Consider the following 144,179-nt stretch of genomic DNA (forward strand, 5'->3'; position numbering starts at 1 on the left):
TGGTTGTAGTCTCTCACTGTACTGAGATAAACCCACTCTCTGGAGGTGCTCAGAAGCAGGGCCGTCCCTAAGGGGCTGGGGGCAAATTAGCATGTGCAGGGCCTCCTTAACATTTCATATCATTACAGAATCATACTGACTGATGACATACAGTGTAAATAGTGTGAGTGAGGTTTTTGGACATGTTCAACCAGAAATAAATAAATAAATAAATAAAAGCATAACACATACGTCACAGTTCTTACCCAGACCTTCCGGGTAGCAAAACAACTTGAACATAGTGCATTTATAAATAAATGATTGAACGAATGAATCAATCAATAAATAAGTAAATAAATATAAATATAATATTGTTTGTTCCAGAAGTTTTTGTAATTCTCTGCCATGAAACAAGCTACTTATAGGACTTTTTTGATTTTTTTTATTTATTTTAAAAATATTAAAAACCAATTTATCCAATACACTTCAGTTTAAATATACATATTCCTCCCACCCTGCCCTATATCTCTGCTTAATACCAAAGCCCTATACCAAGTCATTCCAGGTGATCAAAGGCTGGGGCAGAAAGGGGGTTGTTTTACCCTTTTTTATGAAGTCAAAGCGCAGATTCTTCCATATGGGGGTGGAATGATGGCCTGGGGTGGGGGGCTTCTGTTACAGATATTTTTGTAATGTTCTGCCATGGAACAAGCCATTTTGTATAGTTAAAAAAAAATTAAAATTAAAACATTAAAAGCCAGCAAATTTTCCAATGTTCCAAATTAAATATTCAGAGACTTCTCAGTCTGCTCTACTTCCCTGCTATATCCAAGCCCTATGGCAAGCTGATCCATATATATCTTGGGGGGAGGAGCACAAAAAGGAATCCACATTCTACCTGCATTACTGGCAAAGGCTGGGCTGGCTGGCCTGGACAGAGGGACACTCTGCCTGCCTCCTTCCTTCCTTGCTTGCTTGCTGCATGGAGAACTTCAGGCTTCACCAAGACCTACATAGAAGCCTCTCTGGAAGCCCCACCCACCCACTGATCAGCTGAGAGGCAGAGAGAGGAGGAGCTCTAGCAGCTTACCTGGCAAGCAGGAGAGAGGGCGGACAAGGCAAGGGGGGGCTGGCTGAGGGGCATACCCTGTGGGCCTAGGGACATTGCCCCCCTTTGTCCAATAGACCCTACACCCCTGGTCTTGCTGGTACCTTTCCTCCTTTTTGGTATACAATCTAACTGGGCTTCTAGTATTGTGGTTTTAAATAAACTCCATGCATTCTGGAGTGAAGTGACTCTCCTGATTTTCACTTTTAGTTTTCTTTTCACCATACTCCTCATTTTGGAGAAGTTTCCTCTTCTGAAATTCAAAGTGCCTGTGTTGGACTTCCTTGGCAATTCTCTCCCCACATGTATGCTGAATTTGATCACACTATGGTCACTGTTCCCTAAAGGGTCTACAACGTTGACATTACACACAAGTCCTGGGTGCCACTCAGGATTAGGTCCAAGGGTGCCTTCTCTCTGGTTGGTTCCATGATCAACTGTTCTAGGGCACAGTCCTTCACCGTATCTAAAAATTTGACCTCTTTGTCATTACCTGATTGTGAATTTACCCAGTCTAGGTGTGATAATTGAAGTCACCCATTATTACTGCCCTGCCTCCAGTTGTGCAATTTTGGGGATTCTGCAAATTGCACTATTGCAGAACTGTACAAAAACATTACAATGTGAATATAAAATTTCATGGTATGTCAGCCAATACATTTTAAAGGAATACAAAATGTCCCCCATTTTTCTTCTATGTTTCCATGTTTTTAGAAGAGAGGGCAAACCTATTTTCCAACATGTCTAGAAGACAACGGGCAATTGGAAAGCAGCATTAGAACCAAATTGTTTATAATAAGAAACAGTAGAGGTCTGCCTATACTGGACTTGTTTCTGCCTTGCTTTGGCTAATTTAAACGATTTCACTATGGTCAGCTTTCCCTCTAACAGAGAATTCCAAATGTTGTTGACTACAACTCCCAGCATCCGCAGCTGCAATGGCCTTTGGCTGGGAATTATGGAAGTTGTAGTCAAAAACATCTGGGATTCCTTGTTAGAGGGAAAATTGGAGCTGGTAAGGGAGTAAAGTGGCATCCAATAGCACCTATAACTTCAGTGATATTCCTCAGCCTTCAGCTCCACAGAACAGAGACAGCTTTCTCCAAAGCACCTGCTAACACAGAACACATCATCTTGACTTGTATGGGGGCTGCCAGTCAGTGATCTGTGTGTGTAGATTGCCTAATGCATCTTGGGCATAATCAGGACACCTTTGGGATGTGGGCCTAAAGGTATAGCCCTAGTTCATATATTCACCAGTCACTTGTTCTGAAATCACATTGGGCTGCTATGGACAATACCATCTGACCGGTCTGCCGACTCATGTCAGAGGAAGCAGGTACATGCACGCCTAGCTCACAACCAGTGTGCTATCCCAGTTCTACATAATTGTGTGTGGGAGGACAGAATGTTCAAACCACCATTCACTGTATGGTTTAAATATTGGGTGGTGAGGTGCAGTTTGGGCATTCTCCCCCACTGCCCTGATTATGTGGTGTGATGGTATGCCATGTGGGTGGGGATATGTGCATACACATTCAGCCTCCTCATGCAATGAAAGGGCTGGTCAAATGTGTTAGAGGAGTAGGGCAAGTCCTTCAACTTCACAAATCACATAACCTCCCACATGAACTTCAGTTTCCACATTAACTGCCTATCGTGGGGATACTCTGTTCACAGAGATGCTGCTTTTCTGAGGGGAATGGCCTACTGACTCTCCAAACTGCCACAGAAGAGGGTTGTGCATGGATACCCCTGTCCTGTAGCTGGAGAATATCCCCAGCAGCAGAGGACAAAACACAGCTGCTCCCATTTGCTGACTGGAGCAAGGAAGTGATCATGTGAAGAAAGAAAACTGGGCTCAGGGGACATGGAAGCAAAAAAGAAGGCAGCACTAATTTCAATTTAAAAAACACAACTAAGTAGGTGGACAGAGATGTAATAATAAAATGGAAATGTGTTGGTAAATAAATAACACAGTTTTCTTCCGCATCTTTTGAGGTTCACCTTTTCTCCCCTCAGAGGACATGTATGCATTTGCTTACATCCTTTGTGCCCAAACCTCCCCCAATTACTATTTCAGCAATAAAGTCAGGTTGCCACTTCATTGCCAAAAGGATTGGGAAGAGAGAGGGAACTGGGCTCTGGTCTGCATCCTCTGAACTAAGTTCCCCAGAACAATCATTTCTGCAGCAAAAATAAGATGCTTAATAACCACCAAGAGAATTGCAAAGGGAGGGGGAATCCTATGCCTTGTGAATTTTTGTAGGCTCCTGCTTGTCCTATTTCTTCTCCAAGATAAAGAATTGGAGAGAATTTGTAGAAATCTTCAATCTTATTATGGGCTAGACTGAGACCTGGTCATCTTCAGAGATGGAAAATTTTTATCAGATGCTTTCAGACCCTTCTCTGGGTGTGTGGCTGCTGAGTGAGGAGGCAGAACTCTTATACATTGGATAATCGTGACACAGGAAAAAGAAGATTGATTATGACTAGGCCCTGACAACAATGTTCTTCTCTGGACTGAATATATAACACAATTTGCTCAGTTGCTAGCTAGTGTCATATATTTCTTGTTGTTTTCCCTCTCAGCCCTCTCTAAACATATTGGCCAGTCTAATCAGTTTTACCATCTTCCTCTAATATTGCTAATGTATTTATTGCTTGATATACTCAAATATTCACAAATTAAAGAGACAGTGACAGTTTTATACTGGAGTTAATCCATTAAAACACAAGGCATATATATTTTTCTCAAACAAAACATTGGCCCCTAAAAGTCATTCTGATGTACTATCTGGTTTTTCAAATCTTCATTTAAACTGGAACAGAAATATGAATTACAGCAGTTTATCATGTGGTACACACATTAAAGAGCATTAGCATATGCAGTTCAGCTTTTAGTTGTCTTCCTTGATATAATAAAAAGGAAATGGCATTATAAGAATAGAATAACATGGCCACAGCTCTGCCACACTCTGGAGAAACTGGCACGTATGTATACAGGGTGGTAAAATAGTAGATAATGTGGTCAAACTCTAATGAATTTCCATAGCTATTGTCAAACGGTCAGGATATGAATAAATAAAATTCTCATTATTCTGGATATCAGGTAGAGCAACCATTTTATTTACCTGTGTGGGCTCCTATGGCAAGCAGAAATTCCATAGATATAATTTTCCCCTCAGAGTGGAAATGAGAGTATGAAAAGGCTTGGATAAAATTGCAGGGACCTGCCAGCAGGAGTGCAGCATGGCTGAAGTTGGCTCCACCATTGTTCTTGCCTGTTGCCACCAGACACGTGCCTACCACTGCTGGCCTGCCTTTTTGGGGCACCACCTATGTGTTGGGGTTGAGCACCATACTTGGTCCCAACTCCATGTCAGCTGTGTCATCTGATGACATGGCTGTGCTGCCCCATGCTCCATGAGAACAAGTCTGCCTTTTCTCACTGGGATGGGGCAATAAGCTGCCATGGCCCTGAGTGAGCGGCCACTGGGGAACAGCAAGTGCACAGTTTGGTGGAGGGGGTGGAAGAGGCTGGGAGCAGGGGTGTAGCTAGGGGAGAGGGTGCCTATGTTCGCCACTCTCCCTGGCACCCCCTCAGAGTGAGAGTGATAATGAAGAAAATAGGGAGGAGTGGAGCTGGGGGCCCCTCAGGAGCTGGGGCTCCCTGTGTTCTTTGAACCCATCTGCTCAATTATAGCTATGCCTCTGTCTGGAAGGTGGTCTCCTGGAGACCCTTGACCACAGGATTTTGTCCTCTCCTCCAGTGGTGGATATGCCACTGCCTGCCAGAATGACTTTGATAAGGAAAAGTAAATGGACTCCAAAAGGAGTGCTAACTAACGTAGAACAAGGGAAAAGCTGAGGTAAGAAGCTAGAGCTGCAAGGCCCAATCTCCCTACTGCAAGCTTAACATAGTATGTAATTATCTTAGGGCCCAGCTGAGACATAGCTGTAATTGTGCAGGTATATCCAGAGAACACAAGCCACCTACTTGTGAGGAGCCATCGAGGGCATCACCTGGCACCCCCCTCCGCTCCATTGCCATGTGGGGACCAGCGCTAGCCCCTTTGCACCACCCCCTGTTTTGCCACCATCTTCCGTCTCCTGCTCCCTGCCGCCCCCACCTCCATCTCCTCGGTCTCTGTTCTCCTTCTCTTGCTGCTCCTGCTCCTTCCACCACCATTACCTGATTGGGTCTTGCAGTGTTAGAGAGGGATGGGATACTTCCTTTCTCACAGGTGCCAGAGAGTAAGCATCCCACCCTTTTGCTCACTGATCTGAGAATCTGACAGGAAATTTTAACATGAAGGTGTATGCACACCTGCTGCCATTGCCCAGCAGGCTTCTGGTGTGAGGAGACAGGATTTTCCCTCTCTCACTTGTGTGTGAGAGGAAGCATTCCGTCTCCTACCCTGCAGCCACAAGAGCCAGGGTGATGGTGGCAGTAGCAGAGGCAGGGGCTGTGAGAGGAGGAGGAGGAGGAGGTCGTGATGATGGCAGTAGAAGGCAGAAGGAGGGGGGAGGCCAAAGGGGCTAGCAGCAGCCCCCACGTAGGAATGGCAGGAAGCGATGGGAAGCAAATACAGGTCGCCATGGGGCTGGCTATGCCCTGGGGCGCTGCTACACGAGGTTGTGCACACAAGCATTTTTGGGTGGGGAGGGGGTGGGTGGGAAGTCAGAGCTTCACCTACCTTCCCCCCAGATGATCTTCTGACTTATCTTCAGCATGTTGTCCCATGCCCACATAATCCACATTGCTCCGTGCAGCACGAATAGCTATGATGGTGGGCATGTGAATGTTTGAGGTGCAAGTGGGAACCAATTTGGACCAAATTTGGTACAGTTGTAGAGACACATAAGGACACCTCCAATGCATTGTTTGTGATGATGTCATCCACCCCAATTCAAGATGGTGGACACATGAATTGTGTAAGTAAGCTAAGTAGTGAACTGATTAACTGATTTGGACCAAATTTAGTCCAGTTGTTGGGATAGTGAAAGGAAAGTAGGCAGATTAGTTCTTACTAGAACAACTTGTTCTTAAATAGCAGCTTCCCTCCTGGGCAAACAGCAGCTTGGAGGCAATTTTAATCAAGAGCATGGCATGGAAGGAAAGACTTAACCCACCTTCATAGTCTCAATCCAAAATTTCTCTCATGGCTGGTATTTAAGAAAAGAACCCACCAAAATGGAAGGGCAAGTTTTAAGTTTCATATAGTTTGGCCCTTAGAAATTCTCCTCCCATCAAACCAGTGGCAAAGGGCATTTAGAGTCTGGATACAGAGTTAAGGATAAGATACTGAGAGCTGGAACTGGATTCTGGAATTCAAATAGATGCTCACCCATGTTAGATGGTATATGTTAAGCCACAATGGGCCCTTATGTTACTATGGGAACTACTACAATGGTGATGTCAGAAAATACCCAGGCGATAACCCCTGCTAACTTGGGAAGAGCAGAAGGTTTCAAGTTCTCTCCCTGGCTTCTCCAAGATAGGGCTGAGAGAGGCCTGCTAACTTGGCAAAGAGGCACCTTTTAATGTGGTGATTCTCTTTATTTAGCAGGGGGAGAGTCACTGGCCCTATCCACCCCCAGCACAGTACCTCCAGTGACTGTTGCTGGTGCTTCTTATGTTTCTTTTTAGATTGTGAGCCCTTTGAGGACAGGGACCCATCTTATTTATTTATTATTTCTCTGTGTAAACCACCCTGAGCCATTTTTGGAAGGGCGGTATAGAAATTAATTAAATAAATAAAAAATACAAGCCTATATTGTGGTTTTTGCCCACACCAGTGTCATCTCATCTCTCCTGGAGATATAGATGGGGGCCAGGATAATTGCCTCCCTCCCCCCCAAAAGGGGGGGCACACTAATGTCATCTCACTAGTTTCCACCTCTCCTGGAAACAAATCCTAACACAGGGATGTAAAGATAACAGTTGTAATCACTTCATAGGAATGTGTCAGCTAAATATGACATCAAGGCCACTGCTCAAATTTCAAAATAATACCAGCTCCATTCTCAGAAGACACTCCCTCCTTAGTGCTACAGAAGAATAGTGTGGGCTTTTCTGGCTGTTGCTTTTATTCATTCAGTGAGCTGGAATCAGGTCATTAATATTGCCAGAAGGCATATTTTCCCCAGCTTTCAATACACAGAGAATATATTTTTAATGATGAGAATGTTCTTCCCTGCCAGTGGACTCCCTATGTGATGTGGAACTCTAGTCTCAGGTTTGCAGCATGGCACTTTTACATCAGGCTGGGGAAATGAACAGCAAATAGCCATGAACAAGAAAAAGGAAGCAAAACAGAGGGGCTATTCTCTCCCCACACTTCCCCATACCTGCCAACATGTCGCTATTTCCCCATTCACCTGAATGGGGAAATAGGGACAAGTTGGTAAGTATGCGTCACCTCCCAGCTTGTGGGGATTGTTCCAGGGTGTCATGCTGCTGGCACAAACCTTAGGGTAACAGTTGTCTTGTGACTGAATCGAAATACGACGTCATTGCTGCAATTGGCCAGAGATCATCTTGCATCATTGTTTTAATCCAGAAAAATCTAATTTATTTATTTATTTGATTCCTATACTGCCCTTCCAAAAATAGCTCAGGGCAGTTTACATAGAGAAATAATAAATAAGTAAGATGGCTCCCTGTCCCCAAAGGACTCACAGTCTAAAAAGAAACATAAGATAGACACCAGCAACAGTCACTGGAGGTACTGTGCTGGGGGTGGATAGGGCCAGTTACTCTCCCCCCTGCTAAATAAAGAGAGTCACCATGTTAAAAAGTGCCTCTTTGCCAAGTTAGCAGGGCTAATGATGTGAGTTTTTGCCTTTTTCTTTTTTTTGGAGGCTTTTTTATTTTATTTTTTAACGGTAACAGTTAGAGGCAGATACATCCCTTTTTAATTTTATGTCCCAATTTTGGCCAGTCATGAAGAAGTCTTGAAGAAAAAAATGGATCTCCTTTTAGTTTGCTCTCTGAAGAGGAATGAAAGTTGCTTTCTTTCTTCTTCTTTTTAGAATGTATAGAAAGATTGTCTTAAAGCAGCAATAATATTGGCAAATTGCCATGATATTGCCATGTTACTTTAAACTCCTGCTGTACCAAACGTTTGTGTCAATTTTAGTGCAAAAGTAGCTATTCCTCTGTGTGTGTGTGTGTGTGTCTGCAACTCCTTCTGTCTTCCACTTTTTCACATCCTTTTATAGTTGTTCATAATTATTATTTACCTGATATTCTACTGCTTCAATGCCACTTTTTTTAATTTGAAAGGGCTTCTTTTCCTTGTGACTGTAGTCAGTCAGGAATCATATAATGAATGGGATGTCATTCATGCCACTACATAGTCAATTAGATTTGGCTATGTGACAATGTCACAAATTAGTAGGCTCATCGCTTGCTATGAGCAGTGCCACTTTGAGCAGTGCCACTCAGGGCCTTTCAACAAGTGGAATATTTATTTCCAAGGTTTGTATACCACATTTCATCAATTGATTCCAGAGCATTTTACAATATAATAAAAACAAAAACATACAATCATAAAAACCACCATTAGGACAATAAAGCAGAATAGGCAGCAGAATGCCAACTATAATTTAAATTCGTTAAGTTACCTTAGAAGTCTGGGAGACTACAAAGTCTTGCTGCCACCCCAAAGTAACACTGTAGATGCCTGATGAGCTCCCACAGGGACAGAGTTCAATAAATGGAAAACCACAGTTGGAAATGTCCTGTCTCCGGTAGCCACCTGCGTCACCTCTGGTGGTGGAGATGTCTGAAGGAGAGCATTGGCAGATGACCACAGTGTACAAGCAGGTTGATATGAAATCAAGCATTCCTTTTAGGGGGGAAAAGAAACATCATATTTCTGTAAGGGGAAAAAACCCTCACATATTCAGCCAGAACTTCAGCAGTAGCCATGTGGCATTTGATGCCACTGAAGAAGAAATATGAAGCTGGCCCTTTTAACTCTGCTCCTATTTCCTGATTCAGAGGCTGGCTGCACACCAGTCAGTGTCCAGTCAGTGAAACAAGGTTAGAGATCAGGATTAGAGATTAATCTTTCTGTCATAAAATTCCATCTAGAAATATAGCAAACTAAACTGAAAAAATAATTCTTTCAGTACAATTTATGTCTTTGATTCCTTTGTATTTCCTCAATTCCTTTCATTAGCTGAACTGAACTAATTTATTCAACAAAAAAGTGCAAATGTATCATTAGGTGCAGAATTCGAATTCCTGAGAACCTTAGCTTTAATTTCCCCCCTCCCCCAAAGCAAGTGCTTGATTCAGTTGGTTCCTTATTTACGCATGAGCTTTCAGAGGTGTTGCTGAAGATTTTCCATGGTTGGAGCAAAGCTTGAGTCCCCATGCCAAGACCAGAAAAACCAGAAGACATTTTTTTTAAAATGTAGAATTATACAAAATAAGAGAAATTATGCACATCTGTTCAATATGCATAAAATATATGGGTCACACAATTTAGTTTTTCTTGACCTGGAATCTGGATTGCTGTGGCACATAATTTTAATCCAGTGTTGTGTTTTAGTATGGACCACCTTCTCACATAACACCAAACTGGAAGTGAAGGGGGCAGAGTTCAGTTTTGTGCCCTAATGCATGAAACCACGGTTTCATCACAAAAGTGACCCAAGGTTTTTGAGCCAGAACCATAATTTGAACCTTCACTTTGTAGTGAGTTTCTCTGCTCCAGCCTGAGGATTGAATGTGGCATCATGTTGTCCAAATTTTGCCACCGCCATAACCTGGGGTTTGTGCTGTGGCTGCTGCCAAAACCATAGAGACAGCAGCTCAGACCAGCCCAGAAATGCACCAGTTCTGTGCCTGCAATGCTGCTCACTGGTCAACTCTCCATTTGCCCCACCCCCGATGTATCTGCACTCCTCTAGCTGTTGCCCAGCAACAGGAATGCTCTGTCTCCATGTGCCAAGCTTCACAGCACGTCAACGGGAAAAGCCACATTGGGGGATGCTCACTTTCCACTGTGTCTCATCTTCTCTTCCCTTTGGAAATCTGCACAAAAAGGGTATGGGATGACAAGCTGGGCACTTTGTTGAGAGGTCTCCAGAAATCAAGTGATGAAGTATTTGCAAAAGCACATGGAGTCCTCATGGCACCATATACTGTGCAGCCCGGTTGTTTCTCAACAAAGAGAACACATGCCAGGGGAGTGATACCTGGGGTCTGGGTTGAAAGGGAGCCCCTAGAATTCTTGAGTGGCTCTGCTCTATTGTTTGTACAAATTAGTAGGGGAAGGGCCCAGGTCCTTCTCCTTGGGTGCAAAACACACACTATGACATTACTCATGAAACATTAATAACATGAATGAATCATTAATAACATGTGACCTCCCATGGCCACTCTATCATGAGAGTGGCAGGCCATAGAGCAGGGCTGCTCAAATTCGGCCCTCCAGCCTTTTTTGGACTATAGTTCGCAGCATCTCTAGCCACAGTGGTCAATATTCAGGGATGATGGGAGTTGTAGGCCAACATCTGCAGGTGGGATGAAGTTGAGCAGTCCTGCCATAGAGACATGGATGTGGGCTGGAGGGCTGTCATCACCCAGTTCCATTGCTAGATTCCCATAAGATGCAGGGCAGGGTCCCACACCAACACCTTTCCAGGTTGCAGTGAATACTGGACAGCAGGAGTGAAAGCACTCACTTTGGCAGTCTGGTCATCCCTGGCACATATGCATGTTGATTTTTTTTGCCCAATATGGCCATTCTGCTTGCGAGGGATCACTGAAATAGGGACTCCCATCATCTGTGATCCCCCACAGCAGCCAATCTCCATACATGGCAGTGCCTGTCTCAGCCCAGGAATGTGGACTCTGCATTATGAGGCATCCCTGATCTTGCCAGAATGAGCCCACAGGTAAATGTCAGGACTCATGGATTGACCCGGAATATTTGGAAGTCTGCAGGGGTTGAATGTAGAGGGGAAAGTGGGAAGTATGAGTTCTACTTTAAAACAGATATACTGGGGAACCCATACCAGTGTGGCCCCCTATAGTTGGATGGCCTAACTCAGGAGGGTGCAGTCCTATAGAGACCTGAAGCTCATGCAGCCTCTGGTCCACCCCAGTGGACTGGCCCTCTCATGAGAGGCCTAATCCCTGGCCAGCAAGCTGACCTGGGGGCAGGAGTGTGTTAGGGGTTCCTGGACTTCTTTGACCGGGTCTGCCATCACAAGATCATCCTTTGACACAGAGGTCCAGACCCCAGGAACCTTTGCCTGCCCTCTCATACATATTCCCTCTTAGGAAGTTGTGATGATCCCTTCCCAGAGTAACAGGAAAATAATGCCCCTCTCCACCACCACCACCCCCATTACCAGTAATTGTGCTTTGTGCAAGACTGTCTGGCTGTGGGGCTCTTGTGAGGACAGCAGTGTATGTGGTGTAAGGAAAAGGGTTTTAATGCCATTTTAAAGGGTTTACATGCCCTTTCCTGCCGAGAGTGGGCTGTCCATGCCGAAAAGGCATGATTACGCTGGGCACTCCCCCTTGGAGATTGTGGCCAATGGCTGCTGTCCTGCTTATGTGTTGTCACCTTGCCTACAGTCTGATGACAGGAGTGCTACGGAACTTGCTGGGATGCTGCCTCAGCGGACCAGGAAGAGGGAGGGAATTCTCTACCCTGAAACTGGAAGTTGCCCAACCCAGATTGGAAGATGATCTATGGGATGATTCCAGGGTTCAATGATTAACCTCAGGTTCATCAACCCACAGTTTCACACTATGTGCAAAGATGGCCATGGTATATACACAGCCCTGCTATGTGTAAAATGTTTTAGAAAAAGGGAATAATTCTGAGTTATATCAACCTGGAAGAGTGCTCAGGGGCTTTATAAGCTAAATGGAGATAGTGGAGGAAGCCATTGACATGTTCAGTTATTTCCTATTCTGTGTATCATAGTAAGATAAACACTTGCACCATACTGTAAATATGATGGTGTACATGTGTATCCCCTATACAGAGTTATCTTTGTGGAAGAAAAACAGAGAAGCTATTCTCACAAGCAGCAAAAACTGGGCTAGGGAAGCCCAGCCAGTTTTTGCTGCTCATGAGAACCACCGGGAGCTGCGAGGCTCCAGGTGGCGGCGAGCACTTAGGTAGCAGGGAGGTAAGCACTTTCAGGCCTCTTCCCTGCAAAAAAGCGTAGCTCTTCTCACCGATCATGAAAAGGGCTTCATAGTATATTGAAATACCTTAAAAAGTTGCCGGGGGGGGAAGCTTGCTAAAGACAATGGCCCACACGTTCTGCACCGTTATGCTGACATTTCTAATCAGCCTGTACTGCTGTGGGCACCTAAGGAAGTATTTGCGATCTTGTGCAAGAGTGCAAGTGCACACATACTTAAAGTTGCATGCCTGCCCTTCAGGAGCACAATTTACATTGGGCGGGGGGGAAATCAGTAACATTCCCAAAGTGCTGCTGTGCAACTTTTAGTATTTGCATGCTTGTGCACTTGTGCAAAGTCACCTGCACTTCCTTAGATGCCCACAACAATGCAGGCTGATCAGCAATGCCAGCATAACACTGCGGAACATGTGGGCCAATGAACAACAAAGCAACAGTTTCAGATGGCACCACAATACATGCTTCGCCTAATGATGCGGCTGGCTATGGCTCCTATGGCTGCCATTATTTTGTATCATTATTACTCTAATGGTACAAAAGGACCATTAAGAGTAGTGCTGGATATATTGAAGTATGCTTCTTCCACAAAGTTTTAGACAATGGATTTGCTATTTGCCACATCTATAATGCTGATTTAATGAAGCAGCTCCATTCTCTGCTTGCAATACTGCAGGTTAAGGTCATGCAAAAAATCTGTGTGCCTGGATGGATAGCATGAAACCCATTATTGTTGTAAGAACTGCTGGGAGATGGGGAAAAATGAATGGGAAAGCTGAAAAATGAATCCTCGGGAGCTTTTCAAAGACGATTGTTATAAATGTCAAGTTCAAAGAATCTGGCTATTGCTATTGATTAGTAGATAACTCATCACATTCCTTTCAAGGTGAACCTGCAACTGTAACTCAGCTTCATACTGAGTCTCATATCATTGGGCTGTGCAGGAGGATCTGTAGTATATCCCTTGAGCCCAGACTCTCATCAATGCCCCAAGTACAATACTGATGTATCAAGATGAAGAGGTATTTAACAGTGCTAGTGTTGGCATTACGATGCCATCAGTGTTCACAGTTCAGAGAGCAAGTCATCATTTCATAAGGCACCACACACCAACTTTGGTTGGGGTATAGCCTGTTAGGAGGACATTTTATGGGAATTTTGCACTGCAACTTGCCCCTGGTTCTTAGGAGAAGCCATTCAAAGGACATCTCCTTTGAGCTGAGGTGGGTTGGTGGGGAGTGATGTCACAGTCACATTCATGTCACTATTTCAGTATGTGCTTAACCAATAAGAAGAAGCAAGGTACTAAGTTGGAAAAAAATTACCCCCCCGCCACCAATTATTCAAAAGGTTGTATGCAACGCCAAAATAGATAAGTTGTTCTCAAACCAGGTAGTAGAAGAGGTAATGAAAGGACAGATAACAGCAAGCAGCAACATAAGCATTTGCTTCCACAATTCACTCCCTTAGAAAAGCAGAAGCTGGCAGACATCCATATAGTTATATTTTTCTATTTCTAAATACTGTCACCCCACTGTTCCATTTAAAAAAATTACTCCTAACAGACTACAAATTTGAAATACTCAACACAATATTAAAATATTAATAGCAATAAAAATGTATAACAGTTACCAAATTCTCACTAACATCACCATAAAATATCAATTTGATGAAAGAAATCCCAAAAGCACACTGGAAGTAATATGTTTTCATGGCTTGCTGAAAAGCAAGCAGAGGTGGGGCTGGGTGGGCCTTCCTTGAGAGTGTCCTCCATAATCTTGTTGTCATGTCAGAAAAAAAACCCTGTCTCTGGTACCCAAGCTGCATACCTTTGATGGCACAGGAACACAGAGCAAATCCTCCAATGTATTCAGGCAGGTTCATATGGAGAAGCTTCATACACAACTACTGAGTGTCCAAGTCTTAGCACACTGAAAAGGAGTCTAGATGTATTAGAAACCACAACTTCTGTAAGATATCCAAAGTTTGCTCATTCCCTTGAAGAACTTTGGATGGGCAGAGGAAACTAGGACATTTCTGATAGCCTTATTCACACCTTTCCCCTTCATGGATTCAGTCAATGTCACTCTGGTAGGGCTGACTGTACCATGAAGCAAGGTGAAGCCAGTTGCCTCGGGTGGCAAATTTGGGAGAGTGGTGCTAGGAGTACCACAGAATTGATGGCAGCACCACTCTAGCCACTCAGCTTGAGTAGCACCCCTCCAGTCCAATTCCCCCCTTCTGTTCTGCTTCCTTTTGCTTTGGTATGACTGCCACTGATGCCAGGCACAGCAGCTCCCATATGCAGCCAATCCTGCAGAGGTGGTAAAGTGTGGAGTAGCAATGTGATGTTCTTCTTGCCACCTGTCACCTAGCTACTGAGCAGTCAGGTAAGGGGGTGGGGGATGAATGCATGTGTGGGGTGGGAATAGGGTTGTGGCATTTAGTTCCTCACTTGAGGAATGCTTCTGCTTGCTGCCCCCATCCTATCTTTCACTGGGGTACAAGTCCAAAAGGGGACTCTATGTGCATACAGGTGTGGTCGAGGAGAGGAGAGCTGGTCTTGTGGTAGCAAGCATGACTTGTCCCCATAGCTAAGCAGGGTCTGCCCTGGTTGCATATGAATGGGAGACTTGATGTGTGAGCACTGTAAGAGATTCCTCTCAGGGGATGAAGCCGCTCTGGGAAGAGCAGAAGGTTTCAAGTTCCCTCCCTGGCTTCTCCAAGATAGGGCTGAGAGAGATTCCTGCCTGCAACCTTGGAGAAGCCACTGCCAGTCTGTGAAGACTATACTGACCTAGATAGACCAATGGTCTGACTCAGTATATGGCAGTTTCCTATGTTCCTATGATTTTCATGCAAGTAGAGAGGCATTATGCTTTGGTAAGAGGCACTATAGAAGTGCATAATCTTTGTCATTGGCAGCTGAAGGTTACCCTGCAATTGCCTATTTGAATGATTGTTCTGCACATTAGCACTTAGTCCCAGAAAACAGTTGCATTCTCCTCCCTTTCATGGACTAGTGTTAATCATTATAGGTTCTAGGATCACATGGTTGGGAAGCTTCCTCTGCCATTAGCAAAGCTGTACAGCACAAATGCATTGAAACACACTTTTTGAATAATTCCTGAATAGTTCTCAAGAGGTGGAATAGTATGTTATACAGAGAACAGAAGGAGCAACAAGATGCACTTTCCTTGAAGAGCACCTTTTAAGTGCTTACAGCTTGCTTTAACACAATTGCTTCAAAGGATGCTTGTCTCATGTGGCTTCCATTTCCTTTATCCTAGAAGAAACACTCTTCGTTTTCTGAAACTGGCCCAGGCTTAAACTTCTGGGTCAGCTGGTCTTCACATTTCACTAACAAATAAAATGAAGGATATGCAAACAGGATCCATGCAGCAACATCAGCACCATTAAAAACAGAAAAAAACTCCAGCGTAAAAGAGATCTAAAATGCTGGTCGAGGCAAAAGAAAAAAGAAAAAGAAGGGGGGGAAAAGGTGTTCACCTGACAGCAAAAGTACATTGTAGAATCCAGGGGAAAGAATTGTGGTATGCAAGAACAAGGCAGTGGATTGGAATCATAAATATTAATAGTTCAATGAAACAGATATTATCTACAGAGAGGCAAGTGCAGTCTGTTTTTCAGTGCTCTTGCTGCTGGCTGTTTGTTAGCCCCACCTCTATACCAGGGCCGGAATAGAAGTAACTAAAGCCCCATTCAAAAGCTGGCCTGGATCAAGGAATGGATTAACCAAAAACACCACAGACATCAGAACTAATGCTCAGTGAACCTCCTGGGAGGAGCATCCCACAACCAGACTGCCTCATCAGAGAAGACCTCTGATGCCACCACCACTCTCACCTCAGAAAGTGGTGGGACCCAGAGACGTCCCTCTAAGAGTCATCTTGCATGTTGTTGTGTGATTTGACCCTGCCTGTCTTGGTTTTGTTGGGTTTTGCACCAATTGCACAAGCAACCAAGGCCAGGCAATCCTGTGAAGCAGCAATATTTAATGAAATCCTAGAGCTCGTCTCACGATCAGTGAGAAGAGCTCGCAGGCTATATGTGGGGAAGGAGGGTTCAGCTTACCTTCTCCACAGATGATGGAGATCCCTGGGCACATGGATGAGTGGCAGATTGCCTGCGGCTCATTCAGCAGCTCTGGGGGGTCGGGGTGCTGAGATGCGCTGCTGTGTGTCACCCCACCCTGCCCCCAGGAGTCCCAATAATGCACCGCGCGAGTGCGTGGTGCATTACTGGGATCCCCCTCCTCCTGAGTGTGCCTGCTGCAGCTGCAAGCAGCCACAACTGACACATGATTTTAAAAAAAAATGAGGCTAGGAACACAGGAAGCTGCCTTATACTGAGTCCGACCGTTGGCCCATCTAGCGAAGTATTGTCTACTCAGACTGGCAGCGGCTTCTCCACGGTTACAGGCAGGAGCCTCTCTCAGCTTGCTCCCTTAACTTCATTTTAGAAAGAGGCTACTTTGGTGGGTTTGCCACAGTGTAGCCACCAGGATCGGGCACGATCCTGGTTGGTGGTTCACATGAGTGTGCAAAACTGGGCTGGGCTCCCTTAGCCTGGTTTTGCACGCTTGTGTGAATAGCCTCCTTGCGTTACAGAGCAGAGGTGTCCCCAGGACCTTTCAACGTAACTGGGGTTCTCAGCATTCTCTGCAAGGGATTCTGAAGTTCACATCTCTGTTCATGTGGTGCAGTGCAACTATGCTGCAGGAAACAGCTTTGGAGGCAGCTTTGCTGTTTGGTACAATGGTGAGGAGAAATTGATACAGCAAGCGGAACTGACAGGCTCCAGCTGGTTAGAATAATGCCTCAGAAAATGACAATAATAGCCTCATGGATGATTTAAGAAGTAATTTCATTATCACTTTGACTTTAGGGATCAGCAGAGAAATCATTCCTGCTTCAAGTCTTTGCCACTTAATTTTAACTAGAATAAAGCTCCATGTACCAGATCATCTGCTGAAAATTGCTACTTGGGTTACAAAGCAGAAACTAATAATATCCCACTGTTAGTTAACTTTGGCTTTCCCCATTATTTAATAGAGAAATGAAGCCATTATACATTTTAGCTTCTTCAGATATATTCCTTCTTTCGTGTGAACAAATGGGCTAAATTTAGGACCACAATCTCAAGCAATGAAAGAAATGACAAAGAAAGGTAAGAGTATTCATGAAATATTGATAAAGGCACCAAGTTGATGGTGCATTAAATTTAATTTTTCCCATCAGCCTTTGGTTGAACAATGCAGAGCTAGACCTTTAACTGATTTCAATGAAATAGTGCCAGCACTTTCTGTCTGAACCTTTGAAGGTGCGTCTGCACTAGCTTAAATCAACATGCAGGTTTAATATCAGCTGCATTTAATTTGCATATTCATTTGCAGTGGTCAGCTGATCACTGGCTGTGCGCTGATTGAAAAACAAGCCACAAGATCTCCACTACAGACCAGCATGATGAGATATGCTGCTGTCACTGTTGCAGAATCTTTGTGGCTTCAGAAGAGGTTGTTACACATTTCTGATTGGAGCAGCATCTTTGGAAGGTGAAATCTATAGCGATTAGATTGCATATGAGATGATTAAATAAAATGGGAGACTTTAGTTTCCCACATGTTTTGAATAGAGTTTTGGTTGTGATAGCACTTTTGTACCTTTTCCTCTGTATGTGCCATTTTCATGTCTATTGTTGTACACTATTGCCAAGAGTTCCTTATCACACTATGAACCCAGGTCATTTCGAGAGACCCTGGAAATAGCAATAACCAGGGGATGGCAATAGTAATAAAAATTCCAGTTCTGCAACAGAAAGTGAGGGGGAGAAAAATACATTGTTTCAATTATAATATGAGATGTTATTGAATTATATAAATAAGGGACATCCTGATTCATAGATCTGTAAGCAGTTTCTTGAAGATCTTTTTTCTTACTGTGCTGAACTGATGAACCTGGATCACACTTCCCTTCCCAAACGGTGAGCAGTGGCCTCCCATTAGCAAACAGCAGGTGTGTAACGTGCTGTGACATATGTGAATCATTTGACTGGGACCACTAAGCTGATTTAGTTAGGGGAAGAATGGCAGTTCAGTCCACAAATAGCAGAGCAAAACCAGTTTGGTGAGAAAGCAACAAAGCAAGAGGTCTTTAGTATTGAAGAACTAAACAGTTCTTTAGCACTGAAGAACTACAAGGATTTATTTAAAGAAAAAGTTACAAAAGATTTTGCAGTTTATTTCAGCTGTAGCCCACAGCTGTAGAGAGAGACCAAAAGAAACAGTCATCTCTGTTTGAGACAAAATGGAGACTAACACAGGAAGAACAAAGAGGGGAAGAGTCCAGCACTTTTATCCATGACCCTAAGCCCGCTCCCCCAGTGGCCACTATGAGACTTTGCAGCGGAGAGCTGATGCTGCCAGGGTCCTAGCTCCAACAATTTATGTGGAGACTATATTGCCTTCATATCAGTCTCTTGCATGTGTACAAGTGTTGAACTGAGAGCAGGACCCTTGTTCCCAGTACTTTCTAACAGTCGATACTGCTAGGGTGTTGGTGTTGGTGTGTCTGTGCGTAACCCTGAGTAAGGGGAGAACAGTCTGAAGCTGGCAATAAGATAAACTGCTTAGAATTCAAATATGGATACACTTTTATACATGGATTAATTACACAGTATACAACCAATGCCATATATCTGGAGTAGGGATGGAGAACATCAGTCATATTCAGACAATTAGCTATTCAGGTAAAACAGAGTGGGCTAGAGCACACATTATAGCTGCCATGGAACTGGGGGGAAATGGCCTTTCTGTGGCCCCTGGTAGTGAATGATCCCTGTGCCTGTTATAGTGTGTAGGATTATTTGCCATGGCTGACATTCTTACAAAATTACTCTGTGGCATTCCCATTGGAATTAATAGGACAAGTTAGCTGTGACTTCCATTGAGTATTTCAGTCAGCCCATATTTCACTGGCATCTCAGGATGAATGTAACATTTTGAGGCTCTTCTTACGATTAGTGAGAAGAGCCTCTAGGGGGGTTGTGGGGAGCAGTCTGCTCTGGGCAGCCACAGCAGCCGCCCACACGACTGCTGGCTCCATCACGGAGCTGGCCGGGGTTGGGGAGTTTGGGGGCCGTGCGGCCCCTGGAAGCTCCAGCATGCCCTGTGCAAGAGCATGCCCTGCGCTGGAGAGATCCCTGATCCAGGAGGCTGCTTTTCAGCCTCCCGGTCGGGGGTCTACTCATGAGATGCCATGCCGCGCCGCAGCAACACACAAGTAAAAAAACCAGGTTTGCTGAGTGCTCGCTCCGCAAACCTGGTTTAAGGGCAGGGGTTCTTTAGCAGGTTACCCGCTTAGGAACCATCGGGCTTGCAGCCGAGCCTGGTGGTTCACACGATGGGAGGAAATTGGGCTAGCCTCCGCTAGCCAGATTTCCTCCCGCCGTGTGAATAGCCTCCCTGTGTACAATTGTGGGTGAAGGCAATTGCCTCCATTTGTGTCGGGATGATTATGATGTTGACTGATGATGATGTACAAGCATTCTGCACTACCAGTGACCTCAAGGTGATTTACAATAAAAGAAACAAAACAAATTCAATATTAAACCACCTCCACAATTAATTCAATAAAGACAATAATGCAACACCTGATCAAGAAAATTCAAAACAACATGCCGACCCTACTGCAGCATTGTACTGGAGCTCCTGTTAACAAAAATGTCAGAGAGATTGAAAATTGGGATTTTTTTTCTGCTGGAATCTGCTGCCTAGAGTAACTGCTTTACATTGCTCCATGGAATGGACCTCCTAGGACAAGTGTCCCCAGCCTTGGATCTACATTATAGATGTTGGATTGCAACTCCTATGATCCCAAGCTGTAATAGTGGTCATTGTGGCTGCGGGTGATGGAAGCTGTAATCCAACAACATCTTGAGACCCAAGGCACATAACCCCAGTCCTAGGTTGTCATTTAAAAAAAAGAGTGTAGAAAGAATCACCAGAGGGCAAGCTTAAACTGGGTTTTGAAACGCTTCTCCTCAATGTTAAAAGGGAGAACAATTGGCATTTACCAAGATAAAGACTTTATACTCAGATATGGATACCAAGGTACAAAGTATGCATGAGTCAGTTGTGAAGAGCATATTTGTGTATTCTCACACATGCCAAATGTGTTTTCTCAGCAAGTTGGCATGGTTCATTGAATGAATACACCATTTCCACACAACTGGCAGAAGCTTTAACAATTGAAGCCATAGTTGCAAAATGCATGTAAAGCATTTCGTGGTGCAGCAGTTTCTTTCACACACAATATGTCTGTCACATAAGTGTTGAATACTTCCCAGAGGAAAAATGCAATAGACAAGAGAGATTAAAAGCTGCTCAGAAATAACTAATGCACAAGATGAATCCATAGAAAAACAATTTCTACTCTAGAGTGCATGGTCAGCATATTAAGAACATAAATTCACAATAAGTCACGAGGAAAGTTACTCAGTGCGAATAACAAAAACATTTCCAATACATTTGAAGGAATTCATCATGGACTGCCTGATCCCAACCATGCTTAACCTGAATTCCTATGGTTTGAGTGTACTTATTTACAAATATCTTTATGTAGGATTGTAGCCCTGGGCAGGTATTGATGTTATAATTTGATGAATCTGAAGGAGTTTCAAAAATATGTGGTAGATCTAGACAAAATGTTGTTGGTCCATTCAGGCGAGGCAAGATAATGCAATAATTCTACTTGTTTATTGTAATAAACTGATGGTAATGTGGAAGCTGGGGAGCAGCCCAAATAAAAGGAGAATAAAAGGAATTGTTTTTTGTATGTGTTCAGATTTGGGAATTGCTTTTTTGTTCAATTGAGACTTTCTGATGTTATTTCTTGGAACAGCAGCTATTTTATTGCATTTGGGTTGTAAAGTGGGTGCCAGGAGTAGGCTTTGCCTGCTTCAGTAATCTTGGCCCTTTGTTTCAGGTTTGCAATTGCACACCTCCTCTTAGAGCACTGGTTTGCACTGCCAGGTAGGTATGGTTATTCTGCTGTTTTGTTTACTCTACTATTTTGTTTTGAGGTTTTTATAGTTATGCTGCTCCCCAACTTCCATTATTTGCTTCAGACACCATGTGTGAGACTGATGGTTATTTTTACTCTGTTATTAATAAAAGTTGGCCAGTTTTTGCCTGAAACCCTGACTCACAGTTTTGAGTCTGGTTGCCTCATTCTCTCTATGCAATGTATTCAACATTAAAGCCATTTAGTCCTAGTAGACACCACCCATCTAGCAAACCAGACAATGACATACAATAAGAAACTATGGCTGCATTTGGATGTAATGTGAAATGAATTAAACAGGGCAGAGGTTGGAACTCCATTATTTATGAATTCATACAACTGCAATTTTGAGCCAAAAGCAACCTGTCGTTTCCCTCGCCAAACTCCAATTTGAAATTTCAGTTTGCAGTAAGGTTTGCCTCCAAAACCTGAGGTTTGGCCTCTGCAGTGTTATGTCCAAATGCGGATGGTGCCATAACCACAGTTCCAGAAACCATAGAGATGGTGGTGCATACCCACCCGGGATCACACCCACTCCATGCCTGTGGTGCTTCTCGCAGGCCACCTCAACAAAGCTGTTGCCAGGCAACTGGGATGCCACCACATCCCAGCCCTAGCATGTCAGCCTGTCAAATGGCAAAGTCTCTTCCTACTCTGTCCTTGCTCCCCCTTCCTGGCAAGAAGGAGGGGAAAGGGGTGGGATGACAGGACGGGCACTAAGTGCCTTGCTCCTTGAGAAGCAACAATGATGTATGTTCACAAGCAAAAGTACTCCAGGAGGCAACATAAGTAGGGCACCCATTACAGCCCTGGGATGGAAACATATGGCAGGGTGGGGATACCTGGAGACAAGTTTAAAAGGCAGCCCCAATCAGGAATTCTTGAATGGTTAAGTTTTATTTTTTGTACAATGATGTTGTGGAATGGGGGCCCCAGCCCCTTCCCCTTTGAGGTAACTGTGCAGTCCCCAGGCTTACTCATGAGAAGGGCCAGGCAGCAGGAACAGCATTACCCCGGTGAAAGGAGAGATTCGTCATCTGTGATAATGATGGCTGCTGTTCCTGAATGGACCGCTCACTCATGAGTGTGTAAGGCCATGGGGATACCTCCCACAATTCATGAGAAGAACCATCTGTGGGGACAGGGATGTTGGGCTGAATCGCTAATAATGTGTGACAACAATCCCCCTTCCCCCATGGACTGCTCTCTCATGAAAGGGTGCTCTTTACAAACTAGCAGTGGGGATGGTTATCCCAGCCACAGCTCTCCCTGTCTTGGTGGCTGCTGCCAAGAAGCTTTCAAAGCATGCCCTTTGCCAGTCCATCCTCCCATTTGGCCATATCCACCTTGCTTGTGACCTAAAATGCCAACACCGTTTTCCAGCTGGAAACTGGGGCTCCCCTCTCCTTGATTTCCTGTAGCAGGAGATCTTCATACAGCACAATGCCAGTCCAAACCCAGGAACTTTGAATGAGAGTAAAGATCCATCCCTGCACCTGGTGTTTTCCCAGTTCACACATGCGGCAAGGCTCGGATACATGGGGCGTTAAAATCTACTTTGGGTCTTTGCAAGGCTTCTCAGGGGTAGAGGGGTTTGCAAAGCAAAAGTTCTATCATTAACCAGTGAATGTTGGGGGCCCACATAAGCAGGGCTCACTTTTTTTGGTTTCTTTAACTCATAAGTGTGAGGACCAATGGGAGACCATGAGTGTCTGACCCCAAGGTCCTCCCCAGTAGGCTGGCCCTCTCATGTGAGTGCTAGTCAGCTGGCAGCAAGCCACTAGGGGTGGTGTGGTTTGGTCTGCATGGACTGCTTTCTCAGGGTCAGCCCTCGCAAGAGCATCCTTGGTCACAGCAGGTCAGATCCTACAGGATCCTTTGCTCTCCCTCATATACATATCCTCTCCTGGGAGGTCATCACATCCCCCTCCCTTTCCTAACTGGGAAATAGTGCCCCCCTAGACGTGTGCTGGGAAATAGTGCCCCCCAAATTGTGCATATGCAAGACAGTTTTGTTTTGCGACTCTTAAGATGGCAGTGGTGCAATTGCTGTCAAAAGACATGGAAGTGCTAACTTGGAAAAGAGGCAACTTTTAACGCGGTGATTCTCTATTTAGCGGGGGAGAGTAACTGGCCCTATCCACCCCCAGCACAGTACCTCCAGTGACTGTTGCTGGTGTATATCTTATGTTTCTTTTTAGATTTTGAGCCCTTTGGGGACAAGGATCCATCTTATTTATTTATTATTTATCTGTGTAAACTGCCCTGAGCCATTAGAAATCAAATGAATGAATGAATGAATGAATGAATGAATGAATGAATGAAATGCTGGCATGGCATAGCATTTAAAGAGAATTAAATGCCCTTTCCATGTGGAAGGTGGGTGGACCATTCTGAAAAGGCACAATCACACTCAGCACACACCCTTTGTGGCCAATGGCAGCCACTCTAGTGATGTTCTGATGCTTTGCCCAGAGTCTGGTGATGTGAGCCACTATGAAGCTTGCTGGAATGTGGCCTTGGTGGACCAGGAAGAGGGAGAGGCTCCCCTGTCCTGAAAACGGAGATTGCTGGGCTACAGTTGGACTAACATCCGCCATGCAATTCATGGTTTCAAACTGATACCACGGGTCCGGCGACTTCCGACTTTGTGTTATGTGCAAACACAGCCATTATAAAGACAGCCTCTGCTCATGCATGTGCATATTCTACTTTACGAAGCTGTGGAAAATACTCAAGGCTGCAGTCAAAGGATGCAGTAGGCAGGGCCATTCTTGCTCTTAATGGTTCACACACCAACCAATATTCTGCTGCTGGTTTCCCCACCACCCACACTGCCACAGACATGCAAAACAAAACTTACATAGTTGCACAAGAGCACTATTGTGCAAATGCTGACAAACTGTGCAAATGCAGTTTTGCAGCATTACAGCCATTATTTCCAATGGCTGCAGTGTTGTGTAACTGTGCAATTTTTTGGTATTTATGCAACAGTGCTGTTGTGCAATGACATCAGTTTTGTTTTAAATGCCTGTAGCAGTGTGGGTGGAGTGGAAATCACTAGTGGGACACTGTGCAATATGTAGGCCACTATCTTTTATTGTTGTGTGGTTTAAGTGTTCTTTTTTGCTTCAGAAAGATACAAATTAAAACACAGTTCTTAGCTGCAGCTTAAACAAATGTAGGAGTAAGTACTCTCAAGCAAATTCTCTAAACTAGAAAGGTTACATTCTTCTGACAGGATTTTTAAAAAAACAGTACTCACAAATCCCAGTATGGATAATTAGCAGCAGTAAAATTATTAGGACCACATGGGGGAGACAGTGAATGGGAATAATAAACAGGAGTTTAGAATAAGGAAGGGGGGATACTATTGTATACAGCGCCTTTTTACGAATCTTATGGACTGTCCCCTGTCGTTGAAAGGCTTCCTGTATAGAAACAGGACATTTGGTCTTATTCTTCCTTGCTTCACAGGTGACTGTATTAGTCACAATCCCTCATTACCCACCAAGCAAAGGAAAGTTGACATTAAAATACAGTAAATCAGATCTATTTTAATATTCTCCTGCAATATCAAAGTTCTTTAAGTGTAATAAAAAAGTGTGGTGTGTTTCAAAGAGAACATGATGTGTTATGTAATAGCTGCTATTTTTCATATATTAAAAGCCATGGGGTGGGGGGAAGGTGGGTGTATGGCTGATACATCCATGAATGATGATAGGGAGAAGTCCTGTACAACAGATTTAATCCTCATCTCCCTTACTCAACAGCCAGGAGAAAGAAGAGCAATTTCCTGGTCTGGAACTCAGCCTGCATTTCATTTCCTTGTACCATCTCATGGGCATTCTCAGTTTTGGAAAATCCTTACTCTCCCTTAACAGCTATTTTTAGATGAGCAATCCATTCTTTTGTTTCAAGTGTGGGAAAGTGCACTTACCTCAATAAAACGTAAGAATTTTTTCAAAAAATCTGGAATTGAGAATAACTTGATATTGAGAATAACTTTGGAAGAGTTTTTTCATCAAAAGTAGCTATGATCCAGAGGGGAGGCAGAAGAGGGGTTACCTTATAGAGTGAATAAAATGTCCATTTCAAGACCACCCCATCCTGAAGGTTTAAAGTTGGTAAAAAATATTGCCATGCCTTCTTTGTCCTTCCAGCCACTTTGTGAAGTATACCAACTGAGAATGAGGGGTAGTGGGATTTGCTTCTTGCCTGAAGGAAGGTAATCTCTCTCTCTCTCTCTCTCTCTCTCTCTCACACACACACACACAGAGAGAAAATGGTTTCATAGGCCTCAATGGTAAGCAAGTCAACTGCTCAAAAGTAAACCCTCCTTACTAGGCCTTAGCAGCAGCCCCTATGCTTACTTCTTTGCTTAAATGTTCTCGAGATCTAGCTGTCTCTCGCTGGCTTGGTCTTTCCCTCCCTGGCTTGGTCATGCCTTCCCTGCTTCCAAAAGCATAATGAAGCCTCAGATCCCACTGCTGTTGGCAGCTAAGCCTAGAAGAAGATTGCCAACTTGCTCTAGCAGGTTATAACAGCTCCAGCTTTGAGGGCTCTCCCATATCCTATTGTAGCATTCATCTTGTGTCCAGCAGACTGAATTGTAAGCTGCATTTGTCTTGCATTGCATCCAGTTGCCACTTTGCTGGTTTAAAACCACTCTGTGAGCCAATAACTAAGCTTGCATTTTACATCTTGGCTCATGGGCTATACAGAGGGTATTGTTTAGAAAGGCTGGTATGAGTCATGTTATAAGCATTGTTCTAGGGAAATTGGTAGGGTTGTCAAGGAACTTGAAATATAGGTAACTTGAAAGATAGAGGGGTGAAATCAATAGAAGAGAATTGTAGCTTTTGCAAGGTGGACATAGTTTGGCATCTCTTCTATTGATTTCATTCATCCCTCTATCCTCCCAGTTACATATATTTCAAGTTCCTTGACATCCCTACCAATTTCCCTAGAACAATGCTTATAACATGACTCATACCAGCCTTTCTAAACAATACCCTCTGTATAGCCCATGAGCCAAGATGTAAAATGCAAGCTTAGTTATTGGCTCACAGAGTGGCTTTAAACAAGCTAAGTGGCAACTGGATGCAATGCCCAGGGGCGTAACTAAAATAAGGCAAGGAGAGACAGTTGTCTGGGGGACCACTGCCTTGGGGTGCCCCCCAGAGGTAAGTCACATGACTGACTCCCCCAGCCGCACACCCACCCAGGCTTCCTTCGGTTGTATTCATCCTCCAAAACTGATGTGAGTGTTAAGACCTGGAGCTACCAGAAGAACGGATCTTTCTCTCGTACCATTAAATGACTTGCATCATCCACAATTTACAAAACCTTTTAAAAAATAATTTAGGATGGTGTTCTATCTATCTATCTATCTATCTATCTATCTATCTATCTATAAACTATGTTTTTTGTTACCACTATTCAGCCTCACTTAAGATTTCTTTACTTCATGAGCTGAGCTTCAGTGAGCGGGGGCTGTTTTAAAATCTTGTCTCTGGGCCTACTACAACCTTGCTACGCCCCTGGAAATGCCCCTGCTAACTTGGTAAAGAGGCACCTTTTATTTACTATTTATTTATTATTAACATTTTATATCCTGCACTTCCTCCAAGGAGCCCAGAGCGGTGTACTACATACTTACATTTCTCCTCACAACAACCCTGTGAAGTAGGTTAGGCTGAGAGTTAAGTGACTGGCCCAGAGTCACCCAGCAAGTGTCATGGCTGAATGGGGATTTGAGCTCAGGTCTCCCCGGTCCTAGTCCAGCACTCTAACCACTACACCACGCTAGCACCACCTTTTAACATGGTGATTCTCTTTATTTAGCGGGGGGAGAATAACTGGCCCTATCCACCCCCAGCACAGCATCCCTCCAGTGGCTGTTGCTGGTGTCTATCTTATGTTTCTTTTTAGATTGCGAGCCCTTTGGGGACAGGGAGCCATCTTATTTATTTATTATTTCTCTGTGTAAACCACTCTGAGCCATTTTGGAAGGGTGGTATAGAAATCAAATAAATAATAGTAATATTAATAATAATAATAATAATAATAATAATAATAATAATAATAATAATAAGCTGGTGATGGACACTGAAGCTGAAAAGGTCAAAACTGCCTCACACTGACATTCATAGCTGCAGGCTTCCATCCTGAATAAAGAGTAGTGCATGCAACCCTATCCCATTGCTTTCCCCATTTACCATTTACAGGAACGCAGGGAACATTCAAGGAAATTAAAGCTTTCAGTGTTCAGCAGAAAGAGCTTGTATTTCCCTCCCCATATGACATTCTATGTAACCAAAGCTAAGGATTTCCCTCCCCATATGACATTCTATGTAACCAAAGCTAAGGCTGTGAACAAAACTGGCTGGCCCAGTTTGGTTCAAGTCTGAACTGGACCAGGCCAGTTTGGTCCAGCAACCCCTGCCCCCACCCCACGCCACCAGTTCAGTTCAGTTCAGTTCAGGGGTGGGTTCACAAACAATTTTTTTAAAAATTAATATATATATTTTTGTACTTACCCTCTCCAGGGAGTTTCTCTGAGGCAACATGTGTGTGTGTCTCCGGAGGATCTCCCTCCCCCATCAGCCTCTATTATGTATGAAATTGCCCTGCTCGGGTGATCTGCAGCCCGTTTCAGGCCTCACCCTCATCACAGAGGCCAGTTTGGAGGCTGCCAGGCATGCCCAATAGGCCTCCAGAATGAGCCCATGAAGAGGATCATTGTACATTCACAGTGACCTCCAAAATGGCCAACATTATGGGGTGAGGCCTGGAACAGGCTGAAGACTGCCCGAACAGGGCAATTCCACACATAATGGAGGCTGGCGGGGGGAGGGGGAACATCCAGAGACTGCCCTGTGGCCTCGGAGAGCCCCCCCGCCGAGACAGTAAGTACTTTAAAAAAAAAATGATCGTGAACCCTGCTGAATGGCCGGGGGTGGGGTGGGGTTGGTCCAGTGCTGAACCGAATCAGCGGGGGTTCGATTCGACTCCGGACCATCGAACTGAACAGGTTTGATGTTGAACCTGGTTTTTTTGTTTGTTTAATTTAATATTTTTTGACATTTTGTATTTTACAACGCCTTTCACAGCCCTCCCCCCGAACCCAGCCCTCCCATCCCCCCTCAGCACTGGTTGCGGGGAGAAGAGGAAAGAAAGGGGAGAAGGAAAGAGAAAGAGGGAGAAAGAAAGCCGAAGGGGAGGGGGGAAGAGGCAAAGGGATGATCACCATTGCACTAGTATGAACCTGTTTTACATAGAATCTGTTTGCATATCCCTCCCCAAAACCATACATGAGCTGCAATTGCCATGGCACAAGCAGCAAGAGGGGTGCTTTGCATTAAAGCTGGAGTGCTATTGTTGCTGGTAATTTCAGCAAGGCACTCTATAGAGGATAGTGAGGGAGAACTAAATTAAAGGATATTATGTTTAATGCAAACCTAGGGACATATGTTTCTTATAAGGGAATTGAGTATTGTTGGGAAGTAAAAGGCTTTCCAGTGTCCTGTGAGAGTCCATTTATTTCAGTTATACAGATAAGAATTCTCATGTGATCACATCCTCTGAGCTCTAGCAAAGCATGTTGCGGGTGGATGACATTATTAATGTTTTTATAAGGAAGGAATCTTCGCCATGATACTTTGACTGATCCCACATTAACCCAGTTGTAATCTCTTAATGACTAAACATTTTCTCAAGGGATGATTGGAAGGCACATGGTGAAGCTAAGCAGGTCTTGCTTTGGACAGTGCCTGGATGGGCATCTGCCTGCTTTCACTGGCTGACATCCAGAGCAGGGGAAGCTCCTGCCCATCTTTTTTCACCCCACTCCAGCTGCCTTGCTCTTCCTCACCTCACCGAGCCACTGTGTTAACCTCAGGTGCATGAACTGCTCATTGGGCTGGTCCCACAACCCATGCTTGGGGTTAACACGGTGGCAGGACATGGAAAGGGAGAGCAAAGCAGCTGGGAAGGGGCAAGAAGAGTGGGAATGGAACAGGAGAATGGCTTTCAAATCAACATATTCAGGAAGTGCCAAGAAAGACCTCCCTGCCAATCTCAAGCAACTCAAGACAAGCATAATCTTATAAACTCAGAATCATATTAGAGTATAAGGACCACAGGGTAGGGTCAGATGGAGGTAAAATAAAAGGCTCTGCCTATCAAAGTTAAGTCAAAACAAACTCACAGAAATGCACTACTGGAATTAGAATCCTAAATGTATCAGAATATAAGGTCATTCACATGGCTGTTCACCCTCATACTCTGGAGAGCTGGAGCGGAGGCAGGCTCAAACCTGCCTCCCCATAGACAAATAACAAATGCCCCGAACACAGCTGATTGTGCACCCACATACGCATCGAGATGGCGAGTGGCAGAGCATCTGTAGCAGAGCAAAAAGCTGTGATGGGTTCTCCATGGACCCAGAATGTAGTGCATGAGCAGTGGAGTGGCTGCTCTTAGTAATGCAGTTGCTCTGCTTTGCATAGCTGCCCCCCACCGCTTGCTGTGGAAAATGGCAGCGGGCCGGTAGGGAGCCCAGCTACCCAAGGGTGATCGTGCACACAATTGCCTTCCAAAGTAGAACAAACTATAGGTTTGTTTTCCCTTGGTAAAGCCCTGAGTAGATGAGCTGCGCTACCCAGGAATGGAGCAGCTGAGGGAGACATGTTGGAGATGAAGTTCCTGATGGCATTGACTCTTGGCACCAGCAATCATATTGACCACTAGGGGTGCTAGGGGTAGAGATAGTGAGCAAAGGAATCCACTTTCTGACTATGCTTTCTCTACTCTACTTCTCCTTTGTTAGACTGATAGGCCAAATTTGGATGTAACGTGAAATCAGAGTTAAACAGGACAGAGGTTGGAACACCATTATGTCCGAATTTGTGCAACCATGATTTTGAGCAGAAAGTGACTGTGGTTTGCCTCGCCAAACTCCAATTTGAACCTTCGGTTTGCAATAGGATTCACCACCGAGACCTGAGGTTTGGCCACTGAAGCAAACACGGATGCCACCATAACCATGGTTTAATGCTGCTTTTGGAACTGTAATAATAGAGAGGGCAGCCCAGGCGCCCACCCAGGGATGCGGTAGCTCTATGCATGCTGCAGCTCTCAAAGGCCACTTCTCAGCTGAAGCGCCATGGCCTTGCCATCCTCCTTTCTCTCCCCTATTCTGCCTGGCACAGTGATGCTTTTGGAGAATTTAAAGTAACACAACCATCTCGTGCTTTGCCGACTTTCTGCCACTGTCAAGGGGAACTAGGTGCACCCCCCAAATATATGGAGGATAAAGATGGGGATGGTAATAAGTGGGGAGGCATTCCAACCCACAGCTGCATATGTCTTGCCACTTCAGCCATACTGGTGGCTGTCTGTGAAGAAACACTGGAATGCACAACACATCACTGCACAGCAGTACTGTACCTCTACAGGGCCCCCTTTTGGATCACCGCACCCCCCAAAAAATTCAAGTGTAGTTGTGTCCCTAACACGACTATCTGTGATGGTGTCTCATGCACCCCCAACATAGGCAGCCTGTCATAGGAAAGTGTCACCTGCACAACAGGTGTGCACCAGCAATCGTTCCCATTGTCAGAGTCCTGGGCACATGGAAGGTGGCAGTCATGGGGTGCGAATACACCCACAGCAAGGGTATTCTTCTTCTGATGTTGAACAAAAAGACTTTGCTGTTGCTAACAGCTGGGGGATCAGGTGGCCACTGCTGTGCTCTCCCTGCAGCATCTTAAAATTAGTTTTCTTCTGTCAAACTGCTTTCTGGCTAATGTGAGAGGGCTGAATTCCTGTAGGGGTGCACTATTTACTTTCAAGACTGCACCCCCCCGGGTGGGTCCATTCTACATTATCTGGATGTGGGTGTTAAGGCCCCCACCACCCAGCCACTGACCTCTCATTGTCCTCCCCATGCATATGTCTCACAATGTGGGGGAAGGTTGCTTATTAACTTTAGCACCTGTGTAGATACTTTTGATGAGACCATGAGGGCATGTCCCTGCATCTGGCCCTATCTCTCTATTCATGAAGTGTCTGGCCACATCAACATGCATCCAGTCCTGCATAAATATGCACGTGGCAGATGGCCCATTGCATATACGTGCCCTGATTGCCAGTCATGTGATGACTGGAGTTGGTGGCCCACAAACTCTAGTTTCACATGGAAACCAAGCTGCCCCAAACAGCCATGCAGTCCCAGCCTGCTTCTGCTGCCATGCCATCAACTGGTGGCCATGGGGAGCAGTCCAGCAAGAGGCATCTGAAAAAAGATCTATGCCAGGCTTTGTATGGATGCAGAGATCAGAGTCTTTGTGGAACTGTGGAGAAGTGAGGGGGTGCAGGTCCAACTGCAGAACCAGTTCCACAACAAGGCCACCTATGGCTGGATCTCCAACCAGATGGCTCTCTGCGGGTACCAGTGAACTGCCAACCAGTGTAAGCATAGACTGCAGCACCTCAAAAAGAAATATAAAGAGGTGACCTCCCACAACAAGCACTCTGGGATGGAGCCCAGGACAAAGGCCCACTACGACGTGCTGGCATCAGTCCTGCTGAACAGGAGGGCTGTCACCCCAGGGGCCACAGCACGGACTAGCCATCTAATGCCAGGAAGGAGCTAGATATCAGCCCTTTTCCCTCTCTTGCCAGCAGGGAGGTTGGGTGATGACACACTCCCACGTGGAAGGTTAAATTGTGCATGCCACCCACTTGGGGCATCCAAGGGGTTGGTGGTGGACGGGAGTGCCCATCCACACAGCCTCAAGAACAAAGGGACAGTGTTTCAGGGAGGGAGGGGACTTGCAAACTTTGTGCTCTGCCCAGGGCATAGTTTCAACCAGCTGTTTGTGGTGCCAGCACACCCTCCCACTTCATGCCCACAAGACACGTTGGCATGGCATTCCCATCAAGGAACTAGCACGATTCCATGTTCTGCTGTGATTTTGTTGAGAGGACAGCCATAAATTTGGACTTTTGCATGCATAGTTTGACTCTCACCCTCCCCTCGAAAGCCCTCTTCACTTGACTATCTATGCACATGATCATGCAGACAAGGAGAGCAGGATCAGACACACTGGTCCCATCCCTGATTTCCACGCATTAATCATGAAGTGGGAACAGAGCCTTCACATCTACAAATAGATGTCCATCAAGTCCCTCCATACACTGGGAACGCTGCATTTTGCCTGCATTTAGCCAAATATTTATTGCATGTTTATCATGTTTTTTGTTATCATATTGTATTTTTAAAGGCTTTTATAAGTGGAAAATTGGCCTATAATATTAACATAAATAAATATTAAATAAAAATAATGCATACCATTCTATGCCTCTAAACTCTTCTGACCTTGCTTCTTAAATTCTGGTTTATTAATCTATCTCTCTATATATTTCTCTTAGGCATACCCATCGCTAATCCCATGTGTGGCAGCTCTCATGAGAGTTCATGAGCAGCTGCCAGATAGCAGCGGGGATGGGCAGACAGGGATGGAAAGAGGCGGCGGGTGGGCGGTGAGAGAAAGCAGACTGGGAGGGGGAGAATGGACTGGGGCCGAAGACAAAATGAAGATGGGGGAGAGACAGGAAAACCTAGGGGCGCAGATGCTCTGCACCGGATCAGCTAGTTATTAATAATATGACTAGCTTGTCCTGTTAATTCCAATAGGATTTCCATTGAATAATTTAGTCAGGATGTCAGACTTTGTTTTTAAATTTACAAAGATGTCTACAAACACACACAAAGAAAAATATTTTGAGCTAGGAGAACAAAACAGCATAAAGCATTGACCTTAACAATGAATGAGAAGAGGTTGCAGGGAGTGGGGTGAAGGCAGTGGGCACAAGCATACTCCCTGTCCACTTATTCATATAGGAACATAGGAGGAGAGCTGGCCTTGTGGAACCAAGCATGAATTGTCCCCTTTGCTTAGCAGAGTGTGCCCTGGTTTGCATTTGAATGAGAGTCTACATGTGTGAGCACTGTAAGTTATTCCCTTTAGGGGATGGGGCTGCTCTGGGAAGAGCATCCGCATGAAGGCTCCAAGTTCCCTCTCTGACATCTCTAGATAGGGCTGAGAGAGACTCCTGCCCATAACCTTGGAGAAGCCACTGCCAGACTGTGTAGTCAATACTGAGCTTGACGGAACAATGGTCTGACTCAGTATAATGCATACTTCATAACACAGGAAGCTGCCTTATACCAAGTCAGACCATTGGCTGATCTAGCTCAGTATTGTTTACACTGACTGACACTGGGTCTCTAAGGTTCCGGGCAGAAGTCTCTCCCTGCCCTACCTGGAGATACCAGGGAGTGAACCTGGGACCTTCTGTATGTAAGTATGCAGATGCTCTTCCACTGAGCTATGACACAATCCCCTAATGGGAATATTTTACAGCACTCACTTGTAGTTTCCTATCCAAATGCAAACCAAGGCAGACCTTGCTTAGCAAATTGGACAGTTCATGCTTACTACTACAAGACCAGTTCTGGCCACATGGACAGGGCTTAAGTGTTTATGGCTGTAATCCTGGGCACATTTACCTGAGAGTAGGCCCCAGTGAACACAGTGCTCTTAATTCCAAATAAACATATGAAGGATTACATGGTAAAGCACGTATACATTACACATACATTTACTGTGGGAATTTTTATCTGTGTGTATTCTCAGCACCATTTTAATAGTTTACAATGAGTTCAAGCCAGTTATTTTCAAAATAGTAGGGGAATGCTTTTTGACAAAGAATCCCAAAGGAATGAGCAATTTGGCCTGTATTCTAGCAGTAATGGATTCTGTTCCTAGTGGTTTCAAGACATTTACTACACAGTAGGTAGCGTAAGAGCTGGCCGTTTCTCCACCCCCCGTCCGCTTCCCGCTCAGCCCTTATTTATAAACATTGCAGAAGAAATATATATATTTTGCTTTAACATTATTTAAATAATAAAATGAAGTATCTTTGAGAGAAATGTATCATTCTCTTGGGAAATATGAAGTTGCCCATGGAAAAATTCTTCACTGTAAGAGAGTGAATGTCCAAAATACAAAACAAAATATCCACTCCCCCACACAAATAAACACACCAGCTCTCTCCCAAAGTTCAGTCAGCTTGAAGTCAAGTTCAACTTGTGTTTTGTCTTCAAAATCTAGTTATGAATGTGGGAAATACAAAGCATGGGATTTGCTTGCTTAATATGCTAGAACACATTTTGACATTAATCCTGCTCAGGTGTTCACAGAGAACTCCATTGAACTAAGCCTAAATGGCTTAGGTCCTGGGTATTTAAGAGAGTGTCTTCTTCACTATGAGCCCCACCACCCATGGAGGTCATCTGAGGAGGTCTGTCTCCAGTTACTGCCAACTTGTTTGGTGGTCACACAGAGACGGGCCTCCTCGGTTGCTGCCCCGAGATTGTGGAATGTGCTCCCTGCTGAGTTATGATCCTCCCCATCTCTGGAAATTTTTAAAAAAACATTTGAAAACCCATTTTTTTACCCAAGCTTTCTCAGGTGTTTTTTTTTTTTAAATACTGTTTGTTTAATTTTATGGTTTTTAAATTATTGTAGGGTGCCAACCACCCCCATGGGTTTCTAACCCATGGGGTACTTGGTTCTGTTGTTTCAGAGGTGTTCTCAGTGTGGATTCTATGATAGCAAATGAGATTTTCAATGAGACACCATGAATCCACTCACTCTCATTTGCTATCATAGAATCCACACTCAGAACACCTCAGAAACAACAGAACCAAGTACCCCATGGGTTAGAAACCCATGGGGGTGGTTGGCTCCCTATGTGCACTACTTCACCACTCGCTCTGGGCCACCCCAGCACCCCCCAAGTGCACTTATGGGGCTGCTGAAAGCTCCATTATAGCTTATGAGGAAAAACCTTAAAGACGCGTAAACTTCAACAATTCACCAAAAATCAGCCCTCTGCCCAAATCCTTTGAAAAAATTCAGGTAGCTTCCTTGCCCCTACCTGGCACTACCACCAACCCCACACTGCTCTAGGCCACCCCTTTGCCCCGACATGAAGCTATACATTTGCTGACACCTCCATGCTTCTTTATGGAGAAAAACCTTAAAGACGCGTAAACTTCAAAAATCAATTAAAAATCAGCCCTTTGCCCAGTTCCTTTCAAATAATTCTGATAGCTCCCTTGCCCACCCTAGGAACTACCACCCACCACACTCCACTCTACAACACCCCTTTCCCCCTGACGTGAAGCTATACATTTGCTGCAATCCTAATTATTCTCTATAAGGAATTCAAAAATACTTTAACAATTCACCAATAATCAGAGGAGTGTCCAATTGCCTTGGGGTTTTTTGGGTGGTAGGCACCCCTGTCTGTCTACCACCCACCCCACTTTTGTGACCCTAGGTGCTCCACAATAGGGGATATGGACTGGTTCGGGTCCCATTATACTCTATGAGAAAAATAATTGAAAATATTTCAAATATTCATTAAATATCGTAGGACTGTCCTATTGCTTCAGGGTTTGGGTGGTTGTTGGCACCCATGGGTGCTCCACAATAAGGTATAATGGCCTGGTTCAAGTCCCATTATATCCTATGAGAAAAACATAAAAATTGTTTTCAAAAATTCATTAAAAAATCATACGAGTGTCCAATTGCTTTGGGGTTTGGACGACAGGTACCCCTGGGTGCCAGCTACCATACTACCAATTTTTGGGTGTTCAAACTGGTCCAAACTGGTCCTAACCAGTTTGAATCAAACCACCCCCTAGTTCGGTTCAAATTCGAAACTGCAGCTCGAATCTGATGGCTGGTTTGGTTCGAATCTGAACCTCCGAACCACCCAGGTTCGGATTCGAACTGGTTTGGATTCAAACCAGTTCGCACATCCCTACTATGTATGCAGCTACAGAAAGAGCAGCAGCAGCAGGCAAGCAGGCAGAGCATACTTGGGAAGTGGGAGGAGAGAGAAAGAGGGAAGAGGGGTGGCATGAGCAGGCTTTGGCCCAGTAGGTGAAACTGGTGAGGCAGGGTAGGATGGGATTGAGTCTCAGCTCAGGTGACCAAATGCAGTGAGCAGACACTGTTCTTAAGTCAGAAATCTCAGACCTTATCTGTTAATTTGATAGAGAAGCACAAAGTAGTATGTTTATTGCAGTCACAGACCACAAAGGATGTTCTCATGACCTGCTCTACCCAGGCAGGGCTGCCCTAGTCCAGGTAAATGAGAAGCACTGGTCATGAGAAGCACTGGGATTGGTCCTGACCTTGGTGCTCCTTGACCAGGAAGCCTGGGTTTTGTACCTGGGCTAAAAGTGAGGTAGGAGGGTGTGTGCGTGCCCTCCTTCCCAATTCCCTGGTCACGTGGATGACTGGGCTGCTGGCAGCTCCTCCCAGGCCATTTTGTCCATAAAGGATGGAAGAAGGAGTGCCTTGGCCTGAGGGATTTCTACAATGCACTTGGCGAGGAATCCACTGTGGGATTTGCGAAGGCTGGGTGTCCTTCCCCCAGCCTCTCTGTTGCTGCACTGCTCGCTGCAGTGGCGGTTGTCTGGGAGTATGGTGCAGCAAGTGGGGTGGCAGCAGCGGTCACCTGGGGGAAGATAAGACCAATCCTGCCTTCTCTCTGGGCCTCCCCGGCCCTGGGAAATAAGATCATGTGAACAATCTCACAGTGTGACAGCCAAAGGAGAAAATGTCCTCTAGCTACATGACTGAATCCTGAAACCCCTGAATACAGCCCTGAATAAAATGGAAAAAAATTGACTGTGAACCAGTTCCAGGGCACTATGTTATCCATGATAGTCAAGCAATAATTTTGGAGCAAGCTGAGGCTTATCCTCATTGGGAAATACATATCTGTATTGAGATTGTCATGGCGTTATCAATATAGTACAGGATAAAATAATAGCTTGGTGCAGCCTGACCCATTAGAAATGGAGGCACCTTTGGCAAATACAGGCACAGATTTATGGAAGATTTGTGTAATAGGCAGCTTAATATAGTATTTCTGTCTATGTGACACTTCTGCATTTGGTTTCCTGGCGGGGGTGGGGAGTCCATATTTCCATTCCCTGCAAACTCATTTTTGCCTGAATTTGTATTATTCGTGCAGCTGGGTCAGGAGTCTAGTCTTAAAAGTTTTTCCCCAGCTTGTTTAGTCTGCAGGTTACTGATAACTGGCGCCTTACTGGTTTGAAGACTTTCCAACTAATTTCTGCATTTCTTACTCCACCTTAACTCTCCAATTAATTTCCTGCTTCCCAAAAGCTTTTCTATAAAATAAAAATTAAATGTCTTTGTTTTCCAAAGCTTAATTATAAACACACACCTTGTACTCTCTCCTTATTCCCCCAAGCAATTTGCCTTTTTGGTGGGGGTGGGGGGTGGGACAGAAGTGCACCTGTTCAGTTTATGAGACATCAATAGAATTGAACTGCATATTCTCTAGTGAATATTTTTGCACAAAATAGGAGCTCTTGGGACCAAAATGTTTCTTGAAAGACACCCCCAAACCTACCATCTTAATGCTTGTTCATCAGTATTCACAGCCTAATCATTAGCTGCATCAACACCCTTTTTGTTTTAAAATCACCCTACTTCCTAATAAAGATGATATTGTCACGATAGTCAATGAGATCTGTTTTATAGCTGCTTCCCTCAAAAACACAAAGCAATCTTATATAGATTTGACTAAGAGTTTGTTCAGAAACAACTCCATTTTATCCTTCTCTTTCCCCTCCCTTTTCATTTTCTGACTCCATCCCGCCCACCCCTACAGGACCCCCACTGGGGCAAACTTCTAAACAACAAAACATAAAAGCCATTGAGGCTGTTATCATGAGCAGCCAAGCGGAGGCTTAGGCAGCCAAGCCTGCGTGTGAGAACCACCGGGATCCACGGGGCTCCTGGCGGTGCCGGGGCACCAGACTCAGTGCTCAAGCCCAGCTCTTAGCCAAGGTGTAAGGAGGTTTAGTGAAAAGAAAGGGGCTGGGTTAGTGGAAATGGCTGAGTGGAAAGAATGAACAGATTAGTGAAAGAAAGTTTACAACTGGCTACTATGTAACAACAAACCTGGAATGAGGCAATCAGTGAAATCCTATTTGCTTATCAAACTACTCATTCTACGACAGGGAAATCACCTTTTGAACTGCTAAGAGGACACAAAGCTACTATGACACTTTCCCAATGGCAACAACTGATAGGGCTTTCCATGCCATCTCATCCAGGGGTTGCAGTTTCACTACTGGATAAGGGAGACGTAACAAAAATACAAATCATATGTGGCTCAGAAAGGGTGCAAATCAGCAAATATTTCAGGTGGGGGCTTTATTCGAGTATGGCTGCCTTATAAAGTGAGAAAGGGATGTTCCCAATATTCTAGACCAAAACAAATAATTGAAATCTGAGTACTGTCATAATGGATTATGGAAATAAATGGAATAGTTTCATACTGTTCCATTTCAGTAAAATACAACAATTCTTGTGGGGACATCAAGAACAACTGAGTTGGTATGTGACCCATTTTGAGAAATATGAACCTCACCCCTGTGTTTTGTGGCTCTTCCTCCTGTCGAATCTAGAGGAAAGAGCTCTGGTATGCAAGGACAAGACAGTGGAGTTGAATCAGGAATATTAACAGTTTAATGAGACAGATATTCTTTACAGATAATATTGATATTATTTCCAATATTGAGTGCAGTCTGCCTTTAGTGCTCTTGCTGCTGGTTTTTTGTTAGCCCCACCTCTACTCCAGAACTGGAATAAAAGTAATTAAAGCACAATTCAAAAGCTGGCCTGGGTCAATGAATGGATTAACCAAAACCGCCACACCTCCTATGCCACAAAACCATTGTTGCCATAAAGCTAGAATATCATTATGGGGTCAAGCAAGAACACTGTATTGAGAACATGATCTTAAATATTCCTAAACATTTGCATATGTTGCTGAATTAAGCTCAGGACATATCAGCCGCAGAGCCAGTCGAATGGCGGCCTGGGTCTGGCCGCTCTTGGCGGCCCACTCCAGATATGCCTGTGTGCATAATGTCATACACACAGGGGTGTGGCTCGGGCTCTGAAGAAGCCCACAGCAAACTCCCCCCTCCCGCCAGGGCTACTGAGAGCCCGAGCGAACTCTCCATCTATTATTTCAGGCAGCACCAGCTGCTCAATAGGACGTTTTCCTCTTTCTCTCCCTCCGGAGAGGGAGAGTAAGGGGAAAACATCCTTTGGGCAGCTGGCGCTGCCTGGAATGATAAGCTGAGAGCTCACTCAGGCTCACGGCAGCTCGGGCCACACCCCTTTGCATGTGACATCATGTGCAAAGGGAGCCTGGCCCAGGCTGCCGAGAACCCAAGCAAGCTCCCAGCTCATCATTTCAGGTAGCATCGGCTGCCCAATAGGCCGTTTACCCCTTTCATTCCCTCCAGAGAGGAAGAGAAAGGAGAAAACGTCCTATCAGGCAGCTGGCGCTGCCTGAAATAACCAACGGAGAGTTCGCCCAGGCTCTCGGCAGCCCGGGTGTGGGAGGGGTGAGTTTGCTGTGGGCTCCTCCGGAGCCTGAGCCACAGGGCTTGGGCAGCCCTTTTCATTGGCAGCCCAGGTTCCTTGAACCCATTGACACAATGGTGGCTACACCCCTGGGGCATATTAATACAGGAAATGCAGTAACCACTCCTCATGGTTTGCTGAGACTGTATGTAGGCTGGGCCTTCTTTTGTGGACCAGGTTGTTCTGCCCACCCAACAATGAACCTTTACCATCTGTGTGGATGGGAGGTCAAGATAGCTATTTTGAAGCTTGGGCAGCATTACATTCTTGCATGAATGCAGATTTAATGTTGCAATCCTTAGTCCAAAATGCAGGTTTCCAAACTGGGAGCCTTCAGATGTTGCTGAACTACAACTCCCATCAGTCCCAGCTACAATTTATTGTGGCTGGGAAATGGATGATGCGAGCTGTAGTCCAGCAACATCTGGAGGCTCCCAGTTTGGGAACCACTGCCTTAATCTGTTTTTTCTGGAGGAATTATATTCAAGTATATTCTAGAGAATTGCTGTAGAATGTGTACATTGTAGAGAAAATTTGAAAGCAGCATTTTACTATGATTGGCGTGCTTCATTATTCATTTTCCTGACATTTCTGCTAAGCAATTCAAGTCTTATTATGGTTTGCAATAAAGTAGACTCATCACAAAGCTTAATTTCAATGCTTAACTTTTATATTTTAGTCAGTCTATTATGTGAAAAGTAAAATACATGAGACTCAGTGAAATGCATACTGTTATTTCTCAAGAAGCATAAAAATATTACTGCACGAAAAACCTTCTGCCTGGTAAACAGAAATCATGTTGAGATTATCAGGTTGGAAGCATGTTTATATTTACATACATATGAGTGGTTTGCACACATACATACTGAGGCATACTGTCAGCATCACTTAATACTTATTGCTAACCCCTTAGCTCATTTTAATTGATGTTTTATTCATGTACTCAGGGTGGTTTAAAAAAATGGATGGCTATTTACTGCATATGATTGTGACGGTTGCTGATCACTGCATTTTGGAAGCTGTGATTGGAGGGAAAGGGAAGAGGCCACAGGCCACCTCTTTAATCAATTCTCCATCTCCATTCAATCTATTTATTTATATATGTATTTATTTTAAATAAGAAGTTGTGGTAAGAACTAATCTACCTACTTTCCTTTCACTATAATCTTAAATGATAATTACCATCTTTAAGGTTAGCCCACTTCTGCCTCAAATGTCCACACACCCACCATTTTGAATGGGGTGGATGACATCATCACAACTAAGCCTTTGAGATGTCCCTATGTGTTGCTACAACTGTACCAAATTTGCTTCACATTGGTTAGGTTGTTCATAAGTTAGCCCACTTGTGCCTCATACATTCCTGGTCTGCCACCTTGAATTGCAGTGGATGCCACTGAGGTGTCCCTATGTGTCCCAACAACTGTACCAAATTTGGGTCAAATTGGACCAGGTACTGAGAAGCTGATAGGGAGACACTCACATGCATGTGCGCGCACAAAGTGGGTGATTTCATAAACTTACTTTCCTTAAGGAAAATAAGCTTACAATTATACTCTGACTTCCTTAAAAACAAAAACAAGCCAGCTTACACAACAAAGTTTTAAAACCATTTAAACACAACAATAAAACAATAAAAATCAGTAAGACTACTGTCCTTTTACTATAATCTTAATTGTAAACCATACAAAGACAGAATTCTGGGTCGGTCTACAAATCTGAAAAATAAATATATAAATACTATCTGCTCAATGTAGCCCACTTGCACCTCAAACATTTATGCACCTCCCATCTTGAACTGGGGTGGATGATATCATCACAAACTACACCGCTGAGGTGTCCTTGTACCAAATTTGTACCAAATCTGTACAACTGTACCAAATTTGTACCAAATCTGTACAACTGTACCAAATTTGGTCCAAATCGGTCCAGGCATTGCAAAGTTGATAGGGACACACACACACACACACACACCTCACACCACAAACAACTGGGTGATCTCATAAGCTTAGCTTCCTTAAAGAAAGGCTAAAAATCAGGGAAAGTGAACTGAAAAAGGCAGGTCTTGGCCAGCCATTGAAATATCCCCAAAGCTCGATTGGCAGGTAGCCAAACTTCCCAGGGCAGTGAGCTTCAGAGGATGTGGCAGCCACTGAAAAGACCCTCTTTTTCATGGAAACCAAAGGAGAAACACACAAAAGGGCCTCTCAAGATGTTCTTATGGGATGGGCTTATTCTTCTGGAAGAAGGCAGTCCTTCAAGTAACTTGGTCCTAAGCCATTTAGGGCTTTAAAAATTAACACTAGCACCTTCAATCACACTTGGAAACAAACTGCTAATCAGGGCAGTGGGGAAAAAAAGAGAGAGTGTATAATAATTTCTGGTGTACAAGTCAAACCCCTCCCAGTTGCATTCCAGACCAGTTGACATTTCCAAACGGTTCTCCAGGGCAGTCCCACTTAGAGTAGATGACTGTGATATAATCAATAAGTAATGAGGGCATGGATTACCATGGCTAGGCCTGACTGAGATACAGCTGGCACACCAGCTAAACCTGGGCAAAAACCCCCAGGCTACTGCTGACACCTAGGCATCCAGGTACAGCCCTGAATCCCGGAGAATCCTCAAGCAACAAATCTGCTTCTTCAAGGGGAGCACAACCCCATCTTAGAATCATTGCCAATTCAGCAGTTAGATTCCATCTTTCCACGGCCAGCCAAGATCACAGATGTACAGTAGCCCTTTGCTGTGGGGAGAGTCCTCACAGCCCAAGGCGGCTGCTGCATGAGTATTTGCTACCAGAAGTATGTTGCTGGGACTTGGGGTTTGTTCCTCTCTCACAATTTTTTTTTAGCTTGTACTTCCATGCACCGAATGCAGTATATATCACCACGTTTGAAGTAGCCATATACTGTTACTTCACTTCATGTACATGCACTACACATATGCCGATTAAAGCTCTCTGCTGCACACACATGTGCCCTCTCTCTCTCTCTCTCTCTCTCTCTCTCTCTATATATATATATATATATACACACACACACACACACACACACACACACACACACACACACACAGTGGTCCCTCGACTTACAAACTACTCAACATAAGTATTTTTCGAGTTACAAACGGCAGTTTTAGATCCGGTTTTAGATGCGGTTTTTTCAACTTACAAATTTTTAGATGGGGTTTCCTCGACTTACAAATTTTTAGATGGGGTTTCCTCGACTTACGAATTTTACATGCGGTTTCCTTGACTTGCCTGCCTGTTTACTGCCTGTTTATTCTTGAAAAGAAATGTTCCTGTGCAGTTTGCAAGCCTTACTGGGGGTCTGGGTCTTTTTCTAGGCTCCGGAACGCATTAATCCGTTCCCAATGCATTCCTATGGGAAACCGCTTTTCGACTTACAAATTTTTTGACTTACAAATGTGCATTCGGAACGGATTAATTTCGTAAGTAGAGGGACCACTGTGTGTGTGTGTGTGTGTGTGTGTGTGTGTGTGTGTGTGTATATATATATATTCTTACAGAATGTAGACGAACATATTACAGTGTACACCTTAAACAATAACCCAAAGTGTTCACCAAAATAATATTTCATATCCTCCCTGGAAGACGCTATGGCCCTGGCTTTGCCGAACCTCAGGTAGATGAGAAGAAAGCCTCCCTATGTGTTCATGCTGCTTGGATCTAGGATGGGGTCATTTTGATGTGCTTTTTGATTGATCTTAGACATTGCAATGGAACATAAGAAAGGAATGAGGGCAGAATATAATTTCAATGAACATGCTGTTGCTTCTGAGCTTTTTCATAAATGTACCTGCTGGTAATGGGAAGAGAGAACCTAAATTCTTAAAGAAAGATATTCTACGAGCATTAACAAGGCAAGTAGGAACGTGGCTTATGCAAAACGTGTATGCAGCTCCTAAGAATAGTGTATTGATTTCAGGACTATGAAAAGCTAAATCGTTTGAAGACTGATGTTTTAACTTTATAGGTTCTTGCTCTCTCATTTATACATTGGTATCATTAAAATGTGCAAAGGTCATGCCATGTAAATGACTTTTAAGTTGCTGAACATGTCTCAGTAGCTGTCATTAATAAGAACACTATAAAACCAAAGTCCTCTGGATCAAATCAGAAAGATGAAGTCTGGTTTTGTTTTGTTTTTTGTTCTGTTCTCCCTCCCCCAGTTATTGTATTGCAGCAAATGTTTCCAAAACACATGACTGGGGCAAATATCCCTCATCTATCCCTTTCAGAATATAAATATCATCAGCAATCAATACTCCCCAACTGGCCCCCTTCAGCCTGCTGCACAGACCTGTCAACATGCCTGAGGACAATTTCCTGCTGAAAACACCATAAAGTCTAAAATAAACAACCATGTGATGGTAATGTCCTTTGAATGTTAAGCCACCGTGGCTGATTCAATGTCTGTGGGTCCTAAGCCGAATTATAAATGTTTAGAAGACAAAATTACGAGCACCACAGCACCAAGGATATAAAGAAGGAGCATTCTAAGACTTGATTGTTAATAGGGCTGTTCTCGTGACATGAGCTGCCTGAGTTACCCCAGGTAGCTCGTGTCTTCTGGAGTGCTGGGAGCAGAAGGCATCTGCTCCAGTAGAGGGTAGCTTGATTTTTGTACCCAGGGTTTTACGGAAGTAAAACAAATTTAAGGTTCATTTTATCTCGGTAGGCAATGGTGTGAACAATCACCCCCGGGTAACTGGGCTTCTCCCCGACCCACCACCATTGCCAGCAGTGAGATGGAGGGAACGAGTGGTCATGTGAAGTGGAGTGTCTGCCATACCCAAAGCAGCTGTTATGCTGCATGTGTGCTCCCCCTGCTAACTGGGCAAAGAGGCACCTTTTACCGTGGTGATTCTCTTTATTTAGCAGGGAGAGAGTAACTGGCCCTATCCACCCCCAGCACAGTACTTCCAGTGACTGTTGCTGGTGTGTGTCCTATGTTTCTTTTTAGAATGTGAGCCCTTTGGGGACAGGGAGCCATCTTATTTGTTATTTCTCTTTGTAAACCGCCCTGAGCCATATTTGGAAGGGCGGTATAGAAATTGAATTATTATTATTATTATTATTATTATTATTATTATTATTATTATTATTATTATTATTTTCTTGGTCCATGGAGGACCCAGAGCACTCTTTGCTCTTCTTGGTTGTCCATGCATGGGAGTGGGTGTGCAATTGGGAACCTTTACTTGTTTGCTCTGGTCACCTGCAGGGTCGTGGGAACGATCTTATTATCTACCATTCTCCTGGGCAGAGCTTCAGGGATTCCTCACACCTAGGACAGAGCTTTGGCCCTTTAGCGGCTTTGCAGCACCATTTTTTTCAACAGTCACCATTGGCAGTTGATACTGCTGCTTGGTGAGAGAAGGAGCATTTCAGGAGCGTTTTCAGCTCCCGCCTGGGCAGAGCTCTAGAGACACGACCACCATCACCATACGTGGAATTGTGGTTTCTCTTTTGCTTTTAAATGGATTTTATGCTTCTGATGTCATTTTGATTGAATTTGGTCTCTTACTGTATATCTCGCCTTGTATATAACTGCCTTGGGGTTGTGTTTTTAATGAAAGGCGGTATAGACATGTAAAAATAAATAAATAAACAAACAAACAAACAAATAAATAAATAAATCTTGAACCATTCATTTTTTAAGATTTTGAGTCCCTTGGGGACAGGAGTATTAACATTTAGAAAAAAATGTTGTAAGCCACTCTTGAGTCCATCAAATAGGATGGGATACAACAAACAGGAAACAAACAAACACTCTTTTAAAAAAGTAGAGACAGGGAAGGGAGGGAGAGTGGTTACTGGCTAGAAGCGGATAAATTGTCTGCTGAGAGAGTCTCTAGGGTTCACTTCTGGTCAATGGAAATATATCCACTCTCCCACCAAATATGAACTTTGGAGAATATTTCAGCTTTTATCTCTGCTAGCATAAGGAATAGGGCTGAAATACAAAGGGATTGGGAGAGGAAGGTGAAGGGCCAAAGGCACCTCTGCTTCTTTATCAGCACAGCCACCCCACACATCTATCTATCTATCTATCTATCTATCTATCTATCTATCTATCTATCTATCTATCTATGTCTTGCTGTCAGTCAGTCTGTTTATTTATTTACAATATTAGAACTGAAATCTGACTTTAGAGTTGTTTGCGTAAGATGAATATGGTTTCAGAATAACTTTGTTGTGGTCCCATTAAGTTCTACTTTCATCACTAGATAAAACAAACTTTTCCCATAGGAAAATATTTTGCCTCAAAATATGGCAACCACCTTGTTATAGTTAGGAGTGTGCGCAGACTGTGGTCTGCGGGTCAATCCAAATTTGGTCCGACCTGCAAAGCTGATTCGGCCCAGTTTGGGGACTCAACCCTAACCCAACCATGAACCAGGGTTTAAAACAAACAAACAAACAAACAAACAAACAAACAAACAAACAAACAACCCCCATTTATACTCCACCCTTCCTCCAAGGAACCCAGAGAGGTATATATAGTTAAGTTTCTCCTCACAACAACCCTGTGAAGTAGGTTTGGCTGAGAGAGAAGTGAATGGCCCAGAATCACCCACAGGTTTGGCGGTCCAAGGGCTGATGAGGGTGGTACAGGGTGCGGGGTGGGGGAGCAGCCCTTTAAAAAAGAAACAAGCATATCCTTACCAGTGTTACCACTGCTCCAGGCAGCTTCCTGTTGCTGCTGTGCTCCCCGAACCCCCAGCAGCCTGCATGTGGTGCCCAGTTCCAGTTCCCTGTGTATGAGGGAAAGAAGAATGAGAAGACATAGAGCAGAATGATGATTACTATGAGGAAAACAATTATATTTATTATAGCTCAAGTTGGCTTAGCAGAAAGTCTTTATAGTATCAATAGGCTTCCATCACTGTCCGTTGGATTTTTGGGAGTTTTTCCCAGCATAACTCAGTGCTGCTTGATAGCGTCACTAGAAACCCACAGAGCTTTGCTATAAATATTGAAATGCCCACGCAATTTCAGTTCTGACTCATACTTCACTCTCTGGCCCCCAGCTTCAGTTGCATGCTAATATTACATCTCTTACTTACCAATGGGTGAGAGTCACTGTTGCATTCAGCAGAACTTCCAAAACCTACTCTTGAGAGGCTGATGTAGCTTGACAGGCCAGACTCTTTGGCTCCCACTCATATAGTTTGGGTAGGAAACGGGGGCTTTATTTACAATTATGATGTCAGAACGACATACTCCAAAGTTGACACAGAATTGCCAGTCCTTCCAACAGCTGCCTAAACCACAGAGGACTCTCTTTTCCTGCTGCCTTTTCACATCTTAGATGAAGAGCAGTTAAAGAAAGTTATATTCTTCAGGGTATTTTCCTGAATCTGCACTGCAAGAAATCAAACCATCTTAAATGAAAGAGAGGCAACGGTAGGCACTCTGGACCCATATTAATCAATAAATTAATTACATTTATATACTGCCTCATACAAATGTCTCATGGCAGTTTACAAACAAGCAATAAAACCAGAATTAAAACCAAATATTAACCCAATTAATTTTTTTTTTAAAAAACATTAAAACAATTAAAAACAACCAATTAAAACAGAAATAACGGCAACTATAAAAACCAACTTACAACTAATCAAAGGCTTGGTATAATAAATGCATCTTGAGCACTCTTTCCAAACCTGCTAGTGATGGGGAGGATATTGGAATATGCATAACATATGCATAATAATGTTGTTCCAAACAATTCACCAAAATCATTTTTGGCAAATTCATTTTGAAGGTGGGGGTGGGGAATGAAAGAAGTATGGGGTATAGGCTAAATGGAGCTTTTTGCTCCAAATGTGTGTCTAGTTTCAGGAGGCTTATGGGCACCAGTGGCAGCAACACACCAGTCACCCTCTGGAAATAGCTCTGACCAAAGATATAATAACTGACTTGTTTATTTAAGGGAAGAATCACATTTTCCCATTTACAAATTATAGTGCATCAAATACTGGGGAAAAACAATATCACTTAAGCAGTCTCAGTGGAAGAGGCATGGCAGAACTGTGAGTAACAAATATGTAACAAATGCAGATGTACAGTATTGTGCTTTAAATGGATCATGCAAAAAGGCCCTTGGTGATATTTCCTGCACAATGAATAAAAGACAAAAGGCAATGCAATGAAGAGACAGCATGTGAGAAATTTACTTTTTAATATTCCCCTGAGATCTTTTTCTAAATGGAGCCTTTCAGTCTTCAAGGCACTGGATCTAGTGTCTCTTAGCAGCACATTTTACTTTCAAAATGAAAAAATATATATATTGTACACTGCTCGGACCTTACATCTGGCCCCTCTGGTTTTGTGTTTTCCATCTTGCCCTGACGAGGAGCTGTCTGCCAGCCTGCTGTCTTCAGAAAGCCTGACAGCTAACACCTGTGTCGGACAGCATTCCTTTGTGGCAGAAGGGGCTGCTGGGAAGCTTCAGAGACTCATAAATACTGCTGAAGACATGCCAAAGGGGGCCAGCCTTTGGGGCCAGGCCTTCAGGGGTGGGACTGAGGGCTGGGGGATGGTTGTTCCGTGGGTGAGTGGATTTTGGGAGGGAGGGTCAAAGTGCTGTTTTTATTGCCCTGAGTTGTGCCAGGCCTAGTTGATGAGATGTGTTTGGGCTCTCCTGAGGGGGATGATGCAGGGGGTGCACCTGGCAGTCTTGGAGCAGCTATTGCTGTAGTGGTGGGGAATAGAAGAATTGGTGCTGGCAGAACAGCTGGCCGTTACAGGGGAAGAGAAATTAGTAATTTAGTAACTATTTCAACTTCCAACTGTTCTGTCAACTCTCAGGCCTTGGGGAGCAGCACCAACTACCCACAGAGCCTGACCCTGCTCCTTTGTAATGCCAGGTCAGTTCAAAATAAGACTGAAATTGTTCATGATTTGATCATGGATGAGGGAGCTGACCTGGCATGTATAACTGAGACCTGGTTGGGGGAAGCGAGTGGCCCAGTGTGGGCTCAGCTTCTCCCTCCAGGTTACTCTGTTGTGGAGCAGGTTAGGGGAAGTGGGCGGGGTGTGTGTGTGGAGTGGCTGTGGTCCATAAAAATACTATCTCCCTTATCAGGGCCCCTGTGAGACAGTTGTCCTATATTGAGTGTGTATTTTTGAGGCTGGGAACTAGGGATAGATTGGGGATTCTGTTGGTGTACCGTTCACCCCGCTGCCCAACTGACTCCCTAACGGAGCTGACAGAGCTGGTCGCGGAGTTGGTGTTGGAGTCTCCCAGGCTCTTGGTGCTGGGGGACTTCAATATCCACTTTGGGACTGGCTTGTCTGGTGTGGCTCAGGAGTTCATAGTGGCCATGACAACTATGGGCCTATCCCAATTAATTTTTGAACCAACTCATGTTGCTGCCACACACTGGATTTGGTCTTCTGTTCGGATCGGGGGGTGTTCCGTGGGTGGGGAATCCGGTGGTTACCCCATTGTCATGGACGGATCACTACCTGGTTAAGGTTGGTATCACGGTCACAATCCACCCCTGCAGGGGTGATGGACCTATTAGGATGGTCCGCCCAAAAAGGCTGCTGGACCAAGTAGGTTTCCAAAAGGCCTTGGAGGGTTTTGATGTTGGTGCGGCCGGTGATTCTGTCAATGCCTTGTGGAAACATGGAATAGCGAACTCACCAGGGCAGTAGACATGATTGCTCCTAAGCGTCCCTCCAGGCCTGCTTCTAAGATGGCCCCCTGGTACACGGAGGAGTTGCGGGGGATGAGGCGGCTTGGTAGGCGACTGGAGCGCAAGTGGAGGAGAACCCAGCTCGAATCTGACAGGATGCGGCATAGAACCCATTTGAAGACCTATGCAATGGCAGTGTGCACAGCAAAAAAGCGTTTTTGGTCGGCGCGCATTGCATCTGCGGGTTCACGTAAGGCAGAGTTATCCCAGGTGGTGAGGAGAATAATTTCCGCTCCTTCTGCCTCAAATCAGCTCCCAGAGATACTCTGCCGTGATGCCTTTAGTGGGTTCTTTGCGAATAAAATCTCCTGTATTCGGGCTGACTTGGACTCCACTATTTCTGCAGGGTCTGTGAGGGAGGTATCCAGCAATCCCTCTTGCAGTGTTAGGTTGGATCAGTTTCAATCTGTGACTCCTGATGACGTGGACAAGCTGCTTGGAGCAGTACGGCCTACCACTTGTTCTCTGGATCCTTGCCTGACCTGGCTGCTCCGATCTAGCGGAGAGATTGTTGGAGATGGCCTAGTTAATATCATAAATGCATTGCTGGGGGAGGTTAGGGTGCCTCCTTGTTTGAAGGAGGCAATAGTTAGACCTCTTCTTAAGAAGCCTACCCTGGATCCCTCAGTGATGGATAGTTATAGGCCAATCTCCAATCTCCTCTGGCTGGGCAAGGTAATCGAGAGGGTGGTGGCTTACCAGCTCCAGGAGGTTTTGGAGGAAACTGATTATCTAGACCCATTTCAAACTGGCTTTAGAACGGGCTATGGGGTTGAGACAGCCTTGGTTGGCCTGATGGATGACCTTTACCAGGGAATTGACAGAGGGAGTGTGACTCTGTTGGTCCTCTTGGATCTCTCGGCGGCGTTCGATACCATCGACCATGGTATCCTTCTGGGTCGCCTGGAGGAGTTGGGAATAGGGGGCACTGCTTTGCAGTGGTTCCGTTCCTATCTCTCAGGTAGATCCCAGATGGTGGAGCTTGGTGACAGTCACTCCTCAAAGCAGGAGCTGTTATATGGAGTCCCTCAGGGCTCCATTCTGTCACCAATGCTTGTCAATATCTACATGAAACCGCTGGGTGAGGTCATCAGGAGATTTGGTGCTGGGTGTTATCAGTATGCTGATGACACCCAAATCTACTTCTCCTTTTCATCTCCAGGAAATGGCACTCACTCTTTAAATGCCTGCCTACAGGCAGTAATGGGCTGTATGAGGGAGAACAAATTGAAGCTGAATCCAAGCAAGACGGAGGTGCTCATTGTGGGGGCTCAGAATCTGAGGAGTGAGTTAGATCTCCATGTTCTGGATGGGGTTACACTCCCCCAGAAGGAGCAGGTGCGCATCTTGGGAGTACTCCTGGACCCAGGCCTCACCCTGGTTTCTCAGGTGGAGGCCGTGGCCAGGAGTGCTTTCTATCAGCTTCGGCTGATTTGACAGCTGTGCCCATTCCTTGAGGAGGATGACCTCAAATCAGTGGTGCACCAGCTGGTAACCTCCCGGCTTGACTATTGCAATGCGCTCTATGTGGGGCTGCCTTTGTACGTAGTTCGGAAACTTCAATTAGTTCAGAATGCGGCAGCCAGATTGGTTGCTGGGGCAACCTGGAGAGACCATATTACGCCTATTTTGAAACAATTGCACTGGCTGCCGATATGTTTCTGGGCAAAATACAAAGTGCTGGTTATTACCTTTAAAGCCCTGAACAGCTTAGGCCCGAGTTATCTTAGAGAGCGCCTTCTTCTGCATGATCTGCACCGCACATTAAGGTCATCTGAGGAGGTTTGTCTCCAGTTACCACCAGCTCGTCTGGTGGCGACTCGGAGGCGGGCCTTCTCTATGGCTGCTCCGGGGCTGTGGAATGCGCTACCTGCGGAAATCCGTAATTTGAATTCTTTATTAGCCTTCAGGAGAGCCCTTAAAACGTATTTGTTTGGCCTGGCTTTCCAGGGTTTTTAAATTCTAACCCGATTTTGGGGCTTTTAATTATTGTAACTGTTTAATTGCTGTTTTAAAATGTTTTTAAATTGTTAATTGTTGTTATATTGTTTTTAATTTGTTTTTAGCTTTTCATTGTTTTAGTGGCTTGTTTTAATTGTAAACCGCCCTGAGCCATTTTTGGAAGGGCGGTATATAAATCAAATAAATAAATAATAAATAAAAATAATAGTGATGAGCCTTGAACTGGCCAAGTGCAAGGGGGGAAAAACCAAAGTATTCACTTGTATTTTATATCTGCATAAAAGCTTATTTCAATGGAGCTTCCTAGTACATAATGTATTTCACATGGGGTATTAGTGTTTATATTTTCTCAATTTGGTCTTCCAATTTTTTTTGGGGGGGGATACTGTAATTCATATGTAAAAATGTTTAGGATTATATATGTTATTGCCTCACTATGTTATCTTCTCTTTAATAAACATTACTGAAGTAAACCATATGAGTGAAATTATTTTCATTAATCCAAAAGCCTTCAGTTTAAGATGACAGTTAAGATGCTTTACATTTGCACGTGCCCTAAAAAGGAAGGAAATTGCAAGCTAATGTGCCCACCTTAACTTCTGCACCATATAAGCTGTAAAGACTTAGTACAGTCTGGTACATGATGATGGCTTTAGAAATGAGGCTCCATTTACCCATACTTTACCTTGATCAGAGATGGATCAGACAGAATCAGGGGCATCTCTAGAAAGTGATTAGGGAAGATGCACCTGTTAAAGGTCTGCCTGGATGCATCCCTCCCCAGCCCAATGTCCAACTGAAAGACCAAGGCAAAGTGTGGGTGCATGGAACCTCATCTGCAAGGTCACTTGCAAAAGTGTAAGAAAAGGGGACACTTCACTAAGGTTTGCAAATCTGCTGTCCACTCCATTAATTATTCACCATATATTAAGGATGAGGAAGATGAACCACTTCCTGGCAGAGTTTTAAGTGTGACAGATTCAGAGGTGCTTCTTCTCCATATTGTCAAGTGAAACTTAATGGCCATGAAGTATGGATGCTGACTGATTCTAGTTCTCCATACACTACACTACACTACACTTCTACTTTACAAGAAACTCCTTACTACATCAAATCTGCATCTGCAGCCTTCAGACATCCACCCATGGAGATATGAAGGTTCCCCTGTTGCCATAAATTGATACTTCACTGCTGTCCTGGAATACAAAGGATGTACTGCAGAAGGGAATGTGTATGTGTCACAAAAAGGAGGATATCCCTTAAACTCACATGAGCCCACATCTCCACCCTATTATATATGGATGATGCAGCAATACTCTCAAGGACCCCAATTGGCCTTAAATGAGAACTCAAGACATTGGCCCAGTATTGCAAGGAAGATCTTCTGGAGCTTAATTACCACAAAACCAAAACCATGGCCTTTGCCAAAAGGCCCCAAACCTGCTCCAAGTTTATAGATGGGCACAAGATAGAACAGGTCCCTTGCTTTAAATATCTGGGGATAGTCCTGCATTCCTCTGGCTCTAGAAAGACACATAGGGAAAATACAGCACTAAATGCACGGAGGAGCTCCTCCGCTATTCTTAAGTTCCTCCAAACAAGAGGTGGCCACTATATACCCGCAGTGCTAAAACTGTATGAAGCCAAGCCGATAGTGCAGTTACTCTACGGTGCCTAGCTCGGTCCCTTCTCCAACTTTTCCATACTGGAATGCGTGCAATCAAAGTTCCTATGAGCAGTTCTTCAAGTACCAAGGTGTGTATCTAAAGCTATCCTGTAACTAGAGACAGGCCTGATGAAAGTGGAGGCAAGGGTGTGGATGACTATACTGAACTACTGGCTAAAGGTCTCCCTTTACCCCTCAGGCCTAGCCCCACTAACACTATGTGATGACTTCCAATCCACTTGGAAACAGACAGCTATGAATAAAATAAAGTCCCTGGGCCTAGCCCGGCTTCATTTAGTTAACCTGGGGTACGACCCAGCCAAGGGACTCATCAAACAATGTATTATGGATATAGAGCGCCAATCTGACTTAGGCAAGGCTCCTAACTTCCCTGTAAGTGAAGGACTCAGGTACATCACTGCCCACTTGCCATACCTAATGCAATTGGAGACCCCAAAGCATAGGAGGGCTGTTACACTGGTGCACTGCTATGTGCTTCCTTCAGCTGTGCTTGAAGGTTGCAATAGGAAGATCTCAATCTCAGAGTGCAAGTGCCCCTGTGGCTTAGGGCAGGTAGAAACAGCAGGACATGCTCTTCTGCAGTGCCTCTTCTACAGGGACGTCCATGCCTTCCTTATCTTACCACTATTACATGACTATCCTGGGTGAATTGACCAGTTTTATACCTCTTTGCTGTTCTCTGATAGCAACCCTGCTGCCACCTACAGTATCGCCAGGTTCTGTATGGCAGTGATTAATATCTGGCGGATGATGATCACAAGTGCCCAGAGTCTACCTCTATGAACTAGAGGACAGCCACAGCTACTGCCTTAGTGTGGCAACCCAACAACCTATAGACCCACAACTTCCTTGCTACTATTTACTGGCTTATATTTTTATGTATATTAGATGATATCCTTTAGCTTTTATTAATTTAAATGATGACTGTCATGATTTTATATGTTTTAAATCCTTTTAAACCTTTTCTGACTTTATAACCCACGAACACCCCCCCCCCCGGTCCAGTCCAGGCGATTTCGTGAACAGAAAAATATTTTTAAACAATTTTTAAAAACTTACCCCCTCCAGGGGGTTCTCCAAGGTGGTGGTGGGTCCACGGAGGTTCCCCCCCCGCGCCAGTCTTCCCTCCTTTATGGCCATTTTTATGCCTGTTCGGGCTTTTCCCTGGCACATCGGCCATTTTTGAGGCTGCCGCACCTTCACAATAGGCCTCTGCATGGCCTGGGTCAGATGCCCATTATGCAGGCTCAGTGGGAGAAAGTCCAAATGGGTCAAAAAATTGCCCAATGGGGCCATTTTCAAAGGAGGGAAGGCTGGTGGGGGGAGGAGGAACCTTGACAGACCCCCTGCCACCCTGGAGAACACCCCCCCCAGGGGCAAGCTAAAAAAAGATGAAAAAAACTTCTTCTTCTTCTTCTTTTTAAAGATAAGGCTCGATGAACCCCCAAACTCGGGGGTGTGTGTGTTTGGTCTGGGGTTGAGACGAACCAGGGGTAGTTCAGCTCTTCCTCGAACCTTCGAACCGAACTGGTTCAATATCGAACCAGTTCAGATTCGAACCTCTTTGCATACCCCTACAGCCAGAGCACTGTTAAATTGTAACAGCTTGGAAGGGGTCAGATCACAGACCCATGTGCTGTTGCTGTGATAAATATTCTCAGATTTCAGGGTTTGTCTTCTCCAACAGGGCATTCTAAAAGCAAATTGAGAGGTTGCTGGACTAATTCACACTCCAAACTAAAAATAAAATTCTGAAGACCTGCTAGACCCAGGGTCAGAGTAGAGCACAGTTAATTAGTATGTATACATACTAACAAATAAACAAAAAGAGAATACACAGGGTTTGATCTCTTTCAGTTGGAAATCAAAATAGTTTTCTAATGATGTTAATGGGCTTATGTTAATCTTCCTGGTGAATGATCTGGCTCACACTTTTATAAATTTGCACACTGAAGGACTATAAAAATGAAAACATCCATACATGAGAAGAGCAGAATGGAAAGGAGAAAGGAAACAGGACAAAAGCTTGGATTATTTTATATAAATATGAAATATACTGGGAAAATATGCCAAAATTAAGACTATATAGAACATTAGTAAATATTTCAGAAGAAGATAGTGTTTCCCTCTGATAACAGAATGTGTTGGAGCATGAAACCGTGCATGACATGACTAAACAAGCTGGCTACAGCATGATGAACAACTGGCCATTCTCAGTTTCTGGTTTTACTACAGAGTACACAGTGACAGGTGGTGAGGCTGTGCACTTGGCAAAACCTGTGGATGGACATTCCTCACTCTTATCTTTTGGGCCAGGAGGTAGTAATGGATGATGTAGCCAGCATCATGGTTGCTGACTGAACAGGTGATACTCGGAGAGGGAGCAGGCTAATGACACCAGCAGGGGAAGCTATTCAGTCAGCCACTGTTCTGGCTGCAACTCCCCGCTTTCCCCCTCCAAAAAATAAAGGCAGGGTATTCCCCCCCCTACAAATAGACAACTATTTTTTTCACACCATCATTGTCACAGCATTGGTGGCCATGCAGGGCTACTGACAGCTATTGTATGAATGCAGAGTGGGGCGGAGGGGAGGGGTCAGGTCACTGATATCTAATTCTGGTTTCAGAATGCACATCTTGGCTGATTCCACTTGGAGTAGACATGAGTGGCAGTCTAAAATATATATTTATGGTCTGACTTGGTAGAAGGCAGCTTACTATGTTGCTATGTAAAGCTTCCCTCATGTTTTTTTTTTTTTTAAGGAACAAAAGCAAATACTCTTGAAATGCTCCAGGCATTTGTTATGGCATCAGGATGCAAGAATACGAATAACCTTTGTGGGAAACCGTAACTAAAGCCAAATACATCCCAAATACCCATCTCTTGCCCAAATTGTGTCATCAGATACTGACTGCTTTTGTGTTTGTATTAGCCATGACTAAAACCTGCCACAATGATGCCAGATAGAGCTTGCCACCAATTTAGTCCTAAATTGTAGCATTATAAATGGAGGAAGCCAATATGCATGTAGATTTGATATTCTAACTTCTTCTGAAGTTGCTATTTCAACCTTTGTTCCCAAATAACCTCCACTTCAAGTGGCTCTACTAAGGGTTCCTCATTTCTACAATGGAACTGATTGCATGTGTATTCATATTGTGTATTCATACTTGTATATTCATACTGTGGTATGGCAATTGGAGTCTGTGCACCCTTCTGACTCTTGTTATGACAAGTTATTAGATTGCATTGTCTATTTTCAAAATTATCTTGAATCAGAATCTTGGTTTAGAACTGAGTTTTTCAGAATACTACATATGTAATCTCGTCAGCCCTGGATTAACCATAAGGCAAAACAAGCACATGCTTAGGGCATCAAGGGAAGGGGGGCACCACAGAGTTTCCCCCCTAACTATCATGCCCTTAACTCTTTCACTGAACATAAGAATGTAAGAACAGCCCTGCTGGATCAGGCCCAAGGCCCATCTAGTCCAGCATCCTGTTTCACACAGTGGCCCACCAGATGCCGCTGGAAGCCACAGGCAGGAGTTGAGGGCATGCCCTCTCTTCTGCTGGTACTCCCTGCAACTGGTACTTAGAGGCATCCTGCCTCTGAGGCTGGAGGTGGCCTATAGCCTTCCAACTAGTAGCCAATGATAGACCTCTCCTCCATGAAGTTATCCAAACCCCTCTTAAAGCCATCCAGGTCTTTGGCTGTCACCACATCTTGTGGCAGAGAATTCCACAGGTTGATTATGCGTTGTGTGAAAAAGTACCTCCATTTGTTGGTACTATATTTCCTGGCAATCAGTTTCATGGGATAACCCTTGGTTCTAGTGTTATGTGAGAGGGAGAAGAATTTCTCTCTATCTACTTTGTCTACTCCATGCATGATTTTATAGACCTCTCTATCATGTCTCCCTGCAGTTGTCTTTTTTCTAAACTAAATAGCCCCAGGTATTGTAGCCTTGCCTCATAAGAAAAGTGCTCTAGGCCCCTGATCATCTTGGTTGCCCTCTTTTGCACCTTTTCCATTTCTACAATGTCCTTTTTTAGATGTGGTGACCAGAATTGTACACAGTACTCCAGGTGTAGCCACACCATCATTTTGTATAAGGGCATTATAATATTAGCCGTTTTATTTTCAATCCCCTTTCTAATGATCCCTAGCATGGAATTGGCCTTTTTCACAGCTGTGGCACATTGAGTCGACACATTCAACGAGCTGTCCACCACACCCCAAGATCCCTCTCCTGGTTAGTCACCAACAGCTCATATCCCATCAAAATATACTTGAAGTTGGGGTTTTTTGTCCCAATATGTATCACTTTACACTTGCCAACATTGAACTGTATTTGCCATTTTGTCACCCACTTCCCCAGTTTGGAGATATCCTTTTGGAGCTCCTCACAGTCCTTTTTGGATTTCACTACCCAAAATGGTTTGGTATCATCTGCACATTTTGCCACCTCGCTGCTTACCCCTACTTCTAGATCATTTATGAATAAAATAATAAGCACTGGTCCCAGTACAGATCCCTGGGGGACCCCAATTCTTACTTTCCTCAATTGTGAAAACTCTCAGTTTATCTCTACCCTCTGTTTCTTGTCTTTCAACCAATTTGCAATCCACACATGTACTTGTCCCCTTATCCCATGACTGCTAAGTTTCCTCAGGAGACTTTGATGAGGAACTTTGTCGAAAGCTTTTTGGAAGTTCAGGTATACTATGTCAACTGGATCACCTTGATCCACACACTTGTTGATGCTCTCAAAGAACTCCAAAAGGTTTGTGAGGCAAGATTTATCTTTGCAGAAGCCATGCTGGTTCTCCCCCAGCAGAGCCTGTTCTTTTATGTGCTTTATGACTTTTTTCCTTGAGGATGCTTTCCATCAATTTGCCTGGAACAGACGTTAAGCTAACCGACCTGTAATTTCCTGGATCTCCCCGGATCCCTTTTTGAAAACCAGTGTTACATTTGCTACCTTCCATCCTCTGGTATAGAGCTTGATTGCATGGATAAATTATATATTTTGGCAAGGAGGTTCGGAATTTCACATTTGAGTTCTTTGAGGACTCTTGGATGGATGCCATCTGGCCCTGGCGATTGGTTAGTTTTCAGTTTTTCCAGACAGTTTAGAACATCATCTCTTGTCACTTCTATCTGACTCAGTTCTTTAGCCTCCATCCCTGAAAATTCTGGTTCAGGAACAGGTATAAGCTCAGTATCCTCTGCCATGAAGATGGATGCAACGAACTCATTTAGCTTCTCTGCAACCTCCATATCCTCCTTAATAATCCCTTTCACTCCCTCATTGTCCAATGGTCCCACTTCCTCCCTGGCAGGTTTCCTGCTTCTGATGTATTTAAAGAAGTTTTTATTATTCCCCTTGATACTTTTAGCTAAATGTTCCTCAGACTCTCTTTTTGCCTCCCTTACTGTCACCTTGCATTTTTTTTTGCCACCTGGCATTTCATTGCCACACTCAACTTTAGTTGATTTTTTGTAATTGTTTTTATCTGCCGTGTTCAACTTTACTCTGTATTGTTAAAAAAAGTTTTCTTTGGCTCGGTGAGCAACTAAAGTTTTGAGAAACTACTGATCTATGTATCTGAAGTAAAAAGTCATTGATTTGCAAAAGATTACTGTAAAGAGCAATACAAAATATTGATAAAACGTCACGTAAAAGATGGTCATACGCTATGATGTCTGACCTTGAAGATGAAATATTTTTCTCAATCATTCCTTCTCTTGCGGCTATTTATAAGAAATTATAGGCAGTGGAACTGCTTTGTTTTACCTTAAAAAATCTAGAAGAAAACTTTTAAAAATTTAAATAAATATTAAGGTATAAGTAAATAATTTGCTTGAGTCATAATGTCTTGTCAGTTAAGCAATGGAGGGGGCCAAGGGGGCTGTGCTTAGGGCATCAGTTGCCCTTAATCCAGCCCTAAATCTTGTTGATTACTATTTCTGCCATCCTCCTTATCAACTTTGGGCCAATTGACAAGCTTCTTGTTCAGTCGTGCAAGTGGTTCAGTTGGGAATGAACTAAGCTTTCCTAGTAATAGCAAGCTACAGCTGGAATACCTTTGTGTATATTGTCAGTTCTTGGTTTCTAAGAGTTTGGCTCCACTATTGCCTACATAAACTTTAGTTGGAGCATAATTCCAGGTTTATAGTTAGCAGGTTCCAAATAAGATCTGCCTCGCTTAGCCTAGACTGGCCTAGGGCATGGGCTTGTTTGTGTTTGGTTTAGTGCTGGTGGAAATGGGGTTTGTACTAGTACCTAGGGCTTGTTTATGGTTCAGCAATGAGTCATGAATGTGAAGCTTTGACCTGGGTGACTTTGAAAGCACACCAGATCAGAATGTCTTTGTTTCCCTGTTACTGGTATTCAAAGCACAAATATGTACAGTATGTAAGCAGTAAGGGTTCTGACAGCTTCAAATCCCTGTAGGATTAGTCACTTGTAGGCATAGATTTTTCTCTTTCTAGCTAACCAGGTAGTTGAATCAAGAAGCTGAACCATATGAAATTTCTTGCTATCATTAATAGCCTGTCAAATCATTCACAGTTTGATTGTGAATGATTAGACAGGCTTTTAATGATATGATATGAATCATTCAGATTCACACAGTCCATCATTCTCCACAAAACATTCACTTTTGTCATGCTTCTTTCCTACTCTGAGAATGTGCATCAATTGCAAATAGACAAATATGATGAGAGAAGCACTACCAGTCCTGAACAGGGGAGGATCCAGGGAGGGGGTGCAAGGGTGCAGTTGTACCCCCTGTGAATTTGTGTTGAGTCTCATTGAGATCAGCAGTAGCAGAGTAAAAAAGGGTTAACTTCCTTTTGATCCTAGTCCTGCCGAATCCCCACATTATTGGTTCTGCTGGAGTCTTGTCCTCCTTCCCTGCTTGGCACATGAATGTACTGTAATTGCAGAGCCAAGGAAGTGGGCTGTTAGGCTTGTTGTCTCCCTCAAGGAAGGAAAGTAAAACATTTTTTAAAAAAACCAACCCCCTAACTGTTTGTTTTGTTTGTGTGTGATTTTTCCCCTTGCTTAAGCCACCGTGTTTCTCCCCCTCCACCCCATGAACCTTGTGTGTGTTGTACATGTGAGAGAAGTACCACCTCATGTGTGTGTTTGAGAGTGGGTTGTAAACTTTTTTTAAAAAATCATTTTCAAAGTATGCCAAAATTGTTCTAGTACAAACCTGTAAGAAAAACTCTCCCTATCCCAAAAATATGCCTTCTTAATAGGAAATTAGTTAGTGCAAAAGTATTAAAAGCTTTAAAAAGAATAACAGGGAAGGAAAAATGCTCTGACAAAATGGATCTGTTTTTATTCCTGCCTTTTGTTCCTGAAGATACTAAACTGCTTATAGCTCTAATCTGGTCTCTGTGTGTGGGTTCCTTTCTCTCCCCCCTCCCCCAGTTTAAAAATATTTATATGCTGCTTTTTAAACAACGTTCTCAAAATGGCTTAAATAGAAAAATATCAGAAAATGGTTCTTTCTCAACTTGTTTCCCCTTATAATCATTACTATTTTATTTTGCTTTGTGCTTGTAACAGTAGTTCATATATAAATAACTTACATATTGAAGCTCTTTTCATGATCAGTGAGAAGATTTTCTTCCAGGCCTGTGGAAGAGTGGGCTTAGTACGCTCTGCCTGCAGATGATCCAAAGGCAGCCCTGGGCAGCCAGATTGGCCGCCTACATGACTGCCGGCTCTGTCACAGAGCTGGCGGAGGCTGCTGGGATAGGGGGCCATATCACCAGGATGCAGCCTCCCAGTCAGGGGTCTACTTGTGTGTCACTGCACACCGCGGCAACACACGAGCAAAAAGACGAGGTTAACGGAGCGCTCACTCCATTAACCTTATCTAAGGGGAGGGGTATTTATGGCAGTTAGCTGCTGGGAGCCACGCAGCTCCCGTTGCAGCACAAGATTGCCCCCAAACGGGCTAGGCTTCCTTAGCCTGCTTTTGGGTGATCATGAGAATAGCCTCATTGTCTTTTTTATATGCTTGAAATGGACTAAAATACCCCAACTTCTTGAAAGTAGCTTCACAATTTGCTAAAATGAACATTAAGCATTTCCCTCCCTCCACCAAAAGTCTGTTTTTCTACACTTGCTTCAAAATAAGGCTTTGCAAATCAGATCACAAGACATTCATTTTAAAAACTCCCTTGTCCATGTAATTATTAGTTGTCTTTAAATCCTAAGAAATTGGGGTAACTCCAAATATTACATCCTGCAGTCCTGTTTGAATCAAATTGGTGGCTTTTCTTTCTGTAGTTTATAGACACACACAATAGCTGCATATGACTTTTGCTTAAATGAAATGTAGTTCATAGAAGATATCAAACTGGACTGCTTGCTTCTGTGATAGGTGTGAAAAATGCTATTTGAGTTTGCTTCTGAGTTTACATGCTTAGGATTGGAGTGCATGCGGCTAAAAGTCAACATAAAGTCAATATATACGTATATTTTATTTTGACACACATCCTGTTATTGCAACAAAAAGTTCAGGGTAGTGTACATGTTTTTCCTCCCCACTTTTATCTTCACAACAATCCTGTGAGGGGCGTTTGGAGGAAAGAGTCGCAGATAAAGTCCCATAATGAATTTCATGACTGAATGGGGAATGCAAGTCCCCCAATCCTAGTCTTGAAACTCTAATCACTATACTACACTGGTTCTCAACTGTGTGTGTATTGACTGCAGGAGAAATCTGATGCAGGAGAAAAAGGAGATTCGTTTTTAGCAGTGAAGCAAACTAGTGGGGAGGAGAGTGTTGGATACCTTTAAGAGAGCATGAAAGGGTTTAATTATCAAAATGTAGGAAGACTGTGGGCCCAAGCCCTGGATCTTTTAAGTACCTAGCAACACTTCTGTAAGGAAGAGAGGATGAGGGGCAGGACTCTCCATGCAAAATCTGGTATTGGCAGGTATGTCCAGAATTTCTGCTATAATTTTTTAAAAAATATATCAATCGTTCCCTGAGTGTATTTTGGTGTAAAAAGCAATGTATTCAGCTAATTTAAATGGCAGGGGGAGAGAGAAAAGGAATGAGAGAAAGAGCAGAGAGAAGGTGGAAGACAGACGGGAGTGCAAGGTGGGCGCAAGGTGACAGAAGGTGGCACAAGGCTATGTGTGGCTCCCCAGAGGTGCATCAGAATCCAATCCGGCCCACCACCAGATTTGAGTTTTACAGCTTCTGTGCAAGCAGAATAAATGGGATTTTTTTTTTTAAAAAAAATAAAATAAAAAATTCCTGCTGCACCCCCTGTAATTTCCTGCTGAATGCACCCATGGTCCTGAATCACCCTTCAGGCTAGATTATCAAGTAGGCCCAAATTGAACTGAAAACTCAACCAATAATAACAACAAAAACAATTTTATTTGTTAGCCTCCCTATAACATATTGTTCTCTGGGCAGCTCACAACCAAGACAGTTCAAATCAGGCCACACTATGATGCTATTAAAGTGAGCCACACATATTAGTGGAACAATATAAGGGAATGACAGCCAGGGTAACTAGAGCAATAAAGTAGTCATTTCACATGGTCTTCTAACCATGCAAGCTGAATACATGAAGGGGAGTGGAACTGTACCATTGTACCCTTCCCCTGACATCTACACAGGCTTTTTCAGGGACAGAGCCTACACACATACAAGTTCCTGCTCTTCCTCCCTGTGTTCACTCATACAGTTGGAAAATCACATGCAATGGGCTGATGATTGCTGCTGTATGACTAGGTGTACTTACATATTCTGTTGTGCACATAAAGAAAACAGGTGGACTTTATTTTGCCAAAAATTGTATAGTCAGAGAAGGCAAAGGTATGTTTTTTTTAGATTATAAAATGCATATAAAGTGCCTTCTTGTTTGTTCTCAGTAGCAGAAAATGAAACAAAATCTACTCTCCCTCCTAGTAGCATTCACACCTAAACTCCATTTCAAACAGATTTTAATAATTTCAAAATTTGACTGGAGTGAGGCTTAGGTAGTTTTATTTCTTCTCCCAGAGTGAGAAAACAACATTTTCTCAGGTTCTGCTACTTTGAATTATGAGCCTTTTCATATATTTCACCCATTCGTACAACTAACAGAGACTGATTGTTGATCCTGACTCCCTAATGAACGGCTCATACATACATTTGCAGTTATGGGTTTGTTCCCACTTCTTAACACGTGATATTTCCAAGTATATACCCAAACCAAATAAACCTTAAGGTAGTTCACACAACTATCGAGCCCATGGGGAGGGTGGGGTGGGTGGGTGGGGGGGAAGCAGGACTGTATCTACATTCCCTCTAGAAATCTCTCCTGATCTTCTGGCCGTATAGCTCACACACCAACATGACACGAGTGGCTATCCCAGAAGCCATGCTGCCATCTGGAGGCTAGGAAAATGCAGCCTGAGTTCCAGATAGCCCTAAATGCACTGCACAAGGAGTGGGGTACATTGAGGGATTTCCCCTCAAGCCAGGTGCTCCAGGTGCTCAGCTCTGTGTATGCTCAGGCTGCCTGCAGCCCAAGTAAACACTTGACTAGGGACTTGGGTACAAGGATGCGCTCACACCATTGTACCCAGGTAAAAGCCTGGGGGAAATTCCTGGGCTACCTGAAGAGGTAGTGCTGGGATCAACCACAATCTCAGTGCTTCATATGAGCAGCATATGATATGACAAATTTTATGTGTCACACTTCATATGGCGCATGTAGGGCTGTCCAAGCCTGGGTAGGGCTGCTTGTGTGAACAACTTCCTCGTCTAATTAGAATTCACCTCACAATTCAACACCTCAACAATTTGCCTTCTCTCCAGAGCTACCTCTACCTTAAGTTTTCACCATCACATCCCTGCCCCTGCTATATTCCACAACAAATCATTTGTAACTTCTACAAATACAATGAAGCAGAATCCACTTAATTTGCATAAGATATTTTGAAAGCAGAATATAATTTGCTTGTTGCAGAATTTGGAATGATCTATTGTAGACGTTTTGTGTTTAATTCTCTATTCAGAAGTAAGAGTTTGATGCATAAGGCTGGGTTTCTTCAAGTTTTACCTTTTTCTGAATTCCTGTTTCTGACTTAACATGGTCTTTAACCTTCCTGGATCCCTCACTTATGAACTGCTAACAACCATTTAACGCCTGAGCAGCTGTGATGTTCTGCTAACCTCTGATAATGTGCCCACCTTTGCTTCAGTATGGTAGGTCTTTCCAGTCCCCTAGGCTTGTTCACGGGCTGAATGAGCGAACAACTTTGCCATTTTGATGAGAATGGAATTGCTCACTAACCTCACTTTGAACATAAAATATATATTTGTCCTGTGCATAGTGTAGACAACAAGGATTCCCCTTCCTTTGAGTGCTGCAAAATTAGTGGTGTGGTGTGGTGGGGGGTGATGACTCATTTTTGTCAATAAATGAATGTTGCATTCTTTATCTTCATATAGATTCAGTGAATCCACTAAACTATAGTGTGCTGAATTCAGGCAGGGAGCCCTTCAAAGCACAGAACTGGAAAAGGCAAAGCAATCAGGAGGACCATCTTCTGAAAATAATAGGGAAAATATGACAGGAGAAGGTTTCAATGTTACATTAATATTTAAAAGATTGTGCCCTGTTGACAAAGCCTAAGATTCCTGTTTACAGTGGCTAGTGTCTTTAGTCTTTTCTCCAGCTACAGTTTTCATCCTTGTTCACATCAATTCTCTCTGTATTGTTTTCTTCAAGAGCATTTTGCCATTCATCCTCATGGAATGGAAAGTACTTTGCTTATTTTATATATAGCAGTGAGTCAAAATAGCCCCATTATTTCTGTTATCTTTCAGCTCTTTTGTGCCTATGTATATTATATTTTGTGGTCAGCATAATTTCTCTTTCATCTGGTGAGAATTAAGATATTCATTTTTAGGGAGAGAAGAGTGCTGTTGAAATACAAAACGGTACAATTTAAGGCTAAGTACAAGCCAATAAACTATCTCTGTTAGCACCATCAGGTATTAAGTGCTTCAGTGCAAACATGAGTACATTATGTAGAAGAAGGAGTGGGAGGAACAGGCTGATTCATCATCTACTTTGACGAAAGGTGCTCCGGGGGTTCTTTAAAAAGGTTCTATAATTGGGACAGGGGGTGAAATAGAAAGTCCATTTTGGGATGCCAGTTAATCAGAATCTTTGCTCTGATTTTGATACAGTTGGAGCTATGTTGACATCATTCTGATATTTAAAACCAAGAAATGGCAGCATTTTAGTTTGCTCATTAAAAATAAAGGTACATGTGTATCTAAAGCATACTCAACATCACAACAGTGTCCTGATCTTACTGGAGGCTATTTGTACAGGAAAACAGACTTCTTCCTGTGCATTCCTAGTTGGTTGGGGAATCATAAACAGGAGCTGGCCATGAAGCACCCCCCCCCCCCGCACTGTTCCATGCAGTTCTCCCCTGCGCCTCCTTTCTTGCCAAGCACCAAATCAGCAGGATTTCAGCTTTTTGGGGAAAAAGAAAGAGAGAGCTACATGTGCATAGTGCAGCTGCTACAGACCAATGTGACAGATTGGGGTCCAAATATAGGCTTCCCATGAGCACATTTGGAAATTGGAAAAAAGTTATTTAGCTTTAGAGACTGGTGGTATAGTTCTAGAGTAATCATCCAAGAACAACAGCAAAACAAAGAAACCTATTATTTTCAAAAGAGATGGATAGTTATTATGGTGTATAATATAATTTTAAATTGGTATTTGAATAGTCTAGTACAGTAATTTCCCATGGCAATATGGTTTTTATAATTATTTATTCTAAGGCATCAAAGATACGGCTGCAATAATGGTATGACTGCAATAATCAATTTTTGATGCAAAAGCGTCCATTTGGGTTTTAATTTATTTATTTCAGATATGAACATAAATAACCGTAAACAATTTTAATGTCTAAGTCAATAAGATAAGAACATAGGAAACTGCCTTCTACCGAGTCAGACCATTAGTCTATCTAGCTCAGTATTGTCTACCCAGATTGGCAGCGGCTTCTCCAAGGCTGCAGGCGGGAGTCTCTCTCAGCCCTATCTTGGAGATGCCAGGGAGGGAATTTGGAACCTTCTGAGGTTCCCACCAGAGTGGCCCCATCCCCTAAGGGGAATATCTTACAGTGCTCACTCATGTCTCCCATTCAAATGTAAACTGGGGTGGACCCTGCTTAGCAAAGGGGACAAATCATGCTTGCTACCACAAGAACAGCAATATTTGCTATTTTGCTTCATTTCATAGAAAAATAGTAAGCTGCAGCAGTTAATAACATAACTACATTGTTAAGAGGTAGGGACAATAAACAAGAAGTAAGAATTATAGTCAGGGAGTCAAACTGAACCTGTATCTGAACACAAAGAAGTGTTTGGAGAAGTTTTCTTCAGTGAACCAGAACTGAACCCAAACCTAAAATCTACTGCATGGAATGTATCTGAATCAGTTCTGAACTGGTTCAGTGTCTGAACTGGCTATCAAATGACTTTTGAAATGTTATGTCTGAACTGGACATGAACTGAACAGGAATTAGGGGTGTGCATGGAACTGGCATGGGAGGTTCACTCTGAATTTGAGCCAAATTTGAACCAGACCGTCCAGTCTGCAAACTGGTTCATTAGAACCAGTGGTGGTTCAGTTCATGAAGTCGAACCAGGTTGATCCGGCTTGATTGCCTTGCTTGTGAAGCAATCTTTACAGGATTCCCCATTACAAACAGGGGGGGGGGGATTGCCTATATAAAAAGGGATTTGGGGGGTGGTGGGCGAGAGGGCACTTTACTGGCAGTGGCCATCCAATGGCCTGTGGTGCAGGGGGCCTCCTCTCTGGGTTGCCCATCAGCTGCCCATCAGCCCATGGTTCTGAGCTGCCTGTCGGCCTGCAGTGCAGTTGGGGGGGGAGGAGTACTGGCAGGGCTGAGAGGGGCCTCCAGTGCTACAGACTTCAAATTGCATCACCCAAATTGAGAGGTGCGGGGGGAAGAGGGGCCACCACCACCGCGGAGAGAGAGGGGCCACCACCACCAAATTACATCACCCAAATTTTGTGGTGATATAAATTGCCTTGATGCATTCAGATAAGTCATGCAAATGGCCTCCTTGCATGCACGGAGGCTGGAACTGGGCTGCCGGCTAGCCCACAATGCAGTGGGGGAGCACTGGATGGACCAAGAGGGGCCAATGCCATGGAGCTACCCCCACAGCCATCGCCACAGCCAATATGGTGACCTCTCACTTACTGCCTGGAACCCTTTTTACATAGGCATCCCCCCCATTGCTTGTAAAAGGGAAATCTTATTGGATTGCCCTTTACAAGCAAGGCAATCAGACCAGTCAAACTGGGTCAGACCGGTTCAATTTGGTTCAAACTTGGATCAGCCCTCTTTTTGAGGGCCGATCTGGTTCAAGCTTGAACCAGTTGAACCAGCTCTGCACATCCCTGAGGAATGCTTGTTTGTGCCACATAAAATTATTGGAAGCTCTTTAATTTGGAAATGAGTGACCAGAACATGGCTGTTATAGGTACATAAGTAACCAGATGTTAATTTTAAAAAGGCCTTTTTTCTTCAGGTGGGTAAGGTGGGTTGAAAGGCATCTGTTTTGGAATTAAAATGAGTTGATAACCTGCAAGCAGGCTAATTTCAGAAATTATCTTTGTCTAAAATTATTTCAGCTCATCATAACACTCCAACCACATACACAAGTAAGTCCTTCTCATCTGGCACTCAACAAAGATCAGGGTTTGAAAGGTAAAAAGATCTACAAAACTGCTCTTATTTTCCATACTTTTTAAATTTTCTCTCATGCTTGTTCACAGTAATCAATTCCCTGATATTGCATGCTGCTGCCGGTGTCAGCCCCTACCTCCCCCTGCCTAAAAGGACATTGCCTGGAGTCTTTTTCCAGTTTTATTGCCATGAGCTGACCACCCCACCCCATGCTATGTGCTGATGTCCACAAAAGACAGTCTTGAAAAACAATTGCATTTTTCAATTTTTTTAACAATTTTATAAAATATTCAAATTTTAAGATTAGAACAAAAATATTCCTGTTTTAATCCCTTTGGTATGCACTAATTTGCATACCCATATGCTTTTAATTATGCATATCCATAAGAGACTTTTAATTAAGATGTTCAAAAACCTCTGTTAACTGAGTTAAGAGGCACCTTTTAATGTAGTGGCTCTCTTATATTTATGAGAGTAAGAGCAACTGTCTATATTCAACAACAGCACAGTTCCTCTAGTGGCTGTTGTGAATGTCTCCCTTAGGTTTCATTTTAAATTGTGAGCCCCTTTGGTACGGGGAACAACATTCTTTATTTTATTACTTTTGCTATGTGAACTGGTTTGATCACCTTTTCTTGAAATGTGGTAGTGGTAGTAGCAGGGGCGTATCTAGGGTGGGGCAGGCAGGGCATGTGCCCCGGGCACCACTTGAAGGGGGGTGCCATTTTAAAAAATAAATAAATAACTAAAGGCTGCTGAAAACAAAATGGCCACCGCACATGCTCAATTGGCATCTGCAAGGCCCTAGGCCATGCCAGGCCTCACAGAGGCCATTTGAGCATGCACAGTGGCCATGGTGGCCCATGGGGGGGGAATGTGTGTGTCCCCCCCATTTTTGTCTTAACAAATGTTTTACTTTGTTTTTATTCTGTTGTAAACCGCCCAGAGATGTATGTTTTGGGCGGTATAAAAATGTTTTAATAATAATAAAATATAATAATAATAATAACAATATTGTTTTCGGCAGCCATTTTTTTCAAAAAAATATTTTTTTAAAATGGCCACCGCACATGCTCAAATGGTCCCTGTGAGGCCTTAGGCCTTGTCAGGCCTCGCAGAGGCCATTTGAGCATGCGTGCTCAAATGGGGCACGCGTGGCATACGGGGCCACACAGCCTCATTAAGGAGTTAAATGGCTGGCACTGCATTTGCAGCACCAGCCAGAAGCAGCTCTCCCCTGCCTTTAAGGCAAGGAAGAGCTGCTCCTAGCCATGCTGTGAATGCAGCGCCAGCCTGGATCTCATTCTGGATGGGGCCGTGTGGCCCCATTCGGGAGCCAGACTACACACCCTGCATCTGACATCAGATGCGGGGGTGTGGCTAGCCCCTGTGTCTGATGTCAGATGTAGGAGGTGGGGCGAGGGCGAGGTGCAATCATGCTCTCTTTTTTTTTGCTTTAAATGTGTATTGATTTTAACAATATCTTGAAAATCTCATTACATCCAATTAAATAAAAATTGACTTCCAGCTCACCAGTCAGCATGAATCACTAACTATACAATTAACCCTTGCTATAATAATTCAAAACATATATGCTATATCTTACCAAACTCGATTTTAGTCTACTCAGCCTGCTAATATTACTAAATTTCAAACCCTGTTGAAAAATCAATATTAGGAAACTAGTTCTTTAGGTACAGTAAGAATGATTTCCAATCTTCTTTAAAACCTTCCAAATTTTGATCTCTTATCAGTACTGTAAGTTTTGCCATCTCCGCATATTCCAAAATTTTTATCAGCCAATCTTCTTTTGAGGGCAGTTCATTGTCCTTCCTTTTCTGTGCATATACTATTCTGGCTGCCGTAGTTGCATACATGAAGAATGTTAAATTTCTTGTGGAAAACTCTCCTTGCGTTATTCCCAGCAGGAAGGATTCTGGGCTCTTAGGAAATGTCATTTTAATTTTTTTTTTAACTCATTATATATCATGTCCCAAAAGGCCTTTGCCTTCCTACAAGACCACCACATATGAAAAAAAGTTCCTTCACAATGTCCACATTTGCAACATTTGTTTGAAACATTTTTATACATTATCGCCAATTTTTTAGGCGTCAAATACCACCTGTACATCATCTTATAATAATTTTCTTTTAAAGTGTAACATGCAGTGAACTTTAAATCAGTTTTCCATAATTTTCCCAAGCTTTCATATCTATATTATGACCCACATCTTGAGCCCATTTTATCATAGTCGTTTTAACCACTTCATCTCTTGTCTCTTCCAAAAGCAACAGCCTATACATCTTAGACACTAATTTTTCATCATTTTCACATAGCTCCTTCTCAAATCTCGACATTTGATCCTCAAATCCAAGTTTGAAATCCTTCTTAAAAACTTCATTTAATTGATGGTACTGAAACCAATTACTAACCAGATTTCGTACTTCAATTAGATTTTTTTAACTTACAGCCCTTTTCTTGAAAACACAACAGATCCCTGTAGGTAAACCATTTCCGGTTGCATATTTATCTCTTTACGTACTAAAGCTTCGATCAGGGATAACCATAACGGAGTTTTAGGTTCCAGCCATTTTTCATATTTTACCCACAGTCTCATTAGACTCCTTCTTACATAGTGATTCAGAAAATCTTTATGTATTTTACTTTTGTCATACCACAAATATGAATGGCATCCAAACCTTCTATCAAATCCTTCCAAATCAAGTATTCTAGGATTTCTTAATGTTATCCATAGGTGCAATCATGCTTTAAAGCAAATGGCAACACAATAGTCTTGTTCAGGGATTTGTCCCTACTTGGACTGAATACAACATCCATGAGAGCTCTCCTGGAAGGGCTGCCCCTCATGCTGATGTCCTCTAAAACCCTGCCCCCTGCTGTGCCCAAGTACAGCGTTTGTCCCCTCAAGCCAAAATGGGACTTACTATGAACCCACTTCTCAGAAATGTTCCTTTTATTTGTTTCTATTTTTATCTAGATAAAGCTTTTAACATCTTCAGAGTTCAGTAGCTGGGGTTATTAAAACACTTATCTTGAAGCATAAAAGAATTACTTTGCTTCACAGGAGATGTGTTATCAGTGACAATATGAAAAACAGTCCTAAAAATAAAAGTGTTAAGAAATAAAATTATCTTTATACCTATTGCAAAATTTGCAATGAGGATTTCACACTTAACACAGGGATAGCCCAAGTCAAAAGAATTTGTGAAGGCAGAAAATGCATAAATAGAAAAGATTGTCCAATGTGGTTGTTTAATAATGATTATAATAACAATGGTAGTAATAGTGATGATGATCAGGAGGAGGAGGAGGAAGAGGGCAGGATCCAAAATAAGTTAGTTATGATTAAGCACCATTGAAATACATAAGAAATGATTGACTCCCCATTAATTACAATGGAACTTAGTCATGACTTTGTCTGGATCCTGTCTATGGCAAGGAAAATAAGGGGCCAAATATTAGGCTACTTAGGGTTGTCAACCATTTGTTTTTTTGCTGGCTGTGCCCTTTTGTTTCCTTAACAGCAACCCATAGTGCAGAAATGTTACAAGTGAATATATATATATGAGAACTATGAACAGGGCAGACCAAACATACAAAAGGAAGTGGATAAGGGATGCATGGTTTCACAGAAAACTATATGTTTGAATTAGTGGCAGTTAATCAAACAACAACAAAAATCTTCAAAATGTCATTTAAACACTTAAGGGATTTTAAAAAATGAAATATTTGGAAGAATTTGGCATGCATTCTGTCATACATACAAAATGTTAGAGAAGAATGCCATACAGGCAATGTCATCTGTGCGTTGTGGAGTTAACACTTAATTAGCAAAGGTTTATGATTGCACTGAACACAGCCAGAATGTTTCAGCAGATGCTGAGCCCACACATACTTGCGGCAATATTTCCTCTAGCTGCACCTTCATGAGAGCCAGAGGATTTCTTTATCTTTGGCCAAAGCATCTTGGCAGAACCAATAGTAAACAGAGGAAAGGAGAGGAAAAAGATGTCACCATTGGCTGGCAACTGGATTACTCTATTTTACTATTTTCTTTTTTGAGAATGAACAATAGGAAAGGCAGTCGGGTATCGAATGGGCTTATTTTTAATTGTCTGATTTTTTTTTTACATTTTTTGATGTTTTACAAAGCTTTAATAACCTATGTTTTAAAAGTATGACCACACACACACCCCCCAGTGTGAGATAGCTGAGCCATGGGCAGCAGTCACTAGAGTATGCAAGTCCAAAGCCAGGACTGAGAGAGCCAGGAACACACCAGTGATCACGCAGGTAGCCTGTCAGGGGCCAGGATGGTCGTGTAAGAGCTGAGGGTCAGTGACATGCCAGAGGCCAAAGTGAAGTAGTCATCAGGAGCCAGAGGGTCAGACAGAAGCCAGGAGTCAGGACAGAGCCAAGGATCATGGTGGTGGAACCTATGTTGGAGCTGGTGAGTGAGTGCGTGAGTATGTGTGGGTTACCATAGTAACCAGGCACAGAAGGTTCAGAGGGGGAGAGATCTGAGAAAGGCAGTTGAGACAGACAGTGGAGAGAGAGAGAAAGAGTTGGATTTAGTTGTGTTGGAGTAGGCGGGGTTTTTGAGCTGGGGTGTGTGTTCTGAACAGGAATGATTGTTCAGAGGAGGTTGGGTGGAACTTGAAGAGTGAATGTGTGGAAGCTGGAGAACCAGCAGTGTACTGGGCAGCTCCTAGTAACAGACTGGAAGGTCTGGAGGAGTTCACTAAGTTTACAAGCCCAAGTTTAATTACCTCTGTCCCAGTTATCTCATCTCCCTATATGCTACATTTTATCCAGACCAGCTGGTGTACCTAGTAACTGGGTAGAGAAGTTTGTGTGCCCTGCTTTGTAGAGATCTTTAATCAGTAAATAATAAACTTATCCTTGTTTTTCAATTTATACCTTGTTTTGTTTCCATTTTATAGCCTGAACATATGCCTATCCTGCACTCGCAAGGCTATGCAGCTGATGTGGATGGTGCTCGTTACTGGGTCCGCTTAACCAATCAGTTAGACACAAGGATTGGGAATTATTAATTGAGGCTTTATTAGTCTGCAGACAGCAATAGGTAATCAGTAGGCTCATGCTTTCAAACCGATTACAGTTTGGTTACAGGTGCACCTTACATTTATACAAACAATCTAAATGGTGCTGACACCATAGACACAGGACCGGGTCTCATGATCAGTGAGACCTGGTTTGGGGCAGTGAGCAGGGAGGGAGCCCTGGGTGGCCGGATTGGCCACACACACGATTGCCGGCTCCGTGACGGAGCTGGTGGGGGCTGGGGAGCTCGGGGGCCACGCGGCCTCCAGAAGCCCCAGTATGCCCTATGCGAGCATGCAGGGCATACTGGGGAGACCCCCAGAGCCGGGAGGAGGTTTTTCACCTTCCCTCTGGGGACCTACTCACAAGTAGCTGCAATGCGGAGCCACGCCGCAGCTACTCACGATCAGATAGCCCGGGTTTGTGGAGCGCTCGCTCCGCAAACCTGGGCTAAGGGGAGGGCTACAGAAGCGGGTGACCCGCTTGTAAACCACCAGGCTCTCCTGCAAACCCGGTGGTTTACATGATAGGCAAAAATCGGGCTAGGCTCTCCTAGCCCGATTTTTGCCAATCATGAGACTAGCCCCACAGTATGGTGGTCCAAGTATCTAGTACGCATATGAATGATTCATTGTTCATCTGGTGATTACTCCTTATTTGGTTAGATCCTGTTTTCTTAACCGTGTCAGTGAGAAACAGTGAGAACCTTGACTATGTTAACAAGTTTCATAGATACAATTTTGCTACAGTAAAGGCAGTGATGTAAATAATATCCCTGAGCTGGGCTGGGGTTAGAAATGGGGTTTCTAAGTAAAATGGAGCTGCTTTGGTTTTCTAAACACATCAATTCCCCCCTGAAATTGGATTATCCTGAATCTTCAGGAAGTCTTAATTAAGGTTTGTAAAGGTACAGATGTATATTTGGGTCTTACATTATGGCGAGGTTTAAAGGTTCTCATAAACATTTAAAGCTGAATGCATTATAAGCAGCAACATGTGATTACAGTGGTCCCTCGACTTACAAAGTTAATCCGTTCCGAATGCACGTTCGTAGGTCGAAAATTTCGTAAGTCGAAAAGCGCACCCACGGAGGTCTAAAAAAATTCGTAAGTCGAGTAAGCCGCATCTAAAAATTCGTAAGTCGAGGAAACCGCATCTAAACCGCCAACGGTTTCCGTTCGTAGCTCGAAAAATTCATAAGCGTGCGGCCATTTTTGTCGTTCGTAAGTCGAAAACATCGGATGTCGAGTAGTTCGTAAGTCGAGAGTCCACTGTATTAATAAATAGAAAATACATGCTATAACTAGAATTATCTTCTTTGCCCATAAATCCCATAGGTTCTCCATATTCGTCAAAGCTAATAGGGTCAGGTTAAATGAAAGTTCTAATTGTTTGGAAATATTAATAATAGCTCTTTCTAATGCATAAACTCCTAATCTTGGAAATATAGTTCTGTGTTTTGTGCGGCTAAAGGATTTGGGACATGTGTGGGTTTGGGATGCCTTAAGTACTTGTGATGCCTTAAGCATAGATTTTACAGAAATGGTAGGTGCTAAATGGGCTGTACACATGGCAATAAAACTAGATACATTGCATACAACATCCTAGAGCTACAAGCATAATTAGTATAATTCCATAAATCAACACACATATCCTTAACCACCCATATCTGGCCTGATTTGATATAGACAAAAAAGTTTTACACATAGCAGCAAGGTGTACATAGAAAGATCATACAACTTATAGCAAGCAACATTGTTTTAACCCATCTTCATCCCAAATAAAGTATCAATAGCAGCCTTGCATTGTGGAACCAGGTGCTTCTGGCAATTAATGGATTATCAGCTCGTGGAAAGCGATGGCAATGATAAGTCATGTACAATCACATTAGTTAAATACAGGTGTCTATAAAACTAGCAGGTAAAGCTTGGGCTAGCTTAATGTCTTTAGAGCGCAAAGGAACCAGTAACTTGAGGATAGGTGCAGACTTGCAGGTAAATGCTCTGGGTGAAACAGTGAGATGATTGGCACAATATGTCAGGGAAGCAAGTAAAGGAAATGACCAGAGAGCAAGCATGTGAGGTCCATGTCCTTACAGCACGTGGGATAGTAGGGTTTCCAACATAATCATAGCTCATAGTCACTACAAGAAAGTGGTGTAAATCATCAACTCCTACCCCGCTTAGTGTCCTCTAGAGTCTGCCATGGCCAAAAGGAAGCCATGGAGAGCCCTAGATTTCCAAAAACTAAGAGTCCTTGGTAAAAAACAAAACACCATTTTAGTCCTTCAGTTGGTTCCAAATGCTTTTGTCCAACACTGCAGGATTTTGGCTATCCTGGATGTTCTCTGATCCGAGTTGTTTTGGATTGTTTGACTAGTGTCCATAGACAAGCTTGAAAGTTCATGTGTTTGGGAGCTTTGACTCCCACCGCACTTGTGGGCAATTTGAAAGAGTGTCTTTGGCAGGGTATCTTACCCGGGTAGGATGGTTCCAGGGCTTTACAGCTTGGGGAGATGCTGTTGCACGTATGACTCCAGAGAAAAGTAAACAATTTGGCTTGCCTGTTTGCTATCCGGCAGTCTTCAGGCATTTGTTGTCTATTCCTTTCCTATAGCACTTAGGAGCAGGAAGATGAACTTTGCATTAGGCCCTCTTTCCCGAACACAGGACAGGGTAGCAGATGGACGTTCTGTCACCATTGGGTTGGACTGGAAACACAGATAGGGACTCCCCTCGGGTAGCTGCTGCTGCTGCTGGTTAGTTCTCCTGGGTCAGGGTTGATGTCCTCTGGAGACTCTCTTGGGATCACGTTCTGGCGATGGATCCAGGTATTCCTTCCATCTGGGAAGGACCAATACTTCTCAGAAAGACAATTCAAGGTTGCAAACCTGTTTACTTGAGACAAAGACAGGCAAGTGAGTTACCAGTTCCCTCCTCCCATGTAGGGACAGCATCCTGAGACTAAGTCCCTGGGTGCCAACCATCAGCACAAAAGGAAAAGTCAAGTTTTCAAGGCAAATAACACAATGGATGGATAAGACCTGAGGCTATTTTCAGTTTGGACTTTTGGCATTTTTTTTTTTCAATTTATGTTTTTGTTTCCCTGCTTGCCCTGGGCTCCTCTCACCCCTGAAGTCCAGAAGAGGGGATGATGTCTGCATTTAGGGCTTGGTGGCTTGTGTTGTAGGCTGGTCTCTGATCACGAGAACAAAATGGCAATCCTGGGCAAAAGGCGAAGCAATAAAGTCAAAAGAAAAAAGGACATCCACATTTTCACCCCCCTTGTGAGTTTGGGGTTTTGAGGAGGCATTAAAGCCTGACAGGTCAAACAATCTTATCACTCGAGAGGCTGCAACATAAAATTCCAGTGCTTGAATTTCACCAAGGCCCTTTGGGTGTAACTGCTGAAAAAGGCCTGTTTCCATGTGGCATCTCACAGTCTCTTCTGTATCCCGTTCTTTGTCCTTACAACAACCCTGTGAGGCAGGCTCTGTGTCACCCAGCAAGTGTCATGGCTGAATGAGGGTTTGGACTTGGGTTTCCCCGGTCCTAGTCCAGCACTCTAACAACTGCACCACATTGGCTAATGAACATACTTACAGGCCTTTGTCAGGGCAATCAATCTCCATCCAGTATACCTGACTTCATTCTCCATAAAGGGTGATTCATCAGTAACATCTGGCTTTGGGATCTTCATCTAGGTCATGTGTAGATAGTTGTGGTGTTCCAGCTCTCCATCTTTAGCCTCATAACTAGCAAGCAACCAGTGAGTAAGGGTTTAGGGTTTGACATCCTTGTAGGGTAACGATATCCTCATGAAAAACCTATATAAGAAAGAAACAGTCCCTGTCCCCAGGCAAAATACGATACCTTGTTGAAATAGGATTGAGACTTGTGGGTGAGGCCTAATGTCTCATGAAGCAAATCAAAGTGTCCCTTTTTACAGGCCTCTTTAGCAAAAGGTGTTATCAGAAAAATTGTCCATAATCTTGCAGAGGGGTGAAACCTGTGATAAAAAAATCAAGTCTCTCATCAGGAGCTGTGAAAACAGAGTGTAGGTTTCACAGTAACACACAAAGCTTGATCCTTTTAAACTGGGAAGTCTTCCAAGTAAAATGCAAACTGGTACTTTCCACTTGCAGGAATGGCAAAACAAAATTATTTTCATCAAATCTCACATCTGGGATCTCATCAACCCTTTCTAACTCGGCAAAGAGGCACCTTAATTAATAATAATATATAATATATTGCATCCCACCTAACCTGGTGAACTTTAGCCTTTGATAATATTGGTGGAGGCCCTGTGGATTCTTTTCTGGAAGTCTGGTTGTGCCTTGTGTGTGGGGTGATTGCCAGGTATTTCCATCTCTGGACTTGTAGGAGCAGGAGCTAGATCTCAGCATAATAGCAATAGCAATAGCACTTATATTTATATACCGCTCTATAGGCGGAGCTCTCTAAGCGGTTTACAATGATTTAGCATATTGCCCCCAACATTCTGGGTACTCATTTTACCGACCTCGGAAGGATGGAAAGCTGAGTCAACCTTGAGCCCCTGGTCAGGATCGAACTTGTAACCTTCTGGTTACAGGGCGGCAGTTTTACCACTGCGCCACCAGGGGCTGAGTTTTACCACTGTGCCACCAGGGGCATAAGTAGTCAAAAGCAAAGCAGCAGGCTATTTTCTACTGGCGTGAGAGCTTTTGTTATTCACTCCTTCTTTCATGCCCATCATGCTTTACTTCAAGGCATCAGATATAGCCAGGTGCTTCCTCTGATGCTTTCCCTTCTCCCCAAAGGAAGATCCGAGGCTCTGCACTCATCTGACCTGGCCCCACCCTCTATTATTCCAGGTATCACACTCTAGTTCTCAGGTCTGCCCTCCTCAGGGTCCGAGCTTCAGTAGACCTGGGAACTGAAAGGTATGCGGCATCGATTCACAGCTAATCTAGCTGCTGATATATTTCTGAGCGAAATACAAAGTGCTGGTTATTACCTTATAATAATAATAAGGGTCCGGCTTGGGTCTGGGCTGCTTAAGAGAGTACCTTCTTAATCATGAACCCTGGTGCCTATTAAGATCATCTGGACAGGTCCAGTTACAGTTTTGCCACCAGCTCAGTAGGTGGTGACTCGGGACTGGGCCTTCTCTGTGGCTGCCCCGGGGCTTTGGAATATGCTCCCTGTCAAAATAAGAGTATCACCTTTTCTGTTTGCTTTTAGGAGGATCCTCAAGACACACCAATTTTTCTCAGGCTTTTAACTGAAATTAATGTAAAACTATTTAATCTGTTGCACCTTGTGATTTTTTTATTTGTGTTATGAATTTTAACTGCTTTAATTCTTTTTTACATTGTTGTGTGTTAACTCTGTACACTGCCTAGAGATGTGCATATCAGGTGGTATAAAAATATGATCTATAATAAACAAATAAATGTCTACACATTGCAGCTGCAAATTAAAAGAGGAAACATAGGAAACTGATTACTGGACTAGACAGGCCTTGGCTTGATCCAGGTGGTCTCTTCTTATATTATGTATATCTCATTCTCTTTTGGGTTTCTGTATCCAGGGTGTTTTTGTTGTTTTCTAGATTGACTAGCGGATTTTTTCAAGTGAGGAGGTATTCCACTTATTTAGGCCTTAATTATTTGTATATAAAGTGCTTAAACAAGTAACATGATTGATCTTCAACAAGCCTTTTGCCACAGATGTAGAAACATAAATTATAGGTGATATTACAGGGGGTAATGGCTATCTTGAACTGCAAATGACATCTGCTGAAACAGCAGACAAGTCAATACTCTCTTAATTAGATATTTGGTGAGAATCAATGAATGGATCTTATGAGAAAATTTGATAATAGCACAGCAGGAGTTGTTTTTGACATTATTTAGTTTAGATCTATTAGTTTGCATAACATCTTTAGCTCTCTTTTAAAAGTGAAACTTAGCTACTGCTGGTTCCATACTACTAAAGTATTCATATGAGGACCCATAAAACTGAATTAGACATATTTGTCTTCAGATACCACGTAGATGTTTGAGAGATATCATGAAGTGTGTACCTAAAGGGGAGAGGTTAGGCATTTTGTTACCATACATTAACCCAGTAATTAAATATACATGCATGAAGTCTCTAGGCCCCTACCAAGAATTTCCCAAGGTGAAGGCACTTCTTTATATCTCCACAAGTAAAAGCAAAAGATTTTTCCATTTTAAAATGAAAATAGAATCTTCAGGATGTCCCCCTCCTCCAAGCCTCTCTGTTGCTACAGCTCTGGAACACCCAGTTATAGAACAGGTACATTCTAGTTTCAATCCTTAGGAAAGGACATTTAGGGATTTCCAAGACTGAATGAGAAATTTGTGTCAAGAGACTCACATTGGCCCAAATGTTCAGCTTCCATTAAAAATTTGAAGAGCAATTTTTTTTTAAATAATATTTTAAGAGGAGGAAAAACTTGCCTGCTCCCTACTACCTTTAAAGTCCTGAAATGCCATTTATTTCCTTTTGTCAAGCTGGGGGCTTTCAGCCTAAAAGACTGAAAATATTCACATTCAAGCCTACTTCTTTCTTTCTCTCTTTCTTTCTTTCTCTTTTAAAAAAAGAATACCTAGTAGGAATAAAACCAAAGCACTGGTTCAGACAATACACCAATCAGCTGCAGCAGGAGCTGGTCTTGTGGTACCAAGCATGACTTGTCCCCTTAGCTAAGCGGGGTCTGCCCTGGTTGCATATGAATGGGAGATTAGAAGTGTGAGCACGGTAAGATATTCCCCTCAGGGGATGGAGCTGCTCTGGGAAGAACAGAAGGTTTTAAGTTCCCTCCCTGGCATCTCCAAGATAGGGCTGAGAGAGATTCCTGCCTGCAACCTTGGAGAAGCCACTGTCAGTCTGTGAAGACAATACTGAGTTAGATAGACCAATGGTCTAATCCAATATTAGGGATGTGCACAAAACCGGTTTGCCTGGTTCGTTTTGAATTTGAACTGGTCTGGACATCCAAAAATGGGTAGGGTAGTAGCTGTCACCCAGGGGTATCTGCTAACCAAACCCCAAAGCAATCGGACACTCGTACGATTTTTAATGAATTTTTGAAAATTATTTTTATTTTTTCTCATAGGGTATAATGGGACTCGAACCAGCCCATTATTCCTTATTGTGGAGCACCCATGGGTGCCAACAACAATGCAAACCCTGAAGCAATCGGACACCCCTATGATTTTTAATGAATATTTTAATTATTTTAAATTATTTTTCTCAGAGTATAATGGGACATGAACCAGACCATATCCCCTATTGTGGAGCACCCAGGGGCACAAAAGTGGGGTGGGTGGTAGACACCCAGGGGTGCCTACCACACAGAAAGTTCCAAGACAATCAGACACTCCTGATTATTGGTGAATTTTAAAATTATTTTGGAATTCCTCATAGAAAATGATGAGGATTGCAGCAAATGCATAGCTTCACATCAGGGAGAAAGGGGTGTCCTAGAGTGCAGTGTGGTGGGTGGTAGTTCCCAAGGTGGGCAAGGAAGCTATCAGAATTATTTGAAAGGAATTGGGCAAAAGGCTGATTTTTAAGTGATTTTTGAAGTTTACGCGACTTTAAGGTTTTTCTCCATAAAGAAGCATGGAGGTGTCAGCAAATGTATAGCTTCACGTCGGGGGGGGGGGGGGGAGGGGTGTCCAAGAGCAGAGTGTGGTGGGTGGTAGTTCCCAAGGGGGGGCAGGTAGCTATCAGAATTATCTGAAAGGAATTGGGCAAAGGGTTGAAGTTTATGTGTCTTTAAGGTTAGCAATGAGAGTGGATTCATGGTTTGTCATTGAAAATCTTATATGCTACCAAAGAATCTACACTCAGAACACTTCAGAAACGACAAAACCCAGTACTCCATGGATTAGCAACCCATGGGGGTGGTTGGCAACCTCTTTGCACTAGACCACCACTAACTCTGGGCCACCTCAGCACCCCACAAGTGGCTTTAAGGGTTTTCTCCATAGGGAAGAATGGGTTAGCAACCCATGGAGGTGGTTGGCACCCTTGCTCTGGGCCACCCCAGGACCCCCCAAGTGCAGTTATGGGGCTGCTGAAACCTCCATTCTTCCCTATGGAGAAAAACCTTAAAGCCACTTGTGGGGTACTTGGGTGGCCCAGAGTTAGTGGTGGTCTATTGCAAAGAGGGTGCCAACCACCCTCATGCTAACCCATGGGGTACTGGGTTTTGTTGTTTCTGAAGTGTTCTGAGTGTAGATTCTTTGGTAGCATATAAGATTTTCAATGACAAACCATGAATCCACTCTCATTGCTAACCTTAAAGACACAAACTTCAAAAATCACTTAAAAATCAGTCCGTTGCCCAATTCCTTTCAAATAATTCTGATAGCTTCCTTGCCCACCCTGGGAACTACCACCCACCACACCCCACTCTAGGACACATCTTTCCCCCCGACGTGAAGCTATACATTTGCTGCAATCCTAATTATTCCCTATGAGGAATTCAAAAATAATTTTAAAATTCACCAATAATCAGAGGAGTGTCCAATTGCCTTGCGGTTTTGTGGGTAGTAGGCACCCCTGTCTGTCTATCATCCACCCCACTTTTGTGCCCCTGGGTTCTCCACAATAGGGGATATGGTCTGGTTCATGTCCCATTATACTCTATGAGAAAATTTTTAAAAAATATTTAAAATATTCATAAAATATCGTAGGAGTGTCTGACTGCTTCAGGGTTTGGGTGGTTGTTGGCACCCATGGGTGCTCCACAATAAGGAATAATGGGCTGGTTCGAGTCCCATTATACCCTATGAGAAAAAATAAAAATATTTTCCAAAAATTCATAAAAAATTGTACGAGTGTCTAATTGCTTTGGGGTTTGGGTGGTAGGTAGCCATGGGTGCCAGCTACCACCCCACCCACTTTTGGAGGTCTGAACTAGCTTGAACCAGTTCAAACTGGTTCAACTTGAACCACCCCCTGGTTTGATTCGAATTCAAACCTGCAGCTTGAACCTGATGGCTGGTTCAGTTTGAATTCGAACCTTCGAACCATCCCGGTTACAATTTGAACCGGTTCAAATTCAAACCGGTTCACACATCCCTACCCAGTATATGGCAGCTTCCTATGTAACTACCTTACAAAGAAGAGTGAGAGCATGCCACTACTCCCTCCCCACACATGGTCATGTGCAGATGTAATATCTGAACTAGTCCTTAATCACATAGCTTATATACTTCTTTAATGGCCTACATCAACTGCTTGATTAGGGTTGGCTCAGACATTCTACTCTTATGTGACCATATGGGGGTAGGGAATGGTGGCGTGCCCCCACCCCTCTTCATGCTCTTTAGGTACTGTATTCATTTAACAGATTTATACTCTGCTTTTCCTGATCAAAGTCCCCCCACACCCCAGTTTACACAACAAGTATTGTATACATAGAAATTAATAAAACAACCTGAACATCATTAACAATTCATTAAAAATACTACAACAGCAGAGAAAAGTCAATAATAATGTATTTGATGAAGCACATTTTAAAAATCAATTAGAATAAACAAGTTTTCAGCTTTTTTTAAAAAATGAAGAAAGAAGAAGCCAGGTGAAGCTCTCCTGGGAGGGAATTCTTGAGTCATGAAACTGCTACCAAAAAGGCCCTATGCCAAATAGATTTTTCCTGGATGTGGGCCTGCAAGCAGGATCTCCAAGGCTTATTTCAAGGCCTTGTTATGTTCGTATGGGAGTAGACAGTGGCTCACAGCCTGACTAATGAAGCACCAGTGCAACAGATGCACCAGTGGTGCTTCTGAAGCGTTCAACTTACTGAGCACCACTCGGGCTCAGCAGTGGGGGCAAGTTGCGATGACATTCCTGGGGAAGCTCTCTTTGCCACCCAAAAAATATGTCCCCGAGGGTCATGCAATGGGAGAAGCGTCAGTGGTGTTTTTAAAAAGTTCATCTAAGTGAGCTCCACTCTTGCTCAGCAGTGGGGGCAAATTGCGATGACCTCCCCTTCCCTAGAAAGAGCTCTGTGCCACCCAGAAATATGTCCCTGAGGGTGATGCAGCCTCAAAAGCAACTATCATGCTTACAGTATTTGCCTCTTCAGACAAGAGTGGAGAGTGCAGTGGTGTGAGACTTCTGGGATGCTATACAAAAGTACACAGAAACATAGGAAGCTGCCTTCTTTTGAGTCAGACCATTGGTCCATCTAGCTCAGTAATGTTTACACAGACAGGCAGCAGCTTCTCCAAGGTTGCAGGCAGGAGTGTCTCTCAGCTTTATCATCATCAATCATTATTATTATTATTATTATTATTATTATCTTGGAGATGCCAGGGAGGGAACTTGGAACCTTTGGCATGCAAGTGCTCTTCCCAGAGAGGCCGCATCCCCTAAGAGGAATATCCTACAGTGTTTACATGTAGTCTCCTATCCAAATGCAAACCAGGGCAGAATCTGCTTAGCAAAAGGGACAATTCATGCTTGCTACAAGACCAGCTCTCCAGTTTTAAAAATAGCCTCTTCACGTCATCTGATTGTGCTCAGTACCTAGGCATTAGACCAGCTAAACCAGAGATTTATTTACTGACCTGACAGACATCACTGGAGCAGTTTTGGCTTGGGTGGGGCCCATAAAATCCCGATCTATTAGGAAGTACGGTGCCTCTAGCAACGTAATGGCCTGCCTCTACTATATCAGCCAGGCTGCCTCATGCTACTGCCTGATAAATGGAGCAATACCGGCTCTCAGGTCTGGAGGCAGATGCTCCCAGTGCTTCCAGATGGAAGTCGGAGAGAAGCTGGCAAGAGGCCATCTGGAAGGAATGAGGCCTCATCTTGTCGATGTACTGTGTGCAAATGGCAGGCTTTGAATAATGAATGTTAACATGTTAAGTGCATTCCGATATAAGAGATAGATTCTTGATAATCCTATGGTTAGGAATCCTTCAGTTCCAGAGCTTAGTGATTTACACTAGTCTGCCACCAAGTAAGAATTCACTTAGCACCCCCTGATGCCTGGTTTTCAAATAACTGCTTAGTATTTTGGGGTGCTGCTAGGTTTTGGTGCTGTGTATCTGAGTGAAATGCATTTCCACAGCCTGTTGGAAACAATAAGGTCTTAAAATACTGGCAGTATTCTGTGACAACTGCATTTCAGCAAGTCTCCCTGCAAAGATACCAAGATAAATAAAAATCCCTCCTCTTCTTCTAAAAACCCCAAACAAACAATCACTCCCCCACCCCACCCTGACATATGGGAATGGTGAAATAGTGGCATGTCTACAGCTAAGTCACACATTTAGTGAATAAGTTATCTAGCCACAAGAGTTGTGTGTGTGTGTGTGTGTACACACATACATACAGAGGCATGGGCTCACCCATGGTTCTGGATTCAGTCCGATAATACAGCCAATAACACCAAATAAAGAACTAGCAGAAACTAATACAAGGAGTCCTTGTATTAGTTTCTGCTAGTTCTTTATTTGTTGTTATTGGCTGTATTATCGTTTTGGATTAGTCCTGTCTTTGGCCATATTGTTGGTCTCACTTTGATTTTAATATTTTATATTAACCACCCCAAGGGCACTATCAGATGGGTGGCATATAAATTTAATTTTTTTAAAAAATTATATGATTTCAATAATTAATGTTTCTCTTTAAAGCTTTTTTCAATAACCTTCTTTAATGCACAATTGAAAGTTAAAAGTTTAAAAACATTCAAAAGTTAAAAAACTTAAGAACTAAACCCCAGATGTAGCAAAATAGAAAACGTTTCAATGTAAGACATCATCCTCAGTGCTATACAAAGGTGGCTGAGTCTTGTCCTTAAATACAACTCCACACCATGATTCAGTGAAAGAACTGAAGTGAAAGAACTAAATCAACCAACCCTGTGCGGCTGTTCAATCTATATGGCTTCTCTGATTTTTCGTTTCTTCATATCTGTCTCCACATTCAAGGTGAATATTTTTGTATTCACTACTCTGCCTTGATGTTGATCAGAGAAGCCATATATATAGAACAGTTGCACCCAACTATAAATTTGAAAGAGGAAATCAGGGTGGCAATGAAATTCATTGGCAATGAAATTCATTGGTTATTGAGTATATAAACTTCATTATGCTTTTGTGTTATTTTCCTTCCGTCCTCTGTTTTTTCCTGTATGTGATATTGGGAGCTGCACAGGATTGGTTGATTGCCTTCAGTTCTTTAGCTGAATCACACAAACACACTTCATTAGTCTGGATATTGGTCATTAGTATCAATCAGTTTTGTGTTAGATTTTTGCTTGTTTTGATTAGTCCATTTAAATTATGAATCAAGCAGAGAGATATCAGCATGTTTTCCCCCAAACAGTTAGTTAGTTTAGTTAGTTAGTTAGTTTATTTATTTATTTGATATACCACCTGACTCCAAAGGCTCTAGGCAGTTCACAAACCATAAATACAATAAAACACAATACAATGAACTATTAAAGCAACCACGAGTAAAACAATTTAAAATATTCAAGGATTGCTTACTATAAGCCAGGGTAAAAAAACCTTAAGGGATTTTTTAAAGGCTGACAAAGATGTTATGCCAAGGATATCTATCGGGAGCACATTCCACAGCCCAGGAGTGACTACAGAGAAAGCCCACTTCCAAGTCACCACCAGATGAGCTGGAGGCATCCGGAGACGGATCTTTCTCGATGACCTTAATGAGCGGTGGGGATCATGCAGAAGAAGGCGCTCTCTCAAGTAACCCACTCCTAAGCCATTTAGGGCTTTAAAGGTAATTATTTCCCAGCACTTTGTATTTTGCCTGGAAACCTATTGGCAGCCAATGCATCTGTTTTAAAACAGGCATAATGTGGTCTCTCCGAGAAACCCTGGAGACCAATCAAGCCACTGCGTTTTGGACCAACACAAAGGCAGCACCACATTGCAGTAGTCAAACCTTCTGCAGCAGCAAGCAAAGCCTAAGGCAAAACAAATAAACAACAACTGACAGACATCTCCTTGGCTCCGCTCGCCTCCATCTGTTCCACTCAGACACCCTCACTCAGTCAGGCTCCGAGAGAAGCCTTGGCCACCGGTGGTCGCGCTTGGCCAGCAGCCTCCACACACACTCCCAGCCAGCCCAGCCTGTGCCACCGCCCGCTTGGACTGGAGCCCAGCAGCAGCAGCAGCCAGCTGCCAAGCAGCTATTTGCTGTGGGTGGCTCGGCTGCGGTGGGCATGGCTAGCAGGCCGCTTTCTTTGCTGCTCCCGCGGCCAGCCCCACCACCACTGCAGGCACTGGCTGGAGTGCTCCCATCCTTGCCTCCTCCTCCTGAGAGAGGTCAGGAAGAGCCTCTTCCTGACCTTCCTCCATGCCGGGGGTGGTGGCCCCGCCCCCTCCTTGGCTCCTCTCTTCCCTTCCCAAACCGCAGGGCCTGCTGGCAGCCAACACAGACAGAGTACAGCCCCTCCCATGTGCTGTTTACATCCTCAGAATTTTCTTTTCAACCCAATCTTATACCATTTCCTATTGGCCCAGCCTGATCAAAGGCCAGCCTTCCCATGCATTTATTGGCCAGTAGCTGTGTTTGTTCTCTTTCTCCTCCCCTCCATTGGTTAAAAGTTAATTATTTTGCTTTTAATTGAGAAATCCTTGCTGTGTTTTGTTCACTTGGGGAGTATCATATCTCCAGCTATTTGCCTCATTCATCTGACAGCAGAACAATACGGATTTACAGTTGGCCTATTTTTCTGCAACTTTATTCAGCAATATGACAGCAAATGCTGAATTGCTTACACTGCAAATGCAGCAATGTACCAGGGAGGGTACAAAGACTGTGCAACATTAATGCAATTGCATGCATGCTGTGCCACCATAGAGAACTTTGCCCTTTAATAAGAGGATAGTGGAGGAGACTATTTTCATTGTGCAAGTGCATTTGGAATGTGTGTGTGCTTGCATGAGAAAGAGAGAGATCGGTCATAAAACTGTTCTGAAGACAGATCAGCCAGTCCAGAGTGGAGCTGAGCTCCTCCTGCTCAGCTGAGTGATTGCCTCCTCCTAGGTCATCATTTAAGCTCCAACTCTGAGTAAGAAGAACTCGAAGAAACGCCGCCCAGCACCGCTGCTCCCCACCCCCATGCCACTGCTGCTTAACTGCTTTAGAATAGGAAGGAACAAAGGAGCGTCGTTCCTTCCCCAGTGGCAGCAGCAGCCAGCTGAGCCACTGCAGACAGAAGAAGCCCCCTGCTTGCTGCCAGCCCTGCCCCAACAACAACAACATACACAGCCTGCCTGCTGGCTGCTGCTGCCGCCATTCCTGCCCCTCTGTCCCGCTGCCGCCAGCCACCTGCATCATGACAAGAGTTTGCGAGACACAAATATATTTATTTATTTCAGAAAATGCCGCTGGGGGTATATTTGCTGCCATAGGCAGCAGCCTCCACTGCCTCTCCCGTAATCTGCCTATGCCTGCAGTCTTTGAGGAAGAAAGACCAGAGGTTCCCGCCACTGGTTCTTTGGCCCAGTTTCGGCTGCCCTCCTGTATGTAGTAAAGGTGAAGGTGGTGACTGATGGAGCACTTTGTACCTGCCATGTTCTCTGAGCCTCGCACTGGCATTTTCAGATAACTCTAAATTCCTTGAGCTAATACAAACACAAAGGCACATTCTCCAACATCTTTTGTACATGCAAAAGTTAATATATCAGCACCTTTTTTTTACCATTAACTTGTCTTGATGGCATTTAAAACAACTATGGAATAAGTTTGTAAAAACAGTTAAATTATAGGCAAGCAAGGAGTTCCATAACTGAATTAACGAAAACAAAGTACATCGGGGGGCAGATATATTAGAAATCCGATGCGGTTGTAAATCCTTTTTTCTGTTTCACTCGTGCAAATCTTCAGTGATTGCTCTGAGTCAAAGTCGATATGGCCCATTTCAGCCACCAAAGCTCTGATTGTGAACTGAACTGGCACACTACCTGCTTGGTCTGAACGAATCATGATTGAACTGGGCTGATTCACATTGGTCCCTCTCACAACCTGCCACTCTCCCCTGAGCTCTGTAGGTGCTTTCTGGGCATGAACAGGAGACACATTAGCTTTATTGTTATTGTTATCCAAGTGCAATGAGGTAGCAATGTATTGCACAGTATCTTTCTAAAATGACTCGCAGAAGCAGTACACATACACACACCCCTCCACCGAAGGTCCAGGAAAGACACAATGGCCAACATCCTAACTAATGCTACACATGTGCAAGCAACAGAAGCTGGTGTGCATTGGCTATGGTCCCATTTCAACAGCACAGGAACACTTGCGTAGGGGGTGATTTTTGCCAATCTCCTCTTCCCCTGAAAGTGCTCTTTGCAACCTGGAAACATGTCTCTGAGGGTTGCCCAGTTCTCTTGGGGAAAGATCAGCAAAAGTTGTTCCCTCATGTGCCAGCACCTGCACTGCTGAACCATGACTGAAGCCACTACACATAAGCTTTTTTTGTTCTCTCTCACACACAGCATTACTCAGGATGCTGGCCAATGTTTCCTGGGAATTGTAGCATTTTCTGGCCTGCAGTCCCTTAAAAGCACTTTTGGGCAGAATGCTGGTATTTGTTCTTTATTTTCTTGGATTATTTATATGCTGCTTTTCAACAAAAAAAATTCACAAAGTGGTTACATAAGAGATATGTTCCCTCTCCCCAAAGGGGTTCATAACATATATACATTTTTGAAGACATGAGGCTCTGAAAATAATGCTATGCTGGAATGAAAAGGGACAGTAGCTTTCTCCCTGCTAATGATAGAAGAGCTACTACTTCAAAGGTGCCTCTTTGTCCAGTTAGGAAGGCTAAAACACCATCAGCACTGTCTGAAACGGGGCTGGGTGGCAGTCGCCCAGGGCCCCACACTTACAGGGACCCCACACTCACTCTTCTAGTTCCAGTAGTAGGGCAGGAAATATATTGATTCATCATGTGGGGCCTGGGGAACTATTTTTACCCTGGGTCCCTCACAAGCTAGAGACAGCCCTGAGTATAGTAAATACTGGGACATAGGAACATAGGAAGCTGCCTTATACTGAGTCAGATCCTTGGTCCATCTAGCTCAGTATTGTCTACACTGACTGGCAGCAGCTCTTCAAGGTTTCAGATAGAAGTCCTTCCCAGCCCTACCTGGAGATGCTGCCAGGGATTGAATGTGGGGCCTTCTGCATGCAAAGCAGATGCTCTACCATTGGGTTGCAGCCCCATCCCAGTACTGGGGGTATTGAGGGCTAAGGCACTTATGCATAGCCAGTCTTATAACTGGGCCATCCACCCATCTCAGTAAAGTGAAAAATAGAAGTTAAGAATATTTATTAAATATGTATGATTAATTTCTGAATCTGCAGAATATGTTTATGTTGTCAAATAACATTTTGTGTGTGGTTAATATCTGCATCAGCCTGATAACTGGTACCATGCCAACATGGATTATGAGAAACTGCTGAAGAAAAACACAAAATCTTTAGCATTATAGAGACAGGAGCAATTATTTTTTCAGCTCTCACATACTGCAAGGCTTGCACTCTTATGCTCATCATGTCAACAAGGTGTGCCACGATAAGACACTGAAAGCCAAACAATTCTGTTATGCACATTATTATTAACCTGGAAAATGACTGAATACAGATTTGTTGGGCTGACCAAACGCTCCGGCTCTTGGAGGCTCCCTGCTGTGTTGGAGGAACTCCTTCTGACCACACCCAACAGAGGGCATGCCTATCATGACTCAGAGCCCTAATGGCTGCATGCCTTTCCTAATTAATACTAGACAGGAAAAAGAGTGCTGAGGTTTAGATTCGAGTTTGGGAGCCTGCTGCATTGCTCAAGTTAGCAATCTTAAGTGTCAATAATGTTTCCTACTAATTTCTGTGAGACTCATGCAGCCAATTTTCTCTGGATTAAGGCCACTGTGAAGTCTCCTGTCTCTAAGGCATTCAGAATTGGTGTCATGTTAAATTCTTCTTCATCATTCTTCTCCTGCACTCATACAGGCACCCTTCCCCACACCACCCCCATGACTAGCCCCTTCTTGTTCTTCCAAATTTTCAAACTTTTGTCTGTGCCCTTTCCTTTCTCACTGTGACTGTGTCCTCTCCTTCTTTGGTTATAGTTTTTACAATGTCCAGTGTTTGAATTATATATTATACCAGGGCTCAGCCCTCCAGCTGTTGTTGGACTACAACTCCCATCATCCCCAGCCACAGTGGCTAATAGTCAGGGATGATGAGAGTTGTAGTCTAACAACAGCTGGAGGACTGAAGTTCTCCAGTCCTGAATTAAAGGGGCATGGGAGTGCTCCTTTAGTAAAGGTGAACAGCGCCCCCCCCCCGGTTCTGCCTTTATAAGCCTCAAAATTCTATTGCTTATAAATATGACAACTGTTGAGTGAATAACTTGAAACCTGATGTGCATCATCTACTTCATGAGGTCAACCAATGTGCCCAATTTGAAGCATAAAAACTACCACAGTTACAGCAAGTTAAAAGGTGCTGAAAAGTGACAGTTTGACCCTTTTTGCCCAAATTTTATACAGACAGCCAGGAATACAAATAAATGGATCACAGAACAAATCAATCCAGAAATTTCACTCAAGGCTCAAATGACCAGGCTCAAACTATCATACTTCGGACACATTATGCAAAAACCTAGCTTCCTTGAGAAGTCCATAATGCTGGGGAAAGTTGAAGGAAAGAGAAGAGGACAACCAGCAGCAAGGTGGATGGACTCGATTGCAACAGCAATGAATGCACCACTGAGAGACCTTAAAGGCCAAGATGAAGACAGATCATCCTGGACATTATCTATGTAGTCGCTAGTAATCAACACTGACTTGATGGCACTTAATCAATCAATCGATCAATCAATCAATCAATATCTTATATTACTTTCACATTTTCATAAAAATGACTGATTTAATCTGTTCAGGCTTGTCTAGGAAGGTAATCCTTTGTGGTTTGATGAAGTTTGGAGCAGTGGTTTAAAGGTTAAGATTTTTCTGCCCCATTAAAGTATATGTCTAGCAAGTGTTGGCAAAGTTATACAGAGCATGTCTGGTTTTACAATGAAGCCAAAGGCCACATTTGCATATAATGTGAAACCGGAGGTGGCCGAACCTGTGGTTGATTTTTCTGACCATGAATTGAATCGCAGATGTTTGTCCAACCACAGCCTGGCAACCTCTGTTTTCAGGGCATGCCATATCCCAGCAGGCTCCATAGCACTCACATCACCAGACTGTCGGCAAGGTGTCAGAACCTCTTCAGGGCGGCAGCCATTGGCCGTGATCTTCAAGGGGCTGTGCCAAGTGTGTTCATGCCTTTTACAGAATGGACCACTTGCCCTCAGCTGGGAAAGAACATTTACATCCCTTTAAATGCCATGCAAGCCCTTCATCGGGCAGCAACTGCACCACCACTCTCATAAGAGTCCCGGAACAAAACAGTAGCACGAGCACAATTTCTGGCAGGGGGAGTGGATGCTGAGCAGCACTATTTTTCTGCTACTCATGAAAGGGAAGGGAACATGACGACTTCCTAGGAGAGGATATGTATATGAAGGAGGGCAAAGGATCCTGGAGTCTGGCCCGCTGTGATGCTCCATAAACTGTGGAGAAGGTCCTAAGCTCTTGGTAAGACATATCACATACAGAGTCCTGGCTATTCTGATGCTACAGGGAACACATCTCTGGCAATCTGCTGCCCATTTCACTAGATACATTTCATTCATTCATTCGATTTCTATACCGCCCTTCCAAAAATGGCTCAGGGCAGTCTACACAGAGAAACAACAAATAAATAAGATGGACCCCTGTCCCCAAAGGGCTCACAATCTAAAAGAAACAAAGATAGACACCAGCAACAGTCACTGGAGGTACTGTGCTGGGGTGGATAGGGCCAGTTACTCTCCCCCTGCTAAATAATGAGAATCACCACGTTAAAAGGTGCCGCTTTGCCAAGTTAGCAGGGGTCAAAATATGTGTAGGAAAATGTAATAAGAGAAGTGTAAATGGAATAGTAATGTAATATGTAATATGAGGATGCTCTTGTGATGGCTTAACCCAGCAAAGCAGTCCATGAATACCAAACCACATTCCTGACCCCGTGGAGGACTGCTCCCAGGGAACTTGCACTCTTATAAGAGGGCCAGTCTACTGGGTAGGACCTTAGGCTCACCAGTCTTCAGTTGGACTGCACACTCATGAGCTGAGATAATTTAAAAAAGACATAAGAATATAAGAACAGCCCTGCTGCAATAGGCTCAAGGACTATCTAGTCCTGTATCCTATTTCACAAACTGGCCCACCAGATGCCTCTGGGGAGTCCATGGGCAAGAGGTGAGGGCACTCCCTCTCTCCTACTGTTGTTCACCTGCAACTGGTATTGAGAGGCATCATGTTGCTGAGGCTGGAGGTGGCCCACAGCCACCATACTAGTAGCCATTGATAGACCTGTCCTCCATGAATTTGTCTAAGACACCTTTAAAGCTATCCAAGCTGGTGGCCATCACCACACCCCATAGCAAAGATTTTCATAGATTAATTATGTGCTGTGTAAAAAATACTTTGTCTTGTCATTCCCAAATATCCCAACTTTTAGTTTCATGGGATGACCCCTGGTACTAGGTTGTGTGTGAGAGAGAAAAGTTTCTTTCTGTCCAGTCTCCACTCCAAGCATAATTTTATACACCTCTATCATTTCTCCCATTAGTTGCCCCTTTTCCAAAATAAAGTGCCCCAGATGCTGTAGCCTAGCTTCATAAGGAAGGTGTTCCAGGCCCCTGATCATCTTGGTTGCTACACCTTTTCAAGCTCTATAATATCCTTCTTAATATACGGTGATCAAAACTGTATGCAGTACTCCAGATGTGGTCACCCCATAGATTTGTATAAGGGCATGATAATATTAGCATTTTTATTTTCAATCCCCTTCCTAATGATCCTGCATATGGAATTGACCTTTTTCACAACTGCCGCACACTGAGTCGACACTTTCAATGAGCTATTAACCACAATCCCAAGGTCTCTCTCCTGGTCAGTCACCAACAGCTCAGTTTCCATCAGCATATATGTGAAGTTGGGGTTTTTTTTTGCTCCAACATGCATCACTTTACACTTGCTTATATTGAACTGCATTTGCCATTTTGTTGCCCACTCCCCTAGTTTGGAGAGATCTTTTTGGAGCTCCCCAAAATCTGTTTTGGATTTCACTACCCTAAATAGTTAGTGTAATCTGCAAAATTTGGCAACTTTGCTGCTTACCCCAAATTCTAGATCACTTATGAACAAGTTAAAGAGCACTGGTCCCAGTACCAATCCCTAGGGGACCTCACTTCCTACTTCCCTCCATTGTGAAAACTGTCAATTTATTCCTATGCTCTGTTTCTTGTCCTTCAACTAGTTACCGATCGACACATGAACCTCTCCCCTTATTCCATGACTGCTAAGTTTACTCAAGAGCCTTTGGTGGGGAACTTTGTCAACAGCTTTTTGGAAGTCCAAGTATACTATGTCAACCAGATCACCTTTATCCACATGCCTGTTGACACTCTCAAAGAACTCAAAAAGGTTAGTGAGGCAAGACTTTCCCTTGCAGAAGCCATGTGGGTTCTCCTTCAGCAAGTCCTTTTCTTTTATATGTTTAATAATTTTGTCCATAATTATTCTTTCCAGCAATTTACCTGGCACCCGAGTTAAGCTTACCAGCCTGTAATTTCCCGGATCCTCCTTGGCTCCCTTTTTGAAAATCAGAGTTATATTGGCTACTTTCCAGTCCTCTGGTACAGAGCCTGATTGTAGAGATAAGTTATATATTTTTGGTAGGAGATCAGCAGTTACACATTTGAGTTCCTTCAGAACTCTTGGGTGGATGCCATCTGGCCCTGGCAATTTGTTAATTTTTCAAGACAGTTTAGAACATCTTCCCTTTTCACCTCAAATTGGCCCAGTTCTTCAGCCACTAAACCTGAAAAGCTCAATTCTGAAAAGGGTATATGGTCAGTATCCTCTGCTGTGAAGACTGATACAAAGAACTCATTCAGCTTCTCTACAATCACCTTATCCTCCTCAATATTCCCTTTCTTGCCCCCATCATCTAAGGGGCCAAACACCTCCATGGCAGGTTTTCTACTTCTGATATATTTATTTATTTAACACATTTTTATATATTGCCCAAAATGCAAGTTCTCTGGGTGGTTTACAACAAAGCAATAAAAACAACCAATAAAAAGATTAAAACATTTCAACAATTAAAATTTAAAACATTAAAACTATTAAAACACAATTAAAACAATATCTGTTTAAAAGTCTGGGTGAACAAATGCGTCTTGACTGCCCTTTTAAAAGTTGTAAGAGATGGGGAGGCTCTTATTTCCAAAGCCTCGGGGCAGCAATGGAGAAGGCCTGTACCCAAGTAGCCACCAGACAAGCTGGTGGCAACTGCAGATGAACCTCTACAGATTATCTCAATGGGCGGTGTGGTTCATAGCAAAGAAGACGTTCTCTTACATACCCAGGGCCCAAGTGGTTTAGGGCTTTATAGTTTATAACTAAAACCTTGTACTTGCCAGGAAACTTATCGGCAGCCAGTGTAGATCTTTTAGGATAGGAGTGATATGGTCTCTTTGAGATGACCCAGAGACCAACCTGGCTGCTGCATTCTGGACTACGTACAAAGGCAGCCCCACATAGAGTGCATTGCAATAGTCAAGCCTGGAGGTGACCAGCAGATGCACTACCATTCTGAGGTCATTTATCTCAAGAAACAGACGCAGCTGGGGTATCAGCCGAAGCTGATAAAAGGCACCTTTGGCCACTGCCTCAGCCTGGGACACCAGGGGAGAGTTTTGTCTCCAGAAGCAACCCCAGACTGTGTACTTGTTCCTTCTGGGGAAGTGTGAGCCCATCCAGAACTGGCAGATCAAAATCATCTCCCGAGTTCCTACCTCACACAATAAGTATCTCCGACTTATCTGGATTCAGCCACAGCCTGTTACCTCTCATCCAGCCCATCACTGCCTCTAGGCAGGCATTTAGAGAGGTTATGCCTTCTCCTGATGATGTTGACATGGATAAATAGATTTGGGTGTCATCATCATATTGATAACACCCTGCACCAAATCTTCTGATGATCTCTGCCAGCGATTTCATGTATATGTTAAACAACATTGGAGACAATATGGAGTCCTGAGGGACACCATACTGAAGTTCAGTTTTTAAAGAACAACAGTCCCCGAGGAACACCATCTAGAATCTGCCTGAGAGCTAAGAGTGGAACCACTGCAAAGCAATGCCTCCCACCCCCAACCCCCTCAGACGTTCCAGAAGGATATTATTGTTGATAATATCAAAAGCTGCCAAGAAGTCCAAAAGGACTAACATTACAAGTGCCAAAAGGAAATGAGTTACTAGGGACATGCTATCTCCCTCCAGATCAAAATGCTGAGAGTGATGAGAAGTTGGTGAAGCAACTAAGAGAGGCATCAAAGAAACACAGGGCAGTAATAATGGGTGACTTCAACTACCCACACATAGACTGGGTAAATTCACATTCAGGTAATGAAATAGAGACCAAATTTCTAGACATACTAAATGACTGTGCTTTAGAACAGTTAGTCACGGAACCAACCAGAGAAGTGGTGACCTTGGATTTAATCCTTAGTGGTGCCCAGGACCTGGTGCAAGGATTCAGGTCCACCTTGGTTTTCTAGCTTGTTGGAATCTATCCCTTCTTTGATATACAGTTCTACTCATCCCCCAATCCCCCCCTCACTGTCCCATCTGTAGAGTTTATATCCAGGAATAACTGTGTCCCACTGGTTCTCACTATTCCACCAGGTTTCCGTTACATTCTCTATATCTCTCATTAGTGACCAAGCACTCCAGCTCACCCATCTTTACTCGGAGGCCAAGTCCCTCACCTGGTGTTGGCATGTCCTATCAGCCTCACCAGCCTTTGACCTTTTTGGCAAGTTGTCATGTGTTTCCTTCTGCTCAACTCCTGGCTCTACTCTGCCCTCTTCTGGTTTATCCGAGATGTGTGCACCCTCACACCTTAGGGGTTTTTGCTGGCCAAACTGTTACCACCCAGTTCTTGTCAGCAACCCCCAGGCATCGTTTTAAAAGCTGCTCTACGATCTTCTTATTTTAAGTGCCAGCAGTCTGGTTCCATCTTGGTTCAAATGGTGCCTGTCCCTTTTGTACAGGCTTCTCTCCACCCCCCCCACAATATATCCCAATGCCTAACAAATCTAAACCACTCCTCCTGGCACCACCACCTCATCCACACATTGAGACCCCTCAGCTCCTCTTGTCTCGCTGTCCCTGCATGTGGAACAGGTAGCACTTCAGAGAATGCTACCCTGGTGGTCCTGGGCTCAAGTATGCTACCTAGCCCCTTACATTTGGCTTTCAGGACTTCCCGGCTGCATTTCCCAACATGCTTGGTGTAAACATGCACCATGACAGCTGACTCCTCCTCAGCACTGCCTAATAGCCTACCTAGATGCAGCGTGATGTCCGCAACCTTTGCACCAGGCAGGCAAGTAACTGTGTGGTCTACACATGGGTCACAGACCCACCTCTCTATGCCCCTAATGATCAAATCACCCATTACTAGGAAGTCCACACCCCCTGGAGTAGTATCCTCTGTGCAAGAGAATATGGGCATATCACCCAAGGAAGGGGTCCCTGCTAAGGGAATGTTTCCCTATTCCTAAGACTGCTGTCCTCCTTCCCTGAGACCTTCACTCTCCATGACAGCATAAGCGCTGTCAGCCTGGGAGTGGGATGCCACTATCACATCCCTTCTTATCCACACACCTCTCTACCTTCCTGAGCTTCTCCAGGTCAGCCACCTTGACTGAGAGCCAGGAGCTCTTTGCACTGAGTGTACATCCAAGACTTTTGCTTCTCAGATAGATAGTCATACATGCAACACTCTGTGTAATACACTGGGAAGTACTCCATCCCTTGCTGGCATTCTATCTTCATAAGTGGCTTGAATGGCTATTTAGAGTATGTAGGGCTTGTTCACTTGTAGCTACGTATTGGGTGCAGTTGTCAGCTAATTAAAGGTTTTAAGCTTTGTCCTTCAAGAAAAGTACAAGAATAATACCCTGTAACCCCTGCTAACTTGGCAAAGAAGCACCTTTTAACGTGGTGATTCTCTTTTATTTAGCAGGGGGAGAGAAACTGGCCCTATCCACTCCCAGCACAGTACCTCCAGTGACTGTTGCTGATGTCTATCTTGTGTTTCTTTTTAGATTGTGAGCCCTTTGGGAACATGGATCCATCTTATTTATTTATTATTTCTCTGTGTAAACTGCCCATAGCCATTTTTGGAAGGGCGGTATAGAAATTGAATAAATTAATAATAATAACAACAACCTTATTCTTGCACTGGTTGTCTCCTCTGGGATGAAGGGGGATCACCTGTGTGCCTTCCCACGGAGTTCCATGCCAATCTGCTGCTAAATTCCTGCAAAACACCTTTGATATCTGTTTGCAAAGCTCCTCTGGTCTGAGCCTTGTATTCAGGTTCAGCAGGCAGACTCACTCTCCTCAGGAATGTGATCCCTCCCACAAGCTGAGTCAGTCATCTGGAATGAATCTCCCACTCAGGCTAACTCCTCTGACAAACACACAAACACTCCCAGCCAGCCAGAAATCAAACTCCAGCTGGCTCATGTACTAAAAGAAGATGCAAAACAATGATTGCTTCTTTTTGTGAGACAGCTGAAGAGTTGGGGGAAGAAAAACCATGTTGTTGCTTCATCTGTTCTGAAGGCTGTGTGTTTTCTCTTAATTGGGATGTCACAGATCTCCATGGCACTTTAGACCACATTTTACTCCAAGCCTGTGGTGATACTTCAGGCCTGAGCTGATTTTCAAATCTGTTCCCCATATTGTTTTAATCACTGGATGGTGGTGAGGGAAGCAACTCACAACTGCTGATCCATAATGAGCCCCTGTTAAAGGATGAAATAAGAGCGTTTATTCCACTGTGAATGTATCTTCATAAAGAGAAATCTAGTGCATGCATATGGGAGCACTGATTTTTCACAGCTTGTAATGTTTGACTCTTCTTCAGGGTTCATAACTATATTCCAGTGCTAACTGGATAAGTGAGGCATACAACTAACAAGTGAAATATTAATGAGTAAAATGTGTGGTGTGATCTGCCATTTAACATCTTCTGGTAAGATGTGAGCCTGAAATAATTGATTAATTTGGGAACATGGACTTTGGGGGATTTCCTCCATGTGGCACAGTTCTGATGAACAGAATGGGGCTATTTCCATGGCTGTGCTTGCCTACAGTCAAGGGAAGGCAGGGTACAACCTACCTTCCCCCAGAGGATCCTTTGCAGCCCCTGTGGCATGCAAGCCATGCACCCACACAACCAACGTTGCTGGGAACAACACAGAAGATTATCTGCGCTGCCTCCGTGAATCCCACAGTGCACCGCATGCCCAGAGCAGTGCACTGGGGTATTCCAGCTCTAGGCGCCCGTCTCTGCACAATCATGGAGCTTAAATTAAGGGCCGGGCTGCAGCACTGGGTTTAGTGCTGCAGCACTGCTGGGATCCACACCGATCCCGGAGGTTCTCATGGGCAGCCAAGCCCAGGCTTGGCTACTTACACCTGGGCTTGGCTGCTCATGAGAATAGCCTCAATACCGCTAGGGAGTTTAGTGCAGAAAGCTAATAGAACTTCCATATACTGTAACAAATGGAAGAACTGTTGCAAAACAAATAAGCAAACAAAGACAAATACCCACTTACTCAACAGTGCTGCTCAGGGGTTACCCTAAAGTACTACTAAATTTCAGTAGCATTTCCTCTAGTAAATTTAGCCAGAATGGCAGCCACTGTATCTACTCAACAGCGACATAAACAAGGCAAACCAGACAGGGTCAAATTCAGGGAAACCTCTTCCTTTCTGTCATTTATTCCCTCTAAAAGGACTCCCTGTGCACTAGATTTTTTAATGCGTTTGAAATGGACTTTGATTTAAATATTTGAACACTCTGTAACAATTGTTGCAAAGCCCCGAATACTAGTGCTTGAACTGTTCTTCCCAGGAGCCACAGAAAAGACTGTTTTTCTTAGAAATCTATTTGGTGTAAACATGTTAAATAAACCAGTAGAATGGAAAATGTCGGAGGTTTCCTTCCCATTGCTCAGTGTTCATAAATTATTACACGGATTCTGATGCATTCACGAGGAACACATTTAGAACATAAGAGCAGCCCTGCTGCATTAAGCACAAGGCCCATCTAGTCCAGCATCCTGTTTCACACAGTGGCCCATATGCACATGCAAGAGGTATGTGCATGCCCTCTCTCCTGATGTTGCTCCTTATAGTCTTTCCGCCTGTCTCTATTTCATGCATGCACACAAACATGCAAGTTGGAGCTAACTAGCACACAATAGTCTTCATGTTTTCTGTCTATTGTGTGAGTAACTTTATGACTTTTACGTATGACAATGAACAACAAGATCCAACGACTTCTATGTGTGTTTGACTATTGATGTCTTGTCATCACTAGATAGATCCCAAAATGAGCCTGGGATGCTGCCAGGTTAATTTGTAGCCAATAATTCCAGCTTGCTTACAGTTATGAAGATGTCTGATTATTATTATTTAAATGAAAACTCAGTCACTATAAATATTTCACCCTCATCCCGCGTTTACGTGCTTTGTGGGGAAAGCTATATAAAAAAAGAAAGGGTTCATGTAGCAAACTGGCATAACATTGTTAGTGTTGGTTCTCCTGGTTGTTCAAGAGGAGACATCGGCAGGTTGTCAGGCTGCAAAGTAATGCATCCAGCAAAGCTGCTTGACTCCAGGCTGGAAAGGAACCATCTGCTTTTGATAACATTACTGAGCTCTTGCTGTTAGCAATCATCTGGACTCAAGTGAAGCCTGCTAAGCTTTGCTCTGGGGGTTTGTCACAGTGGGGCTCAGCACAGAAAGCTGGTGGAGACAAGTCTTGCAGAGATACATACTGTATGTTCCTGTTCGGCAAATGGGTCCACAGCTGTAGCAATGGAAACACCAGAAAGGCCAAATAGCCACAAGGTGCTTAACTCATAAAGTGAAGCAACAGAGAAACCCTTGCTAAATGTCTTGCCAAACAAGGAACATTCTCATGAGCAAAGAAGAAGAAAGGAATTGATATGATAAGCAGAAAGCATCCATCTAGAGCAGGCCTACACAAGTAATCCAACACAGCCTGATTGTCACGTAGGGTAGCCTTTCATGGCCTTGACAACCCTTCTGTCTTCATTGTCTGTCTGGGGCTGCACAAAGAGAAGAGGTTGTAAAGCACCTGGCAGGTCAAATATGAGGCTAGAGGGCTATGTTTGGTTCGGTGCATCACAGGTTCTCTGTTGCTCCTGAGGGCAGGACTAGAACCAATGGGTTGAAATGGCAAAGAATCAGTTTTAGACTAGATATTAGGAAGAACAAGTATGGTCCTGCAAGAAAATATTGCAGTATATTCTGGGTGCATATGTTACCTGAGCCTGTGCTTGAGCCTCGTGAACGTTTTAGGTAACTTTGACCTCTCAGAAGCAGAAAGGGTTGTGACTGACTTGAGGGGGTTTTCTTCAAACTGCGAAATTTCCCACTATTTTTGTTTAAGCCCTCCTTGTTACGAAGTTCCATTAGCCCCATCCGCCTGTTTGTCTGTTAGCTGCCCGCTGCGTCCACAAACATTCTATTCCACTGCATTGGGGCAGTTTTGCATTTATTTATTTGCTTGCTTGCTTGCATTGGGACAGTTATGGGTTTTGTTTTGGTGCACTTAGTATGTAGACTTTTTTCTTCAGATTTGTGTTAATTTAATGAATCCGCAGGTTACCCTGGGTCTGATGGTTCCTGCCTCTCCTGTCATTTTCAGCTCTTTTGGAAAAAACTGTAAGAGCTGTTTGACAGTGGAACTGTCTGCCTCTTGCAGTTGTGGACCCTCTTGCATTGGAACTTTTCAAAATGAGATGCAACAGTTTTCTGCATTGAGCAGGAGGTTAAACTAGATGGCCTCCAAGATCCCTTGAGACTCTAAAGTTCTATTATTCTAAGCTGTGCAGGTCTGATTGAGAAGGTACATCTTTCCAGTACATCTGTACAATACATTTCCACTATCAGTGTGATATATTTCCACAAAAAGCTTAATCAAGCTGAAATCCTTCCTGTGCTCATCTCATAACTGAGGCAAAGAAAACCCAGTTGTGTGAATAGACCTTAGAATATAGGGTAGAAATGACAAAAGCAGAGAATCTTTCACATTCCTTGTCAGGATAAGGAAATAAACATTCCCTAAAATAAACATTTATTGTATTGGCTTAAATTAAGTAAGGGGATTGTGATCACTTTACAGATTGCTCAACTCAATCATAGCACTTAGCTGACACTAATAGCTTCCTATGTGGCTACGTTACAGCGAGGAACCAGGGAATGGCCAAGAATTCAGTTATACTAAGGCTGATATGGAATTAATGAGAAAATGAAACCCCTCTAAACAGGCACGGTTTAATGTTTATTTAAGATGCTGTTTAATTCCCATATTTGTGGTGCAGATGCTCAGGGAAGCATGTGCTAGAGCCCAGATTTCAAGGACAAATCACAGCTAATGTTTCAATAGTTGTGCAAAACCTGGGCACCTGTGTGAGCAATGAGATTTCCAAGAGCAGAGAAGTTTTGTTAGATGATCTGCTAGTTGAGACTAACTTCCCTAACATTAACATTCATTCATTCATTCGACATATTATATCATCCAAAATGTATGTCTCTGGGTGGATTACAACAAAACACAAATTAAAACAAAATTAAAATGTTAGAACATTAAAAATAATTTAAAATTTTACACTGTTAAAAATTTCAGAAAACCCCCCTGTAAATCTAATTAAAAGCCAGGGGTGAATAAAGGTGTCTTAACTGCCTTTTAAAAGAGTTCTCAGAGATGGAGAGGCTCTTATTTCAGCAAGAAGTGCATTCCAAAGCATTGGAGTAGCAACAGAGAAGGACTGTCCCTGAGTAGCCACTAGACGAGCCAGTGGCAACTGCAAATTAAACTTTCCAGATGATCTCAATGGATGTTGGGGCTCATGGCAAAAATGTTCTATTAAATATCCAGGGCCTAAGCTGTTTAGGGCTTTACAGGTTATAACCAGCTCCTTATATTTTGCCTGGAAACTTATTGGGAGCCAGTGTAACTCTTTCAATACAGGAGTAATATGGTATCTCCAAGATGACCCAGAGACCAACCTGACTGCAGTTCTGTACCAACTGCAGTTTCCAGACTATGTACAAGACCGCCCCACAGAGTGCATTGCAGTAGTGAAGCCTGGAAGTTACTAGCATATGTACCACTGTTCTGAAGTTGTTTAATTCAAGAAACAGATGCAGCTGGTGAATCAGCCAAAGCAGATAGAAAGCACTTATGACCACTGACTTAACCTGAGACACCAGGGAGAGTTTTGGATCCAAAAGCACCTCCAGATTGTGTATCTGTTCCTTCTGGGGAAGTGTGATTCCATCCAGAACCGGCAGATCAAAATAATCTCCCAAGTTCTGACCCTTCACAATAAGTACCTCCATCTTATCTAGATTCAGTCTCAGTTTGTTATCCCTCATCCACCCCAGCACTGGCTCCAGGCAGGAATTTAGGGAAGTTATGCCTTCTCCTGATTGCTTCTCCATGTTGACATGGAGAAATAAATTTGGGTTTTGTCATCATACTGATAACACTTTGCACCAAATATCCTAATGATCTCTCCTAGGTTTAGCTGGTCTTGTGGTAGCAAGCATGACTTGTCCCCTTAGCTAAGTAGGGTCTGCCCTGGTTGCATTTGAATGGGAGACTGCACATGAGCACTGTAAGATATTCCTCTTAGGGGATGGAGCTGCTCTGGAAAGAGCATATAGGTTCCAAGTTCCCTCCCTGGCATCTCCAGGATAGGGCTGAGAAAGATTTCTGCCTGCAACCTTGGAGAAGCCACTGCCAGTCTATGTAGATAATTCTGAGCTAAATGGACCAATGGTCTGACTCAGTATATGGCAGCTTCCTATGTTCCTATGAAGCCCTGAGGGACCACATATGAAAGTTCAGATTTTGAAGGGACAGCATCTGGAATCTGCCTGAGAGGTAGGAGTGAAACTACTGCAAAGCAGTGCCTCAGATGCTCCAGAAGGATACGATGACTGATAGTATCAAAAATCACCAAGAGATCCTAAACGACACAGATCCTCTGTCAATCTCCAATTGGAGATCATCCATCAGGCCGACCAAGGCAGTCTCCACCCCTATAGCCCACCCAAAAGCCAGTTTGAAATGGGTCTAGATAATCAGTGCCCCCTCAGCTCCAGGCAGATAATCCACTGCCTGGAGCTGAGAGGCAACCACCCTTTCAATTACCTTTCCCAGTCACAGAAGGTTGGAGACAGGTCTACAATTGCCTAACTGAGAGATCCAATGCAGGTTTCAGAAGATGTCTAATGATTGCCTCCTTAAGACAAGAAGGTATCCTGTACTCCCTCAGAGAAACATTTATAATATCTACCAGGCCCTCTACAACAACTCCCCGCCCCCCATGCGATAGTATAAGCCATGTTGGACAAGGACCAAGAGATCAGGTGGTACCACTCCACTCCACTCCATCAGGTGGTACCACTCCACTCCAAACAGCTTATCCACATCCTCAGGAGTCACAAACTGAAACTGATCCAACCTAACCTGAGAAGAAGAGTTGCTGGACACCTCTGCATCAGACACTGCAGTAATTGTGGGGTCTGAATCTAAGTCGGCCCAAATACAAGAGATTTTACCCACAAATGTCACAGTGGTTAATTGATGGTTCCAAATTCTGATTCAAGGGAGGAGGGGCACTTACTAGCCCTCTCACAACCCTGAACAACTCTTCTGGGTATAAGCTTGCAGATGCAACATGGGCAGGAAAGAATCTGGGTTCATTGCCACATGTATCACCTTAGCATAGATCTTCAAATGTGCTCCATGTTATAATCTGTTGGATTCGAGCGGAGTCCTTCTCCATTTGTGCTCCAGTTATCACCTCCCCGCTTCAGCCCCCCAAGTTCTTCTGTATACCAAGGGTCCAGAGAAGTGGGTCTGAGAGGATGATCATGTATACTGTCCTGGTGAGTTTGCTGTTCTAATTCTCCACCGGGTCATCAACAGGATCACTGGCAGAGCAAACATCAAATCCTTCCAAGGTTCCTTGGGATCCTATTGGATCCAATAACCTTCTTGGGCACACCATCGTAATAGGTCCCTCACCCCTGTGGAGGTGGGAGGTTTTTGAGTCCAATCTTAACCAGATGGTGGTCCATCCATGACAATGGGGAAATCACAGGAATTCTCACCCACGGAACACCACCCTGATCAGAGTGAAAGACCAGATAGTGTGTGACGAGCAACGTGTGTTGGTCCTGAGATGGCTTGGGATAGGTCCATAGTTATCATGGTTGCTATGAACTCCTTAGCTGCCTTGGACAAAGGGAGTGTGGCCCGAAAGTCAGAGGGCCTGCCCCAGCCCTCCTGGTCACATTTCCAGATAGCATTTGCTGGCTGGATGCATTTATCTCCCTTTCTCTCCCTTGCTGGAGGAATCCAATAAGCTTTCTAGCCTGCTGGGGCAGGCCCTCCAGCTATCAGGCCTTGCCCCGATCGTGTGAGGGTGATTGGGCCATGGCCCTCTTGCTCGTGACACATGCACACAGATGTTATACGCGGGGGCTGCCAGCAGGAAGGGCACAGGCCACTCTTCCACTGGTTATGCCACTGTTGCCAATGTTACTTCTTCTGTTCCCCACCACCCCTGGAATGCTGGAATAGCCACCCCATCATCAGTAGATACTCCCCCTGTCTCCCCATCTCAGGTCAAACCCAAACACATTAGAAACCAATCTCACCCAGAATCTGATTTGAACATGATGAGTTAATAGGAAAGATGAACACTTGTATAGTCTAAATTAGTGATCTTCACTACTTCTGAAGCAAAGGCCATTTGGGCAAAATCCCTTCAACATGAGAGGCAGGGGCGTAGCAAGGTTGGAGGGGCCCCAGAGACAAGATTTTAAAATGGGCCCCTTGCTGATATATACACACAAACATACTTCGCAATATATATAGTGCACTCACACTCACATCTCCATTATGAATACATTGAATATTTATATAGTTATATTTATAACTATATATTGTTATAAATATAATGATATAGTTATAACTATAACTATATAGTTAATTGCCAGAACTATGATCTCAGGCAGGGCCAGACTGGGGGCACTGAGAAGGCAGTGGAATGTATGTGTGGAGGGCGCCAGGATTTGAGCAGAATGGGTGGGTTTCACCAGGTTTTATTTAATAATTATTTTTTTTGCTAACTTTTGATATCTGACCTCTGTTTCCTGTTGCTTATAGGTTACTATAAATACTTCAAATGAAGTATCACTTCTAACTATTAAGAAAGCACAATTCTATGTGCTAATAAAATAGTTTGGGTATATGTGTTCCTATGTAGCCCAGTTCCTGCAGGATAGTTAGTGGATGGCATCTTAATTCACTCTATAAGTCACTTGATAATCTTCCCTTCAGTCCTACAATAGCACTGTTTTGAGTTCTCTCTCCCCACCAGTTTCTATGAGATGCCTGCCCTCCCACCAGCGTTCCCTCTAATTCTTACCATCAGGGAGCAGAAAGAGTTTTGTTCTGGGCAGCACTATCAAGGCAGTGTGTGCACATTGCTCTCCCTCTCCCTCTCCCACATAAATAATGTGCCACACACAGTGTGGTGCACAAAAACATTTTCTTTCACCCCCAGGCCGCCACCTCTGGCTCTGACTTTACAAGAAGTAATGTCTTAGGACAAAACACTGCACAGGAGTCAAAGTTGCCTAAAAGCTATACTGGCTGACTAGAAAGTCCTTCCACTGAGAACAATGACACTTAATTTAAGGCAATTAAAAATAGTTAAATGTCTGAGGTGCTGATTTTGTGTGCTGGGATGGAGTGTCTGCCAGTTTTTTAGAAGAAATTCTGAACATACCTGCTAATACCAGCTTTTGCATGGAAAATCCTATCACTCTTCCTCTTTCCCTTACAAAGGTGTTGCTAGGTACTTAAAAGATCCAGGGCTTGGGCCCACAGCCTCCCCACATTTTGATAATGAAAGCCTTTCATGCTCTCTTAAAGGTACCCAACACTCTCCTTCCCACTAGCTTGCTTCACAGCTAAAAATGAATCTCCTTTTTCTCCTGCATCAGATATCTCCTGTATCCTACGCACACAGCTAAGAACCAGTGTGGTGTAGTAATTAGAGTGTCAGAATTAGGACTGGGGGACTTATGTCCCCCATTCAGTCATGAAACTCACTGTGGAACTTTAGCTGAGACACACTCTCTCTCTCCCCCCTCCAAACCTGCCTCACAGGATTGTTGTGAGGATAAAAGTGGGGAGGAAGAACATGTACACTACCCTGACCTCTTTGGAGGAAGAACAGGATGTGTGTGTGTGTGTGTGTGTGTGTGTGTATGTATGTGTATGTATGTGTGTGTGTATGTATGTATGTGTATATATATATATATATATATATGACTTTTAGCCACATGCACTCAAATCCTAAGCATGTACCCAGAAGCACATTCAAATAGCATTTTTACACCAATCACAGCAGCATGCAATTCAGTTTGATCTTTTATTTAGTACATTTCATTTAAGCCAAAAAAAAAAAAATCATATGCAAAAACCCCCATCATATGCAACTATAGTGTATGTCTATATACTACGGTATATATACACAATATATAGTGTGTCTATACACTACAGAAAGAAAAACCACTATTTTGATTTCAAATGGGACAGCAGTATGTCATATATGGAGTTACCCCAATTTTGCAAAATTGAAAGACAACCAATCATTTCATGTGCAATTTAAAAATGAGTTTCTTGTGAACTGATTTACAAAGCCTTATTCTGAAGCAAGTGTACAAAAATAGACTTTTGGTGGGGGAGCATGCTACAAACACAAAGCAAAATAATATAAAATAGTAATGTTTAAAAGGGGGAACATGTTAAGAGAACCATTTTCTCATATTTTGCTATTTAAGCTATTGTGAGAACTCTGTTGCTAAAAAAGCAGCATATAAGTATTTTTGATAAGGGCGGGGGGGGGGGGGAGAAAGCAACACACACAGAGACCAGATTAGAGCTATAAGCAGTGTAACTTCAGGAATAAAAGGCAGGAACAAAAACAAAAACAGATCCATTTTGTCACAGCAAAATGTCACAATTTTGTCACAATTTTGTCATTATTATTAATTTGATTTTGTTCCCACAGTATTGCGAGTGGCTCTTTAAAAGAAGCAAATCCCTGTCAAGCTCCAGTGCCCTCTTGGAAGGCATGCATGGAGCACTGGGAAGTGTAATTCTTGCAAGTGATCCCCATCGATCCAAATATCCATTCGGATATTTATCTTTGACCAAAGCTTTGGATAGGCCTATCAGTCAGGGAGCTGCATTTAAGGCAGGGGTGGGCAAATTTAGGCCTCCTGATGTTGTGGGAATAAGTTGTGGCTGGGGTCGTGGGAGTTGTAGTTCGACAACAGCTGGAGGGCCAAATTTGCCAGCCCCTGACTTAGGGTCAATGGAAGCCACCACTGTCTCCCAGGCCTTGCTATAAAGGACACTAAAAGATTTTGCCATCGAATCAGTGTTGACTCCTGGTGACCACAGAGCCATGTGGTTTTCTTGGTTGAATACAGGAGTGCTTTACCACTGCCTCCTCCTGTACAGTATGAGATGCTGCCTTTCAGCACCTGCCTATATTGCTACTGCCTGATATAGGAGTTTCCCATATTTTGGGAAACATACCAGCGGGGATTCGAACCAACAGTCTCCTGCTCTCTAGGCAGGTTGCTTCCCCGCTGTGCCATTAGGTGGCTCAAAAGGACACTAATCTACTCCAATAATAGTCCATAACAGAATAACTTTCATCAAAATGTTGTTTATGCAAGATTCTCATCAATTTCCATTACTTCACTGAGTATATCCTATTTTCACATAAATAATGCTAGCTGTCATAATGCATTTATTAACAAATTATCTATAGATCATCATGTATTAGCAGGAAAAATAAAAGCATTAAAAAAACTGTACATAACAGTTTACACCCACTAAACAATGTCCTTATAAAACGCTTAAAAACAAACAAAACCTAAGCTGTTAGATTTGTGTATTTCTTGATTTATAACCCTATGCATGTTTACTTGGAAGTAAGTCCCATTGAGTTTCCTAGGTGTTTATCGGATTGCAGCCAAAGGCAGGAAACATTTAAAGCAACCTTCTGCTAAAATGGAGACATAATATTAGAATTAAAATAGATTCAAATATATTTACAAAACATATTTAATTTCAATAAACGTTGTACAAGCTTAACTAGAATAGGGTTTGGGATGTCCAAAAAACCCCAGTTGTTCTATTAACCACTAGCAGTACAGAGCACAATGTGAACTCGATCAATGTAGTTGGATAATTGTTCATATACATCCCACTGAACGATACAACTGAGAGTCCTTTTCTTTCCATACAGAAATATAAATATTATTAGCACAACCAAAACAGCAGCAAGAGCAGCAGCAGGCTTCTACGAGCACACTGCTGCATGAAGACTAGTGTATACGGTTATTACTGAGCAGTGACATTCCTGTATGAGGTCAAAGTGTGGATTTTGGGGTTGTTGAATGTGACTTTCCATCATGGAGCGGGTTTGTACGCAATATGTTCATGAACATTAATTGTGTTTGTTGCTTCAAGGTACATAGATAGAGCTCTCAACTCCATTCATTTTGGTAGTCTGGGGAAACATTTTTAAAAGGCTGTCTCATAAAAGCTTGAAGGATGTTCATACATGGTTACAATGAAATGTGGTTACATATGAAGCATACACACAATTTAGATAATTAGGAGTTTTGAGAGAGCAGGTTTAAATAGGGATGGGCCTGGACCGGTCTGGAGGCCATTAAAATAGCCTCCGGACCGGTCCGGACCAGTCTGGACCTGGGCGGTCCGGTTCGGGTGGGGGGGTCCCTTTAAGAGCGGTGGGAGGGTTTACTTACCCCTCCCGCCGCTTTCCCGCTCTGGCGCCCGTAATCCGTAGAGTAATTGGGGCGGCAGGACACCTCCCTGCCGCCCCTTCCCCAATGTTGCTTGAAATCCCAGGAGTGCTTGGTGCGCGCACGTCACAGACACACGCGCGCGCACGTCTCTGTGACGTGCGCGCGCCAAGCACTCCTGGGATTTCAAGCAACATTGGGGAAGGGGCAGCAGGCAGGTGTCCTGCCGCCCCAATTACTCTACAGATTATGGGCGCCAGAGCGGGAAAGCGGCGGGAGGGGTAAGTAAACCCTCCCGCCGCTCTTAAAGGGACCCCCCCACCCCAGTGCCGGACCGCAGTTGGCAGTTCCGTGCACACCCCTAGGTTTAAATAATGGGCATTCTACTTCTATCAACATGCTTTGGTTTAAATCAATGGGAATTTAACTACAGCCAAATTGCAAAGTAAATTAGCTTTCTGTGATGCTTAATGTTACAGTTGAATCAACAGATTTCTTGTTGATGAACACTTTTTGCATTTCAAACACAAATGAATGGATGCGTTTTGTACTTTATTCTCTTGATTTATTTTGTCACACTTTTTAGTTGATTCATTCCTGGTTGAATGTATTGGGCTATGTGGAGCCTAAGTATATGATGATAGCAAACTATCACAATTTATTATTCATTTGCTGTTCATACAGTCACTTGATAGTACCAGCCTTTTTGATTTAAACCAGTTGATGGCAAAGGTTATAGAAGCAGCTGAATGTGTTGTGCTCAGCTCTTGGAGTGCAAAGATTTGCTATGGAATTTTGGTCAGAGTTTAAAAGCAGGCATGTCTATGGTGGCCCAGAGGGGCTAGCTGAGACAAGTGATGCATGAGGCAGCAAGTGAACAAATGATCATTCATTCACTTCACCGGCACAAGCATTTTAAGTGACAAGGTCAATATAACAGGAGGAGACATCTAGAAGGTGATAGCATCTGCTCTTGCAGAGTCTTGCCAGAGTAACTTCAGCAGTTCTGGGCTGACTTCTCCCACCCCCAAGCACTCATGGTGTCATTTGCTGAGATGGGGGATGGAAGGAGAAATGTTTATACATTCATGGTGAAGCCCACAAGAGCTCACAATCCAATAATCTGAAAAAATCTGTTAATGAAACAGTCCCGGCGTGATTGGTGAATACCCCTAAACTTGCGTTTGAGCTTGTGTGGGGAAATTCGCTCAAAGAGGACAGTTCCATTTCAGATTAAATTTGTGCAAAGTTGTGGACCCAGGAAATGACTGGACTGAGGCATGATTTAAGTTTCAAAATCAAAAGAAAGTCTTTATTGTAGGGAGGGGTACAGCAGAAAGAAATGTGTGATTAAAGCAATATTACTGTTAAAAATACGTTCAACTGCAATGAGGCATTTTATCTTAAAGTCCTAATTATATAAATTCCCAGGCAGGCAAGAGAAAGAAGCTTTTTGGAGAGGGAGGCAGCTGGATTTAGGAAAAAGGAATAGGGATAGAGTTAGGCCAAGTGAGGAACAAATGCTCATATCACCTGATCTGGGTGAAGAGACCTCAGGGCTCCTGGAACAACCAAAGGACCTCGTTCTTCAGGGACAGCTCAATCAGAGGCAGGGGCAAGGAGGTTGGAGGGGTTAATTGATAGAGGTGAATCCACGAGGGTGCTTGCTCTGTGGAATCAGCTTCCTATGCTGGTGAGGAAGACTGGCAGATCAGGCTAGGCAAGAGAGTTGATCTGGGGAGTGGGATGAAGAACTGCCTGGCATGGTGGCCTGTGAACAGTAAATCGCCAAGCAACTGGTACTCCAAGGTAGTTGGTACACAAAGAGCACCTTGGATCATGAAATTGGGGCTTCTTATACCCCAAAACATGTCTTTGGGGAACAGTCCAATTGACCTTTTATGTTGAATAGGTGTGTTGGGTGGAACCGACAAGGATTCCATTGTAGCTGATCGCTCTTCCTGAGTGTAACAATGTGGGAATTGCTGAGGCATGCCATGGCTATTTGTCATGAAAATAGATTGTGTAGACATGAGAAGAGGAAATCTGCATGTCCAATAATCCAGTCAGTACTTTTAATGGGTGCATCTCTAGGTCCTTATTGCTGACTCAACCTCTTTTTGTGAGGGAGGAGATGTACCTCCGTGAGCCTTTTCTGCATTCTTCCTGCTGAGTTAATGGGTGCATTCGCTTGCTGCTATCCTTTTTGAAATGAGGGGACGGGCCAAGGTAGGCTCACTCTGAGGGTATCCCAGCATAGGCTCACTCTGAGGGTATCCCTACTTAGGGTATCCCAGCATAGGCGGGCATGCATCTGATCCCCTTTCCAATTTGCTTGTTAGTAGCCAAATCTAGGGGAGACAGGCCCACTGTCAACTAAGTGACCTGTCCCCATGTGCCACAAATAGAGAGCTCAGGATGCTGTGAGGCTCCTGAGCATGTCAAGAGTGAGATCTCAAAGCCTGGAGACTCAAACACAAGCGAGGGGGCTCCTGGGAGCCAGCAGCATTGCTAGTAACACATCTTTGTGGCAGCCCTACCTATAAGAAAGAGAGAAAAAAGATCACACCACACATGGCCTTAAGTGCATTTTCGTATTTCTGTCTGGTTGGGTTTTTTAAAATTTAAAGAATAGCCACCATATAGGGGCCCCATTCCAATTCAGGACTGTGGTTGGCCCACCTGCACTCCTTGACTGTGGGAGTTGATTTGCCCTCTGCACTGCATTCCTGACAAAAAACATTCATCCAAAGCTCCCATGTACTCCAGGAAGGACATTTATAGGCACAAATAGCAGCTTTTCATCAGGATGTCCAAGGGGAAATTATTAACCTTCTATGGACCTGACCCAGATTCGGGTCCCCCTCAACTGCTATTTTAAAAACTGGAAATGCAAAGAGGCATTTAATGTCAGTTGCAATTTGTTGTCTAGAGTATGTTGTCTATTAGGAGTAATATCATAATAGAAACAGTTCATTACTGAGTTTATTCAGACAACAATAGTATAGTATCACCCAAATCACCAAAGAACTGGTCACAATTAAACAAGGAAAACAACACAGATCAGATTTATTTCCAACAGTATCAAAAACATGGCTGCATCTTGGCTTCTTGCTTTTTACCACTGCAATATGCATAATGGAAAGAATTATAGACTTGGTTTAATCATGCTACATAATTACTCTTCTGTGCCTTTATTGTATCCAAGAAACCTTCTGCCAGACTTTAGAAAAAAAAATTAAAACTAAATTAAAGGGCTCATTAAGGAACTGGCTGAAGTGCCACTAGCTGGGCAAGCATGGTGTAGTGGTTAGAGTGCTGGACTAGGACCGGGGAGACCCGAGTTCAAATCCCCATTCAGCCATGAGACAAGCTGGGTGACTCTGGGCCAGTCACTTCTCTCTCAGCTTAGCCTACTTCACAGGGTTGTTGTGAAAGAGAAACTCAAGTATGTAGTACACCGCTCTGGGCTCCTTGGAGGAAGAGTGGGATATAAATGTAATAATAATAATAATACTAAGAAGAAGAAGCAGATGAAACAGTGGACCACCTGATCAGCTGTTTTAAGATGATTGCACAGACTGACTACAAACAAAGGCATGGCAAGGTAGCAGGGATGATACACTGGAACATCTGCAAAAAATACAAGCTACCTGTAGCCAAGAATTGGTGGGACCATAACATTGAAAAAGTTGAAGAAAATGAAGATGTAAAAATATTATGGGACTTCCGACTACAAACAGACAAACATCTGCCACACAATACACCAGATATCACTGTAGTCGAGAAGAAAAACAAGTCAAAATAATCGACATAGCAATACCAGGGGATAGCAGAATAGAAGAAAAAGAAATAGAAAAAATCACCAAATACAAAGATCTACAAACTGAAATTGAAAAGAAGACCAAAATAATCCCAGTGGTATTTGGCACCCTGGGTGCAGTTCCAAAAGACCTTGAAGAGCACCTCAACACCATAAGGGCCACAGAAATCACCATCAGCCAATTACAAAAAGCAGCTTTACTGGGAACAGCCTATATTCTGCGACGATATCTATAACCATTGACAATAAAATTCTGGCATCCCAGGTCCTTGGGAAGGACTCGATGTCTGGATAAAACAAACCAGTCAATAACACCTGTCTGACTGTGTAAACAAGCAATAATAATATACATCCATTTCAAAATAGGCTTTGGATTTTGTTGAAAAGCTGAACATCTTTTATTTAATTTTCAATACTTTTACTGCAGAAGGAAGGGAAATTTAACACACAACCACACAATTGTAAAAGCCCCTTAGGGGATAGGTCATATGGTCAACCGAGAGGATGTTTTTTAATTTGAAATCTAGATGCCATGTTTTTATAACCTGGTAATCGGGAATAGATTTTAGGATCGACCGTCAACAGTAAAGGATCCAGCAGTCAAGAAATATGCCACAGACTAGCACTTGGTAGCGTTGCAATGAAAGCCTTGGAAACAATATTTAGATGCCGTGACATGTCTATACCTACAAAGATTAGAATCATTCGGACCATGGTTTTCCCCATGACACTCTATGGATGCGAAAGCTGGACTTTGAAGAAGCAAGACAGAAAAAGCATTGACGCTTTTGAACTTTGGTGCTGGAGAAGACTTTGGAGGATACCATGGACAGCCAGGAAAACAAACAAATGGATCATAGAACAAATCAATCCAGAATTTTCACTCGAGGCACAAATGACAAGGCTCAAACTATCATACTTCGGACACATTATGTGAAGACCCAGCTCCCTTGAGAAGTTTATAATGCTGGGGAAAGTTGAAGGAAAGAGAAGAAGAGGACGACCAGCAGCAAGGTGGATGGACTCGATTACGACAGCACTGAATGCACCACTGAGAGACCTTAAAGGCCCAGGTGAAGACAGATCATCCTGGAGAGAATCTATTTATGTGGTCGCTAAGAGTCGACACTGACTTGACCGCACTTGATCAATCAATCAATCAATCAATCAACTTTACATTTGTGGCTCCAAGTGGTCGCTAAGAGTCAACACCGACTTGACTGCACTTAATCAATCAATCAATCATCAGTCAGTCAATCAATCAATCGGGAATGATGGCTCTCACAATACTAATGGCATTGACATTCCACATGGTCCCTATGTGTAGGCAGCTGGCTGCTTTAATTTGGAACCCAGACCATCAGTCTGAAGCATTCATCACACAGAGTGACTGCAATTCAATGTTTTACTTGTGCGCAGGGCAAAGAATGGAAGAAGAAAACCATCAGACCAACACTTAGTTGAGTTGAAAATAAGCCATAGCTCTATTGCCATTAAAGAATGACAGCTTAGCAGATTCTTAGGACAGAAGCATCCAGGTGAGCTCTTCCTGTCATACGGTTGTGGATGGTGAAGTGAGAAGCCAGTGGTGTGAGGCAGAGGGAGGCAGCAATCTGGGGCTGCTAGTCTTAGCCATTTTCCAAGAATAAGACTTTATTCCTTTGCCATATGACTTTCCAGGACCACACTTTTGAGGCCTTTTAAAGTGTTCCCCATATGAGGACACCTTCAGTGGAACTACTTAAGTAGCTTTGAAGAGTGGTTCTGGAAAGCCATATGGCAAAGGGATAACACCATATTCCTGGAGAATGACTATGGCTCCTGAAGTACTTCTGCATGCCCTCAACTCCTGCTGTAGGCTCCCAGCGGCATCTGGTGGACCACTGTGTGAAACAGGATACTGGACCAGATGGGCCTTGAGCCTGATCCAGCAGGGCTGTTCTTATGTTCTTACTTGTATGCTGCAAAGCCATCTGTCCAATAGCAAAAAAGACAAATAATGTCATTGCCTCCTAATGTTTGATGTCACCCTGGGCCTAGTGAAGCATGTTGTCATCACAGTTTCCATTGCTGAGCAGTACAGTGGTGATCCCTCATCAACTTTGCAAAGGTGGTTGCTGTGCTAATCCTGGCATTGATGCACCAGGCTTGGATTGTCCAATTCCAGCACCAATTAGCCCTTGTCTCCTTACGGTAGCAGTCCAAGGCCCGGTGACCAGTATGGACTTACAATGTGTTGCAATGGGACATATTTTCTGACTCCATTTGTACTTACTGAAGCCACTTAAGTAACTTTTCAGGAGTCCTTCCTGAGATCCACAGAGGCACACTGATTCTGAAATCTGGATATTGATTTAGATCTTTCTGGAAGTCAGTGGCAAATATTGGTGTGGAAGTCTTAGAAGACTTCCATTTTGTTTCTGAGTATAATTTTGTTATTGAACAGCTATTCTGTCTTTGAACTGTTTCACTTTGTATCACCTCCCCCATCTTATATCTGAATGAATGAGTGTGAACATTTTAGAAAATCCTCAGAGAGTGATTTTTGGAGTGGGATGGATTGTTGAAGGGCAACCAGTGAATGGGAAGAGGACCAGCTAGCCCCCTAAATCTCTCTCATGTTTCCATAAAGCTAGAGTTGCAAACCATTTGGATCCCTGGGTGGGGCCTTGGGGCCGGTCTGAATGGGTCACAGATCACAGAATGGGTCTGGGGGTCCAGTTAGTGAGCAGAGTGCAGGAATTTGAGATGGGTTCAGGGGTGCAGCCCAGTGGCAAGGGGAGAGTCCATGGGAAGAAAGCCCAGTGCAAACACCATCTGTTCACCTAAAGTGTTGATTTTCAACCCTTTACAAATTTCTCAAGGAGTGATTGGCTGTTTGGGGCACCTTTAAACAGGTGGCTGCTTCCTCTTTAGCTCCGCTGTTGTCCATTAAAAAAATCAACCTAATATTTTACACCTTATCATTTTAAGTCTTTCCAATATTTCCAACAGCCTTTTACTCTTCTGACTTTCACACAATCCCACACACTACCATGAGTTATACAAAAGAGAAGTGTGATGCTATTGCCCCCCCACCCTGCCCGCCCCATGGAATTTAAGTTCACAGCAGCAGTAACAATGCAGGTGTAGCTTGAGGTCCTGCTCCTTATCTCTGTTTCACAGTTTCAAACACACTATTTCAGAAAGGCCACTGGGAAGATATGGCTCAGTCATTCAGCAGAGATATTTTAGCTAGCGATTGAAAAAGGGTTTGTAGTAATACCATGTCCAGAATTCTAAAGTATACATCTCTGTGGGAAGGAGAGAATCACACCCCCCCTCTTTTTTTTAAAGGGCTTGAAATAGTTTCTTATCTTCAAGTTCCTTCCCAGGTGACCCAAACTTAGAGGACTGTGCTTTGCTTTCCCTTTCATGCTTCTGATAATAAAACCAAGAACTGCTCTCTAGCTTCTACCCAAGACCTTATTACTGCAGGGCAGCTGTCACCATGACACACTGTCTACATTTGCTTTGATAGATTATGCAATTGTCCTGATTCTAACATAACAAGCTACATTACTGCTCCAGAAACTGGAAAAGCAGATGCAGGAAATGCTTGATGGGGAATCATTCCCCCCCCCAAAGGGAAAACAAAATGCTGTCTCAATAATCCTGAGACAGTCCAAATTGTTCATTTTATGGTATATCTTGGGCTCTCTCCTCTGTTTTTTTTTTTTTTTAAACCCTCCATTGTGTCCTTGCTATTTTCAGTGGAGCACTAAAATGAGCACTGCTGACCCTCAGGATTCCAGCCTCTCATTTGTCCACTGAACTGATGCAAAAGCAACAGACATTAAATTTGAAAAGACTTTCACCTGGACAAAAGACTTTCACCTGCCATCTTTCCTACTCAGATGGGTATCCAGGTGCATCTTGTCCTGAAGGGATGAGTGAAATTGACCTGTCCAAATTCACTATTGTGCATGACAGATCCAGGCTGCCAGATCCTTTGCATCTGGTCACCCATCCCACTGCAGCAAAGGGTATCCAACCAGTCCTGCTCTTGTCTTTTCCTTTCTGGATTGGGATGCTTGTATTTCAATCTCATTTGTTTTTATAATGCCCAATGGCATAAGGAAATCCACATTAATCAAATATCACTAATCTATTATTTCGGATGAGAAAATCAAAACTATTGAGACGTGGTTCAGGTCACATAACGTCTGTATTCTGAGCCACAGAACCTGTTCTATCTTACCTGCAGTCTCCTATTAGAGATTCAGTCTGCCCGAGCCTACATTGATTTCTGCATTGAACTATGGCTTGCACTAGGTAGTTGACCATGTGCACTTTGCCCTGTCAATCACAGGCTTCAAATTGCCTCCTTATGTTTCCAAGTTCATTTTACTGATAACAACTCTTTCTAGTAAAGGATTGCTAAAGTCCCATCATTGCAAGGAACAAATTAGGAGACAGAGCATGACAAATTGCCATTTCTGAGGAAAATCAAAACATGAATTTTCTCGCTGGACATGAATAACCTTGTCTGCTGCAATAAATGGAACCCACAAGGGGAAGGAACAACCATAATCCTGGGATGTAGATAAAGAAGAAAGCTTAAATGGTAATCTTTGGACAAAAAGGATATTTGAGCTAATGCAGTTCTGAAGTCTATTTTGCTCCTTGTGTTACAAAGCGTAAAGGAAATTACATAGTAGAGGTGTATGTGCAGGGGCGTAGTTAGGGGAGAGGGGGCCTGTGTTTACCCCCCAACCAGTGGCTCCTCGGATTGAAGAAAGTAGGGATGGGTGGAGTGGGAGGCTCTCAGGAGAGTGGGGGGGGGGGCAGGGTTCTTTGAACCCATCGGCTCAATTATAGCTACATCCCTGTTTATGTGGTAACTGCGTCAAATATTTGCAATATTATTATTTTTTGTCACATGTCTGCTTTATGTTTAAAGACTACTCACAGGTCTCTCAGTTATCCTTGGATCAGTTCCATGAAAATAATCATTAGGATCCTGGGATTCTCTTTGGAAGAGCAGAATCAGATATCCCTCAAAGATATTCATATTAATCAAGTATAACTAATCTGATTTAAATCCCAGATCTTCTTTGAGGGTACATTAATTCACAGTAGTGCTTAATCAATGTTGGAGCTCTGACCACCATAAAGTTTATACAGGTTGAGTATCCCTTATCTGGACATCCGAAATCTGGAATGCTCCAAAATCACCACACTGTAATAAAAACATAAAACAAAACGCCTCAGCTCACTTGCTTGCAGATTCCCAATTTTGCTGCTTTTAAACATGCAGTCAAAACTTACTTATTAACTTACTTATTTCAGAAGGCAGCACACATCTCATCCCCCTCATTGCCCACCCGGGACATTTCTCCCCTGGTTCCGTCATCCCAAGCCCACTCCCTCCTTTCCTCCCTTGCATCGCCTCCCCTCGCAGCTCTGGGGTCCCCACACACCCCACCTACATTGGAACCACCGACTTCTCTTCTTCAAGGGTGGGGGGGCTGCAGATCCTGCAGGCAGGAAAAGACACAAAGGCTCCTTTCTCGGGGGAGGGGCTGGAAGGGAAGGCACCCGTGCTGAATGTTTCTTCCCAGTTGCCTCTCTAGGAACCTGGACTCCCTCAGGTCAACCCTTAAACTGGCCTTCCCCTGGCAGGAGGCAGCAAAGGGGGCTCCTCCATCCCTACCTTGCAAGAGAGAGCAAATATTCCAAAATCTGTAAAAATCCCAAATCCGGAACACTTCTGGTCCCAAGTAGTCTGGATAAGGGATACTCAACCTGTATTTCCTCAGTAGCAGTTCAGTGTTAGGTCCAGCTTGGATTGGATCTGTATTGAAAACACTTTTGCCACTATGAGAATGGGACTTCTTATACTGAAAGTGTGGCCTTGCAGGCAACGTTGTCACATTGCATGGCTCTAGCTCATACAGAAATGCTAGGAGGACTCAGTCACTCACAGATCTGAGCTAGCCGCAGGAATAGAGCATGAAACAAGCCTGTATAAAGTCTATATGCACATCTCAAACTCTAGGAACCACAGACACATGAACCAAGACAGTCACTGTAGACGAACAACCTTTTGGCCCCAGTTCTAGCACTCTAGGAGAAACAGACAGAGAAACAGAACAAGTAATAGTGAGTGGTAGTGCAGAGGCTTAGGCTGCATTTGCACAAATTCACTGGGGGGGACACTCTCACCCACATACAATAGCATTAGGGTAGGGATGTGCAAAATGTTTCGGGCACAGAATGATCTGTGCCCAAAACGACCAATTTCGGGTGATTCGGAGCTGAACCGAATCACCCATGATGAGACCCGATAATTTTCGGACCCGAAACGAATCACCCCTATTTCAGGTCCGAATTTTTTTGGTGTTTCGGGTCTCCTTTTTGTGCCCTAGAAAAGTGCCAGCCTTGTCTTCTTCTTCCCCCTCCGTTTTCAGTTTGACGTCTCTTTGAATTTCCCGCCTTTTTGCCTCCATTGATTTCAATGCAGAAATTGCTTTCCTTTTACTTTAATTGAAAAGGTCCTGGGGCCAAAGGAGTGGGGTGGGGTGGTAGTGCCTAATGGGTGGAGGTTGCCACCCCAATTGCAGAGGGATTGGGCAAAGGGCTGATTTTTGGTGAATTTCTGAAGTTTTAGTGTCTGGGGCAGATAGGGGGCATAACGTGGGATCTCAGCCAAAAGAGTGGGGTGGAGTGGTAGTGCCTAATGGTTGGAGGCTACCACCCCAATTGCAGAGTGATTGGGCAGAGGGCTGTTTTTTGGTGAATTTCTGAAGTTTACGCGTCTTTAAGGTTTCCCCCCATTAAGTATAATGGAGGGTGTATCACTTCATGTTGGGGGGAAAGGGGTGGCCTAGAGTGGTGTGGGGTTGGTGGTAGTGCCGGGTAGGGGCAAGGAAGCTACCTGAATTTTTTCAAAGGATTTGGGTAGATGGCTGATTTTTGGTTAATTGTTGAAGTTTACACGTCTTTAAGGTTTTTCCTCATAAGTTATAATAGAATGGAGCTTTCAGCAGCCCCATAAGTGCACTTGGGGGGTGCTGGGGTGGCCCAGAGCGAGTGGGGGTGTAGTGCACATAGGGTGCCAACCACCCCTATGGGTTTCTAACCCATGGCGTACAGGGTTCTGTTGTTTCTGAGGTATTCTGAGTGTGGATTCTATGAAAGCAAATGAGATTTTCAATGACACACCATGAATCCACTGCTATCATAGAATCTAAACCTTAAAGACATGAACTTCAACAATTAACCAAAAATCAGTCCTCTGCCCAAATCCTTTGAAAAAATTCAGGTTGCTTCCTTGCCCCTAACTGGCACTACCACCAACCCCACACCGCTCTAGGCCACCCCTTTCCCCCCAATGTGAAGCAATACACCCCCCATTCTACCTAATGGGGGGAAACCTTAAAAACGCATAAACTTCAGAAATTCACCAAAAATCAGCCCTCTGCCCAATCACTCTGCAATTGGGGTGGTAGCCTCCACCCATTAGGCACTACCACCCCACCCCACTCTTCTGGCCCAGATCCCACTTTCTGCCCCCGATCTGCCCCAAATACACTAAAATAAAAAATCACCAAAAATCAGTCCTTTGCCCAATCCCCCTGAAATTTGGGTGGTAGCCTCCACCCATTGGGCACTACCACCCCACCCCAATCTTTTGGCCCCAGGACCCATTTTTCTTACCCGAATCGATTCAGATTCAGATTCGGGTAAATCCGAATCCGAACCGAATCGGGAGTGATTCAGGTGAGCAAAATTCGGGCACAGAACAGAACAGGGGTGTTTCGGTTTGGGTCCAAACCAAAACACCGAAAATACCGAATTGCACACCCCTACATTAGGGGGCACTTTACAAAATGGCACCACCATGTTATTGCAAAAGGCCATTTGAATGTCATAGAGCTTAAATGCTATAAATGACCTTTCTTCAGCCTCCCAAGTGGCCACCAATAATCCCCCCAAAGTCTTTTTTTCCTTCCAATTTTGGCTCACCACATAGGTGATTAATGTGTCAAAAAGACCCAAAAAGCTATATTACCTAAAAGACACACTATACAGCAATATGCTCCTTTTTAAAACACCCCCCACACCCAACCACTGAACAATATCAAATTCAGTAAACCCAAAACCTTCTGATTTAGAAATGAGTTAAGATGCTTTTAATTTTCAGTCGTGCTCTAAAATTTATTTATTTAAAATATTTATACCCCACCCCTCCAGTGCACTACTGCTCAGGGCAGCTCAAAACAATAAAATAAATACAAGACACAATAAAAGTAATGAAATTAACTAAATTGAGCAAACAAGTTAAAAGTCAGGTTAAAACCACACTCATTACTAGGTTCAAATGAAAAGTTTTTTCAAAAGCTAAAAACTGAAAATTATAAAAAGCTAAGGAACCTACCAGATATAACCAAAAATGGAGCATTAAGAAGCTTCCTTAAAAAGGTGTGATTTAAGTTGCTTTTTAAAAACACTGAGTGGGGGAGAGCATGGTGAAGCTCTTCAGGAAGGGCGTTCCAAAGCCGAGGGGCCACAATCGAAAAGGCCCTGTCTCTAGTCCCCACCAACCGGATCTCTATTAGTGGTGGGACCATGAGCAGGGCCTGAGATGATGATCGGAGGGTCCTGGCAGATTCATATGGGTGAACGTGATCCAACAGGTATCCCGGCCCCAAGCCATGGAGAGTTTAAAGGTCAAGACCAGCACCTTGAATCTAGCCCAGAAGTGGACCAGTAACCAATAAAGCTGCTGCAGGATGGGTGTGATACTCATGCAATGACTTCCACCTATGAGCATCCTTGCAACAGCATTCTGAATCAGCTGAAGCTTCTGAACAGTCTTCAAGGGCAACCCCACATAGAGCATATTGCAGTAGTAAAAAGCATGGAAATAGCAAGTGAGGGTGCCCACTTTAACTTATGCGCCAGATAAGTTGTAAGACTTTGTATGGTTTTGTATATTGAGCTGATTGAGTTGGGGAGGGATGCATCCAAGCAGAAATCCAACCAGCAGGATTGTAAAGGAAAGGGAGGAAGAGAAAGGGAAAAAAAACAAGCATCCAGCAATGAAGCCTCAGCTGGAAATGTACTCTGGAGAGCTCATGAGACCCTTCCGGGGTTTAGGCTACACCCCCTTGTGTGTAATGTCACATGCAAGGGTGTGTGGCTACAGTCCCAGAAGGGCCGCGCGAGCCCTCAGGAGCTCATTTTCTAGCCGTGCTCATTGCTGGCTGCATGTTTTGTCTGTGAGAATGAACAAAACATGCAGCAGGCAACCAACATGACTTAGGCGCTCAGAGGGGACCTTTTGATGGGAAGGGGCGAGTTAGACAGCCCTCATGAGCTGGACAGCTTGGGTTTTTCATACCCATCTGCCCTATTAGAGCTCTTCCCCTGCCAACAGATGCAGCTTCCCCAATCACTTGCTAGAGATAGATGCCTCTGATTAACTTCAGCCTCATGTATCTCTAGAAAGCACAGTGCTTCTTCAAAATGGCACCTATATAATAAATGTTTAGTCAGAATCACAATTCCTGAAGCATCCAGTTGCTGATGTATCCACAGCATCACACAAAGCAGACGAGAGATTCTATTCTGCCAATTGTAATCTCATTCCTAAGCATTAGGATCGATCATGCCAGGGGGAGGGATGGACAAGGAGTTCTTTTCACAACTTAAGGCAATTGATTTTTTTTTTTTTTTAATGCCTCAGATCAGACTCAGGAGACAAACACACAAATAAGAGTGGGGCAATGGCAGTATTAGAGGCATGATCAGGCAGACACTCTTTCCCTTAGTCTCTAGTTGTGCGATCTGTTTTATTGCTGTCCTGGAGATCAAGTTTCCATTTTACGGTCACATATCAATAGCAGTCAAGAATCTCAACAAGATCACCCATAGTTAAATCTATGGACTAGAGCAACAGTTATCTTAAAACATACTGCTGGAATAGTAATCTTGTCCTCTGGAAATTGCTGTCAATAGCAAGCCTTTCAGAAGTAGACCATTTAAAAGGTAAAGTGTGCCATCGAGTCTGTGTTGACTCCTGGAGACCACAGAGCCCTGTGGTTGACTTTTTAACCCACTAATAAATCCAAAAAGAAATGAGACAGAGCAGACCTACAGAATGGATAAGGAGTAACACTGCTCTGTAATAACTCCTTCTGGGCAAAGAAGAGATCAGTGCATGTCAGCTTAAAAACAAGATTGGAGGAGGCGATGAAAGAACCTTTAAGGTATTCTCTATAGAAAACTCTGTCTCCGTGTGTGTGTGTGTGTGTGTGTGAGAGAGAGAGAGAGAGAGAGAGAGAGAGAGTTACTTACATCTTTCATTTTAAATGGTTTTGTTGTTCTTATATTTATTTTGTTGTGTGTTTATTGATATTTACTGTAGTTATTCCTGAGGAAGACATTTTGTTGAAACACATTAGGTGGTATAATGTGTATTTGAACTATTAAGTTCTCAGTCAGTTACTAGTTCGAAGTTTACCTCTCCTTGCTTCCCTCTTTTTCTTTTTTGTTTATAATATGCCAGCACTTACTATGGTATTACATGCACACTGGTTCACCTTTCTCCCAATACATGAAGTATAACCACACAACTGTAAAAGGCATAATGCTAGTAAATCTTTGTATTAATATAAGCAAAAGGAAATGTCAGCCCTTCCGGGCTTACATTCATTATTGTTCTTGGAAAAAAGAAAATCAAAATGAATGCCTAAAGCAATGTATTCCTTTCATCTTGTGCTTGTGGATGATGCACAGCTTGAAGACAACATGGCCCTTTTGATCAGACACCCTCTTTTGTAAAATAAATAGCATTCTGTCATTCACTAGCTTTCTGGCATCAAAATGGAAAATGGAAGACTAGGAAAAATCTATCATGCAGAACATACACATATGGAAAAACCCCTCAGCTTAAACCACTGAAAGAAAAATAAATCAGTTTATTTCAGTTTCATTTACACATGCTAAAGCCCTCATTACTAATGTTCTCTGGTGAAAAAGAACAGGCTGTTGCTAAAGGGCCCACAGACTTTCTCCTTGTGACCGTACAGTTCTAGAAACATCCCATTCTAATCTGAAGACCTCCTTCCTTCCTCGTGTCATTTTAAAAGAGGATGATAAAGTTACCTTGTGCACCATAGGAAACCAAAGTAAGAAGCACTGATAGCCAAATTGAGCATTATTTTGCTGAAGTGAGAGTCAAGAATGCACAGGTAGCAGCCTACTTCTGCTCCCCCTTTGTTTGCCATCTGCTCCAGCCAAGACTGTTTGCGGTGGTGAGTCCTTGCAGGACTGGGGCCAGAGGTGACTGGGCAGTTTGAGTTCCTGAGTTCCACCTGTTGGAGCTGCGGCTGCCCAGGACTATATAGGCACGTCACCACCAAAGGGGCAACACCAAAGGGGGTCACCCCTTTGGGGGAGACACTTCGGGGGAGGGCGAGGGCCAGATCCTCTGTTTAATTATTTGATTGGGGAGGAGCTACTCAACAGTTTAACGACTCATGCTGTTTAACATCTACATGAAACCACTGGGAGAGGTCATCCGGGGACTTGGACTGAGTTGTCAGCAATATGTGGATGACACTCAGCTTTATCGCTGCTTGTCACCTGATCCTAGGGAAGCAGTGGATGCCTTGAATCGGGGGCTGGAGGCCGTGATGGATTCAATGTGGGCTAATAAACTGAAATTGAATCCAGACAAGACGGAGGTAATGTTGGTCAGTAGGGGAGCCAATCGGGATGAGGAGATTTTACCGGTCCCTTTCTCGAGAAGGCAGATCTGGCCACAGTTACCCATGCCTTAGTCACGTCAAGGCTGGATTACTGTAACACGCTCTATGTGGGGCTGCCCTTGAAGAACATCCGGAAACTGCAGCTAGTGCAAAATGCGGCAGCTAGGGTTTTATCTGGAGCTGCCTGGTGGGAGCACATCACACCCATTTTGAAAGAGCTGGACTGGCTACCAGTTTGTTTTTGGGTCCAATTCAAGGTGCTGGTTTTGACCTTTAAAGCCCTAAATGGTTTGGGCCCAGGATACCTGAGGGACCGCCTGCTCCCAAGGGTTGCTGCCCGCTTGACAAGGTCATCTGAGGAGGCTCTGCTCTGGGTGCCAACAATGAGGGAGGCTCGGTTGTCGTGCACATGGGACAGGGCCTTCTCTGTTGCTGCCCCCAGACTCTGGAATGTTCTCCCAGTGGCTATTCGCTCCTTGGTCTCCATCACAGCTTTTAGAAAAAGTGTAAAATCTTGGCTTTTTGCCCAAGCATTTATTTGATTCCATGCTGCTGCTCTTTTTAGTCTTTATTGCGTTTATGTTTTGTTTTAAAAATTTTTAATCAGATTTGTTTAATATCCCCCCCCCACTTAATATTTTAATTGTGTCTTTTTTACCATCTTGTGTTAAAAATTTTTGCTGTAAACTGCCTTGGGATTGCTTTAATGAAAGGTGGTATATAAATTTAACAATAAACAAACAAACAAACAAACAAACAGTAGAGCTTCTGTTTAGCTGTTTTTAGAACTGGCCTGAAATTGCTACAATGTGTTTGGGTTCATCTGGAGATGGGGAGATAGGGGGCACCATTGAATGTGAGGCAGCTATCCCAGTGGTGGTGTGGAATAGAAAGAGTAATGTTGTCAGGTCAGCAGGTCGTTCCAGGGGAAGGGTGGTCAGAAATTTAATTGCTGTCCCCCCTTCTGGCTGTCCTGCCAGCTCTCTGACCTCGGGAGCACTGCCAACAACCCACATAGACTTATCCTGCTTCTCTGCAATGCCAGGTCAGTCCAAAATAAATCTGAACTCGTCCGTGATTTGATTATGGATAAAGGGGCCGACCTGATGTGTATTGCAGAGACTTGGTTGGGGGAGGCCAGTGGCCCAGCTTCTCCCTCCAGGATACTCTGTAGAGGAGCGGGTGAGAGAGTGTGGGTGGGGAGGTGGAGTGGCTGTGGTCTATAAGGATAACATCTCCCTTACCAGGGTCCCTGTTAAGGTATCGGACCATATTGAATGTGTGTACTTGAGTTTGGGGACCAGGGATAGATTGGGACTTCTGTTGGTGTACCAATTGCCCCGCTGCCCAACAGAATCCCTTATTGAGCTCACGGACTTGGTCACGGAACTTGCATTGGAGTCTCAAAGACTTTTGGTGCTGGGGGACTTCAATGTTCATTTTGGGACCAATTTGTCCAGGGCAGTTCAGGAGTTCATAGTGGCCATGACAACTATGGGTCTATCCCAAGCGGTCTCTGGATCGACGCATATTGCAGGTCGCATGATTGATTTGGCCTTTTACTCTGATCAGGGTGGTGTTGTGTGAGTGGGGACTCCTGTGATTTCCCCATTGTCATGGATGGACCACCATCTGGTTAAGGTTGTACTTACGACCACTTCCCACCTCCGCAGGGGCGAGGGGCCTATTAGATTGGTTCACCCGAAGAGGTTATTGGATCCGGTAAGATTCCAAGAAGCCTTGGAGGGATTTAATGTTGGCTTTGCCGGTGATCCGGTTGATGCCCTGGTTGAGAATTGGAACAACTTGCTCACCAGGGCAGTAGACACAATTGCTCCCAAGCGTCCCCTCTGACCTGCTTCAAAACTGGCCCCTTCATATACGGAAGATCTACGGGGGCTGAAGTGGCAAGGTAAGTAACTGGAGCACAAATGGAGAAAGACTCGGCCACACTACCCTGAACTCACCTGATCTCGTCTGATCTCGGAAGCTAAGCAGGGTCAGGCCTGGTTAGTACTTGGATGGGAGACCACCTGGGAATCCTGGGTGCTGTTTGGAGAGGAGAGCTGGTCTTGTGGTAGCAAGCATGACTTGCCCCCATAGCTAAGCAGGGTCTGCCCTGGTTGCATCTGAATGGGAGACTTGATGTGTGAGCACTGCAAAATATTCCCCTCAGGGGATGAAGCCACTCTGGGAAGAGCAGAAGGTTTCAAGTTCCCTCCCTGGCTTCTCCAAGATAGGGCTGAGAGAGATTCCTGCCTGCAACCTTGGAGAAGCTGCTGCCAGTCTGTGAAGACAATACTGAGCTAGATAGACCAATGGTCTGACTCAGTATATGGCAGTTTCCTGTGTTTCCTATGTTACGACATAGAGCACCTTTAAAGATCTGTGCTCAGGCGATAACATGCGGCAAAGAAGCAGTTCTTTTCTGCCCATATTGCCTCTGCAAGTTCACATCCAGTGGAGTTGTTCAGGGTTGTGAGGGGATTAGTATATGCCCCCCATCCCTTGAACCAGAATTTGGAGTCATCAGTTACCCACTGCAATGTGTTTAAAGAAATTTTCACAGATAAAATCTCTTGGATTCGGGCTGACGTAGATGGAGACTCCACAATTAATTTGATGTCTGAACTGGAGGTGTCTAACAACTCCTCTTATGTGACTCAACGGGATCAGTTTCAGTTTGTGACTCCTGAGGATGTGGACAAGCTGCTTGAGGCGGTGAGGCCTACCACTTACTCTCTTGACCCTTGCCCAACATGACTTGTTCTATCTAGCAGGGAGGCTGTTGTAGGCAGCCTGGTGGAAATCATAAATGCCTCTCTGAGGGAGGGCAGGATGCCTCCTTGTCAATTACTAGACCTCTTTTAAAGAAATCTGCTTTAGATCCCTCAGAGTTGAGCAATTATAGGCCTGTTTCCAACCTCCCATGGCTGGGCAAGGTAATTGAGAGGGTGGTGGTGTCTCAGCTGCAGGCAGTCTTGGAGGAAACTGATTACCTAGACCCATTTCAAACTGGCTTTTGGGTGGGCTGAGGGGTGGAGCCTGCCTTGGTCAGCCTGATGGATGAACTGCAATTGGGAATTGACAGAGGAAGTGTGACTCTTTTGATCCTTTTGGATCTCTCGGCGGCTTTTGATACTATCAACCATAGTATCCTTCTGGAATGTCTGATGGTGTTGGGGGTGGGAGGCACTGTTTTATAGTGGTTCCGCTCCTACCTCTCGGACAGATTCCAGATGGTGTCGATTGGAGATTGTTGCTCTTCAAAATCTGAGCTTAAGTACGGTGTCCCTCAAGGCTCCATACTTTCTCCAGTGCTTTTTAATATCTACATGAAACCGCTGGGAGAGATCATCAGGGGATTTGGAGCTGGGTGTTACCAGTATGCTGATGACACCCAGATCTACTTCTCCATATCAACTTCTTCAGGAGCTGGCATATCCTCCCTAAATGCTTGCCTGGAAGCAGTAATGGGCTGGATGAGGGAGAATAAACTGAAGCTGAATCCAGATAAGACGGAGGTACTTATTGTGCAGGGTCAGAACTCTAGGGATGATTTTGATCTACCTGTTCTAGATGGGGTCACACTTCCCCCAGGGGTGCTTTCTATCAGTTCCGGCAGATACGCCAAGATCAATGACCTCAGAACAGTGGTACATCTGTTGGTAACCTCCAGACTTGACTTCTATAATGTGCTCTACGTGGGGCTGCCTTTGTACGTAGTATAGAAACTTCAGTTGGTTCAGAGTGTGGCAGCCAGGTTGGTCTCTGGGTCATCTCAGAGAGACCATATTATACCTCTGCTGATGGAGTTGCACTGTCTGCCTATAGGTTTCCGGGCAAAATACAAAACGATAGTTATAACTTATAAAGCCCTAAACGGCTTAGGCCCTGGGTATTTAAGAGAACGTCTTCTTCATTATGAGCCCCAACGTCTATTGCGGTCGTCTCTGGAGGTCCGTCTCCAGTTGCCGCCAGTTCGTCTGGTGGCCACACAGAGATGAGCCTTCTCGGTTGCTGCCTCGGGACTATGGAATGCACTCCCAAATGAGATATGAGCCTCCCCATCTCTGACAATTTTCAAAAAATATTTTAAAACCCATCTTTTTACTCAGGCTTTTTCAGCTTCTTAATAATGTATAGGTTTTTAATTCTGTGATTGATTTTTAAATTGTTAGTTTTTAATTGCTTTTATGTGTTTTTATATGTGTTTTAACTGTTTTATCATTGTGAACCCCCCAGAGACACGTGTGTGGGGTGGTATAAAAGTGTAATAAATAATATATTACTGTCTGCTAGACATGGGTGGGTGATAATTAGCATTTTATACCTGCGTGTGCATGGCTGCGTACTCTGTGAGAGGGTTGGAGTGGGTTTAGGGCAGGCCTGCTCAACTTCGGCACCCATCTGTTTTTGGACTACAACTCACATAATCCCCAAACACAGTGGCCAATAGCAAGGAATTATGGGAGTTGTAGGCCAACATCTGAAGGAGGGCTGAAGTTAAGCAGCCCTGGTATTGGGTTTGTGCTGTGGCCTAATGCTATATGCTGCTCTGAGTCTGAGTGGCAGACATTTGTGAGGGGGCACCAGTAGCATCAAGCTCATCAATTGCCACTGCTGGTGGTGGGGGCAGGTTGGGGTGGGTGGGCACATGTGCTTCTGTCTGTGCTGCCGCTTTAGTCAATCAAGTCACAGAGTCCTTTGGGGTAGGTTGGTGCATGTGTGTGTCTGTCTCTCTGTGCTGCTGCTTTAGTCAGTCACAGAGTGCTTCTTTCTATTTTGGAGAAATACAAAGAAAAGACTCATACAGCAGACATTTTATTTATTTATTTATTTACTTATTTATTTATTTATTTATTTGCATTTTATATCCTGCTCTTCCACCAAGGAGCCCAGAGCAGTGTACTACATACTTAGGTTTCTCCTCACAACAACCCTGTGAAGTAGGTTAGGCTGAGAGAGGAGTGACTGGCCCAGAGTCACTCAGCAAGTCTCATGGCTGAATGGGGATTTGAACTCAGGTCTCCCTGGTCCTAGTCCAGCACTCTAACCACTACACCACGCTGGCAAAGCATTGCATTTACTATCATCACATTATCAGCATCAGCAAGCATCACAATGTTTATTTTTTTTAACATTTCACATTTGTAACCTTCATTTCAACATCAAGCCTTTTTTAAAAAAGGCTGAACACACAGGAGAAGCAGCAGGCTGGTCAGCAAGGCTAAGGAAGGGCATAAATCCTGGAGAATGACAGCTCCCCTGGGAAAAATGGAGTCAATGGTGGAGGATAGGGGCAAAGGATGATGGAACAGGCAATGAATGGAGCTTTCTCTTCACCCACACATGCAGCAGTAAGGAGGAAATGGTGCCCTACACCAGCATATATATTCCTGGTGCAAACTCAGTTCTCTCTTTCTGGAAACGGGAAATAGAGCCATCAATTCAATAAAGACAGCTGTGTCTAAACTCCAACTAGTTTCCTTTCTAATGCATATCTGAAGTTTAAAAATCTGTCAATCGGGATGTCTTCCTATATCATGTTACCGTCAGGGTCTGGCCAACTGCTAGGGAAGATCATGGGACAAAACAGAGCTGCTGCAACAGGTTACGGCTCGGAAAGTTCATCTTGACCAGACTTGGCTGCACGCTGTCGACACAGAGGTTGACGAATGTTGCTTTTCAGCAGTGAGTAGAAGGCTGGTGACGTGATTTATAGTGCAAGCCGAGAGCTCCCAGCTGGCAGGAATTCAAGGCTTATCAGCCCTCAGCAAGAGGCGTTTGCTCCTCCTAATAGTCTCTGAGTCCTGCATCTCGAAAGCCGCCGCTGTTGTGGAGTCAGTGGAGTTTGATTACATAGCTCCTCTTTGGATTGGTCCTTCACAATTTCTGCTGTCTCAGGTTGTTGTGCCTGCTCTGAATCATTAGCTAGATCTACCACAGCCGTTTCATGAACACTGACAGCCGGACTCTGCCCCTCAGACACTCCTGAATTGGCTGGAAAGTTGACAGCTTCCCCTTCCTCCTCGCTGTCGGAGATCGAGGGTGTGACAGTTACCTCTCAAATCCTTCCCCTCCCCATATTCCACCTATACACTTCCCAGTGTGTTAATAGCAAGTATATGCTTTTTGCTTTAACCACGCATAATAGCTTGTGTCTCCCATATACTCCCGCAGATGCGCAGCTTGGGAGTACTCCTGGACCCAAGCCTCACCCTGGTTTTTCAGGTGGAGGCCATGGCCAGGAGTGCTTTCTATCAGCTTCGGCTGATTTGACAGCTGTGCCCATTCCTTGAGGAGGATGACCTCAAAACAGTGGTGCACCAGCTGGTAACCTCCCGGCTTGACTATTGCAATGCGCTCTACGTGGGGCTGCCTTTGTACGTAGTTTGGAAACTTCAATTAGTTCAGAATGCGGCAGCCAGATTGGTCTCTGGGGTAACCTGGAGAGACCATATTACACCTACTTTGAAACAATTGCACTGGCTGCTGATATGTTTCCGGGCAAAATACAAAGTGCTGGTTATTACCTTTAAAGCCCTGAACAGCTTAGGCCCAAGTTACTTTAGAGAGCGCCTTCTTCTGCATGATCCCCACCGCACATTAAGGTCATCTGAGGAGGTCCGTCTCCAGTTACCACCAGCTCGTCTGGTGGCGACTCGGAGGCGGGCCTTCTCTATGGCTGCTCCGGGGCTGTGGAATGTGCTCCCTGCGGAAATCCGTAATCTGAATTCTCTATTAGCCTTCAGGAGAGCCCTTAAAACATATTTGTTTGGCCTGGCTTTCCAGGGTTTTAAAATTTTAACCCGATTTTGGGGCTTTTAATTACTGTAAACTGTTTAACTGCTGTTTTAAAATGTTTTTAAATTGTTAATTGCTATATTGTTTTTAATTTGTTTTAGCTTTTTATTGTTTTAGTGGCTTGTTTTAATTGTAAACCGCCCTGAGCCATTTTGGAAGGGCGGTATATAAATCAAATAAATAAATAAATAAATAAATAAATAAACCTTGAAAGAGACTTCCAGTGTCCTTGCTGGCATTTTATTTTGTTTTCTGCAAGGGCTCAAATATTTTAAATACAAACAGGACAGGGCATGTGGAATTCTAATCATTACACACTGAGAGCCTGCGTGGTGTAGTGGTTAGAGTGCTGGACTAGGACTGGGGAGACCCGAGTTCAAATCCCCATTCAGCCATGATACTAGCTGGGTGACTCTGGGCCAGTCACTTCTCTCTCAGACTAACTTACTTCACAGGGTTGTTGTGAAAGAGAAACTCAAGTATGTAGTACACTGCTCTCGGCTCCTTGGAGGAACAGCGGGCTATAAATGTAAAATAATAATAATAATAATAATAATAATACACACAAGATAATAAAGAGGGAGAAAAGCGGGGGCAAAGCTCTATGAAGTCTATCCTCCAAGTGCTCCCAGCAGCACCCCAGACAGAGTGGGAAGCTCCGGAAATTGTTACTTAGAGTTGACAATGAATTGGCTGTTCTCAGCTTAATCATTTCATTCTCAGCACACAATTGCATCACAATACAGCTCATTTCTCTTAACTAAATGTCTTCATAAGCTGTGTCCCTTTTTGCATATCTTATCTTTTGCTATGCTAATGCTTCTGACAAACACTCAGTCAGTTGCTGCTGGAGTCTGTGTGGAGAGACAAAAAGGACAATTTGCAATGCAATGCTGATGGAGCACCGAAGCGTTTTCCGAAGTAAACAAAATGCAGATCTGAGAGGAGGTCATTTCGGTTTGTAAACGAAAATTATTGGAGGTGTAATTCTGGTTTTGATTTGTAGACAAATCATCTGAAATTGCCATTTTCGGGCACAAATTGATTTGTGCCCGAATTGAAATGCACAAGCCTAAATCCTGGCTTACTTCAATGGGACTTAATTAATAAACATGTATAGGATTGGGCTGCAATCCTATTTACATTAACCTAGGAGTACGATCTTAGGATTCAGTTCTGAGTAAACATTAAAATCAGGATGTTAGTGTGGTCTTGTCTTGAGCTTAGACAGAAGAAACCCAAATACAGAGGCACAGCTAGGTAATTTTGGACCCTAGTCCTAGTGAACTTATAGGGCCTCCCTAGAAAATAAGCATCCTTTCTGTTTATATACATTTCTCCACAAAACCACAGGTCTGAGCCAGAGTACACTTTTTGGGGGGGGGGGGGAGGACTACACAACCCACAAAGAATCCATACACCTTCTTGATCATTGATCACAAACCTATAGATCTGGGCCAGAGTACATGTGCCAAACAACAACAACAAAAACTATGCAAGTTTTTGCATCCCAATGGATTCACACAGGTTCTTGACCATTCACAAACTAACTGGGACACATCATGTGTCCCTTGCTCCGCAGTTCAAACACAAAACCAACTGGGACATATAGTGCATTTGAAAGTGGGGGTGGGGATTAAAACCACAACACATGCCCATTGCTTCACAGTTCTCCTGCAGACCTTTTGGATCACAAGCCAACTTAGTAGTGCATTTGTAAGAAAAATGTTTGTTTATTCAGATGTAACAGCTAGTTCCACTTCCACTAGATGTGAGGTACTCAATGGACAGAAATAATTCTTTCTGGCAGCTTTACTGCAATAGAGAAAAAAATCATTAAAAAAAACCACAGGATTGGTCAATTTCCGTGAAATAAAAATATACAGAGTATGTTCACACACACAGCCAAGAGTGGACTAAGGCAGTGAAGCCTGCTCTTGGCTAAGGAGGAGAGCTGGTTGTGTGGTTGCAAGCATGATGTGTCCCCTTAGCTAAGCAGGGTCTGCCCTGGTTGCATATGAATGGAAGACTTGATGTGTGAGCACTGTAAGATACTCCTCTCAGGGGATGAAGCCGCTCTGGGAAGAGCAGAAGGTTCCAAGTTCCCTCCTTGGCTTCTACAAGATAGGGCTGAGAGAGATACCTGCCTGCAACTTCGGAGAAGCCGCAGCCAGTCTGGGTAGAGAACAATGAGCTGGACCTATGGTCTGACTCAGTATATTGCAGCTTCCTATGTTCCTATGTTCCCGAGCGTGTGTACTGCTGGGAAGCGAGCAGCTTCCAGTGCCAGCACAGCAGTAAGCCCGCTTAGGGAAACCACTGCTTAGCCAGAGTTAAGGGAGCGAGGGCACCCTTAACTCTAGAAGGCACTAGAAGCCCAGTAGAGGAGTGAGAAGATCATCATCTGCTTCCCCTTCAGTGCCACTTGGGGTGAGAGACCAAGTGTGTGCTGTTGGCTCCTTCTGCTACCACCTGCCTGCTTCTGTTCCCCACTGTGAGACTGCAGCCTGCTGCCTCTGGGTAACATCTGGGGAGGGTGTGCAGGACTAAGGCCAGGGGTGGGTGAGTCAACAGTTCCTGGGGTCAGCTGCCTAGCTCTGGGTTTTATAGGAATGTTGCCTGTGGTGGTGGGCCTGCCACCGGTGAGGTCATCCCTTTGGGGGAGCCACTTGGGGGGATAACTAGGGTGAGGGCCAGGTTGTTTGGCTTAGGAGCCCTTGTGGTGTGTGAAGGTGGGTGGGTATTTTAATTCAGCTTCTGTCTAAAATCCTGGGCAAGTTGAGTTTTAATGTATCTATCTGGAGATGTGGAGACAGGGGATGTATCCACTGACTATGGAGCAGCAATTCCAGTGGTGGTGGGGAACAGAAGAAGTAACGTTGACAGGTGAGCAGGCTGTTGGCAGATCAGAAACTTAATTGCTGTTTCCGCTTCTGGCTGTCCTGTCAGCTCTTTGACCTTGGAAAGCAATGCAAACCACCCACAGGACCTTGTCTTGCTCCTTTGTAATGCCAGCACAGCCCAGAATAAACCTGAAATCATCTATGATCTGATTCTGGATGAAGGGGCTGATCTGGTAAGTAATACAGAGACTTGGTTGGGGGAGGCTGGTGGCCCAATCTGGTCCTACCTTCTCCCTCCAGGGTTCTCTGTTGAGGAGCAGGGGAGGGGATGTGGGCAGGGAGGTGGAGTGGCTGTGGCCTATAAGAAGAATATCTCCCTTACCAGGAGGATCCCTGTCAAAGTGTCTGACCATATTGAATGTGTGTACCTAAGTTTGGGGACCAGGGATAGACTGGGACTTCTGTTGGTATACCAATCGCCCTGCTGCCCAACGGAGTCCCTAACTGAGCTGATGGACTTGGTCTCGGGCTTGGCATCTCCCAGGCTTGTGGTGCTTGGGGACTTCAATGTCCACTTTGGGACCAATTTGTCTGGGGCGGCTTGGGAGCCCATGACAACTATGGGTCTATCCCAAGTGGTCTCAGGACCAACACATATTGCTGGTCACACACCTGATCTGGTCTTTCACTCTGGACAGGGTGGTGTTCCATGGGTGGGGACTCCGGTGATTTCCCCATTGTCATGGACAGACCACCATCTGGTTAAGGTAGGACTCATGACCACATCCCACTTCCGCAGGGGCAAAGAGCCCATTAGGATGGTCCTCCCGAGAAGGTTAGTGGACCCTATAGGATTCTAGGAAGCCTTGGAGGGATTTAGTGTTGGCTGTGCTGGTGATGCTGTCAACACTCTGGTGGAGAATTGCAATAATCAATTCACCAGGGCAGTGGATACAATCGCTCCTAAGCGTCCTCTCTGACCCTTTTTGAATTGGCTCCTTGGTATACAGAAGAACTACAGGGGCTGAAGTGGCAAGGTAGACGACTAGAGCACAAGTGGAGGAAGACTCAATTTGAATCCCACAGATTATTACATAGAGAGCATTTGAAGATCTCAGGCAATACATGCTGCAAAGAAGCGATTCTTTTCCTCCCATATCGCATCTGCAAGTCCACATCCAGCGGAGTTGTTCAGGGTTGTGAGGGGCTAATGTGCACCCCTTCCCCTTGAATCAGTACTTGGAACCAACAATTACTCGCTGTGCCGTATTTATTGATTTTGTGTGTGGATAAAATCTCTCATATTCAGGTTGGCTTAGATTCAAACTCCACAATTGTTACAGAGTTGAGGTGTCCAGCAGCTCCCCTTATGTGATGACCCTGGATCAGTTTCACTTTGTGACCCTGAGGATGTGGACAAGTTGCTTGGAATGGTGCAGCCTACCACCTGCCCTCTTGATCCTTGCCTGATCTGGCAAGGAAGCTGTTGTAGAGGGCCTGGTAGAGATCATAAATGCTTCTCTGAGAGAGGACAGGATGCCTCCTTGTCTTAAGGAGGCAATCATTAGACAACTTCTGAAGAAGCATGCCTTGGATCCCTCAGAGTTAAGCAATTACAGGCCTGTCTCCAATCTTCCATGGCTGGGCAAGGTGATTGAGCAGGTGGTGGCCTCCCAGCTCCAGGAAGTCTTGGAGGAAACTGATCATCTAGACCCATTTAAAACTGGCTTTTGGGTGGGCTATGGGGTAGAGACTGCCTTGGTCAGCCTGATGGATGATCTTCAATTGGCAATTGACAGAGGGAGTGTGACTCTGTTGGTCATTTTAGATCTCTTGGTGGCTTTTGAAACTATCGACCATAGTATCCTTCTGGAATGTCTGAGGGGATTGTGGGTGGGAGGCACTGTTTTGCAGTGGTTCCGCTCCTACCTCATGGGCAGATTCCAGATGGTGTCTCTTGGAGACTGTTGTTCTTCAAAATCTGAACTTTTGTATGGTGTCCCTCAGGGCTCCATATTGTCTCCAATGTTGTTTAACATCTACATGAAACCTCTAGGAGATATCATCAGGAGATTTGGTGAAGGGTGTTATCAGTATGTTGATGACACCCAAATCTATTTCTCCATGTCAACATCATCAGGAGAAGGCATAACCTCCCTAAATGCCTGCCTAGAGGCAGTAATGGGCTGGATGAGGGATTACAAACTGAGGCTGAATCCAGATAAGATGGAGGTACTTATTGTGTGGGGTCGGGACTCGCCAACTGCGTCTGTTTCTTGAGATGAATGACCTCAAAACAGTAGTAGATATGCTGGTAACCTTTAGGCTGGATTACTGTAATGTGTTCTATGTGGGGCTGCCTTTGTATGTAGTCTGGAAACTGCAGTTGGTTCAGAATGCAGAAGTCAGGTTGGTCTCTGGGTCATTTAGAAGAGACCATATTACTCCTGTGTTGAAAGAACTACACTGGCTCCTGATACGTTTCTGGACAAAATACAAGGTGCTGGTTATTACCTATAAAGCCCTAAATAGCTTAGGCCCTGTGAAATTAAGGTAACCCCTTCTTTGCCATGAGCCCCACCACCTGTTAAGATCATCTAGAGAGGTTCATCTGTGGGTGCCACCAACATGCCTGGTGGCTACTCAGGAACGGGCCTTCTCCGTTGCAGCTCTTGGACTTTGGAATGTGTTCCCTGTTGAGATAAGAGCCTCCCTGTCTCTGGCAACTTTTTAAAAAGCACTGAGGATGCATTTATTCACCCTGGCTTTTAATTAGATCTATGGTTTTAAAAAGAAAAAAAAATCTTTTTTTTTCTTTTTCAAATACTCACTTTAAAATATTTTAGAATCTTTAATGTTTTAAATGATTTTAATTGTTACATGATTTGATGTTTTAAATTTTAATTTTAAACCATCCAGAGACGCATGTTTTGGGCTGTATAGAAATTTAATAAACAAACAAACAAACAAACAAACAACTCAGTGCTGCACAGAACTGACATAGGAGCAGGCTCCTGGCCAGCACTGGAAGGATCCTCATAATGCACTGTGCATGTGCACAGTGCATTATGGGAGTTCTGGGGGCCACGTCCCTGCTCTCAAACCTCCGTGGTGCTGGGGGCAGCTGGTGTCCTGGCTGCCTCCAGACTGGGCAATCATATGTGGGGGAGGTAAGTTCCAGCAGCCTTTCTCCCTGCATGCCTGGTAGCCCTTCTCATTGATTGTGAGAAAGAGCTCACAGAGTCTTGACATCTTGGACTTCATGTGTGCCCAGTTTGAGAACTCTAAGCCCAGCCATTCTGGAAAAAATAAGTGTTGGGCAAAAGGGTGGGCATGTTGCACTTTTTTTTGAAAGCGAAGAGCAGATTCCTTCACATGAGGCTGGAATGATGGCCCAAGGGTGGGCTTCAGTTCCAGAAGTTTTTGTAATTTTATTGCATGAAAGAAGCCACTTACAGGACTTTTAAAAAGTTTTTTTTAAAACGGAAAAATAATTAAAAATAAAAGGACTGACTGATCTCCTTCATAATCAATGTACAGAGTCCCTACAACCTTTCTTACATCTGTACCAAATTTCAGAACATTATGCCAAGCCATTCCAGAAATATGAAAGGGATCCTCTTTTTCTTTGGGAGCAATCACAGGGCTCTGTAGGTCCCCCAGGTCCTTGCCTAATAGTGCCCCTGCCCAAATACAGATCCCTGGGCAGCTATGAAGCTCACTCAGAATTCTGGAGATTTCAGAATGGTAAGGGTTACCTTACCTAGCCCTGTTAGGTAACTCCAGTTTTGCCAAGCAGTGGAATGGAGAAAGTCATCTGCTTAAGTAATCCTTTGCTTTGCTGTGTCATGCTGTTTTTGTCTGCCTCTTCTCTATAATATGCAACTTTGATTTCACAAGGCTATTGGTTTCCTGAAGACCACTCTCTAGCCCTTTTCACTAATCATGAGAAGAGGCACAATGTGTGTCCAAATTAGACAGGGAAACCCAGAAATTTGGCCAAGATGGGCAGTTTTGCTTTGTCTCAAAGTAGCTCTTCCAAATGGCTTGTACTACATGGTCTGAGATGTCTAGAGTGCCATAAGACTTTGGTGATGAAAGTCAAGGAGAAATAGTCTGAGATTAAATATCTAAACTATCTTGGAGGCCTCTTTTACTCCTGTGAGAATGCACCCAGGAGTTTAAAAACAGAAGAAAGGAAATACAAACAGACACTCTGTGTATCCTACCCTGAGCTGGTATTGCAGGTTGTAAGTGTGACAAATAATTAAACTAATGGATCAGGTTTAATTTGTATTGCCTATAAACGTGATTACTTGAAGATTTAACATGTTAGATTTTCTTCTACAAATAAAGACAACCAAAGGCAAATATTTACAAGTAATGAATGGCTTCATTGTCCCCTATTAGCTTTTCTTTCCCAAAACTAGATCCAGTGAGAAATCACACACATCTGTCTGATGCCATTTAATCAATGAGAATAGGTTTTTGCATAACAACAACATGGTAGGACAGCCATGATAAATTTTCAAGGCAAGATTATGATCAATTTCAGTTAAAACTGTTCTCAAATCATGTTCTTTGTTGAATTTCTTTATTGATTGGCAAAGGAATTAAGGTTCTTCTGCAGTTAGCCGAAATATAGCCAATTGCTTTGGGCGTAGAACCCATGTAGTTTCATTTGGTAGGGACAGGAAGAGACATGTGTCTCTTGCAGGAATCAGAAATACTTAGAAGCAGAAGATATTCCTGGCATTAGAGCATAGGAGGTTTTGCAAGTGATCCAGTGAAGAATGACTAATTTGCTTGAGGAAACAGGTTGCTATGGCTAGTTCAACCACCAATCCACATGCAGAGTATACATAAAGTGTACAATTGCATGCCCATACATCTGTCACAGAATGGACAAATGATATTTTGATCTGTGGTACTCTGTTGTAATTGCTAAACCAATTAACCAATCTTAAATGATTGCTGAACCAATTAAGAGTTCAGTTTTTAAAATGTTCTGTTCAGAAATGTTGAACAGGTTATTTGTTCTAGTCAAAGGAAACATTCATTGGGGTCTGATACTGTACTTTTGTTTTATCAACATTTATTATCTATATAGCTGCTGCTATAACACATGCACATTCACTAGCTGGTGCATTTGCCCAGCTCTTCTAGAGAATCAGATGAATGTATTATCTACAGCTTTTATCCTGATGGTGGAAATAGTTATAGGGCTGCATTCTGACAAAGGCAACGATCCTATATATGCTTCCCTAAAAGTAAGCTCAACTGAAGACACTATATTTGGGTAAAGTTGCATAGGACAGAGGTTCTCAAACTTGGGTCCTCATACGTTGTTGGACTACAGCTCCTATCATCCTCAGCCACAATGACCTTTTGTGGCTGGGAATTATGGGAGTTGTAGTCCAACAACATCTGGGGACCCAAGCTGAAATGTAAATGACATAAACTGTGAAGGCAGTGACTATGTTACACTCTCTGGTAGTCTTTAGCTGAAATCCTATGCACATTTGCTTGAGAGTAAGCTCTGTTGAACCTAGTGGGAGCTACTACTCAGGGTAAGCATGCCTAAGATTTCACTGAACAATTTCATTCATTGTAAAAGAGAAAACCAGTCTCATGTTATAGAGGTGGACCTCATCACATGTGGCCCTGACACCTGCGGTTTCGCGTATCCATGGCCAGGCCATGTGCACCCAGCCTCGGTACTCGTGGTTGGGAAAAGGGTTAATGTTCACATATCTGCAGTTTCAGGGTGGCCAGAAATGATCTCCGAGGTCATTTCCGGCCACCATTTTGATGAAAGGAGCCATTCTGTAAATCAGCTGTAAAATAAAAATAAAAATTTCCCTGTGATTTTTCATGAAAAATTGTGGAATTGGGGCTTGGGGGGGGGCATTTATGGATAGATGGAGACAACATGGTAAGGCACTTTGTTTCTCTTATTTCTTTTTAGCTGTTTTTAGCCTTTGTTTAGCCTCCAGGAACCTAACCCTCCAATTCCCATGGCTTCAATGTCTCGTTATCTGTGGTTCTGAGATTCTGTTATCTGCAGTTGAGAATGGAACCCCCACAGATAATAGGGTCCACCAGTAAATTACACTGATTTGTGGTGTTGTGTCTAACCTCTATGAAATTAAATGGATGCTTTATTTCAATTATCTCCTTTTTATTTGGTAGCCGGCTTACTAGCTGTGACATTTTTTCTCAGTAGGTCTGTCAAAGTGACAAAGCTACATAACTGTACACCTGCCTAAAAATTCAAGAATCCATATCCATTTTAAATAGTGCATTTCCCACAACAAGCACTGTGCTTCAGACACAGCCCTAAAAGAATGCTGATGTTTCTAAAAGAATGCTGATGTAATACTATCAGTTCTACTCTAAAACTTAAGAAATGACTTCTCTGCCTTTATTGCTAGCTGTTGCAACAATACACACTGTAGTATATTTCCATTTTCTAATGGGCAATTTATGCCAAGTGAAGAGGAAATGAGGTATTATTTAATTTTGGCTGTGTCGGTGTTCAGAAAGATGTTTTGGTTCTGGCATAATTTTTCCTTGGGCAAGGAGCCACTAAGAGTAGGGATTAGAAGCATAGTCAGCCAGTTCGGATATCATGTTGATGGAGAATAGAAAATGGAAGAGAATTAAAAGGGAACTCTTTGCATCTAAGTACCCTGGAGGATTTTTCAAATGGAAATATGGGAACAAAGTAGCTATCAACATTTTTTTCCTAGTTAATTAAAACAAAGTCTAGGGTGTTGCTGCTGGGCTTACTCCAGAGACCAAATGAGACAAAAAGTATTTTGTGGGCTTGCTTCTCTTAACATGTTTACATATACTTTTTATAATGAAAGGCATGTTTCAGCATATACACAAGTTACATAAGCATATGTCATTGCTTATTGACATGTCATTGTTGGACCTGCTTTCTATTTCCTTAATACATTTTCCCATTACAATGGATGCTTCTGATCTAGTTATTAATTAGTAATCAATAGCTTATTCTATTTGATCCTGATCAAAGTGGCTCTCCAGTTCCTGTTTACAGATCTGAGTGTAACATACCCATCTATTTTAGTGGGGAAAGTTATGATTTATACCAGATGTGAACGAGAGACCAGTATAAGACTCCTAGCTCATTATTTCTATTGGGTGGGGGTGGGTGGGGCATTCATATAACAAGAATGTCACATCAAGCCTCTAGATGGCTGCCCAGTTCTGTAGTTGCTGGCAAAGCATATGATCCATCCAAGGCTAAGCACTTTTAAGCACCATTTATTTCAATGGGATTCCTCCCCCTGTAATCGACAGAACTTAAAAGGGCTTAGCTATGGCTGACATGGCCAAACTGGCAAGCCCCTTCAAAAGATCTTAGTCAGTATCTTGTGCAAGGAGCTGCCTTGTCACATTATCAATGAGAAAACCATGTGCTGTCAATCTAGAAAAGCAAGTTAGAATTCAGGGGTTTAACATGGAGTTGGGGCATAGCAAGTATCGTTCTATTATATGGAGTTTGGCAGAACCGTCTTGTGGCTGTGTTACAGTCAGAATTCATGGCACTTGTTCGGGTATTTAGGGGGCATTTCAGAACTGAAATGTTGAAGTGCATTCTGAATAATTCTATCCATGGTCAGAAGGAGGTTATGCTCCTATTTGCCCTTCTGTATTTAAAGAGTGCCACATTTGAGTAAATGAGTACAGTGGCAAAATACTGGTTCTCTTTAGAACCACAGCTCAGCTTGTTTTCCAGTTGGTTTACCTATCATTCATTCGATTTCTATACCGCCCTTCCAAAATTGGCTCTTACATTAAAATAAAACCAATTAAAACCAATTAACAGTTAAAATCAAAAACTATAAAAACAATATAAAATCAATTAACAATTAAAACATTTAAAACAGTTTTAAAACCCTGGATGACATTGGATGAGAAATATATTGCCCTGTATGTCAAGAGTTTGATCTCAGATACTCTCAAACAACTCTTCAGTGATGAAAAGCAAAATCTATCTCATGCACTAACATGGGATACTTTTGAAAACACCTAAAACTGGAGGCAAAGTTATTCCTTCCCTCAAACTAATAAGCATATTAGATGACACCCCCTTTTGAAATATTCATTGTAATCTGCTTCATAAATATGCATGTGTCATCAAACAAATTGTTCCTCCTCCCAAAGCAGACACTTAAGCTAATGAGGAGACACATTGTTGATTTGTATTAAGCTAACCATTAGTATTATGAAAATGAAATATCTTTTTAAAAGACAGATTTATTTTAAAAGTCTCCTGGAACATTGATCACTCGTAGGATGCCTCCTTGAGATGTTATCAACAATGATTGCATTCTTGAAGGAAAAGTGGCAATCCTTAGAAAGGTTTTGCGGGGTGAAAGGATATCAACTTGAAGTCCTCTGTTACGATGGTTTTACATTGTAGCACTGTACAGTTGAAAATTACTCTAGCACATATATACCTGAAATGGAGAAGTTGTTAAGGCTTTAAGGCAATGTCCTTCCATACTTTTCAAACAGGTCCACTTTGGTACAAAACCTTCAATATGATAGCGAAGCCTTTGCAAAGCTTTGGCTGAAGCCAAATACTCCTCTCAGCCATCCTGGCATTGCACAGAGTATCCACCGCACTCACTTCTGTGCAGTGCTCCACTTTTCCCAGTTCCGGGGGTGGCCCTTTAAGAGAGATGGAGCTCTGTTGAGCCCCAACACCATCTTGGAAGGTACTCGTGGAGTACTGGAAAGCATAATCTTTCTAGGCATGTTCTGCATGAATCTCTATGAGATCTGTTTGGATATTTGGCTTTGACTGAAACTTAGGGTTCATGGGAGCTGTCATTGGCTCCTGGCCTTGCAATGCATAATATTGCTTTAAGGTGACAAAAGTCTAATGGTACTTTTCACTGGGAGAAGAACTGTATATTGTAAAGAACAGAATGGAATACAATATAAAGAACAGGATGGAATACATGGTCCTGCTATGCAGGACAGAATCAAAACCTTTTGCAGCTCAAGGGCTCTTACAAAGCCGTAGCAAAATTAGATAAATTCTATTGTAACCACCAAATGCTTCTGTGACTAGAAAAGGCTTACATTGTTCCAAAGTGCATTCAGGCTCAGTGAATCTAAAGGGAAAGGGAGATCTGAGAATGTAGAGCAGGTAGGATGTTAACTGCGCAAGTAGTATTTTTATCAAGGTGCTCTCCGTTGATGTTTCATATCAGGATGTGTCTTATGGTCACAGATTTCCTAGTGTCAGGCTGCTGTTAATGTGTGATTAGCTTTGTAAAATTATTTGGGAAGTTCAGGACATTATGTGGAATTTGGCAGAAAGACACCTGTCAATCTTTTGCTGTTATTTCTCATGTATAGGTTAAGTCACAATGTGGCATGTTTGCCTCAAATATAACACAATGGCTGCATTCGCATGTAATGGGGAACTGGAATTGTAGGGGCCAGAGGTTTCCCCACTGTTACAGCCAAATTTGTGTAACTCAAGGTTTCAAGGGCTCAAGGTTTCACTCTGGAGACTCCAGTCTGAGCCCTTGGTTTATAGTGAGTTTCACTGATTAAAACT

General features: G+C 43.7%; 1 long non-coding RNA gene and 1 pseudogene across 1 annotated transcript; one reads left to right on the plus strand and one right to left on the minus strand.

The window, feature by feature from the left end:
- Positions 1-8,623: 8,623 nt before the first annotated feature.
- LOC128347351 (uncharacterized) lies at positions 8,624-106,315 on the minus strand. Its single transcript, XR_008317522.1, has 4 exons — positions 106,277-106,315; positions 47,016-47,314; positions 46,615-46,703; positions 8,624-8,943 (listed from the first exon to the last, which is right to left on the minus strand). It is a non-coding gene; the product is annotated as an uncharacterized LOC128347351 (long non-coding RNA).
- Positions 106,316-126,861: 20,546 nt separating this feature from the next.
- Positions 126,862-126,980, plus strand: LOC128348538 (uncharacterized; annotated as a pseudogene).
- Positions 126,981-144,179: the final 17,199 nt, after the last annotated feature.

This window comes from Hemicordylus capensis, chromosome 2, assembly GCF_027244095.1.
Source record: "Hemicordylus capensis ecotype Gifberg chromosome 2, rHemCap1.1.pri, whole genome shotgun sequence".
Taxonomy (NCBI): domain Eukaryota; kingdom Metazoa; phylum Chordata; class Lepidosauria; order Squamata; family Cordylidae; genus Hemicordylus; species Hemicordylus capensis.